Here is a 144,179-nt window from a genome sequence, read left to right on the forward strand (position 1 = left end):
CATTATAAAAGTCAAAACACCATGAAGTGATGATGGAATGTATTTAATTTAATTAAAAAATAAAATCTCTTAGAAAAACAACCTTCAACAAAGGATGAAAATAAAAAATCAAATTAACCCTTTACTTTCAAAACAATAAAAAAGTTTATAATTAACAAAATATTAGTTGATAAAACCAAAAAACAAATAAGTTATAAAAAAATCAAGTAAATCCAGATAAATTTAATAACTTTAGATTAATTTTTTAAATTCATAACTTGTTAAATTTAATCCCAGCAAATTTAATAAATTTATGAAGTTATGAATTTGATAAATGTCTTTCTCAAGGACTCCCCCTTGCATTTTAAACATAGAAGGTAACGTGGCAAGCAAACAATCAAAGCCTCGCCGGTTGTTTTCTAAGACATTTTTTGGGTTCTAAAGCCCCGTGAAATGTTGAATGAAGTTGAGCTCTCTGCAAACACCAACTGGATAATCCCATCCATGTTTCAACGATTGAAAGGAAAAAAAGCCAATTCTACAAAAATAAATTAACTGTAATCTCAGCAAAACATTTACAAGGATATGGCACCCAGAAGTAAATGTAACATAAAAAGAACTGGTCCAACTAAGCCAGGCTCAAGCAGAGCTGTGTTTCTCCCAAATTTACGTGGTATCCCAATTTCATGCAGCTAATGGAATTTACAACCTAACTCCACACAAGGTCCGCCATGATGCTTTCTTCCTAGAGCCATGGAATCAAATTGCTGCCCTCAATGCTCCTCTTGCAGCTTCCCGCTTCATCTCGGCAGCTTTACCACTTCCACGGAAGTACATGCCTACTTGCTGCACAGCAAATGGGAACAATGGTGTGACGTATGCTTTCATGAAAATTCTAAATGCTAATGGTGGATAGATGTTATTATAAACAACTCATCACAAGGAAAAACGTGGAAATGTACCTGAATAACCCAGATGCTCAGCAGTGATTCAAGACAGAAACAACCGAATCCGATGAAGTAGAAAATCTATAAGCAAAAGTAAAAAATTAACCATCCGGCCTACAGAAAGTAATGCCATGTTGTTTCTAGCAACAAAACCAACGTCACAGAGGATAACTAACAGAGCAAAGTAGAAGGAACAAAGCTAGGAAAAAGCAAAAGAAAAGGAAGTGGAGGTCTAACTTGTTCAAGCGCATAGTCATTCAAAAACAAGGATTTGGAAGAAATAGATAATCAGCAAGAAACATCACAAATTGATATCAGAGATCTTACCCCAGCTAAAGCATGTTTACCGACAACATCGACTGCAGCTAGGATACCACTGATTCAAAGTCCCACAACAAAAAACCATTAGCCACAAAACTTTAAAGGATTTTGCATTATAAAGAATGATGATTTTTTGAAATTCGCAAGAATACTAGTGTGAAAACGGTAGTTAAAAATAATTGAAGAAACCTACGTGAGAGACTTTCCCTTGAAAACTATAGGTGGAGCAACAGCAGCAAAGATGCAGAAGCCAATGTGAAGCTGGGGAAAGAAGGATGGAACAAAAGGTTAGATATTCAATTTTCATTTTCATAGCAGATAAGCTGTACAAAATATAAAAGACAACCAAAAACACCAGCAAGATTAAAATTTACCGCATAAAACATGAAAAACCATCCGAACCTCATAGCACTCTCAGTCCTGCATGAAGGGTTTAAATTGATTGAATAAAAGAGAGAACTTAATTCAACAGAACAGTATACTGCAATATTTCTATGTTTTGAAATAACTATACATGATCATCCGTGTATGGAGGTAAATATCTAGATTAACAATACCCTTTGTTCACATTTTGTTTCAATCATCTAAACGTATATCATTGGATCAGAATAATCTTGACAATGAAAGTACATCATAAACATACATTCACCAATAATCTGCTACTTTTCAATGGTCTCATATATATTTCAAGCTTCAAAACAACACCTTTTGACCTCCCTGACATAAACCAGCCTTGTCTTCCAAGGTTTTGAAAAACAGCTCATAAAGCACAGTAACTCAACTAAGCCTCGGTCCTGAACTAGCTGGTTTTTTTTTTTTTTAAGGGTTTACTCTTCAGCCTAGTTCAGACTTAAGAATCACACAGAAGTAGAAAAAAAACAAGGGAGGTAAATACCTAAATGCACGATAGAGTGGACGATACCACAGAACATAAGCTCCAGGAACTCCTGCTATGAAGTAGATAACAGAAAGAAACCAGATGTTTACCCCTGCAACAAATGATGTTTCAAGATGAAGAGAATTTTAAAAACAAAATAGATAATGGAACACCTTGCAAACACAGAATAGATGAGGCACAAGTTTCCTAACTAACCTCCTCCTTTAATCCATAATGTTGTAACAGATATGACATTCCAGAAAAGACAAAAAGCCATTCCTGCACAAGATCACCACTTATACTGAGCCATTTCACAATGTAATTGTGCACAATTACATCGAAGTTATTATAATAACGAAAAATAATCACATTGGAACCAGTACTATATGCATACTTCAATCAATTAGATCGCCTTTTTGCTAATGAACTTTCCATCTTACACATGATATTAGTTGTAATCTAGGTCCGAAGCAGAAGTGTGGCGTGGATGACATGATGCAAATTTCCCTTGGCTATATGGTCTGTAAGGAAGGTAAATAAGCAAGTGTTTCTGTGCAAAGATGGCATCACAGAACAAGGGGAAGAACAGAACCCAATTTAGACCCAGGAACAGTGAGTGCTTTTAGTTACAAGGCAGCATGGAAAATGATAGTCTCTTTCCTTGGGGGGTAGGCTGGGAGCTGGGAGGAGAATGGTAGGGAAGGAGGGGATGGGAAGAAAAAGATACACTTCATGCAGATGATCTCAGATTGTCACAGTGATGGTGTATTTTACAGAAAACAATGGCAGGGTCATAGCTTAAAAAACCTCGTGGATGCTTCACGTTTGAAAATTGTCCCATTTGAAAAAACAAATATTGAGCAGAAACACAATGAACACATGTAATTCTTGTACTAATAGCCACAGCAATACAATACACATAGATCTTCCTGGTTGGGATACTTAAGAGGGCCAAGGCGCATGCCCTGGACCCCATCCAATAAACTAGATAGCGGATACCTTAAAATAATTGGAGAAATATAACAAGAATTCCATATCTAAATATTTCAACAAGGATTTGTTAGCCAAGCTTCCAACCTTGACAAGGATTTGTTATTATGAAAAAAATGGAAGGAATGTAGATTTTCAAACCCAGAAGTGTTAAAAAAAAATGGACTTCTGAAGTAGACGCTGACAACATCAGTTCAAAGATCCGGATGGAGGCTCACATACCTAGAAATGTTGTAAACGCAACATATTGAATTTTCTGTAGATGAACTGGTATTTCATTTGCAATATCATGATGGATAATTGGGAAAAATGGTGGCCAATTTTTCTCTTCCAGGACAATTCCAGCTGTGAATGGAAAGAGAGAACTAAAAATGTTAATTGCATGACAGAACTAGTGCGCACCAATCAACCATACAAGCAAAGAGAATCAGTCCAGTTGTTCAAAAAATACGTGCAACTAGGTATTCACAATGGAAAAAAGTAGTCTTGTAGACAAGCATCATCAGAAACAAGGAACAATTGGCGAGTGTTGCAAATAGAATACGCCTACTCATTTTAACACCAACCAAAGTTCAAAGGACTTGGTTCATTTCCTTATTCATCTTTCAAAGAAAATATCCTATGCCAGATGATGTGAAAAGGCTTGATCAAAAGCATATTACCTCTAGCAGCTGCATCTTCTCTCCTCTTCACCTCCTGTTTAGCACCAGAAGGCAGATTAATGAGATGAATAGAATGCAAGGATATGAAGCGAGAAGAAAGTCACAAAAGAAAATCATCCATAATAAGTTTAAAAGGATGACAGAACTAATCAATATCCAACCTGCAAGATGTCCAAAAATTATGGTGGGATGTTATATAAATAAATAAATAAAACACTGCTCTGCACTGAAGCTTTTATAGCAGTATAAAACAGGTTCTATTAATAAACCAAAACCAGAACATAAATACATTTTCAAAAGGCAATTTCACATCCTTTAAAGACCTTTGACAACACAAACCATAATTGTAAGGATTCGTAAATGTCTTCCTTCTAAACAACTTTGTTCAGCGCAAAAAAAATTAATTACAGTTCCACTTGAATACCTAACACTTCTATCAGAACATACCTGCTCCCGCCTTCTCAGTTCAGCCTCCTTAGCTTGAAGTTCCTTCTCTTTCTTCCTTAAGTCCTAGATTCATAACATACTATTAAGAAAAAATCAAGTATAACACTAATTATACAAATGAAAAAATGGACTCTGGTTTTCACCAGAAAGAGAATTTCGCCCATACCGCAGGTGCATCAATAGGAATGTCAACTGTATTGCCGTAATTGTAAAAGTCAGCAGGTTCAGGAGGAAGTGGTGAAAGCCTCGAGTTTGATGCAGGAGGGGCACTCTAGAAAATTACCAATATCATGAGCAAGAATTCCAGAATTCAATAAACAAAAGATTGGTACCAGAATCTACTGGTTCAAAATTGAAATATATGTCAATTTTTGCAAGAATTAGGCTTACTGCTGTGTTAAATGCACGCCCACCATACTTCGATTGCCCTGATGCTTTCGATCTCACAGCTGGGTCCTAATGATAAAAAAAAAAGACCAGATTAAAATTATCAGGCTCTTGAAAAATACAAGGCAAAAGGCCAGCCATCTAATTCCTGAAAATGATCCTGATCCACGTTAAGCACCAGCTTATCTCTCCCACCAGCATGGATTACTCGCATTTTTTAAAAAAAAAAATATATGATGTCTATTAATATTTAACAACCTTCAACCACTACATAATTTGATCAATAATTCAGATGCACAAGATCACTCAAGTCTTGATGAACGGTTATTACTGATAGGTGGAATAATTAACTAAGCAAAGTAATCAAAATTAAGCAATAATTAAATTTCCCTAACAAAAAGTTAAATCAATCACAGAACCATAAAGTCAACCACAAAAAAGACCTCACTAAACCCTGTGATTCTGAGAATTCTCCCTTTAATCACTTCTAAAACCTACAAAACACTCATAAACACTTCCAACAGAACACCAAATGGGACAAAGAACAAAGAAGACTGAAGAGAGGCTTACAGAGAAAGGGTTAACTTCTTCTTCATCAAAAGGGTTAGGATCGTACCGACCAGCCATCGCAGAAACCAAGGTGAAGAGAGACTCCAAAACCACACAAGAAAAAAAAATTCAAACTTCGAACAGAGAAAGTGAAAGTGAAAGAGAGAAGGCGAGAAGGAGCTTAGGCTAAGGCTTGTTGGGTAGTCGAGGAAGCAAAATATTTGAAATAAAATAAATGAAATGTTAAGGTAGACAAAGACAACAAAGTCAAAAAAATCATACAGTTCTAGAGAGAGAGACTTGTCTCTGGTCAGCTTCTTATACATGTACGGTTGATTTTTTTGTTCGTTGTAAGAAAATGGAATTTTGCAACGGGCAAATGAACCTCTTGTTTTCTGACATAACAATCTTTGTTTCTGCGGTTCGTTTTTAATTTATTTTAAAAAAATATATATTAGATTTATTTTTTAAAATGTTTTTTTAATAATTTTAATATATTAATGTAAGAAAATTATTTTAATTCGATTTTAATTGAAAAGTATTCTTGTAAAAGTACTTTTCACCACGTTACTAAATATACATGGCATAAAAAAACAGAAACAATTGAAATATAAAGTATATATTTCTTTCTTTTTTAAAAAAAAGAAATCAATTTAAAATTATTACAAACTTAAATTTATTTTTATTTTTTTATTTAAATTTGTCTCTTGAATCCTCTATGGTTAATGTGATTTGTTTGTTGGTCGGTTGTTTTGAAAAGAAATAAATGAATTTGAATTTGAATTTATCAGCTACTTTTTGTTTTAATCTTTGTCTTGTTTTGGACATCACTGATGATGTTTTTCTTAATGGGATTTAACTTTTAGGAAATTTTTGGATTTTTGTTCAATGATAAGTAAGTCACCTTTTTTTAATCCTTTTCATAACTAATAAAATTCATAGCAATTTTTACTTTTTATGGTCTAATTTGAGATTTAAAATCCAGCAATCAGTAAAAATTTTTATTATTACTAACATGAATGTCTGAATCAGTTTACATATATTTCAACTAATCCTACAAGTTCTTAAATTAATGATTATATAAGCCTCTAGTAATCATCATATTAACAACAAAGTAAATTTCATTTTAACTTTGTTTAATTTAGACATATAGACATAATTCATGATGTCAATATGCGCATTTATGCCTTAAGCAAGAACAACTTTTTTATAACAAATTATTTTAAGATTTTTATGCTCATAATAATTAATATTTATGAATAAGAAAATGTGTATTTATGCACGCGATATGCAAGCAGACAATGACATAGAACATGAAAGGGTGTTTGAAAATATAATAGTAGTTATATTAAAATAATATTTTTTAAAATAAAATTATTTTTAATATTATTATATCAAAATAATATAAAAATAAAATTTTAAAAAATATTATTCAAAAACAAGCTCCCAAACAACTCCTAGAGATGGAGACGGGAATAGCGTAAGCATCAAGAAGGTGCGAAGAAGGATAGGAAGGAGTCAATATTTGTTTTCAAGAACAGTACAACTTTCCAAACCGTGTTTTTTGAAAAATAAATAAAATTAAAGGCTCTGTTGAATTCAAAGTTTGGAATGCAGTCTGTGTATCTTTCGTGAGCCTAATTTGAAGCATTGGGTCAATACCATAGCCATGTCGAGAGAGAATAAACCCCATGCTTTTCCATAGTCAATATAAAATCATTCGCCAGCAATTTATTTTTATAAAAAAAATTATATAGTTTTACTTGAAGAGGCCTCAAAAAATAATTTCTCAAACAGTTTAAATGCTTGAGTGTTAGTGGACTCAAATCTTAATTTCTCAAATTAACTTAGAGTATCAAATTCAAATCCAAACACTAAATAAACAACCAGAAAAAAAGAATCAGCCCTCTTAAAAGTTCAAGTTTTATATATATAATACAAGTCCTTGCATTAGTATTTTATTGTGAATTAACATAATAAAATCATTTTTTTCAAAAAAATTATTTTACTCTGGTCCCTTAACTTATTTTTCTTTTAGTTAGTTCTTTAACATTACATTTCTTTGAAATTGTTAGTGGTGATTTGTTTTCACGCCTGCATGTGGGGGCTCTGTAGTATCAAGACAGTATTCTGATGCTTAGTTGATGCTCAGTTTGGTAAAATAAGATTCAATTTTATTGATTAATAAGAATTAACCGAATTCAAAACATAAACAAATATTTAGTCTATTTTCCTTGTTAAGATCAGGACTGTTTTGTGCGTTAAAGGAAAGTGTTTTTTTTTACACTTAACTTTTGTTTTTTTTTAATTTGATACTTTCACATTAATTTTATTTGGGATTTGACTTTATAGTTTGTTTTGGTTGTCTAAGTATTAGACTTTTGCAATATTAAGAGAAAAATTCGGTGCTTAATAGATACTTTGTTTTGCCAAAAATAAAAAAAGACTAGTGTTAAGGGACATGTCCCTTAAGTGTGGCGCTTAGTTTCAATTGTGGTCCCTTAAGTGTTAAGAGAACATAATTGAAACTAAAGCAAATATAAAGACTAGAATAAATAGGTACATCAAATAACCTCACGCATCGATCGAATGAGAGGCTTTTATGATATTTAGGCAGCATGTGAGCCATAACTAGGGACCACAATTGAAACTAAGCACCAAACTAAGCGCCACTTCCATGCCCTTCTAGGTGGTGTGAGGCATGTACAAAGGGTTGTGACGATTAGGCTCTAATGAGAATTTTTTTTTCTTCTCTTTCTCTTTTCTTCTCCTCTTCTAGGGAATTGTGCTAGCCTGCAAAGATTTAGAGGTGCCCTGTCATTTGTTATTTGTATCAAATATGGTCATGGTTTTTTTAATTGCTATTTATTTTGTCTTGAATTTTTTTTATTGATTTGTTTTTCAATTTTTTCTATTAGCATTGGGTTTTATTTAATTTTTATATCAAATTTTATCCTTAGTTTTTTATTGCTCTTTGTTTCTTTTTTGTCCTTTTCTTAATTATTTTTTTTTTCAATTTCATCCCTTAGCATTTGATTTTATTTTTTTATGTCATGTTTGGTCATCATTCTCTTTATTACTATTTGTTTTGTTTTTTTATCTATTTTTTTTTAATTTCATCCCTCAAAAGTTTCTTTTATTGAGGATTTAGCTTTATAATTTTTAGGTTTGTGTCCCATGGGCTAGTCCCTACTCCCATACCTAGGTCATTGGTTTTGAAGATTAGCTCCAGTTGACCTCAATTATTTTTAGATTATTTTTTAATTTAAAATAATTAACATAGATGGATTATTGGGACTCGAGTAAATGTTTTTAGTAAAACAATTGTTTAAATTTCAAGTTACCCCGCTTGTTTACCTCAATCCCAATATTTGAATTTTAAAGATTGAGTTTTGTGATTTTTTTTTAATTTTTATAAAATTATCTTAGTTTCATAACCTTAATTATCTTAATCTTATAACCTAGATCACATACCTAATATGTTTGCATAAGTTAATTGAGATTTTTTTTTCTTAGATCATTTTCTCGAGATTAAATATTTTCTCCGCTTTATTTTTTAATATTTAGTTTGTTGAAGCACTCATTAAAAATAATATGGCGTCTTAGTTTTTCATAAACAAAACAAGTTCCTTTGAAATCTTTTTTACTGCCATCATTACCATTAGAGCTATTGAAAGAACTTGTCTTGTCATCATGTTTCATATTTAAGTTCCCACCACTTAAATTATTTTGTATTTCTTTCTCATGTAGGAATCAAGTTTGATGACAAGACAATTGAAACAACGAGGGCTACCAATATTACCGGTACGTTACTGTAATTAACACTAATTTTAGCATTTGTTATTTGAATAACAAGATCAATTTTAAAAATATATATCGGATATGATATCAAAGATAATACCCTTTAACAAAATTAATTCGAATTGAATTATAAAATCCTTGAACACACTAATCTTTGAAAATAACTTTAACCTTTGAAAAGATGTCTAGGCCAAATATGATTACTGAAATTTCATCTAATATGTCAACTTTGAAGATCCAATTATTTATCTAATTCTAGTTTAAAATTAATATTATGAGAGTTTCACTTATATGATATGACTCAGTTGATTTGATTATTTCAAAAACGACATGGATGATTGGTAAAAAGTATGGTTTAACCTTAAAAGAATTTCAAAATGACGTCATATTAGATCGACTCGAGCTTTGCAACTTAACCCTTAAAACCCATAACACGGATCATGGACTCCAGTAGGTTTAATAATTTTATTTTCTTAAGCTATTTTTTACTTAATGATATGACAACAAAAATAGACGCTCATAGAATCGAGTATCAACTAAATGTTAGGATGTTTGTTTGAGATTGCAATATTCTCAAAAAAAAATAAACTGAAACAAATTAAAAAGATTAATTCAAAATCAACTAAATATTAAAAGATCAAATTGATAAAAAAAAAAAACAAAAGGGATTCAACTGAAAGAAAAAAAAATGGAAGATGGAATTTTTTTTTTAAAGAGAACTTATTTGCATTGTTATTAAACCAGACCCGACATGTTAACCTTGAAAACTCTTAACCCAACTCTTTATCTACCCCGAGTTTAAAATTAACTCGTATGTGAATTGATTTTATATGACCCAATTGACTTGATGGGTCCAAAGGCAACTCAGACGAAAATAAAAGCATGGTTTGACTTTAAAATAACTTCAAGATGATATTTTTTCTTAATATTAAAATGACAATATATTTGATTAACCCGAGCTTTGTGAGTTGGCTTTGTAGCTTAGCTCGCAAAATTAGCCACCTGAATCATGAACTCCACTGAGTTTAAGAAAATTATTTTTTATAAAAAAACTATAATGATATCAATATGTAATAAAATAAACACTTGCAAAAATTATATACCAATAAAATATTAAGATTTTTATTTGAGAATACGATAACTTCACATAAAAAAACTAAAATAAATTATTACAATCAATTCAGAATTAATAAAATATTGAAGATTGAAATGGAAGAAAATATTTGGAAAGTGGATTTTTTAAAAAAGGGAAAAATGTTTAAAAAATTTTAAAAAAAGTATTTCAATGTTCATATTTTAGTTGAGAGAGTAATGAACACAAATTGACAAAAGACGTGTATTTAAGAAGTTTCTTTTCTTTGTTTTTTTTCCCAGTATTCAAAACATATCAAGATTGTTGCTTTATAAGGATTCCTTAAAAGATATCAATGCATACTGCACTGTCGCTTATAATCAACAGATAAATTAACAAAATATATATTAGACATAATCAAAATCTGTTATATTAAGACAGAAGCTGTTTCCCTTTTATTTTATCTACTGCACTTAACTTTTATTATTTATAAATATATGGTATCTGCATAACAAAACCCAGACAGCTTCCCTGTGGCAAGGGGCTGGTTGATTGAGTAAATTCTTGTTTGAATCCAGCTCCCTCAATCTTACTTTTTGAACAAACATGCGTGTTATTGTGTTCCAACAGAAATCACTGCCCAGTAACGAGGAGATAACAGAAACTATTCCATAAATTCTAAAGCATTTGAGAATTTTGAAGACTTGGGAACCGGATAATGGTGATCATTTGATCGAAACAGTAACTAAAATCAGCTTCCATGTTGCAAGAACTTGCAGAGCTTGAGCATTCGTCGTTCCACTATTCGTAAAGAGAAGGCATTGGTCATTGTCAATTATCTTCCAAGGATCAAGTGTCTTGATTCTAGGTGGGGCCTTGCACGCTTGAGGAGAATCCGGTAATGATATAGGTTTTCCTTGTAGCTTACGAATTCATAGTTTAGTTTCGAGGATCTGCCATTTTTTTTTGTAAACGTTCAAAGTTTTTTACATTTTTTATTGGATACAAGTCATTGAACGTTGAATTTCATCTATGCATATGTCATAAATTTGCATAGTTTTGGACAAAAGATGGCCTGTCAAATTACTTAGTATATGTATGATCTGGTGATGGTGTAACCCACTTGCAGTCATATTTACTCTCAGAAATCCCAATGGAATCATATGGGGTGATAAATTAACACGGATGAACAATCGAACCATCTCCGGAGATATACTGTATAGCTGCTATGGCAAAGCATGTATACTTGCTGCATAAGCCAAATGCTGAGCATTGATTCAAGATTGAACCCACCAGAACCGATGAAAGTATACCCAACCAATCTCTGCATAATCACCACCAGAAATGTCCAATGCACTCAGAATGCCTTTGAGGGATCTTCCACTAATGGCTATTACAGGAGGAGAAACTGCAGCAAAATGCAGAAGGCAATGTGGCGCGAATAGATGTGGAGAAAATAACGCAACATGGAAGCATTTTCTGTCATCAGAGCTTGACAAAGCGGACGATACCATAACCAGTTTGCTGCTGGAAGTCCACAGACTAGGTAGGCCATTGCGTGGAACAAAACTTTTGTTTCTACCCCACCTACCATCCGCAAAGTTCAGCAGTTACGGTATTCCAAAAAAGACATTCAATCCTAAAAATGTAGAGAGATGCCACATTCAGCGACATTTTCCAAATGGTCATCTATTTACTAAAAAATAGTTTTTTTTAAAAAAATAAATTTCAGAAAAATAAATTATTTTTTAATATTTGGTAGTATAATGGAAAATAAATTAGAAAATATTTTCCGGTATTTGGTTATGTCATGAAAAATAAACTGGAAAATAACTTATTAATATTTTATTTTTTTCAAATTTATTAAAATAATGAGGAACAAATCTTACAAATTAAAAAGTTGAATGAGAATGAAATTAAAAAAAAAATTCATAAATTATCTCAAATAAAATAAATAATAATCAAAATAATAGAAATTAAATCTAAAAAATAAAAAAATTGAAAGATGAAGAAATTAAAATAATAATAATTAACATTTCATAAATTATTTCAAATAAAATAAATAATAATAAAAAGAATGAGGACCAAATTTGATAGATAAAAAATTTCAATTAAAAAATAATAAGAGAAAAGCAAATAACAATTATAAAAATGAGAACCAAAATTAATATAAAAAATAAATTCTAAGAAATGACATTGAAAAACAAATATTCAAAACAAAATATATATAGCAATCAAAAGTTTGAGGATTAAAATTTAATATAATCATCAAATAATATGACATTTCTAAATTTTTCAAAAACTTCCGGAAAGTATTTTCCGCTTAAAATAAAAATAAAAAACTTTCCCGGAAACCAAACCAAATTTTTCTTTGACTGAAAAATATTTTCCGTTGACCAACTTTTCTAATGGTAAACAAACATAAAGAAATTAAAAAATAATTTCTTGAAAACCATTTTTTACAAAATAAACAGTCTTAATTCCAAAGTAGATTACTACAGTAAGGACCTGCTGCTGCCATGAGGAGAGAAATCTTAAATACTCAAGGAATGTGGAAGCTACAAAACCTATGATACGAAGAGAACAAGAAAACCTATAGAAGAGAAGCAAGTATAGATTAAACAGGTAGAACAGGACAAAGCTAGAGAGGATTTTTTATTTTTTTCCCCCTCTTCGTCTGTGCCAGTCAAACTTGAATTGCATGTTTGAACCAGTCCATGGAAAATACTTCTTCACACTTCCATTTCCTTTAGATTTAAAATAAGTGTTTTCCTTGTACAAATCTAAATCTAACAAGAACACATGGAAATCTTTCGTTCTAAGTGCAAACAATCCATCTGTAATAACATCTAGCAACAAGAACACGAGTTCAGAAGACATTTTGCCCGCACATCTACCAACATGGACCAAGCAGCATGTCTGGTGACGGTATTTTAGCACTGCCAGACCCGCACATTACCATACTTAAAAAAAAATGACTACAAATAAGACCCCAACTAGAGCCTGTTATGGAAGTTTGTAAATATAAACGCTGCAGAACACGAAGTGGAGATGTGAATTGTGCTGCAGTACAGCAGACCTTAAATTTCTTCCCCAAAATAACTCATTGTTCATCTATAGGTGATACACAAAGGAATCTATATGCCTTGAATTTGCAAAATTGGAGCATCAAGTAATGAATTAATTATGAGCATCAATAGAAGCTAGGACTAAATTACACGTATAGATAAGACCGTGTGTGTATGATGTAAGATGTAGAAGACTAAACTAGTGGTTCTGCCGTCGGTTACGCAGTCTTAGTTTTCTAAGAAAAGGATCAACCCAATTTTTGTCCTCCTTCACAGCTTGATTCCAGCGATCCTTGAATATTTGAAGCTCCCACGTTGATTGCCTTCTAATCTGATCAGTCCATGAAAAGAAAACCACAGTTAATCAAATTACTGAAATGATAGCATAGTTGCAAAGTAACACTATTAGACCATGCTTGATATCAGAACCTACTATTCTATCAGTTTTTAATAGCCGAATATAAGTTGCAGATCTCAACAAAATTAGAATCAGCCAAAGAGCATAACTTGGAGAACATGTAAACAATCAAGGTAGCAATCCTAGACTACTTGGCAGCTCTTCTGCCTATTGCAGGCATTTCATGTCAAGTAGAATAGAAGTACTTAAAATGCTCAAAACATAGACTAGAGGACTATTCTCACCTCCATCCTAGGATCCATGCCTGTAGCACTGTGTCTCTGAAAGTCAGGAGAGAATAAATCAAAAAAGGGAAGGTGAAAATTATAGGAATTAATTGATGCAGCTACAATATAGCATTGATGAAAAAAGATCGTCTACTACACCAAGTATAGTTTACCTTAGTCAACTCTTCTGTATTTGACGCCTAAACAGAGAGAGAGCAAGATGATATTAATAATAGAAAATAATAAGCATGTGGACAAAAAACACCTAATAAGAAAATAACTGTAATTCCTTTTCTTTTCTTTTCTTTTTCTTGAGAGAAAAAGGCGAGCAAGATGACCTTTCTTCCAGGGGGTCCATGCCCACCCAAAGTTTGTATGCCCTTGTGAACAATATATTCACTATCAACAACTCCCACCTTCTTCGTGCGATCTCCCTGTATAATGCCACATCTATCAATGCTATCATAACATTCTTTTCTACATTAACAACTATACATGGAGAACAATATAAAGAAATAGATAAAATGAAAAGGTCATCAAGCATTAAAGTACATGAAAAAAGGGGTTTGGTTCTATACTTGTAATGTGGTAAACAATGGTTAATAATTATTCTAAGAAAAAGGATCAGCGAGTTACCTTGTCGGCACACTGACTTATTTATATCTGCATTTACTCTCAATTCCTAATTAACATAAAATGATTTCCTTCTAGTGAAAAGGTGCCGAGTCCCTAGGAGGCAGAAAAAAGAAAAAGATCAACTTTTCAATCCTAGCATCTTATGGAAATGGTCTTTGCCAGTGGGTTACAGTGAGGGCATGGCAAGAAGATTCTCTAGTGTGTTAATGATTGTTGATAACCATAAAATTCTTCCTCCAAAACCATTCATAATCCATCACTCTTCATGAAGTTTTCTTACATTTTCCATATCTACTACACAATTTTTATGCTGCTTCATGAAACCACATTTATTTGGCAATAGCCATACCTCCTGCAACCTTTCCTACTACTATCTTAGTTCTGAAAATAACTCTGTTAGCAGCATTGAGCCAAGAATTGAGGGGGAGGAAAATAGTCAGAGAAACTGAAAATAGTCCCAGAAATATCATGTTCGACATACCTGCGCACAATATCCAAGTTTCATATCCATTCCCCATCCATGGACTAGATCATTCTGGAAATTAAAAAAAGAAAAGAAAAGAAGTTCCATGATGTGTTAATCAACCTTAAGGCAAAAGTGCACTTAATTTGCAATCATGCTATAGCGGGTAGAGTAGACTTAACCATATGTCCATATATTCCACCTCACAAAAGTAAGTTATATGCAATGCACCATTTATTTACGGAAAGTGTTTTCTTGGAAAATATTTTCCTTGCTTTCCTAGGTTTGGTGCAGCTAGGCAAAATGAGTCAAAGGAACTCATCAGGAAAATATTTTCCACATACCTGCCACTTCATCAGAAAACAACTCATCTTTTCAAACAATATTCCCCATAGAATTCTTCTTTTTTTTCCAAAATCAATTTGTTTTGCTGCAAGCAAACAAGGCCTAAATCCTAAATGCTTCTCAACTAAATTTCACACAAGACAACCTGCTTAGACTAGGAGCATCAAATAGCAAGTCCAGAGGGGATCGCTGGCTTATTGATAGTGTTACATAAGAACCTTTTTTTTTACTAGAACAATCAAAACTTAGATTACCTGTATAAGATGCCAAGCACAGTACCAAGCAGATCTTGAAAATACTGGAGCCATACCCTCCACAAATCTACAGATGTGACATGGATAAAATTAGGATTGCTACAATCCTTACAAGAACAATAAAGTAAATCCTTCAATGGGTATCACAAGTATTGAAGTTCCATGAAAAAGATGAACTCAAGGTGTAGCTTCTCAAACAGTCAATAAACAGAACCTCTAGTACTATTTGACAGAATATTAGATTAGTCACCCAAAAACTTAAGTTGTTAGGTAAGGCCTCAAGATATGATTTATATAATTTTCTAACATGTCATTTCAAGTGAAAACTCTTTGAGCTTGAAATTTACAGACCCACACTACCTTGGATTTAATTTTTATCAAATAGAATGGAGGTGGTGAGATTTGAACTTGTGACCGCTTGGTCAACAAGGTTGTGATACCTTATCAAAGAACCATCCCAACCTAAAAACTTAAGTTGTTAGGTGAGACCCCAAGATATGATTTATATAATTCTCTAACAGTCAACTTTTCAAAAATAGAAAAACCAAAAGAAAGAAAGGATGTTTAGGTTAAATAACCGAAAGTTAGCCACAAATGAGGCAGTAACTGAAATAAGTATAAGTCAGAAACATAGGATTGCAACAAATTATAAATAGCAAACGACAAGACATATCACAACTACAGGAATGCAATAGGTTACCCAGTGCATGGTGGCCCCTCACTGACATCAGAACATTTGGTGCTGCCTCTGCGTTCATAAACTCTTCTGCTCATGGTAAATTATTTTGTATAAGAATTACAATTGTCTACAGAAATTTTAATTTAGTAAAAGCCATGCCATTCACCTATGAAACTTCTTTGTTCTGGCACGAATAGTAATTCTATGATGTATTTCAGTTGAATTTGGGTCCAAAGCTGGCTGAGATATTTCCAGTCCTTCATATCTCACAATTTTCAGGTATCTAGACAAAAATTAAAAGAAAAAAGAATTATAAATCAATCTTGTTTTTTTAAGACAGAGCTTGAGCCTATTCACTTACATTCTCATTAAAAAAAAAATTCAAATCGGTGAACTCCGACAATCCTTGGTCTCTCTCCTAAATTATGTAATTCCAAATTGTCCTAGATATAATAATACTAAGATGGTTCACCAAGTAAAATAAACCCTCCTAGTATAAACATCCTTAGCAAAAGAGAATCCTGTTCCAGCAAGAGTTTGGAGAGCAGAATAAATTGTGGTCGTTAACGATCCAAAAGACATGATAAATGAAAGACAAAAATTGAATCATGGATATCTGAAAATGAGTGGTAAAATATAATAAAAATGGGAATGAAGATGAGAACAAGCCAAGTAGTTTCTAATAAATTGGAGTGCTGAGAAGGTCCTAATTGATTAATGTTTGTCAGACTTAGCTATAAGTCACAAGTTTATATTGCAGTGACAAAAGGCAAATATAAAGACAACCCATTACCAAAAGCTGGCATCATAAACATATGAAAGAGAGAAATGTCCAGCAAACTAACCTTCCTGGATTAAAATGCTCTACCCCCAGATCTTCATCCCATAGAAATATGTAATCATAAATAGACACAACAGCTGGATGCAGAAAGCGTTTTGCAAACCACCTGAAAAGCAAAGAAAGAGTTTCTTTTTAGAAAAAAGCAGGAACAATCCAGGAAAAAAAAAGAGTTTGTCTTCTTTTCATGAGTTTAACCCATGAAATCCTGCCTCCATCTGAACTTTGAGGCTAAATGATTTTGCACCATTTGCTATAAATTAACACTGAAACAGTGTTAATCATCCGTTTACACCATACAAAGAAAGGTGGTAAAAAGTAACCAAAATGGAAATTATCAAGGTTGAACTTACCACTTCGTTTGGTTCTTAGCAGCTATGTGTATGACTTCATTACTCCAGTCTAGATCCCACCACCCATCCACTTTGCCATCATAATGAAATAGAATAACTGTAAAATTCTCTGGAAGAAACTGAATTCAATGATATTAGGCAAGAAATGTTCAGTTGATGAAACAAAAACATTAGACAAGACAGTGTGCAATACTTTTTGGACAATACGATTGACATTATCCTTTTGCTTGATGCCAACTGGAATTGCCAGCAAGAATCGACGGGTAGAAGGATCAGCCTGCATTTGAATTCCAAGATAAGTCAAGAATAACACTGCATACATGTTCAATGTTGTGTGGAACACAAGAATCAAGCACTGTTATATAAATAATCCAAATTTATATGGTCAGAAACAAGAACAAAATTCAGACACAACCTTGAATTGATGGCACAGTTCAAACTTCAAAGGGATAAAAAAAAAACAACCTTCGACCTTGAACTACTTGTTGACCACAGAGGCTTCAGCTCCAAATCTGAGCTCGCTCGTATAATACCATGAGGCAAACCAACCAACAGCCCAGATGCCAAAGCAGATTCCTAAGTCAAAGCACCGGAAGCGTCTTCAGATACTGATGAAAACAGAACAATTACAGTACTTTGGAATTTTAATTGCTAGCTCTGAAATTACCTTCAATGAGTCAAAGGGGTACAATTTTTCTTCCATCTGACAATGGTGGAGAAAAACAAGTCAGCAAGCTTTCACCAGGATGTGAGATAAAATGGTAAGAGTTCAACAGAAGCGGCACCATTAAAACACACAGCTAGAGCTGAACCTATTTTCTATGTGAAAGATGCAGCTTAATCTGTACCTAGGGGTAAATACAACAACAGAAAAGCTGTAGATGGACCAGCAAATGACACAAGAAGTTATTGAGATTCTGGACTTGACCATACTAAGTTACATTTCTTTCAGAAGTTTGAAATCATTGTCAACAAGTATCTTCTATATCATAAATATTGGAAGTAATGCCTTCATGAACAAAAAAAAAATCATCAAATCATTCACCAGAAGAGAATTAAGAGCACATTTTGGCTACTTGATTGATACTTGTAAGTTAAAATATGTGTAGACTTGATGGGATTTCCATACCTCTGTGTGTTTATACTGATATGTTGTGGTTCTATACACAATGAACAACATTGTTGTAAACAAAAATCCCATAAACGGCAGCTGCTTCATCTTTAATCCGAATTTTACCTGCACCAAGCCGACAAAATTACATCTTAGATGACTACCAAAACAAAGGCAGATTCTGTAAAAATTCCACCTTCTTAGATGCATCCAAGACTGAGAAGCTTAAGTATCGTATGCCATACCCCATCAAAGTAGTTCCTTTTTAGCAATTTCCATGATCTGAATGACATCATAGACAGTCAAAGCTTTTACAATGTTCTCATAACAAACTGCAGCCAATGCACAAAAAAGCTGAGACCAATATCAGAAGCAACCCTGATCAAATGCTACTACAACTTTTCCACTAGAAAAAATATTTATGGTGAAAAGTTTGCAATTTCACTTTTGGCATAAGATAAAGTTCTAGCTTGATCAAAAACTCAACAAACAATTGTGTAAGCTGTTTTAGCCCAATTTCTTAATCAAGACAGATTCACAGTAACCTTAATAAAAGGTCAAAAATTGTGAGAAACAACTTGAATTGGCATCCCAAAATACCCAGAAAGAGAAATGGAAATTAATTTTGTAGTTAGTTAGCTTGATTAGTTGCATGCATGCGATGTTAGTGAAATGCAAAGAAAGAAAGTTTAAACCTTTACTGATCAACTTGTTATTAATGCTAGCATAGATTATATGAACTATAGATTCTTGAAATCTCTACTTAATCCCACAAGGAAATAGGAAATTTAACAACGAACACTGAATAAAGACATTCCCTCTTCAAAAAATTACCAAATAAACTTGTCAGATGATTGTTTTTTTCTTTTTTTCTAAAAAAAGGAAACGAATCTACTTTCAGCGAAAAAGCAGAGTCTTTTGATATTCATACCTGAGAAATCTATCAATCTAGATAACCCAAAAAAAAAGTTTCAGATCTCGTAAACAGAGAAAACACAAATTTCCAGTTTTATCAGATAATTAAAAAAACTCTCAAACTTTCAAGAAAAAAAAATTAAAAAAAAAAGAGGATTCAGCAGCAGCATTGTAGCTATGAGACTATAGCTTGTAAGGATTAAACGGAGAAGGAAGAAAAGATGACAAACCTTGAAATAGAAAAAGGGTAAAAATCGGCGAGAGAAAGCAGCTGGTAATACAAAGCACTAATAATCAAGAAGAAACAATCTTGCGGGAAGCAGACAAATTATGGTGCGTCTGATTCCGAAGATCTTGAAACATCAGAGAAGGTAGTGTGATAGAAGAGAGAGAGGGAGAGAGGGAGGGAGAGAGAGGAGAAGAAATGAGAGGTTTACAGAGAGAATCGAAGAGATTAACGTGTAAGAATCACCGTACTTCTCTCATTGTCAATTCTCAAGCAGCACAGTGCCACACCACTTTGTTGTTTAATTTGTTATTATTTTTATAGTAATAATGATAGTAAATGAATAAAAATAATTCTTTTGCATGCCGTGTTTTGGGGTTTTGACGTGTTTGGAAAATGAATTTCAAAGAGACGGTGACAGAGAGAAACAAAGAGGTTACAGAGATTTGTTTTGACCTCTCACCTGTTCAAATCTTGACTTAGGCGTCGTTTGTTAACCTATCACTTTTCACAAAAAAAAAATTAAATTTTTTTTTAATATATTTAGATTGTTTTTAATATATTATTATTAAAAATAAATTTTAAAAAATAAAAAAAATTAATATTTTAATATATTTTTAATAAAAAAAAATTTTAAAAGCAAAGCAATCGTAATATTAAACATTCTCGGCTATTAAAAAATACATGGCCATCTAAAAAAGCTTAAAGTTTTTACATAAATCTTCTCCATGTTTAAAAAAAAAGTTACAAAAATCCTTTTCTGTATCCCTCTAATATTTTTTAAATGATCCTCTTTAACAATAAAAAAACAATTTAGAACACAAAAGATATTTTGGATATAAAATATTTTTTTGTAATATTTTTTATAGTTTCGTAATATTTCAAAAGAGTTATTGTAATATATCCTAGATAATATATAGGAAAAAAATACCCAACCAAACTTTTTTATTTTAATATTAATTAGAATGTTTAAAATTATTTTACCAAGCAAAATAAAAGATTTTAAAAAATAAAATAGTAAGTTAAAAAAATTGATAGAATAGCACAATTTGTTCGTAAAAAACAGTGAAATAACACAATTTCAGCCTGTCATGTTTTCTAGTCGCGATATTCATAAGCTCGATAATTTAACATGTTGTGAAATTAAATCTTCTCTACTAGTTGTCGCAGTTCCAAAACATGAAATTAATTTAAAGTTGCGTTTCTCAACCATAACTTTTTTATATATCGTCCAAAGTTTATGGATGATTCACTTATCTTTTAAAATAAGTGTAGTTCACTCGGGTTATTATTAACGACTTTTCTTGATGTTGTTAAATTTGTTTTTTCATGATTTTTTTAACGGTATTAATAATGTATATAATTAGAATTTTGATATGCGGATGTTTTTCTCTTTCCTCTATCCTTTTTCTTGCCCTTTTAATTTTATTTTTTTATATTATTACTGCGACTAACGAAAAGTTATACTATATGTTATTTCACCAATATTTTTAAATAAATAGCTAATAACCAAAAATAGCAAAAATCTTCTGACAACATTAAAAAGTTTCACGTGTGACCAAGTGACAAAATTTTGAAACAATATAACACAGCCAATAGAATAATAAGGGCTGATTGATGATGCTGGGTTTCGTGTGCAATGCAATCTAGCAGAGTCTCTTGTCGCTACTAAAGATTTATTATATATAATTCTGGTGGCCCCACTTTTTACTAATTCTTTATTCTCTATTAAAAACAAATAGAGACATAATTATCAGAAAAGCAGGGCGCCCGCGCCCAGATCGAAAACCAGATAGCTGTGCAGACTGCGGTGGTTAACTTTACTGTTCAGCTGCGGTGGTGTGAATTTGTTATTGCGGTCATGCAGAGCTTTTAAAAAAATTATTTTTTTATTTTTATATTATTCTAATATATTAATTTTAAAAATAAAAAAATATTATTTTAATATATTTTCAAATAAAAAACATTTTAAAAAATTAATTACCGCGTCAAAATTGTCAATAACCATGCTGCTATGATGATGATTGCTGCTTCACTACCCTTGTTCTCTTTATTTTATTTTATTTTTTTCCTTTATTCATAACTTTTTACATGCTATAATGACACGGTGTATAGTATCGGTAATAGTTAATTGCCTGTAATCTGCCACTATTCGGATTAATTTTTAAAAAATATAAATAAAAACATCAAAAGTGTGATGATTTTTTAATAATATTATTAAACTAGGTAAAATTAAATTAATTTTAAAATCACTAGATTTAATTTTTTTTTAACTTAAATTTTAAATTAAATCACGTGAAAGCTAAACCGAATTAAATCGATTAATTTCATGGGTTTAAATACAATCTTGATGACCGGTAAAAATATAATTTAGGTTTTAAAAGGGCTTCAAAATGACAACTTTTTAAAAAAAAAATATTGAAATAATAACATATTAGATCGATCTTGGTCCACCCACGACCCAGATCATGGATTCTATTAAGTTTAACAATTTTTTTATTTAATTATATGATAAAAAAAAATATGTTTACAAAATTAAGTATCAATCTAAAAACAAACACCTATTTAAGACAATAATAACCTTATAGAAAACAAATGAAAATAAATCATGCAGTTTATTTCTCAACCAATCCAATACTGAAAGACAAAATCGAGAAAAAAAATCAAAAACAATTAAAGGACAAAAAATAGCATATTCGGTTAGTGGGTAAACTCGTCAAACCCGTGAACCAGGTAACCCAAGCTAGCACACCAAACTTGTGCATCGGGTTATAGACTCTAGTGGGATTATAATTTGTTTTTGTTTTAAAAACTATTTTTTATTTAATTATATGATAACAAAAATAGACGATCGCAAAATCGAACACCAACCCAATATCGAGTTTTTTTAAGACCGCAATAACCTCATAAAAAGCAAAATAAAATCAATTATAAAATTGAATTCTAAATTAACCCAATATTTAAAGATAAAACAAAAAATAACTAAAAAAAAAGAAAAAAAAGTTAAACTCGTCAAACCTATGAACATGTTCCTGAAATTTATAAAGTTTAATAACATAGATTTTCTCTGAATTTTTTTTATTATTATATGAGAAAAAAATAGACGATAAAAAAGTCAAGTTTTTTTTTATAAAAAAAAAACATCATACCAAACCCATAAACTATGACAACCTAGGTTACCCAAGCAAACTCACAAGTCACACCAACCCTATAGAAAGGCAAAGAAAAAGAAAAAAAAAATCACAAACTAAATTCTAAATCATCCTAATGTTAAAAGATAAAATCAATGAAAACAAATTTAAAAAAAAAAAAGCAAAACATTATGGATTATCAAGTTCAATCATAAAAAGAAAAAAAAGCACCCCCTAAACCTGTAAATCGGGGCAACTTCGATTATCCCATCAAACTTGCAAATCATGCTAACCTTATAAAGAGACAAAATAAAAAGAAAAAACAATTATGAATCCAAATTCTCAACCACCACAATATTAAAAGATGAAATCAATAAAAATAAATTTTTAAAAAATCATAACAAAAAAAAGCAAAAAAAAAAACACAAAACACTATGGATTTCTATTATAATTCACAGTGCACTGGGTGTGGGTGAGCAATAATTCGCACACCCTTTAGTTTAGTGGTTTTTAGGCCATACCAATAAAAAGTTTAGGAGACGATTATGTGTTTAAAGAAGTAAGAGAAATCCGATAACCATGTTAAATCTTGATTAATTTGATAATACAATAAAAATGAGGCAATAATGAAAAAAAGATTTTTAAAAAATATATTGACCTAGGCAAAGCTATGGAAAAGAAAATAAGACAAAAAAGATATCAACATTTGTTATTTTTTCAAACTCGTGACCCAGGTTATCATACTGGAAGCATTATACACCAAAAAAGTGTGAAGCCTAGTCCCTAAGAAATGAAACATTGAAGGATTAAATAGGAAAAAAAACAAAAAAAAAATAATAATTAAAAGAATGAGGGTTAAAAAAAAATTAAAGGGCAACAATAAATTTTCAATTTGAAAGATAAATTGAAAATAATAAAAACATTATCAAGAGGAAAAAAAGTCAAAAGAATGACATCTAAGATGAAAAAAAAGCACTATAAACTCAGATTGAATGTTGAAATTAAAAATAATAAAACTTTTATAAAAGGATTAAGGATATATAGATTTTTTCAATGCATTTTTTAGAATAAAAAATCCTAAATGTAAATTGAAAAACATATTCATGCATATAATTAAATAAATAAAGAACCAATGTGTGAAGAAATTTTAAAAAGAAGTCATTGACAATAAATAAAAACAAAAATAAAAATGTAGATAGACAAATATAGACCAAGATATTTAATATTACAAAATGAATAATCTACATGGTTGTGTTTAATAAATTTTTTTATTAAAATCAAATTGTAACACATAGATAAAATTTATTGAATAAAACAAAAATATTATGCAAGGCTGTAAATATTTTAAAAAATAAAAAATAAAAAAAATTTATTTTTAAAAATAAGTTTAATATATATAAAAAATAAAAAAAATTACAAATGAATCATACTAACATCTTCAAAAATCAAACACTTCCAATATAATTAAAAACTATTTAAAAAAGGCTAAATAAGAAAAACATCACAAAGAAGTACAACATAAACTTAAAAATTGTTTTGAAAAATACATGAAAAAAGGTTTAAATTAAAAAAAACCAAAACTATATAAACAAAAAATAAGGTCAGGTGCTTGAATAAAGGGCCAGCACGGAGGCCTTTATTTTTCTATAAGTTAACGGGACCGATAATGTGTCATTCGCCCTAATTCTACTAAAAACAAAATAGATGATGTATTGATTGGAATTCTTAGATTCTAGCCACTATGGCGCCCGGAAAAATAGGGTGGTTAGTTTTTTCTTTTAAAAACTCATTTTCTACCTAAAATACCTAGAAAATATCATAGGAACCTTGTTAAACCGATTCATAACCTCTAAAAGCGCAAAAAAAAAAAACATTTTAAGATCCAAAATCAACTTGAAATAAAAAATCTTTCTGAACCCAGATATATTGTTCAGGCACTTTCAATATAAAAAAACACATGAATCTACTGTTTTGGTGGTCGAAATCGTCACAACAATAAGTTTCTCTCTCTAGGCCAAAATCTGACAATCCCCTCTCTCCTTCCACCCAAAAAAGACTAAAAATAATAAAAATGAAGTTTGATACCAAAATAAATATTTCTAAAATTAGAGGGATCAGTCACTTGATAGCTAAAAAATATGGGGGGCTCAAATGTATTTTTCAAACAAATTTGAAAGTCACCACCTATTTTACCTGTGTTTTTTACTTTAGTCCTCTTACTTTCAATTCAATTATCTCTTAATTAGGTGCTAATTTGGGCGCACCTGTGCAAAGAAAAAATTTAAGGATCAAATTTAAAAATTTGAAAAAAATCATCACTCCAATTTACAGTGTGTGAATAGTGATTTCAGCTACAATATGTTTCTCACACGGTGTAGTTTTTGTTAATAACTTTGTGAGTGTTTGGGAATTCAATAGCTTCTGTTTTGAGGTGCGTTTTAAGATTTTTTTTTTTTGAAAAAAAATCAAATTGATATTTTTTTTAGTGTTTTTTGATGATTTTAATATACTTATATCACAAAAAAAAACTATTTTGATGTATTTTTAAGAAAAAAATATCATCCACCACAATACCGAACACACACTAAAATTGTAGTCTTAAATTGTAAATAAAATTCTAATATTATTTTAAAAGTATGGGATTCAATAGTTTGGTGAAAAAAATTAACACATCAATGCTTTATATAGAGGTTAAAACTGACTTAATTAAAAGAAATCAAAATCTAAGGAGGAAAAGTAATTAAAATCCAAAATCAACTAAAAATATTTCAAATAGTAAAAATAACATATTCTATCCGTAATATGAGATTTCATGCACGTAATAAGCAAATCAAGATGGGAAGGATTCTTGCTTTCTCTGTCACAAATCTGGATAAAGCCATGACATGACATGCATTTTGAGTAAAGTTATTAATTCTAAAACTCTTGGTTTAAGTGGTGGGAGACCGCCATGGCTTTCGCCTTCACGAGATCAGGAGTCCAAATCCTCCACTTCCCTTTTCCCAGACGACTACTCTTTTCAATAGTCATGGATTTTAAACTGAAATGTAACTTTTCTTTAATTAAAGAAAGCTAAACATTATATTTTCTATGAAGTAATTATTGAAATTAAGGGATTATTAAGATTACGTGGAACGATATTTTGATGATCTGAAAAATAGCCATGGAGGATGCTGGCTGGTTGTCAGTATTTGATACCATTTGGTATTAGGATACAATCATGTTTTTGAATTTTTATAGTTTCAAATTAATATTTTTTTATTAATTTTTTTAACGTTTTGATGTATATATATTAAAAATAAATTAAAAAATATTATTTTAATGTATTTTCAAGTAAAAATTTTTTAAAAACCATCTTCTATCATATTCTCAAACATGCTCGTAGAGACGCAATCGGAATTAAATTGATGTTTCTTCAACTTGTACAAATAAATGCTTTATGGTGACATATAACCAAGAAATGGGAAGGCTTTCATGGTGATGACAATGACTAGCAGATGATTTTAAAGCCAAGTTAAACAACAAGAGTTAGAAAATGCAAGTGTTCCGGATTTGGCTTAAGATATGCATAGAAAGGTTAAATCATAACTATTAAATTATAAAAAGGGCATGGCTCTATCAATAATATATTAATAAGATAAAGCCTCGCATTGTTTAAATATGCTAACAATTTCTACCAAGGAAGGGATGTTCCCTATTGATATTATCGATCAAATTCTTGATTTGCACAACGTTTTTCTTGCAGTAGCTGGGGAAGGTTAGAAGTGGGCAGGTGGGTCAAAAGTTGCTATGCACGAATAAGACATACGTCAATTCATGTTTTTTAAAAAGTTATCGTAATCACACTCTCAAACAGGTTCAAGATTAGTAATGCGGAGCAAGATGGTTTTGCAAAATATTTTTTAATTAAAAATAAATTAATATAATATTTTTTATATTAACACATTAAAACTATAAATAAAACACTTAAAACATCATCAATTTAATATTTTTAAAATAAAAAAGGATCTAACCAATAACATATAACTCGCATTAATGGTAGGTGAAGTTAGGTCATCAAGGGAAGATTGTATTGGTGGGAGAATTCGGTGGGTGGAAGACTTGTGTTTTTGTCAAACGTGCATGCAAAGTTTCAATCAAGGGCACATCGAATTTGAGGGATCTTCAATTTTATAAGCATCATCGAGGGATGCGACTGAGGGAAACCACGCACATACTCAGCTGTGTTAAATATATTGTTTATATTCAAAATAAAAATAAATGTTTCTTGTTTTTTGACTGTAAATGATTGGATTAAATTGTAAGATTTATGCCTTTTGGAGGATCGAAATAGACACTTCAAGAAACAATAAGAACTAATCAAGACAAAGCCAAGCTAAATTTTAATTATAATTGTTGAGCGATAATTCAGCTGTAAAACTCCATATTTCCCAGCTGCTGGGCTTGGTTTTTATTACCTTCTTTCTAACAAGCTGGGATCATTTGTGAAGCTTCACTAAAAAAAATAATGAAGCTATTTCTTTTTTCCCCCATCAATTCACTCCTTTTTTTTTCCACCTCTTATTTTTATTTTATTTTATTTTTATCTCAGGTTTTTTTCAATAACCGTTCGAGTTATTTTTTAACCAGTCAAGCCAACTGTTTTTCCTTTTATTCCTTCTTTTTTTATTTAAATTTTATTTTTTTCAATTTCATCAGTAATTTTTTTTAACATTCATCTAAGTTAATTTTTTATTAGTTAAATTAATTAGGTTATGTTGAGGTAACTTTTATATGATTTAATTTTATATCTAAGTTATGTATAAAGTTGTATCAGAAAATTTTAAAATTTAACTATTGAATTAAGTTTAATAATAATATTAAATCTCTACAACCTAAATATTTTTTATTAAATTTTTTTTTATCCCTCTAGCAATGCAACGCAAGCATATACGCTAGTGTCCTACGGTTTAGGAATATTATTTTAGTAGGATTTAAATTTATAATTTTACCATTGTTGTGTAATAACAAACTAGTCTCATTGTAATTACCAAATTGTTGATCGATGGTAACAATTTTGTAAATTAAATAAAGTGTGAAATTATTAACATATATATATATATATTAATCAATTAATTAATTAGTTGAGAATTTGCGGATATAAAATTCAGCTAAAAAAAATCTGTTTGTGCTAAATTAATAACATGATGTAAAAAAATTATAACTTTTTATTTTCTAATTATTAGATTCGACTTGAATTAAATTTCATCAGATGATTTTATAAATTTATTTATATGAAAGCTTATTGTTTGTGACCAATTTAGCTAGGGAAGACTTTTAATTTAGACCTCAAAAAAATATTATTCGAACTAATTTGATTATTTTCCTTTTTATTTTCTGGTTTCCAGCTCTATTTCAGATTTTATATTTCGTTATCCACTCTGTAAATATCAGTTTCCAGCTTAGCTTATTTAAAGAATTGCAAATCTCTTAAAAAATACATAAGATCAAAGATAATTATTGAAAAATAAACTAAAAAACAGGATTCTTTTTGTCATGTAGTAATTAATTAGATCATGACTTATTCCGTCGAATAGCTGGAAATCATGAGCGTAGCCAATAGGTAACGAAAATTTTCCATGTATCAACTTCGTCAAGGTACCCAGGTGGTCCCATTAGGATGATTATTTTCAGATTTTATTTTTATTAAAAAAAAAAAAAACCAAATTAAAATTTATTTTTTTAAAAAAACTGAATCTGGTTCAAACCGGTTTACCTTGGTTTTTTCAGTTTGACTTGGGTTTGGCTCGGTTTGACACGGTTTTGGCTCGGTTTTTCTGGTTTGACTTGGTTTTTTTTCCGATTTGGGTTCGGTTCGGTTTTTTTAGTTTCAGGCATATAAAACCGAAACCGAACCGATCGGTTTTTTTTAAAATTTTAATCAATTTTTCTTTCACAAATCAGTTTTTTCAATTTTTTTTTCCAGTTTTTTACTTACCCCTTGATCCCATGCCTGTTCTTTGATACAAAGGCCAAAGATTTGAAGATGGCAGCTTGGATTTGTCACCATGTGAGCTTAGGATTTTAGGAATATGTAACAGCTAGCTTGATGTCACTCAAGTTGGTCATCTATCTATCTCACAGTCTATTCTATGCTTCATTTTCATCTACTTGGATACAATCATTTATTCCTTGCATTGCACGCTCTTCATTTATTTCTTGTTGTTTCATTTAATAATAAAATTATCTTGCATCTTAATTAAAATTAAAACTTTTCTTCAAAAAAATCTCAAATTAAGACTTAATTTCGTTAGTTTGATCATTTATATAATATAAACTTGACTTGAGAAAATCAATAGAGAGAGTCATGAAATCAATCTTTTAAAAGTCTAAATGTTTGAGAATGTGATAATCATTACCGTTTAAAATGTTATAATATTATTTTTTTAAAAATATTTTTAATTTCAGTATACTAAAAAAATAAAAAAATAATTTTAAAAATAAAAATTTATTTAAATTTTTTTAAAATAAGATTTTAGCTGCATTTCAAGTGCAATGAAGGTGGGATGAGTCCTGAAAATATTGGCATAATTACCTTTCAACATCACAATTTTGTAAAAGCTAAGATACCGAGAAGATCACGCCACCATAAGTATCAATGTCGAGCAAGTTTTTTCCTTGGACAAGAAAGACTTCTATTAGGGGAAGAAGACAAATAGCAACTAGCTTGAAAAGTTAAGTGGCTGCGGTATGGTGGTGGGTGGTGGCTATATTTTTGTATGAGAGACAACGGATAAGGTAAATAATGTACAGGCTCGTGAGTCGTGTCTGCTGGGCTAAACAATCTCATGAAGAAATGCATGCTTCCTTCAGAATCCTCCATCTTCATTATATATATATATAGGGCCATGCACTTGGCATGCAAGACATTTTCACTCCTTGACATGGCTGTCTTAACCTAGTACTTTTAAGCGTATGACGGCTGTGCATGTGGCCGGTTCTAGTTTCTCATGCTGTAAATGTGAAGAAACTTAAGGTAAGTTGGCATCCACATTTACAGACATTCCCTTTTGTCAAGCCATGATGTTTGCTAAATTGTTGGGAAAATGCCAATTGCTTACAACTTTTAGGGTTGGGAAATGATGAATTATTTGTTAAGAGCGTGTTTGTAGTGCGGTAATGGTTATTTTTTAAAGTGTTTTCGCTTGAAAATACATTAAAATAATGTTTTTTTTATTTTTTTTAAAATTATTTTTGATATTAACACTTTAAAATGATATCAGAATACTAAAAAAATTTAAATTTTTTTAAAATACAAAAATAAACTGCGTACGAGAATCTTCTCCCTTTCCTTTCCAGGGCAAGGACACAAATGGCCACCCTCGACTGGTTAAGCCCAACTAAAAATGGAATAGCTTTAGGGCTAGTTATTCAAATGAGGCCTAAAGGTTCTCTAGGATTCGTTTCACATTCGTCGGTTTTCTTTAGATTTTAATCAAAGCTTAAGGAGCAGCCCAGCTTCACTTTTGATATACTGGACTTTCGAGTGGGCCTACCAAGGTAGTCCAGTTTCACATGAATTATCTCGATCGTGGCCCTACATTTGTTGATTTTTAGGCCCAAATAGACCTCTCAATCCAAACATCTAGGCCATTGACAAGGGAGGAGGCCAACCTACGAAAAATACTGGGCCGAGCTACCATGGCAAAATCCATTTCTAGCATACTGTGGTTTTCGCATTCCACCGGCACGTTTTCATTTCTTTTTTATTGTTATACTATATAGTAGCAGAAGATATGTGGCCGTGTTATGTTGTGAGCACATTTTTATAGAAATGAGAAACATTTGAGATCCGGGTCATCTTCTGCTCAAAGAGCCCGCCCGAGTTGAAATGCGAAAAGAAACCAAATAAAATATCTTAAAATATCATTTTATTGTTAAATTTAATCAATTAATTTAATTTAATTCAGAGATAATTTTTTTTAAAAAAACTAAATTTAACAAAGAACGGAAAATAAAAAGACCTACTATAAACCCGGGTCATCTTTAAAATTAGTGAAAAACCCTATAGAAAAAAATATAAAAAAATAATGGAGCCCGATCTCCAATTAAATAGATTCTAAAGGATAAAATTGAAAGAAAACATGAGCTTAAAAAAAAAACAAAAAAGAAGAAGTAAATTCAGGCAAATCTCTTAAACTTGAATTAATTTTCTAAACTCGTAACTTGCATTCAGGTTCAATCAAAAAGCTTAGTTCTCAACCAATTTGATGTTGAAGGATAAAACCGGAAAAAAGAGTCAATTTCAAAAAAATAGTCAAAGTAAAGAAAAATGAGAGGATGAGGATTATAAAACAAATTTAGTTTAAAAAATTATCTCAATAAAATAAATAGCAATAAAAAAAATAAGAATTAAATCTGACGTATAAAAAAATTAAAGGTGGATGAAATTAAAAAAAAAATCTAATTTTATAAATTATTTCAAATAAAACAAGTCCAAATCCAAAGGAAAACTAAATTGAAAAGTTGCTTCGAAAATTTAGAAAGACATGTGTGGAAATTGAGAAGAAGAGAGAAAAGAAAAAAAAAAGTCAGAAGTGCCAAATAGAATATTCTTTGACCACACATTTTGCCTCGAAATAAAAAGGTTGCTAAGACGATTTCAATGTTGCCTTGAAAGTTAGTGTGTGGCTACCAAGCACCGTCGTATGCATAGTCTGAAGAGCGCAGGAACAACACAAACACTAACACATGTAAATAATTTTTTTAATAATATTTATGTTTATTAAAATATTAAATTGCTCATTGTTTTAACTTGATTGTAATAAAAAAATTCATTATTAAAATGTGAAAAAGCTCGTAGATGCAAGTTTCATAAATTTTATTTTTAAAAATAATCTAGTAATTTTATTATTTTTGAAAAATTAAAAATACAAAACCGCCCGAGTTAATTAAATCTTGCATGTAAGGATAATTAAATGATTTTACTGTAAAAAAGAAGAAGTAAATCACGCTAACATCAAACACTGCATCTTTGCTCGAACTTCTGGATTGATCACCAATACTAGTTGGGTTGTCTTTGCAGCGAGAAGCTGACAAAACATCAGCTGAACCCAAAAACTCACTTTCTCCAACACTTGCTTCCTTGACATCCTCGCTACAATCTTTCTGCTTTTTCTTCCCTCTCCTCCCTTTTAAACTAACTACACGTCCTGCGAATATGTTGTCTGACAGCTTCCATAAGCTTGGCATTTTCTTCTCTTCATGAAACACTGAAACTTCTGGCTTAATCTCTATCTCTGCAGCTGGCAAAGAAGTTGGAACTCGACATTCAGGTTTCCAATTTGTTCTGTTATCCAGAGTAAAACAACCAGCAGATAATCCATCCTCAGGTGTCTCTTTACTAGATGATTCAATTCCATCACATCTCTGAAATGGTACTGGCGATTTGTCTGGCTGGAGTCATAGCTGACATGACAATCCTCCCTTCTCTTAGCCCTGAGAATCTCAAGTTTCGATTCCAGTGACCTGGAATATAACAGTTAAGGAATCTCTACAACTAATACGTGAACGCAGACTGCAATATACCCACAGGAAAACGCATCTGAAAACGACCCATGAAATCTTACCATGTCATCATAGAATAAAATAAAATGAGCATCAAGCAGGTTCAGGATGAGAGTTATGTGTTTGTCTTCCCATTAACACCTCCAAATTTCCACGAATCACGTACTGAAGCTCTCCAAATTACCAGGTGTACATCTCCAATAAATCCAGCTCTTAACAACAAATACCAGGCGTACATCACTAATGTACAACCATCTAAACATCGAAGGCACTTGCACATTCATGATTTCATGCTTTGGCCACAAGACTCCAAAGTGCAAGTTCTTACGATGCTCCAAGACAATGTTTTCACCCTTGAAAGCTTATGCCAATCCTTCTAGCATGATATTGACAGTATAAATGCAGGGGAAGATGTATAACACAGTTTTTGGACTACCAAGTTTTATTTTAGGACAATGATAGAGAGCAGTTTTCTTAACATGGATTTATAAGTTCAAAAAGTCTGAAACAGAACAGAAGACATTTCACATACCCAATTGAGCCTTCAGATTGTTCTATAGCTCGCCTTAACTCTGCCATTCTTTGCTTTCGCAGCTCTTCAAGCCAAGCTCTGAGGAATACATGACATGGAGTAAACAATGTGCCGTTTGTTTCAGGAATTTAACAATGAAAATATACTTACGAAAGAACATGCGCAAATAAATTTGATTCAAATCTTCAATTCAAAGCATGTGTTTTGCATTATCAAACAATAAGGTGATTTTTGCTACAATGCAATTGAATGTGACGTAACGTAATGTTGAGAAGAAATATAGTATACATGATCATCTCTTCTCTCCATTGCCCAGATGACTTAAAGCCCTCTAATTCTTTCTACTATAGACATTTTCCCAGATAACCCGTAAACACTAGAGAGTTTAGTTTTGAAAAAAGGGTTGTGACAAGAAACACCATTTTCTTTGCTCTTGCTAGGGTTAAGCAAAAATCTCTCCAGACAGCCCATGGATAGCTATAATTTCTACATGTACACTTGCATCCCGAATAACGTTGCTGCAAGTCCTCATACTTTGCTTTACATATCTGTAATAGAATTCAAATCCAAATAAATCCTATCATTAACCAGTTAAATCACATCAATTTTGCCAAACTAGGGATAAAACATCAAATTTTGCCCTTTTCTTCTTAGCTTCTTCTTTTCTGTCTTATAAACATTCTTCTATCCAAAATCAACTTTGATATTAGATCATATTGCTCTGAACTTTTAGCGTGTTAGATGTCAAGTATGATAAATGGAGAATCAAGTGGTTTAAGAGGAATAATATCATAAGATTTTTTTAGAATTATATTTATCTCTTTGGATGCTTATACTAAAGAGTTTCCTAAAACTTTTTCCTCTGACACTAAAGCAAAATTTTTATTTTTTCTATTAACCTTATTTTCACACTCATTTTGATTTATAGTGTAATTCCTTCTTCTTGTACAACATTTTCATCTTGGTCACTACGTCCTCAGGATTTAGTTCATACTCTTGCGCATATATATATATATCCTTATGTTTTTAGATAATTAAATGTTTAGAGGTGTAATTGAAAAAAAAATATGGTCGAAACCTTGATATTTAACACATTGAACCTTTGAACTCATCCTAGACATTTTATTAACAACTCCTTTTCTCTCTTTTTTTTTAATTAAATTAGGCACCATTAGAACTAAACCTATAGGGTGGAGCACCTAATAAAAGATTATTATTTATAAATTGAGACCTAAAAGAAGTCCTAAAAAGGTCTTGATGTTTTGTCCATCGACTCTATATAAACAACTCATAATCTTGCACTATAATATAGGCTTGGTCAATATTGAACGCATATATGAGACTGACTTCTTTTCTAAAATCATCATTCAAATAATTATAAAATCCACACAAATTCATGATTTCATTTAACTTATGACACATCTCATCATGTAATAATTAAATTATGCTATATACTCATTGATAAACTTGTTCCCTTATCTTAGATTGTTCCATTGGTTTAATAGTTCATTTCTGTAAGATTAGGGTAAGTACTTTTTCTGTAGTTTTTGTTTTATTTTAGTCCAATCAGTTATGAGAGGTTTATCTCTTCTCTCTAAACAATTCTCAACATCTCCCCAATAAAATCAGGTTTCAATAATAAGTATCATTCTAGCAAATTTAACTCTCTTACTATCAGACAAGTTATGTCACTCAAAGAATTGATCTATGTCATGAATTTATATATCAAATGTCTTAGAGTCATGATGACCATCAGAAGTAGGGGCTTCTATTTTGTTAGGGGTTATGATTTGCTCATCAAGGTCATTATGTGCAGACTAACCTAAATGATAGTCATACTGATAGTGCTTAGGGTAAACTTGCTTACAATGATTATTCTTGTGATATTTATTGGTATTTGGATGTCTTATTCAAGAACTCTCTTGGAGTTCAATTCTTTTAAACATGTTGGTCATCTGAGTTTGCAGTTCCTCTCAAATAGCCCTAAGAGTATTACTAAGGGTCGGGTCTATGATAAGTGTAAACTTAAACTTGGACACTAAATGATCATGACACAAATGCATTTAACACTACTTAGAAATTAAATTGAGATCACAAATAGCTCTTACAAGTGAAATCACAATACAAAAACAAAGGTAATTTGTTTTTAATGTGGAGATTAATCAAGAATAGAAAACACTCAAAAAAATTATAAGTACGTAATGCTATATCTTTTAAGTGTAAGCAATTAATCAACTAACTGTCATAATTTTTCATTATTTTCGGCAAGTTTTACAATTACCACAGATGATTAGATGCTTAATATAAAGAAGAAAGAGATTGATAAGAAAAAATAACATATATGAATGCAAGATGAGATTTTTGTTTTCGCACAAAAGTAATGTTAATGACAACTCTAAATAACAAGTGCAAAACCAGAAAAGTAAAATTCAAGGAATCAAAAAGTAGAGTAATTTATTGACCAAGATTCAAATTAATTGATAAGCAAAAATAACATATTTGATGATGCGTTGCTATTGTTCTACTACTAGCTGATGTGGCAATGACATGGCTTTGATGCGGCAGCACACAATGACATGTCACCAGCGTGGCAACACAATGATTTTTTTTTATTTGGGTTGTAAACAAAAAGATTAATTTTTTTGTGCTGCTACATTCTTTATCATTATTGATGAAAGTTTCCCATAATATCTAGGATTTATGAATGATTTTTGAATTTGAAGACTTGAACAAGCCTATAAATTGTTTAATTATAAGAATAATTAAAATACCATGCTATGATATCAAAGTTGATGCGGACCAAAGAATATTTAAAGCCTAATAAGAAAGAAAAGAAGCAACTAAAAAGAAAAGGCCAGAGAAAAAAAAAAGGCAAAGAAAAGAAGAATAGGGGTTGAAAAAGTTTGCAACTTTATAATTTTTATTCAATTAAATAAAATTGTCTAACATTTAGAAAAATAAAATATAAATATTAAAACTTTAAGAAGAACAAACAATTAGGCTTATAACCCATTAAATAAAATATCCAACAACAATTAAATCAAGTTCAACAAATAAGGCTTAATTAATAAATTTCAACTAAAAGTTCAAATAAATTAAACCAAAATATAAGCTAAAATCCAATTTCTCAACGGTTTGGGTTACTTTTCATCGTTTATGATTATACAAGTGTGTAAACAATGTCTCGAGTTCGGTGTTCTCACCTAATAATGTTCAAAATTTGTGTTAAACTGAATTTATAATCCGTGGAAATGGTGACAAAACTGCATATAAACAGAGTGAGAAAACAAAGTGAAACCTTTATTTATTTAATTATTATTATTGATAGGAAAATGTTTTATTTATTTAAAGGTAAATGTTTGGGCTATTAAAAGGAGTAAAGGGCCATATATGATCGGCATTGTATGCTGTCTATTACAATTTTCCAACCATGATTATAACATCATTTTTAGGTTGACCAAACCGAAATTCAAAGCTGGATTTGGTCATATCTATCAAAATCTTCACTTCTTCATTGTCACATGAAATGCCACAGCCAGCGACACTCTTCAAAGGCAATAATGACTTCTAACGCACAACATGGTCCAGAAAAAATTGACCAGATATTGCGACATCCAGCCAAGCAATGCTTTTGCTTTTTTACAAAAAGGGCTGGAAGAAAGTGCCTCGGAACGAATTTCATTCCTCGGAACTGGAAACATATTCAATACTCCGTTCGTCAAACCTTCGCTTATCTTCACGGGGAAAACTCGACATGCTTGTATGGTAGCCAGCCATTTAACCCGTGTTATAAATTATTTTATCAAAAAAATACTGGGTATATACTGTTTAAATGTGTTTTTTATATAAAATCTTAAACATGTACATTAAAAAAAAATCTATGCAATCATCTTACTAAATAAATTAATAATTATTTATATAAATAAATAAATAAATCATTTATAATAACCAAGAAAAAAATTGCAAAAAATAAAAATATTTAACCGTGTATATTTACTAAACTTATTTATTTTGAAAAATAAAAAATAAAACCATAAAAACCTATGATGTAAATGATAAACTAGAATTGGACTAGGTCCAGAAAAAAAATTTATGCTTTTCATTGAATATAACAAATGGAGTATACATATGAATTGGCACTAATTACATTCATTTGCACAAAAGAACACATATAGTACTGCCTAGAGGCGAAGAATTACAAAGTGAAATTTCCTGCGAAGTTCAGAAAGGACCATGGTTGGAAAGATGAGATAATTCGTCCTCGGCGGTAACAGTTTCAAGAAAAGCTACTGCTCTGATGTTTGCCACTTTGCCTCACAAAACTCTCAAGCTGTAGGATGCCGTCAGTAGTAGTTGTAAAAACCAATATGATGGCAAGAAGTAGGGAGCGCCAAAACAAAATTGCGAGATTGACAAAACCATATGCAAGGAGTATCACGCTCCTTGTGTTTCTGCCGGCAGGGTATCAGTTGGGCCACTCTTTCAACATTTTCTGATGAAATTGATTCTAGATGGCACCATTTGCTATGACTGTTGAAGGACTAGATTCAATTCCAGAGCACTTTTTGTCAATAAACCGCCCCTCCTGTGCAAAATTGACAGAGATAACATCAGTGACTAGGAAAACCATTTAGCATTCAGATACATGGGAATCTATCAAAAAAAAGCCACAATGGATAAATCGATGGAGCAGGATCAAGAAATTTCTGCAAAGAAAAGGACTTCTTGTTTTCTGTGATAAAGCCAACAGGATTTGCAGCTCTTTAGCATGGAATCCTTTTCCATGCGCAGTGTTGGTTTAAGTTGACCGCGCAATCATAGGTAGAACATAGAGAAAATGAGTCAGGAGCAGTACTCAAGAGTCAAGATAGAATGCTTGCCTTGCTAGTGCTGGAAGAATTTGCTGGATCTTTTGCAGCTGAGCAAAGCACTTGTTGCAGCATTCTCGCCTGCACATTATCCAATAAAAGTGAGTGTTCTGAATCACACAACTTAGATTAACAGAGATTGCAGTAACAGAAAAGTGTTGAGTCCATGTAAATATTGATTAGTAACACCTTTGCTCTGCATGAAGATCAACACCAACAACTGGAGGTGCGGAAACAGCTGATTGTATTACAGGGCCAAAAACCGCTACAAGCTTCAGTAGCATCTCCAATGAGATATTTGCATGCCTGTAAATTAACATTTCAAGTCAAATATCTTCAAGAGTTTTCTTTGAGTTCCAGATTTAGTGCAGTTTTGAGACAGTTTCATTTCCCTAGGTAGGAGTATATGGTCACTTGATGAGAATTATTCATAATTTGATGATGGACTAAATCATATACTCTAACCTACCTTAAAACCTTTACCAATTTCACACGCTAAAAACTATGCCATTGTTCTCTTCCAAGTGGACTCCAGGGACCGCTTATTTATAACTTAAAAAGGAAGAAAATAGTTCTTCAATAGTAGAAGTAACATATTGAGTTTGTTCATATTGAAGCTCTAGTTATGTAGCACACCAGATAACATAGCTGTTTTTGTACCAGTTAAATGAAGTCATACTTTGCCACTTCTAAAGACAAAACTGGATGATATTTGGAAAGGACTGCAGTAAAATGGTATAAAGTCCCAAAGACCATATCTAGCATTAAAAGTATTCTTATTATATGCCCATGAAAGCTACCTTTCCATCTTGCTGTCTAGCAAGCCCACAAGCACAGGAAGCAAGCAAGAAAATAAATCTAAATTGAGAATCTCCATTTTGTCCATGAGAACACTGATCACATCTGCTTGCACCTGCAACAAGATTAAATAATATCAATGTGCAAGATATACAGCCTTGCAGACTGTCATTATCAACACAAAAATCCACTAGCATGAACAAATACCCACAGAATAATCTGGCAGTTTCCTCAAGGCATTGATAGCACCTTTAATGTCACTTCGTTCCCAAAAATGTCGAATCACCTGCAAAATAACATCAGAGCTACTATTTTAGCGGCTTTGCCTCTCCCCCTCCCACCCAAAGGAAAAAAACAAGAAGAAAAACATAGGTGCCAGAAAGGAACGTTTAGCCATAATGAAGATGCTGAAATAAAACATGCATAAAACTTGGTCAATCACTAGAATAGGCACATAGATCTTTTGTCAGAAGTAGGATTATCATATTTTACAGTGCAATAAATCTTTAGAATAGTCAATATGTCATGCTTCTAGAAGTCATCTTCGATTGAAAAAATCCACCACTTGAGCACACCAATAGGCACAAGTAACTCAACATACCTGTAGCTTTGTCAAGCGGGATTTAAGGGTATTTAGGAATACATCGTGACTTTGCATCAGATCTTCAATAACATCCTTATAATTAGCAGAAGTCGAGTCCCTACCAGAAATTTGAGGCTCTTCATTCTGTCATCATCAAAAGAGAGAAACTGAGTTCGATTCGTGGAATGTGAATAATACAGCCACATACAAATTCATTTGATTGAGTTTGTAAGCATCAGGATCTTATGAGCATTGGTTCAGCCTCTCAGCTGATAATTTTAGAAAGATTCCCAAAGAAAAAATGACACTATTCAAAAAGAAATTTTCTTTAAATTGTGTTTGCCATGTAAAAAAAATTTCAAGGAGACAACTGAAATTTGATTATTAGGTTTTCTAATTAGAACAAGAGTTTGGTAACAGAAAGCACGTTTTTCTACATTTAGTACGAAGGTAGCCCAATCACAAATAGATGAACTACATGCATTAATCCATGCAGCAAGCGCTGAGGCCAACAGTGCTGCTAACACTTGGCAAGTTTTTCTGTATATAGTGCAGAGGTGGAAAATACAACCAAGTCTCAAATGATTTTCTTCAATATCATTTCAGAGATCCGATGCTTCAAGTCATCTCAGGTTAGTACTTGAGAGGTTGGCTGGGAAATATAAGATGTTACCTGATTCAAATGTCCATGACAACATCTATAGCGACAGATAGAAGATGTATACTTTTTTTTATCTCATGTCTAATTCAAGATAGTAACTTGATTGTAATCACACCCGATTCCTTACAACATTTATCTATGCATTTCAAGTTGAAACTTCAGAGATTCTTATATATTTAGCAGGATCTTATGTTATACAGACCATAAGAACATCAAACCAATTGTAAATCCACTTATACTTGAACCATGAAAAATCTTCCTATAAAGGAGGCAAAGATCTTACCAGATTGAGGGGTGCTCTATCCATTTCACATTCGATGCGAGGGGTAAAATTAGTAGTTATGGAAGGTATTCTATCCACTGCAGGTATAACAGGCGTGGTTGTATTAGTAGGAACAGGGGGTGTTCTATTCCTTTCAGGAATAACACGAGGGGTGATAACAGCTGCTACTGGGGGAGTTCGCATGGCAGTGTTTGTAGGAATAGGGGGTGTTCTGTCCCTTTCATGTACAACACGAGGGGTGAAAATAGTTGCTACTGGGGGGGTCCGATCAGTTGCAGGCATAACACGAGAGGTCATACGGGCTGCTACAGGGGGTGTTCTATCTGTTTGCGATATAACACGTGACATCATATTAGTTGATATAGAGGGTTTTCTATCTGTTTCAGGTATAACACGAGGGCTTGATTTAGTTGCTATGGTGGCTGTTCTATCCTTCTCAGGTATGGCAATAGAAATCATTTTTGATGCTGCGGAGGCTGTATTATCTGTTTCAGGTACAAAACAAGGGTTCATTTTAGGTGCTATTGTGGCAGTTCTGTCTGTTTCAGGCACAATGAGAGGAGTCATATTTGATGTAACAGGTGTTCTATCTGTTCCAGAAATGACAGGAGGGGTCGGATTTGTTTCTGTGGTGGAGGTCCTGTTTGATTCTGGCACAGCTTGATGACTTGTGTTTAATTCTTGATCTTCGCTGCTTAATTTCTCCCTTCTTTCAAACCTCTCAACAAGACTACGTGTCCTGCCCGATACCACTGCAACTGCCAGAATGAAAATATTTGAAAATAAAAATAAATTTCCATCCATTTTGCATATGCTTGAAAATCAAACACATGGCAAGCACCGGACAAACCTCCATTGACAATCTTAACAGGGGCAATCTCTTTACTGCTTTTAACAGATTCGTCACCTGAAACATACACAAATTGTTGTTACCTGCTAATAAAAAGATATATCACAAACTATCAACCAAAAAGATAAAACCATGTGTGAATATGCTTCACATATCTACATTTCAAAAAGATAAACTATATTCATTTATTTGACTTCAGGAAGTCAACAAAATGTATATGTAAAACTTATCAAAGCATCGGATAAAAGCTAATGTGGGGTTTTGAAGGGCAAGCAACACAGAGAATGGGAGAAGATGAACTTAGGCATGGGAAGAAAGCTGTGCTCCACGGAGTAGCTCATTGCCCCCAGTGGTTTTCTAATAGACCAGAATGAGAAAGCTTCAATATATATCAACCCAAAGGCTGTGGTGGTGGTGATAAGATTCTGAATAATATCTTTGATCATAAAGGGTACAATAAAGAGCACTGGCAAACATTGCCAAATATGATTGAAAAAATGGAAACTTTATCAGCTAGTCACAGATAGTAATATACTTAGTCATCTAAATAGATGGCAGTCAAACAATATCTTCATAAAGTCAGCATGGCTAAGAATGAGAAGAAGGTATCGAGGTAGATGGCCAGATGAGATCCCACATGATCAGAAATGAAATGCAGCTTTGACAAATTAAAGATTTGGAAAAAATCACAGGACAGGGGACATCTCATAGACAAGTGAGATTAAGATACGTGAGCTGGCAAAACAGGTGGCTCGGGCTTTATGGAAAAGGCAGTGAGAGAGTAGAGTAGATAAGACATCAGTCCAGCTCGCCAACCCAAAATTGTTGGGAAAAGTGAATGACAAGTAAAATGCAGTTCACGCACACATGGAAAAAGGCTTACTCGGGAAATACCCAAGGGAAAAGAACATGGAAGATAGAGATATCAGAATTATGAAAAAAAAAACCTCTTATAAAAGCAAGAACTTACAGTTTCCCTGATTAGGTGTTTCTGGTGATAAAACTTTTTCAAACTTCTCTGTGACACCCTTGATACTGGGGCTTTTCTTCTCATGGGATTTTTGAGCTCCATCTTCTGTTACAATCTGGGATTGCAAGCTGGGATCTCTTGCACTTCCTTTCTCACTTGTAACACTGCTAAAATTTCCAGATTCAAGAGCCACTGACATCTTGTCAACATCATTCTTGCTATTTGATGGCCTCCGCACATGAGCTGGTCTGAGCAACATACCAGGTTTGGTTTTTGTAAACTTGATAGTTTCCTTTCCAGAATTAGAAGAATCTTTTTCAACAGGAATGTCCCGAGGTACAATGGTAGGGACAATGAAAGATTTGTTAAAAGTTTGTTCACTCAAATTTGCATTCATTCCCATTAAAGGGCTCTGCTTCTCGGTTAGAGGAGCACTCATTTCCTTGGAATCCAGTGAGAGGACTTCTTTTGATGAATTCAGGGAACCAGCTCTTTGTAAAGTAACAGGATTTCCACCAGTAGCTTTACATGAAAGAAGGAAAAGCACATTAGAGAGAACGTAGATTGTAGACAGTAGGGATGCACCATGCATGCCTAGACGACAGCATGTGCTGATTATTAATGGAAATTACAATCACACTCCATGCCTGCAGAATATTCTAGGGATGCCCCATGCATGCCTAGACGACAGCATGTGCTGATTATTAATGGAAATAACAATCACACTCCATGCCTGCAGAATATTCTAGCTTGGATAGGCCGGTTATTGTACATCCATGTAAATGGCCCAGGAACTAGGAAAGACATGAATTTTGGAAGTCCTGACTTGGTTCAAATCCAAAATCACAAAAAAAAAAAAAATGAAAAGAAAAGCTAAACTTCAGAATCAAATCAATTCATGTTAAAGGAGTCTGGTATAAAAGGATCAGTTTTCATTCAAGACGAATCCTCCTCAACACGGTCAATCCCTAAACAACTATCTTAAATGACTACAGTGGGAGTGCATTTACTATTGGAAAATTTTAACTTGCCCATTTTTTTTTAAGAAAGCAGAAAACTATTCGATAATGTGTTCACTGGATAGAATTTTGTCAGAAAGCCAAGCTTCCTATTTCTTAAAAAAAATCTGAAAACTTTAAAGCTACAACATACATTTTTCATGTTTTCTACTTTGTTTTCAGGGAAAAGAAAATCCACTTCGGAATATAGTGGTCCTAATAGGAATGCTTTTACATTTTCTTCTCGAAAAAAACCTTTTGTTATTTTAAAGGAGCCAAAAGAGGTCCTCATTTTCTAGTTAGAAAAATAAAACTAATAGATAAAAACATTCCCTCCATCTTTCATGGAAAAAAAAATTGGCAGAATAGAGGCAAAGGTAGAAAAAAACATTCCCTGCATCTTTCATGGGAAAATAAATTGGCAGAATAGAGGGAAAAGTAGAAAAAAATAAATTGGCAGAATAAAGGTAAACATGAAAACTACTTTTCATTAGAAAACTGTAAGAGAACCAATACTATGCCATGAGTAAATCACTCTGTGATGGCTTAATTATGGTATTCTCTTAGTCTCTTGTTTCTTCTTAAACTTCTCTCTCAATTTCCAGCCTCTGAATTGTAAATTCTCCAGTAAAATTTATATTAAAATATTTTTGGCATCAGCTTAACGACCAAATGAAAAACTAACAAGCACCACAAGCAAATATTGGATGTGGATAAAAATAAAACTCTACTTAGAAGTTATGGGAGCAGTACAGTTCTTGAATGCAGATGACATGGAGAATTCATGCACTCATATAAACAAATAAGACACCAAAAAATGAATATCCAGAGTTGTCTTATTGGTAGAAAAACAAAATTATCAACTTACAGTCTACATATATGTTCTTTATTTCCTTTGTCTCGTAGTCAGGAGATGGAGAACGGAAACCCAAAGTTGATCTCACATCACTTCCTACTTTATCTGAAGAATTACATCCAGGGATGTTAAATTTCTGGTCTGTGCATTCACTTTCTTTGGGTACAAAACCATCACCATATGGCTCAATGCACTAAAACAGAAAGGAAAATATTAACACTATGGTTAATGGTGACTTGAAAGTTTGGAAAATCAAATAAAAACTAAATTCATATAAACAGAAAAAAGGTTCATGAGTAGAAAAGGCTACCGATATATCTCCAACCCAAACTCCAACAGAGTTTCTATAGAATGAACAGCCCAAGAGTTTCCCATCATGAATGCAGAGGTCACCAAGTGTTGACCATCCCATATCAACAGCATCATGGCAAATCACAGGCTCCCAAGAATAAACCTACAGTTTTAAGCATAATTTTTTAGCTCCACATCAATTGACAAATAACATAATGCAGTTTCATTATGCCAAAAACCCAAACCTTCAGACTATCATCTAATCCACAAAAAAGTGTCCTTCCATCAGGATGAAAGGTAATAGAGCGCACTCCTGTAGCCTGAAAAGTGGAAGTATAACTTTTTTAGGGAACATAATGGAAGAATTTACTAATTAATCATCCTGAAAACCACATACCAACATAAAAATTAATCAAATGAGGACAGGATAGCCTAGAGCAGCCTGTAAAGAAACTTAGAGACTGGAAAGAAAGTTGGAAGAGAGGGCAGAACTGAAGACCATATGATGAACCACATACTCTGGGACAGCAAAAGCATCTATTGTTATAAGAGATCTCAACTGATTAGGTTACAAAAGTTATTGAATATCAGCACTATATGGTTCCATATCAGCCTAAGAATAATAGCCTCGCACCATTAACTGACAAACCATGACCATATCAGATGTTTGAAACATGTCTTGAAACTTGATTGCTTCCAAGACATTCTTGACAAGAGACTTTAAAGTGGGCTTGTTGTCATGAGCCCATCTCCAATTTTCTTATTTAACCACATTTTGATGACTAAAATTGTTTCAATTTAAAAACACAAGTTTAGATACCTCAGGTCGGGCAGATCCAATCAGTTCGAAGGTCTCCAAATCCCAGAATTTCACGGTTCTGTCTGCTGAACCTGAAAAATTATTTGCAGGTTATGACAACATAATAGTTGAGTACCTCAAGTTAAAACATGCTGACTGGTGGGGGCAAAGAAAGTAACAAAGAAATATGTAAATTTTACCACAATAAGGTTCTAAATGAAGCGCATTAATCAAGCATGAATTAGAACATTGAAGAAAATAGAATTACCAATGAAATGGTAATAATTTCACAGAAAAGAAGATGGAAGGCACCTGTCATCTCAATAATGGTGTCATTCACACACAAAAAAGTGAGCAGAGTTCATGGTACTAACACACAGAATTCATGAACTCACCAGTAGCAAGGAGAAACTCAAGGGGATGGAAATCAATGGATCTAATATGTCCTTCATGGAACTTAAAATCATGTAAAAGCTTTCCAGCAGTAAGATCCCACACCTGTTCAACAATAACAAGGAAACACCAATAAACAGTGGAAATAAAACCTAAATGAAAGTCACGTTTGGATAGTGTGATTGATAATTTACCTTTACAACATTATCACATCCACCGGAAACCACCCAACGACCATCGGGAGAAAATCTGATAGTGCTAATTCCTTGAGTATGACCCTTGTAAGTGTGTATGCAGCCCTTTTTTCTGATATCCCAGATCCTCATATTCATGTCTGTGGAACCAGAAGCAAAGAACTCACCAAATGGATGGAATTCAACAGCAGTGCAGTTGGATCTGTGTCCAGTAAGAGTGCGAACCACTACACTTCAAGAAAAATAACAAATGGATTAGTTTTTTACTATAAACTACAAAAGCGATTCCTAACACACCAAATGCTTAATAATTTGCTAGTTCAACATACATATGGAAAAGACTTAAAAAGGGTAATCACATTGCTAAATTCTCATACCATAGTTAAACACACCAACTACATAACCTTATGATAAACACTTCATTTAAGCAAGGAATACAATCAATCAATCAATCAATCAACTTACTCTTAGCTTCTTCTAAATCCCACAGCTTTATTGCACCCATAGAAGCTCCGGCAAGCACTAAAACTTCTGATGTATCAAAAGCAACAGATTCAACTGGACTTGTATGACCACACAAGCTCTGCATATCGACGCCAAAAAATAAACAACCACAGTTATGTATGTTAATAACACCACCTAACAGATGCACCCATTCCATTTACACTAGCATTTTCTAAATGATAGATTCAAACTCAAGTAATTCTCAATTCCAAACTGACAGTCCACTTTCCACTTTTTTCAGTAAATCCTATCGGAGGTTAAAATCTAAACTTCCTCTAAGATGCAATATTATATGATACAACACAACAGATTGAAAATGTGGCAAAATTAATGCACTGATCTAGCTCAAATGATAACAAGTAGATAAATCACACTCAAGAAAAACACATTAGAGTACCGGAATCAGGAAAACTTTAAATAGGTGGGCAAGAGATAAAAACAGAAAGAATAAGAACTAACCATTAAAGAAGTGGGTTTGCCAATTGCCCAAAGATTCACTTTATGATCATCACCACCGGTGATAAACATTCTACACGCCTTTTTACCGATACTTAAGCAGTTCACATTGGTAGAATGAGCCACAAATTCTTCTATTTTCATCTCAGTCAAGAAAATAAATATACTGAAAATATTCTGATCTAAGATTCCAAAATACTTCTCTCTTAGCTTAGATTAAAACAACTTCTCGCCAAATTATTTGTAACAAAAAAATAAATAAAAGTACAGACCTGAAACTATAACTAAAACAAGAAATGAAGAAAAAGAAATTGAATTACGTTCAAGCAGAGAAAGAAAGCATTTCAAGAAAATCACGAGAAAAATTAAAAAATAAAAATAAAAACCTGAAATTTCTACAGTTAACCAAAAAAAGACCATTTTTTTAAAAAAATCAAAGTTTTAGAAAACTAAAAACAGCTAAAATCCAACTCGAAAACAAGCTCAAATTAAAATCAGCACTAAAAAAACCCTAAAAAACACGCTTGAAGCTAAAATTAAAGATGATTCAAAGCTTAAAAACATGGACATTACAGATGAGACGCAGAAATCAAGACAGAAAAGAAAGGATACGCAGCTTATATCCACGCTTCGCCATTTCTCGCAGATTCGAAACGGTAGCGTATTGAGGAAGGCGCGCGGTTGTCCGTCTGCTGCTACTGATGATTCTTGAAAGATTAGGAATTGGATTCCAGATAGAGAGGAATTTGTGGGTCTCTCTCTCTCTCAGATTCCTACAGTAGAGGAGGAGGAGCAGAGAGGTGTCTGGCTCCTTTTTTTTGAGAAACGTGTGTTCTCTGTCGTCTAAGAAAAAAAAGAGGAGAGAGGAGAGGAGAACAGTTGAATTTCTTCAGATTTCAGACCATGATAGCCACTACTCCTACTCCTTTCTTTCTCATAAACTACAATCTAGTCCTTCAATTATTCCAGAGGTCCAAACATTTGTTTAAGAGCGTATTTAGCATCACAGTTAAAATATATTTGTTTAAAATATAATTTTTTTAAATATTTTTAAAATATTTAATATGCTGTTATTAAAAATTAATTTTAAAATTAAATATTATTTTATTATATTTCTAAATAAAAAACACTTTAAAACGCAACACTTATCATACTCTCGAATATGCACTAAAGTTTCATATATCTTTGAATTAGTTTTTGTATTTATTTAAACTATATCTTTTTTTATAGTTTAACATGTTTTAAATGTGTTTAATGAATGTTTCAGAGTGCTGGAAATTTTATTTTTGAGTATATTTATAAGATAATTTTTAATACTTTTCGATAATTTTAATGTATTGATACTAAAAATAAAATTAAAAACTCTAAAAAAAAGTGATTTAATGTATTTTTAAGAAAAAATTACTTTTAAAAAACATTGTATGACACAATATCGAATGCATGGTAAATTATAAATTCTATTTTGTAATTTTTTAATAAATTTAAGCTTGAAAAATAAAACTAGGAGCAAGGTCATCTACCATCTAAGTAATCAACAGATAATATCTTATAATTTTCTAAATTAAGAGATTTTTATCTTTAAAATTATTTAAAAACTTGATGTTATCCAGTTATTTATTGTTAGAAAACAGTTTTAGGAACTTTTTTTTATGTATATTCCTTTTTTTACATGTGCTATTTTTAGTAAAGTGGTTTTTTACATTTATTTTTTTGTATAAAAAAATTTTAATGTGATAACAATTATTTTTTAAAATGTGTTTTATTTTGAAATAAATTTAAATATTTTTTTTATTTTTAAAATTTTATTTTAAATATTAATACATTAAAATAATTACAAAACATTAAAAAAAATGATAGAATAGTTTTACCTACAGAGTGCAATAATTATTAGTGTTTTTAATTATTATTTTTTGGCTGTTAATGTAAACATGACTGGATTTGAACAGTGCACGTAGTGTCGATGTCGATGTAGACAAATAAAATGAAATAGATGGATTATATTAATATCGAGGAAAAATAGTTTCGCGAGTGACATCACACTAGTTAAATTTTATATTATTATAACCCAACTGAAACTTATTATATAGTTAGAGGACTATTTTGTACTTTCACGTTTTTCAAAAATTCACATGTTGCCAGAGTATGAAATTACAAAAACGCGCATGGTCGGTAATTTCTTGACATACAAGTCCCCAGTGCTGGTGGCCAAGGTTTTTCTCTTATTTCATTTTTTTTTTGTTTTTTTCATAATTATTTTGTGGTGCAAAGAATTACAATTCCTATTTATTATAGTTTTAGAACCTAATTTGGCTTAGAGGGTTGATCCAGGACCGATCAACTTGGACAGAAATCAGGTCGGATTGAAAAAAATAAATGAAGAAAAAACCCGGCGAGTTGACCCAGCGACTCGGTCAAAAACCCGGTTGCAGCTCGTTAATTTTTTTTTACTAAAACGACATCATTTTGATTTTTTTTAAAAAAAAAATGGACGTGGCGACCCAGTCAAAACTCAGAACCCGGCGTTGAACCAGATCAAATCTAAAAACTATGCTATTTATGCTAAAAATACCAACCCTTCTTTTATTTTCTTTCATAATCTTTTTTAACCAATTTTTTTGGAGTCTACCAAACGGTTGGGTGGTTAGATTAGTGATGAAATTTGAAGTGTGATTTAGGGCATGAAAAGGGCTTTATATTAAAGAAGGAAAATGGAATATTAGGCCAATGACACCAAGAGAGATTCCTTAAAATATACGTTTGCTCGTAATTAAGGTTGTTGTTGGGAAATAGACATTTGCTAGTAAATTTAGGTAAAATATTCATTAGACTTTAGGTTATGATCTAACTAACTCAACTTCCCCCTTCCTGCAAATTCATTGAGTGGTTGCTTTTTCTATTTTTTTCAGTTATTGTTACATGGTTTTAATATAATGACGTGAAAAATAAATTTAAAAAATTATTTTAATATATTTTTAATTAAAAAAATTATTAAAAAACATCATGCACTACAATATCAAACATGCACTATATATTTTTTTATATTCATGAATAGCTAATAATAAAAAATGAAAAGGCAACAAACTTTTCGTGCATGACACTCTCGTTTTATTTTTTATTATTATTATTATCACATAATAAATTGAGGTTTTTGAATTTTCTGTTTGAGAATATAATAGGGATTGTTTTTCAAAATATTTTTTGCTTGAAAATATATTAGAATAATATTTTTTTTATTTTTTAAAATTTATTTTTAACATTAACATATAAAAACGATTTAAAAATACTAAAAATTAATTTAAAACTAAAAAAAATTAAAATGTTTTAAAAAATATAATTAGATCACAATGAATAACTGTGCACAAAAGTTGGAGTATGGATTCGGATTGTTTTTCAGAATTTTCTATTTGGGATGTGAAGAATCATTAATGCGTGTGAAGTTGCAAGTGTAGATTACATTAATGATCATAGATTGCACACAGTTCAATCATGGTTGGCAAACGAAACTGTACAGACCAGATATAGTTGGTACTAAAATAATCCAAGTGCTTGACATGTCTTTATAATTCTTCCTTTTTTTTTTCAATTTTGAACAAAAAAAAACGTGTTATAAATTATGATTATAGTTATTTTTTAAAATATTTTTTATTTAAAAATATATTAAAATAATATATTTTTTATTTTTTTAAAATTATTTTTGACATCAGCACATCAAAATGATCTGAAAATATAAAAAAATATTAATTTCAAGCAAAGAAAAAAATTTAAAAAATTTCAAATTTTTTAAAAAATATTTTTGAAATACTAAAACAAACAGGAATATATGGATGCATGATATGAAGCTTTTTCTTTGTTTGATATTTTGGCAGCGGAAAGTTTTTAAAATATATTTTTTAAAAAATATCAAACAAAAAAAAAATTCATATCATGTATTTTTAATATTTTTTTTTATTTTTTAATATTAATACATTAAAACAATCTAAAACTACAAATTTTATATATATATATAAACCTCGGTTTCTATCACAAGCATAGGCTGATAAATCATTTTCCTTTTTTCAATTCTGGTACGTGGTTCTAAGCTCCAAATCTAGCATCACTCCCTTGATAGAAAAAAGTTTTACACATTTCTCTTTCAATTGTAATTTTCATAACCAACTTGGTGTGAGCGTGAGTGATTGGATAAAAGCCTTTCAATTTCTTGAAAGGTATCGTATATAGTAAGGTTGATCATCTGTTTGTGTAGTTTGATTTGAATAAAAAAAATCCAACCCAACAAAATGTTTTTTTGTTTAAATAAATCAAACTGAACTAAAAGGAACAAACAAGTTCATACCAAGTAGTTTAATTTGGTTTGGTTGTCTTTGTTTTTGCGGCCAACAATGTTTTTAATTTTTTTAAAAAAATTTATTTTATTTCTGAATCGTTTTGATATGATGATATAAATAATAATTTAAAAAAAACATATTATTTTAATGAATTTTTAAATAAAAAACACTTTAAAAAGCAACATTTACTATAATCTCAAATATTATCTATATCTTAATAAATAAATCTCGATTTTTTTAGTTTTATATAAGAAAATAGTTTAGTTAAGTTTTTTTTATTTTTTAAATTTGTAATTAAAACTAAACCGAAATTGATTTTTTTTTAAGTCTTCTAATTGGTTTTTTTATTTGATATCTCATGTTGTTTTCTGAATTAATTTTTATTTCCAGATAATTTGGTTATTTTGCTCATCACCGTATATAAATACATAAACATGCAACCTCTATAACTTTTATCAGACGATGGCATAAACGACTCTCCCTGTTTAAGAACAGAAAAGGAGAGGGTAAAAGCTAGAGCTGGTCAAAAGGTAAATGAAAACAGAGGGAAAGAAAACAGAGCATAGTGGGCGTGAAGAACTTTTCTGGATGTGGGGTTGCTCGAACCATTTGGATTCTGGGGGCATAGGCGAATGTCTCGAGCATAACAACACTTGTGATACAAGATCATCCGTCCCCAGAAGCACATGTGACGCTACATTGTAACCTTTCCCTTTTTCCTATGAGATAATGACCTGTGAAGGAGATCCATATAATCCCATGAGCTCTATCCATCTTGGGTATGAACATCTCCAGCATGAACAGCAGCAGATAAAGAGTACAGTAATGATAAGACCGTCACATTCATACCCCAGTTGATTAGCTTCTGGCCCTCTACCCCCTCCACTGGGCATTGAATAGTAAGCTGACTTCAACGTGGACATGGAAGTCTATGTCAAAATTAAGGCAACAATTGGTTAGTTTAGTTGTTGTAAAATTATCTTACAAACTTTGATCCCTTACCGAATATGTCTCGTAAAATAATCTGCGCCTTTCTTTTTTGTTTTTTCTTTTATTTTCAGTTCAATAGGATCTGATAAAGATCTGGTCCCAAAAAAATTAGAGTTTGTTTAGAAGTGTACGGTGATGCGGTTAAAAACATGTTTTGGATCAACCATAGTATGAAAATTAGCTCAAAAATCCCTGCAATGAGAAAGAAAGTTGCACGCAGTAAACCTGCAATTTAAAACCTAAGATTGAACTGAATTATTGAAGTCTTTAATCATTGGGAGTCTCCTTAAGGGCAATTTATTGATGGGCGCGAATAATTTATTCATGTGCATGGCATTGAACTTCTAATTGTCGACATGTTAGGTTATTTTGTATGGACACTGATTTGGAAATTAAATATGATAAAGCAAAAGAATAGTATTTGACTGTCAGGGAGCCGGCCGACATCTCAGGCTCACCAGCAACTTAGCACCCATAAAATCTAAAGAATTTCTGTCCCCGGCCTTTGCCCTTTTACAATATTTTTATTTCTTTATTAAAAATCACACTTGCACTTGATTACTGCTGCTCTGTTGTGAAAAAGCTGAAGCATATCTGGTCATTATAATTACAGAAAGGCGGCACTTCTGAAAATAAAAGGGAAAGAACTTAGAGAGACCCCTCACCATCCACTGGATCCAATTATGGAGATGAGCACACGGTTTCAAGTTAACGACTGGCTCTCGAGCTAATAGAAAAGACATGAAGTGGGCTGCCATCAAGCCTAACAAATGACCTGACGTGTGAAAATGACATACAAAATTGATTCAAAATGCTGCTCAATGTTGTTAAATATAATCAAGAAATCAAGAAGCGATTACATTAGAAAGTAATATTCAACAGAATTTTGATAATGACTATATACCAACACCTTTCTAGTAACTAAAATGAACAATGAAAACCTAGGAAAAACTGGTAGCTAAGTTACTTCGAAAATTCTTCCCAAGTAGGATTTTAGCATATGAAAGACAATATTATGCTGCTTAACATAAGAAACACGGTCCTCCAAAGCGATCCCACCTCGCAAAAATCTTGGCCTGGCCATTTTCTAATAAGCTTGACTTTTGAGGTCCTCCTCTATAACATACATAAAAGATCCTGAACGATTTCAGACATAAGTGGCCTGAATTCGGGCTCCCACTGCATACAGAAGAAGAAAATCAATGTTCAAAAAGGTTACTTGTCCCGCTAGATAAGCAAAGAAATGCTAAAATGAAATTTTTTTGTTAAAATCAAGCAAAAATGCCAGTAATAAAGCCAGGTAAGTGTTAAAACTTCAGTTTTCATAGTGTGGCATGCTCCCTGACTCCCTCATTCGATCCTTTCACCACATCCGAATTCCTCTACAAGAGGCACTTTCCCCGCGCATGAAAAGGTGTCTTCTACGCATGAAAAAGGTGTCTTCTACAATGCCACAGGAGCTCATATTTACATGTTTGGCTTCTTCTGTTGTTGAAAATTAATATTGATAATCAAAGTACAAATAGTAAATAATTTCCCCCCCAACACACTTCTGAAAATCAGTCCATATAAAAGAATCTAATCCAGATAATTTAAAGGCCTGCTGTTCTTGGTCCAACACTGACATATCCAGTACAATGCTCCCGGATCCACAACTCACCATTCCAGAAACATGTAACTCAATTATAGATAATACGCCAAGAAAAAAAAATCCATCCGCAAAGGAGAGGGAAACTTGCCTGCACACATCTAGATATTATATCAGCAAAACGTGATAAAGACTTCACAGGACATGCCCCCTTTATAGAGGGGTCAACCATCCTAGAAAGTGCATCTATATCATGAAGCTGATGAATTGCCCATCTAACCAGAGATTGCTCCCCTCGACTCAATGACCTACAGGTTTTCAGTGAGAGCACAACATTAGCTGAAAACAAATAACTAGTGAGCTCAATTTGATTCTTGATCAATATGGAAGTCTCCTTTCAAGAGATCAGTAACCTGTCATAAGATTTTCTACCGGTGAGGAGCTCTAGCATCACAACTCCAAAGCTATATACATCACTCTTGCTAGTATAACTTCCCAACTCAAGCTCTGGAGCCCCATAACCATGAGCACTGAGGACGCGCCCTGATAACTGAAAGGCATGTTCTTCAACATCAGCAACAAATTACAAATAACGACAACCAAAGTCAAACTTTGCAGCTTGAAGTGGACACATCAATTAAGGCTTAAAGTAATAAATCATTTTTTATTAGCACTGGATTAAGAAAAATTCATCAAGTTTAATAATCAATTTTAGCACCTTTATGCTATTAATTTAATTTCCGTAATCCTGCAAACTTGCCCACTTGAAATCTTAACAAACAGAGAATCAGATGATACAGTAGCAAAGTTTCAGATCTAGATTTTTAGACCATAGAACAAAAATATTACCTCAGTTGCAAAGCCAGATGATTTCAGAGGAGCCAGGCCACAGTCTGAGACACGAGCTACTAGCTTATCATCAAGGAGAATGTTGGAAGATTTAAAATTCCAGTGCACAATAGGTGGTTGACAAACCTCATGCAGATACCTTACCAAAAAGAAAAGTAAAAAGACAGTCAGTTTGACTAATGACTAAAGATTGGAGGCAAATGACCTCTGTTTCATAATCATGCAAGCCAAAATGAAGGATGTAATGGACTTGTGAGACATCTAGGAATCCCTTAGGCCACCAAGATAAGAAACGCAACAAAGACAATGTATTGATCATCTGGCCTAATATGATCTTACAGTTTTAACTATCTAATCTTACAGTTTTAACTGAGTATCTAATTACAAGTCATTCAAATAATGGTCCTCGGGTTTAGTTAGTTGGTAGCTCTACTTACTGGAGGGCTCTAGCAGCTCCTAGTGCCAGCCGGACACGTGCATTCCATGAGAATTTCCTATGGATTTCATCATCCGCATGCAATGCATCATACAATGTCCCATTTTTGCAATACTCATAAACAAGTAACCGTTGCCCATGCTCATTACAGTATCCCACAAACTCCACGATATTATCATGTTGAGTTTTCGATATGCTAGAAACTAGTTGAAGAAATTCCTCATCAGTCTGTTGCTTGGAAGCTCCACTGTTTAGCTTCTTGACTGCCAGTAGCTAACAAAGATAACAGAAACCAAAAAAAAAAGAGGGTCAATAAATAGAAATCAGATGTCAGGCTCTAGCCATCCTATGCAAATCAGGCCACTCATGGCCGTCCATGAGACAGACATAAAAGAATTGCACAAGAGTAAGAAAATGGATTAAACTTGCACACTGTGAAAGTGCTGAAAAATCCTGAAGAATTCTCTAAACATTTTAAGTTAAAGTTCTTCACACTTTGAATTGCATGTAATTGCTTGGCCATGAAAGTATCCTAGCAAAATATGATACAAAATTTAGCTTAAGACCAAGGAAAAGAAGAGAATCTTACACTGACAGAGTTTATAATAAATGAAGACAAATGACAGTATAACATGAGCACAGACATAAAGTTCAAGTAGGAAGCACAAATAAGTTCAGAACCAACTCAATTTAAGGGCATGCAATGCTATAACACTGACATGGGAAGGCTTGTGAAATCACATGAATGACACATGGCATTCCCAAAATCAGCTCAATGCTAGAGAAGAGAATCTTACTTTTCCACTAGGAAGCTCAGCCCTGTAAACACTGCCAAGTGTCCCTTCACCAACAAAATTTTCTTCTGAAAAGCTGTTTGAGTACTGCTGAAGTGTAGCAATGGTGAAAATCCTTGGAAAATGTGAGCTCAGAGTCCCGGTTGAATGACTCTTTTCATGAGCTGCATGCCCAATTGGATTTGCAATGACATTGCCAATAGGAAGGCTTGGGGGAGGTGGGGGCAGCGGCTGCAGTGGCATAAAATTTGCATCCATGCTTGTCATGTTTATCCCATGATCCATCTTTTGCTTTGAATATGCAGCCATTCTCTTCAAATCAATATCCTGTTCACCCTGTGCCTTTGGATATGCTTCCTGCCTTCTGGCTTCTTGTCCATATTGATCTTGCAGCTTTACGGTTGATTCTTTGGTAACTGCTCAAAGGACCTCTTCTCAGGCAAAAGGACACAAAAGAGAGTGGAAAATTTTAGTAATTTTGACCAACAACCTGCAATGATAGTTACCTTTCTCTTGATTGTTTCGTTCAAATGAAGATTTACTGATGGGCTCATCTATATGGCTCTTATATACACTAACATTGTGCCTCTCATTGTCTTCTTCATTTGCTTTCCTTCCTTTGCAGCATGTTGACATTAAAAGACATAATCCCAGTATGATAATAATAACAACTACCCCTATAACAGCAATCCAAATGACCCTCTTAGATGCAAAAAATCCTTTTGATCTTCCAGACTTTAGTGTTACTGAGGCAGAAGGACCATTTGCCTGCTTCTGAGGTGCTTCTGCAACAGGTGGCAAGCTTGGAAATGGAGAGATGGCAGGTGGTGGAGAAGGAATGATAGATGTATTGAAGGGATTTCCATCTTTTCTGCAAAATACATGCTACCATTACAAGCAGATAAAAAATAAAGATTATACCATACAAATTGAAAATGCCAAATGAACAGGCATGGAAAATCATCCATCAACCTTCCAAATAACTTCAGAATATATAGCATCAACAATTACTATGACATGCACAATTTGGCTAATGAGATTTTTTTGTCTTTGGATGTGGACATGTTCTCTCTAGATCCCAATGGCTTTCTCCCTTTCTTTATGATCTAACCATAAGTCTTGTACATTCTTTTCTCCATAAATGCACATGTATATCTGATAAATTTAGGTGTAAAATATACTAACAGATAGTTTGTCCTTCACCTGAAATTTGGAATATCCAGCAGCTTCTCCGGAATAGGCCCAGAAAATAGATTGTTCTCCACATTCCTATGCAGAAACAAAGGGATAGCATGTCAGTTGTTGAGGAAAAGGTCAGCACATCATATAAACCAACTAGGGCATTGCTGCCTCACTGATGCAGGATCAAGTAGTGAATCAAACAGAGTATAGATTTGAGTCCTCTGTGTTTGTTTCTTTCACCACTTGATTATACATAACACCCCCCCCCCCCCCCCAAAAAAAAAAAAAAAAAGAGAGAAAAATTAATGTACAAAGAAAATAGCATAAAAATTGAATCCTTGAAAGAATTGCCAATTAAAAGACTTAAAAACCAAAAGAACACTAGGGGTCAGAAAGGTGGCAAGAAAGTTACAGATACTCGAGGGGAAGATCCTGCAGGACATTAAGGGTCCCAGTAAGTCTATTGTTCTGCAAATGCCTGCAAAACAAAAATTATGTATACATCAAGTAACTATAATCTGTTGCAGTATTAGCAAGAAGCCAAGTACTCTATGAGAGCCTCACAATGTGCTGAGAGAAGACAAAGTTCCCATTGAAGGAGGCAGCTGATCACTCAAATTATTACCAGACAGATCCCTGAACCAAAATGGATGATTAAAAATAAAATCTGGCAATTTCTATTTTCAACAAGAATAATGGATTGAACTTGAAATACTTACAAATTTGACAAACTTGTCATTTGTTGAAAGACATCTGGTATTCCTCCAATTAGCTGATTATTGTGGAAAGATCTGAGGAGAATAAAAGTGGATTTCAGATGAACAAACATAATGTAAAGGTAGGGCAATTCCACAGTATAAAACAATTAAGAAGTTTTTTGTGTGAACATACAAGTCTAACAGTTGACCTAATGAGTTTAAAGTATCTGGAATTCTTCCAGTGAACTGATTGCGAGCAAGAGAACTGGAATAGGAAAAGAAGCCACACAAATTATTTCCTCAAGGAAATGTACATGTTAGGAAAGGAATAGCAGCATTGACAAATAACAATAATTTTCTAGAACTGGTTTGTTAAACTGGTGATAAAAGCAAGGTTGAAGTTTACGCACAAGTTCCTCAAGGTAGAGGGTAACGCCGATGGAATATCCCCTCCAATATGATTATCACTAACATCTCTGCAACAAAAAAGTGATAGAAAGTACCATAAGTCTTTAACAACAGGGGCTTCAAAACTTCCATTTACAAACTGCATATATCATGAACTTAACCATTGCCAACTCGTCAATTCTTAAAATCATCCCGGATGATTCTGGTCATTAACCACCCTCTTCAAACTTTTTAAGGTAAAACTCATCAATACTATTCCTATGAACTAAAAGAGAAACAACAATCATGAAAACATCATGATCCATAAACAGGTTTGATTGAGAAAATTATGTCGCCAAACTAATCTTCCCCACCAATTTCATAATTACATAGACGTGACCAATGCACTTACATATCTATGATTGATGTAAATTTATTGAAATCGTTGTTCAAGGTTCCCCCTAAATTCAAGCCATTTAGTGTTCTGTAAGAAAAAAGATTCGATTACTGAGTTGAGTAGAAATTTACTAATTGAAATTAAATAAATAAAGAAAGAATGATACAAATAGAACATACAATGAGGTTATGTTTGAGAATACACAACCAACTCCTTGCCATGCATCTGAACATGGGTCTCCTCCCATAGCAACCCAACCAATCAACTGCGGATATTGCAAGCTAACAAACAAGCTATTCATTGCAGTCACTGGATAAAAAAGAAGAAAGAAAGAAATGAAACATATATATACTGAGTCAGAGATTATTTAACAAGCCGAAGCAATCGAGACTCACAAAAATTAAATAAAAATAAAACCATATGTGACACTATCATTAATCAAGCAAGGATAAAATAGAGTTGGGTCAAGAATTATCATAATAAGGAATATTAGGCAAGTAAATTAGATGGCATGAACAAACTCTGTCTAGTTACCAACAAAGTATAAAATTCAGTAGCACAAATTTAAGTCATTCTTTAACATGTTCCCATAAACACAAATGATTAAAGGAAGAAGAAGAAGGAGAGCATTAATAAGCAAATCACGGTAATATTTCAAAAAAAATAAAATAAGAAGCATAGATGTACAGATGTCGCAAGCAAATGAAAGCCAAGCAACTGACAAGGCAAATCAAATAAAATATCAAAACTTCAGAAACAAACAGAGCATTATGAGGCAAAACATCCAAAAAAACAAGGAGGAGAAACCAACAAAAAACATGACAGCCAAAAAAACATGAACCCAGAAAAGAAAATGGTTTACCATCATTAGGGTCAGTGTAAGAAACAGAAAAGGAAGCCATGAGAACCGCCACCGAGACAAAAAACACCCCACACTTGACAAACCCCATTTGTGCTCACTTGAAAAGACTCAAACTTTCCCTTCTTTTCTTCAATATTTTCTCACAAATCAAACACGCACATATAAAAAATAATGTTTTGGTGCATAATTTTACATTTATATAGAGAGAGAAACAAAAGGAAAGGTTTTTGAACAGAAATTGAAAATCTTAAAGATTTCAGAGAGAGAGTAAATCAGAGGATAATTGAATGCAGACAGAATTAAGAAGCGATAGTGATTGAAAAAATCTTAAAATTCTTGTTGAGATCAGAAGTAAAGTAGAGAGTGAGTTCAGAGTTGGGGTTTCGGGAGAGTGCAGAGTGCAGTGCAGATGTGCTGTGTTTTAATGAAAAGAGAAAGCAAAGGGAAAGCAACGGCATTATTATGGAAAACGATGGTTGCTGTTTCCTCTGTGGGAAAATGTAATATACTATAATTTATATGCTTCTACTTTATTCAATGGGAATATAGAATATGGTGGGCGATGTGGATAAACCATACTCTTCCCTTTCATCAGAATTTAAACTATACTCTTAATTAAAGAAAAACTAGTCAGGTTAGGCTGTGTTTGGATTGTGCTTGAGAGTGATTCTCAAGATATAGGTTAGAAGACGTTCATCCAATATTAGAGCTTGTTTGGCTCCTACCATGTTTATAGTGTTATTTTCTGTTGTGATATTATAATATCAATATGTTTAGTAATAATCTTTTTTATTAACGTAGATGCTCGGGCAAACTTGTATGTACCTCGACTAATTCTACGAGTCATGAAGTTAATAACCATATTTAAACATAAAAAAATTAATCTCATATTATATGTTAATAAGCGAACGATGAATGTCAAGAGACAATTAGCAATGGATTAGGAATCCATTATTTAATTCAATGACTAAAAAATATTAAAAGTTTATTTGGCTTTTACAATGTCTATACTGTTATTTTATGTTGTCATATTATAATATCAATCTGTTCAGTAATTTTTTTTATTAATATAAATGTTCAGACTAACTTGCGTGTATTCCAACTAATCCCACGAATTTTAAAGTTAGCGATCATGTAAAACTTCAATGGTCTTAAAATTCATGGGACTCGAATTGATGATTTCTAGAGAATAAATCTAAAATCTGACCGATTGAATTATACTCCTTAAAATTAATAAATTGTTATAACGTGTTGCAAGTGAAATCAATTTAATTATTTGGAAATATACTCTTGTGCTATTTGAATTAACTTTTGTATTAAGGACGCAACTTAAATTATTTAAGTCAATGCTCATGTAGTTTTTTTTGTCAAATAAAAAATAAATTAATAAAATATAAATATTTTTTTATACAGAAAAATAATCTAACCCACGAGACACACGTAAGGCGAGCAATAATCCAGTACTTATTAAAACAATCGAGGTTGGTTAAACCTATGACATAAAATGGCTACATCTACGTCTGTTATAGAATCAGGACAGTCGTGGTGTCTATTCTATATTCAAGTCTCCGTGATGGGTGCCTTCCGTCACGATCTCTCAGTCGACCAACCAAATCACAGAGACTGCTCATAGAGACATTAAGTAAATTTTCCATTTATACATGTTGCATGCTAATTTCCAGCTATATATCATTTCTAAGATAGACCTCATTCTAAAAACTTGAGCAATCCACTCCTTAGATTAGATAAATTGAAAAAAAAAATCTCTCCCCTATAAGTAGAATCTGTATACATCACCCGACATGATATAAAGAGTTGGAGTATCATTACGGTTATAGTTAAAACTGTTTTTCACTTAGAAATACATAAAAATAATATTTTTTTATTTTAAAAAAAATTATTTTTGATATCGGCATATATTTGAAACATAAAAAAAATTTAATTTTAAGTAAAAAAAACAGAAATGCCACAAATATATAACTACCCAGAGAAGAAATTGTTGATAGTGGATAGACCACCTTACCAAACATATATAACTACCCAGTGTAATAACACAAAATCGTTGTCAAGATAATGGAAATCTGCAGAAATGCCACAAATATGGTACAATAAACAAGCAATGAAAGCATGAAAACTAGAAAAGCATTAAGAATTGAGAATTAAGGATTGCAATTGTGGTATAAAGAGTTTCCAGCCTTCATACACACTGTAAAAAATAATTATAGAAAAAAGAAAATATAGAAAGCTTCAAGAAGGGATAGGAAACTAGAGCATGCATTGTGTTCATTAATCAAAGAAAGTTACAAGCTACAAGTGTTTTTCTTCCTCTACGGAAAATTTTGTTGCTAGAACAATCTTTCGTAAAGGATATAGATATTAAACCTTACTTAACTTGATTAGTCAATCCACTAATCTAAAATTTGATTTAAATTGAGTTGACTCGGGTTAATTCATTCAACTCATAATCTAAATTTTGAATCGATCTATGGGTTATGGGTTAGACGTGATTTTTTTTTTATTAACGTGAATGTCTGGGTCAGTTTACACGTACCTCAACTAATCTCATGGGCCCTGAAGTTAATAACCATGTAAGTCTCTAGTGATTTTGAGATTTGTAAAACTCGAACTGGTAACCTTCAATAAATAAACTATATTAGACTAATTTAATAGCTTTGGTAAGGAACTACAATGTATGTACGAAGGTAATCATTTCCATTAGAAGGAAATAATTTTGGACCGGCACACATTCTCCCCTCTCTTTATGGTATGCTCCCATAATCAAAGAACGATAAAGAAATTACATGATGGTTCGATATAATATAATAATCTGTCATAATTTAGTTACTCGAGGTTGGTGGCCATATAATTAACCCAAGAAAGTAAAACCCTAATTAGTTTTTCCACCAAGCTACTCCATCACCAGAGAATATGGTACAAGGATGTAAATTGTGTGACTATCACGCTTACTGATGGAATATAATTTATGTTCCAAGTAATCATGTTGTCATGCAAATATAATAATGTTCTTCGTCACAAATAATAATTTGTCGAGGCCCCTGATAATCTTCGTGCTCTAGTAGTGTTTTGTGTGGCCGATGTATCTCTTCTTGCATGCCAAAGTCATAGCATATAATAATATCGAGGAGAAAATAAAAACAAGAAAATATTTACCTTATCCAGAATGGTCAAGTTTTTTATAGTGAAATTTAATTGTTTTGTGTTAACAGAATTAATGGACTAATGACAATTAGAGTGTTTAGGAGGAGAGAGAGGCTTTAATGATTAGAACTGGTGTCAACAACACAACACGGCCTCCACTCTTTCAATCATGGCGATGGAGCCGAAACCATGATTAACTCCTTGGAGTAAGCTTGCTTTATTCAATTCATGGCTGGAAAACCAAATTAAGGATCAAATGGAGTATTAAAAGTGTGTTTGGGAACGCACTTAAAAATTTTGAATTTTATTTTTGTTTAAAATAAAAAAAAATTATGTTTTGAGATCGTTTTGATGTGCTAATGTCAAAAAATAATTTTTTTTTTAAAAAAAAATTATTTTGATTTATTTTTAAGCGAAAAGCACTTTGAACCGCCACTGTTATCACAATCCTAAACAGGCCCTAAGTATTTGTTGTCATCATGCTCGTGTTGGTCCGGTTTAAAGTGAACAGTGATCCTTGCCAAAACTATGAGTAGCAGCCTTGAATTATTATTCAATTTACACTTAACATAAACGGACTCTGGTTACAACCTAGAAAGTGTTTAGAGTACGATAATATTTGTTTTTTAAAGTGTTTTTAGTTTAAAAATACATTAAAATAATTATTTTTTATTTTTAAAAATTATTTTTAATATTAGCACATCAAAATATTCTAAAAATAAAATAAAATTTTAATTTTAATTTTTTTAAAAATATTTTTACTATGCATAGGGTTGGGTATGGGCTAAGAAATTGGCCGAGAATCAATATGCAACCAGGGTATCCATTTTGGGCCATAGTTTTGCACCTTTAGCCCGATATAATACGGGCTGGGCTCCACTTTCCATCCTCGAGCGGGATTGAAACGTTAAATGGTACAATGACTCGTGTCTTCGATCTCTTCACATACAAGTATTTTTCAGAAAAAAAGAAAAAGGAAAACAAAAAATTGTATTCTTCTCGTATCAATATGGACCGACTTAAATGAGAATTTGGCATCTTATAAGGAAAAAATCAAGAAATCTTGTTTCTAAGAGAAAAGGAGACGGGCAAAGCTAGAAATGAAGCTGAAACAAGAACCGGGAGTAGAAGAAAACTTATGGAGCTTTGATTTCATCCACTCAATATCATAGAATGTATAATACAATCATAAATGTTAATATAGGGAATTTATTTTGGGTGGCGGTTACATTATATATTTTAAAAGTGATTTTTAATTAAAAATAATATTTGTATATATTTTTAACATTAATATATTAAAATCATAAAAAATTATCTAAAAATCATCAATTTAATATAAAAAACAGTTTTAAAAAGCAGATTAAATCCCAAACAAATACACTCTAGAAATAGAATATCACAGGGTGCACGTCCAATACCAAGCTGGGTAGCATGCCCAGCTGGATGTGCACTTGTCTTGAGCGTACACCCAACTTAGGCTCGAGCTATCACGCCTGAGCCCATTCTCCTTGAATGCTGAATTCGGGCTACCATAACCAAGTCTATTTATCTTGGACACGGGCTATATATTAGGCCCAAGCTTGATAGCCCATGTCCAAATGATTTCTTGAGCTTTTTAAAAGAGGTTTTGGGCTCATTAAATTTGAATTTATAAGTGAAAAAATAAAATAGATGATTAATTTATTTTTTATATATATAAAGTTTGATAATTTGAATATGATTATTCAAAATCTTTATACAATGAGTAATTGTTAGGTTATAATTATTGATTTTTCTACTGATACGGTTATGGTTATACCAGTATTTAAAACTTTATATATCCATTATAAATATTATCCAAGTGATGGAATTATGATTATTGATTTTTCTACCTGCGAAGTTACCTAGTTTTAGTCTAAACTAAATACACTCAAACATAATTACAAATACAAAAACAAAGTATTAATTTGTGCAGCAACATCATCATCAGCCACGGAATCACTAGCACAGCTGCATTTTTTTTATGTGAAAATAACATCTCTCTTCATGTGGGTTTTAGAATCCGAGTTTAGATTGCATGGATAAACGCAGCCATGGTCCCCTGGTCAAATTACAGGCCGATGGTTCTTGCTTCATGTCCATGAATCATGATTGATGCAGATCAAGCCACACAACCCCCTCCTCCCACATGTTCTTGCGCAGTAGCTTGAGCAAAGAAACTTTCTTAAATACTCTGAATCTATCATTGTCTCCATTTATTGTCTTACTTCTCTTCAGTGCTAATGCTCTGGGCACCATGAATATATATATATATATATATATAAACACACAAACACAAGACATACTTTTGCAGCTTATTTAATGTGCGTATAAGTTTGATTCTTTCTTGCCTTCATAATCATAGATCTCTTGCATAAGATTCTCAATAATGTAACTCCTGTCAACATTGTATCCCTTTTGCGGCTGTTAACATAAATAATACATGGCCCCTCTCCATTATTGGAGTGGCCCTTGGAAGCCGGAGCTATGAACTTCTGATATTTCAGGATTACTTGTTGCATCTTCGAAAATGGATTGCTTGTGTGAAACCCAATGGAAAGAAACTCAAAATCCACATATAAATTGATCTGAAAATAATTTAACTTAATTTACAAGTTAATTTAGTAACCCACCAGTTGATCAAATAACCCAACTCTGTCGCCGGCTTAGATTATTAATGGGTTTGACGTTCACTATTTGCAATATAATACTGTTCATTTTTTAAAAACCCTATTCCATGCACATGCTGATCATCGCATGCAATTATCGGATGAATCTATTCATGTTATTGGGAATCTCTTCAATACTGCAGGCTTAGCTTAGAAATTTATGTAGCCATGACTTTCGAGCAAGGGGCACTCAACCTCCTGCAATCTGGCAAGGCCCTCTGCATGTACTGTGTACTGTGCCTTAGCGTATGGCTTTTAAGAATTTCAGATTCATAATTACAATCCTTTATGGTGTTAGGTTAGTGTCATGTCATCTCTCTCAATTGCTTGCAGATTTCACACACTGTGGGAGTCGACCCCGAGCATGTTTTTACTATAGCTCCAGAAAAGTCTTATAGAGTAGTGTTGTTTTTTCAGTTTTTTTTTTGAAAAAATGTTGGTACGTGTTTCACACATCTTAACAAGTGGATAGAACCAGTGTTATTTAGGAGATGCGTGAATCTCATCATTCGTTGTCTAGATCAATGTGCATATAATCGAATTACCGTAGGTAATTGATTGTTGGAGTTTTTTTTATATATATCTTTATAAATATCATTGTTTATTTGTTGTATGTTTGACTCAAATATCAGTTGTCAAACTCAAGCATTTTAGGTTTGGATATAATGTTAGATCCAAGGTTTTTTGGTCTAACAACAATGTTAAGTCTAAAAATTTTGGGTCTGGCAACCATATTTGGTATCAAATCTAGACGCGAATCTGACATAGTTGCAAGATACAAACGCGAGTTTACCAGACCTGGGTGTGGGTGTGGCATACCTATCAGATGCAAGGTTGTGTGGTCTGACAGTGCCCCAGACCATGGCCGCCAGACCCGAGCTGTTTGGGTCTGGTATGACTATTAGACTCAAATCACTTGGATCTAGATTCAAAGAGCTTAAAACATTCTCTATAATTTTTATATTTTTTTTACATTTAAAACAAACAGGTTTGGCAACTATGTTTGGTGTCAGATCCAGGTGCGAGTCTACCAAGTTTGCCAGACCTGGGTGTGGGTTTGGCATACTTGTCAGATGTAAGGTTCTGTGGTCTGGCATTGCCTCATATCATAGCCGCCAGACCCAAGGTTTTTTTACATTTAAAACAAGTTGATATTAATATTGTGGGCCACAAGCCAATATACTTAGTTCAAGTCTAAAATTAAACATTTTAGATATAACTTGCGCTAATGCATGATATGCCGTGGTGTTTTTGTTTAGCTATTATTGTTTAAATTATTTTATATCTAAAAATATATTAAAATAATATTTTTTTATTTTTTTATTTTTTTTGAAATTAATATATCAAAATGATATAAAATAAATAAAATAATTTGTTAAAGAACAATATTTCTACTGTAAAAACAAATAAGATCGTAAAAGGAAAAGGTACAGCAATTCACTGGTTTGTGCCCTCGCTCCATTGACCTGACCATTTGTTTTTCAATGAAAGAAGTAAATAAATCTAATCATTGTAAATGTTTTTCTATTATTAATTATAAGTAAAAAATTAAATATTTGATTTTAATAAAATAAATTAAAAATTATATATATATATTAAAAAAATATTATCACTAACTAAAAATTGAGATATTAAATAAAAATAAATATACATATTAAAATCACATCTTGAACAAGAGGAGAAGCACCCCTCAGAACCTATGGAATCTCACAATTAATATTCAATAACTCATTGACTTAAATAATAGTGCTAGGAAGGAACAACTTCCAATTGAAGGTCAAATGAAAATGCAGAAGTCTACATAACATTTAGATAAACTAAATGAAAGGACTGAACTGTAGAAGATAGCAACTGTAAAGTTGGTTCCTTACTTCAAGAGTTCTTGATTCAATGCTCCTGCATCAACATCATGTGGGATATGTTAAATTATTTTTATTTAACTATATATAACAGTACTTTAAAAAAAAAACAATAATATCAACTATATTTTTTATTAAGAAACTCTGCCAAACTCGCTAGGTCAACTTGTTAACATGTAAATCTCACCTCTAGATTAGTTTAGATTTTAAAGTAAAGTGGGTGAGAGTTGATATAGTGTGGTCATACTGACCTGATAAGTACACTTGAACTTAATTGACCTAACTAAAACTTGGTTTATTTTTTCTAAAAAATTAAAAATGATGTTGATTTTATTTTTTTATATAAAAAATATCATAACAACGATGTTTTGAATAAACCCGGGTCAAATTAGCCTAACTCAGCCAAACTATGACCCAAGTTATGGTTATAATCGGGTTTAATAACCTTGCTTTTTAGAATTTGTATTTTATATGATAAAATGATTAAAAAAATTATTACAGAAAAGATAATGTACAAAATTATTAAGAAAAAATATATTTATTCAGTTAAAACTCCATCTCATCGTTAATGCATATCTCCATTATTTTAAAGAAAGCATGTTTTTTTATTGCATGCACTTTTTTCAATTAAAATAATCTCAAAAACAACTTTTAAAAAACATTTAAATAATATCTTAGTATTTTATATATGATTGATGGAAAAGAAATTTGATAGATGTGGTAAAATAATGTCAAAAAAATTAAAGAAGATAGATATTTTTATTAAATATTCACGATCAATTTGTTTTCTTATTTTTTCATATTAGATATATAATAATTGAAAAAAAATATTAAAATTCCCATAAAAATCTATAATATTATTTAAGAATTATGACAAAATTAAATAATCATTTAAATATCATGTAAATTATTTTTTTATAGTGATTTTTGATAAAAAAAAAATATTAAAAAAGAAAAGTATAAAAAGAGGTCTCGCACCAAGACCAAAGTGTCGAGGCTTGCGTGCCTAGCCCAACAAAAAAAAAGTCCCCATGTGCAAGTTTTCAATTAACACAATATAAGATGATGAAAATAATTTTTGATACCAGCACATTAAAATAATACAAAAATATAAAAATAATTATTTTAAATAAAAAATTCAAAATTTAAAAAAACATGATTTACATCGCGTTTCCAAACACAACAATCTTTTCAGGCGTGGGAGCAAAATTAGGCTAACTTTTTATTTATTTATTTATATGAAAAGTCAACCTTTTCTACTGGCATGAGGCATGACTAAATGGTGAAATTCTCAATATACCTATTTTATTTTGAAATATATGCATCTTATGTCATATATTTTTTTTTTATTGTGAAGACACTTGATATATTTATTTTTTATCTAATAAATGGTGAAATTCTCAGCCTTTATAAATAAATATAGATAACTAACCACTGTAATCATCAAATATTTGCAATTTTATTTTAATTAATTCTTACACGTGCTGAATTCATGTACCATTGACAACTAGCCCTTGCGAGCATTTAAAGATCGATCGGATCGATATCATTCATGTTAGAGATCTTGAGTTTATCAAAAAAAGGTTATTAAAATCATTTTTTTTTTAAATAGAATTAATATTGGAGGGTATGAAAACTCATATCGTAAGACTCTAACTACTAATATACTTTATATTCATATAATAATACTAATAATTAATGATTTCTCTAACAACTATTGTAATCAATTAATTTTATTATTGTTTTTAGATGCATGTCTCTATTCGATATACAGGACTTCTGGGCCAAAAAATGTTAGATAAATTATCGTATTTAACTATATCCTAAATTCCAATTTTATTCAAGTTATTGTTCGTTCATTTGTTTCCTAGTTCTATTTATGAATTTGGTTTAGATTTGGAATTAATTTCACCACATTTTTCTTTCTTTTGGGCCTTTAAAACCTAAAATTGGCAAGGTGAGAATTAGGTTCAAGGCTTGATTCATTTAGTGTTATTTTTTTTAGATAAAGTCTTTTTATTAGATTATTTTTTTTTATTTTTACCCAGATATCCTCACACATTTTTAAATGGTAAAACTAGTCTTGTTCGAGGTTCGTGGCCGCCCCTCCTAATAAATACGTTTCCTGAATATCGAATTTGTATTCTTACCCTTACATAAATATAACAATATCTTAACTATTAGATTAACACTTCATTAGTTTTTATTAGATCCTTTAAGTTGTCACTTGATACAACTTAATTAAAGAAAAATTTTAATGAACAAAGACATCCTGCTTGTTTCAACAACAGCAATAAATCTTTAAATATGGCAACCTCAAAGTAGGCAAATATATAAAAAAGAAAATATAAAATTTATATAACTATTCATAGGTAAATGCAAACAGTGAAATGCAAATAAAAATAATTAAGCTGCAATTAAAAGAAAGCAAAAATAGAGAAGGAAGTTATATATATATATATATATTAAAACATTTGAGGTGGAAAATACTGTTTATATGAATAATAAACCAACACAACTTTTTTGTTAAGAGTAATTTTCAATGTTGAATTAATGTTTGATTTAACAATAAGAAATTCAATTTTATTTATTCATTTCAATTAGGATCTAGTTTCAAACTAAAACAAACATTAGTTTTTTTCTATAAAAAATAACATTTTTATATTAGTTTTGTACTTAGTCCTTAATTATAATTAACAAATTTGATATTATTAATTAACACATATAATTTTTGATTTATTTTACTGAAATAACATGTAAATTTTTTTAATTTATTTTATTAAAAAATAAAAATTAACAATTAAAAACTAATTATGTTACCCTCATCAACAATATATATAAAATCTAGAACATCTAAAACGAGATTATAAACACAATCACGTGTTTATATAAACAACATCGAACTCTGACCTAAGCAGTCTTCTCATTCGTAAAAAAATATTATATATTCTTTCTCCTTAGGCTTTGTTTTGCGGACAACCTCAACACAATCAAACAACAAGATTCTTCTCTTCTGTCATTAATGCCAAGTCTTTTTTTTTTTAAAAAAAAAAAAAAAAAACTTTTCAGTCCTTCTAATTTATCACAACTTTAAAAATACCATATTTTTTAAAAATTATTTCAGCGAACTCTTCAATTTTAAAACATCATCTTAATCAAATATCACGAACGATTCACTACCGTCATTCAAAATCCCTTTTCAAACATCACCACACACTTTTTATTTTTGTGCATTTAAGATAATGATACAAAATACTTTTTTATTTAAAAATATATTAAAATAATTTTTTATATTAATACATTAAAATCATAAAAATACTAAAAAATACACGAAAAATATAAATTTAATATTTTTTCATCTCAAACCAACCATTTTAAAAAACTCAAAAACAATTTCAGATACACCTTCTTACACCCAAGCCGACCACAAGCAAGGCCCGGAATGGAGTAATCAAAATCATATTTTTCAGATCCAGCCCATGGTCCAAGGCTCGGGTTTCAGGTTTTGAACGAGTCGCCTGAATCAATTTTTTTAAAATCAAAACGATATCGTTTTAGTAAAAAAAAACAAAAAACAAAAGTCAACGGGTTACAATCGAGTTTTTGACCGGGTCTTGCTGAGTCAACCGGGTCACAGGGTTTTTCCTTCCTCTATTTTTTTTTTCAACCCGACTATATTGCAGCCTTGAATCATTCAGGTCCCGAACTGACCCGTCGGACCGAGCTGGATTTCAAAACTATAATAAAAGAGTAAAAAAAAAAAACGCTGTTCACCGTTGATCATGGACTGCCTTACATTCACATGGCCACGATACACCGCCCATATTTTATTTTGTCATATACCTTCACATGCGGTGACGGTTGTAAGAAAACAAAACTTCCATACCCCAATTATGAGAAACATATTATGCGCCGCTCGTTAAAAATTTCAGAGCAAAAATGATAAGGCACAGATCACGAGGACAGTCATAAAAAAATAAAATAAAATAAAAATAACTATAAACAAGTCCTCAGTATTTTTTTTAAATTAATATCGGTATACAAACCACCAACTTGCTTATGTATATCTTAACTAATTTCACAAGAAAAAAAGAGAGATGAGAATTTTTTTTATAAATTTCACAGTTAATTTAGATCTTAATCAATTTGATTAGGTGGATATAAATTGATTTTTAGTTTGATTAAGACTCTTACAGGGGAAACAAAAATCATGTATTTAACATCGAGAGAAGAGTTAATTAAGTTTTATACTGGTCATATGTCATTCATGGTTGAAAATATTTAAGGGATTGGTTGTTTTTGTGTTTAAAAAATATTTTTTAAAAAATTAATTTTTTTATTTTTTATTTACTTTAAATTAATTTTTTAGTGTTTTTAAATCGTTTTGTAATAATCCAAAAGGTGAACAAAAAAGAGAGAAATTTTAAGAAAAGCAGATATTAAAGAACTCTAAAACGCGTGGGACTGTAGCAGCAGTTTTTTTTTTTTTTTTTTTTTCTATTTTGTACATATAATGTATCACTGTGCACATAGTGCACAGTGAAACACTTGACTTTTTTTTTTTTTGGTCTATGGGTTTTTGTTTTTTTTTTGTGTTTTTTTAATGAATTTTTTTTGTTTAATTTAGTTTGTTAATGTGAAATTTTTTTTTATTTAGTTATCATATTTTTATTATATGGATATCGGGTTTGACGAGTTAACCTGAATTTTTTTTCTATTTAGTTATCAAACTTTCATGACGCGAATCTCAGATTTGACGGATTAACCTGATTTGACGGGTTAACTCAGTTGATTCAGATTTTTTTTCTTTTTCCTCATTGGTAATATGCTTATGTCTTTTGTTTGTTTTTGTTTTTGTTTTTTTTAATTAATTTTTTTCGTTTAGTTTAGGTTCACTTTTTTTTCTATTTCTTTTAATGAATTTTTTTTTGTTTAATTTAGTTTGTTAATGTGAAAAAAAAAATTTATTTAGTTATCATACTTTCATGACACGGATCTCGGGTTTGACAGGTTAACCTGGTTTAACGAGTTAACCTAATTTTTTTTCTTTTTTAATCAATTTTTTTCGTTTAGTTTAGTTTGTTAATTTTTTTTCGTTTGACCCATCGATTTTTTTTTTCTATTTAGTTATCAAACTTTCATGACGCGAATCCCAGATTTGACGGGTTAACTCAGTTGATTCAGATTTTTTTTCTTTTTCCTCATTAGTAACAAGCTTATGTCTTTTGTTTGTTTTTGTTTTTTTATTATTTCTAGTTAATTTTTTCGTTTAGTTTAGGTTGTTAATGTTCAATTTTTTTTCTATTTAGTTATCAGACTTTCATGACACGGATCCCAGGTTTGACAGGTAACCTGGTTTGACGGGTTAGCCCGGTTAATTCTGGGTTAACCCGTCAATTTTTTTTTTCTATTTAGTTATCAAACTTTCACAACACGAATTCAAGGTTTGACAGGTTAACCCAGTTAATTCAGATTTTTTTTCTTTTTCTTCATTAGTTTTTTTCTTTCTATTAGTTTTTTTCTTTTTAATTAATTTATTTAATTATCATACTTTTATGACATGACCTTACAACCAGATCCACATCCAAGACTATTGGGTTTGGTATTAGAGCGAGACCTACTGAGTCATGCAAGTTTAATATTAATATTATTATTATAAATATTACTTTTGGGTCAGACGTTATAGCCAAACCCAAGATTCTTGGATATAGCTTTGCAGAAAAACCTAACACTTTTAGATCTTTTTTTTTGTATTTTTTATACAAAAAAAAATTAACCCGCGGCATCGCGCGGGTTAGGTGACTAGTTACGACTAAAGTGTGTGAATGATATAGCATTTTAATTAGAGTTTTTAAATATTTTGATTTTTTTTGTTTTAAATTAATTTTTTTAATATATTTTATGAAAATAAAATTTAAAATTTTAAAAATAAAAAATATTAATTTAATATATTTTTAAATAAAAAATATTTTACAAAACAACGATTACCATTACCATGTTAGAAACAACCGTATGAAACCGGTCCCAGCTGTCGAAAGGATCTTCCAAGAAAATATTATTGCTAGATTAGCTTGCATTGACCATACTACACCCTCGCAGGGGATTTTTATTACACACATTCACAGTTTCACACTCCTTTAACTGCCTCCAAGTTCTCCCCTTGTTTGTCTTTGTCCCCTCTTGTCCAAAACCATTTCACTTGATACCATGTTCTAGCTTGTGGTGGTTCCATCGGAAAGCCAAAGCCCACCAACGATCAATTCTTGAACCAATCCCAACAATATGTGAATCTTTCCATCACTTCTTGAATTTATCTATAATGGGTTGTTGTGTTAGCACCGCCAATGAACCTTCAAAGCTGAAAAAACAGCAACATTCTCAAGGAGGATCTGAATCTTTGAAGCAAACTAAGTCACCACCTCCTTCTCTTTACCAAGAAGAAACTGTAAAAGAAGTCCTCTCTGAAATTCCCAAACCACCACAGAATCCCATCAAGAATCCACACCAGGAAACTGACCTGCAACAAGAAGAAGTCCCCAAGAAGGAAAGAATCCACATTGACCCGGCATTTCTTGATGAGATCAAGATTGAAGAGAACAAGTTCAAGAACCATGAGAAAATCTCAAAAGAAGAAGTTCATCATCAAGTTCAGATCTTTGAACAAGATGAATCTGAAGTTTGCAGCTTGAGCTATAGTGAAAGCATCTCAACAACAACAACAACGAACAACAATGACAGAAGAGACTATTATGATGATGAGAATGAGGTTCAGCAAAGAGTGTCTAGATCTCCATTGCCACCAAGAAACCGGGTTTCAGGTGAATTGGGTCCGAGAAAAGACCGGGTCGTGGGCAGGTCACCCGCCCGGAGAACAACAGAACAGTCACCAAGCAAGAGAAATGGTGCAATGAAAGGAGGGCCAGTGAGGTTGGTTCAGGGCCGGGAAACGGGTTCCGGCCAAGTGGGAATTAGGAGGGGTTTGAGACCCGACCCGAACAGGAGAGACCCGGGTGAAGGGTCAGCGAGAAGGTCCAGGTCACCGGCTACAAATAGATCTTTAATGGGTCGGAGCCCGTCCACTAGAAGGACAAACCGGTCCCCAGGCCGGGTCAGGAAGGATCCAAACGAGGGTGGCGGTTGTAGCGGTAACAAGGATAATGGCATGGAGGCCAAGTGGCCAAGCACTAATAATAGTGATGATAATGGGACGCAAAACGAGTCACTAGAAAACCCTCTAGTGTCACTTGAGTGCTTTATCTTTCTTTAAACGGGGGATATTCCGGTGGAATATTCCAGCCGGGGTTAGTGTTTACCGATTACTTGGCTCACTTTTGTGACCAATTTTTTTTTTAATTTCTGGTTTACTTCTGTTTTTAGTGAATTACTATAGTAATGGTCAATATGGAGATGTGGACAAACGAGGAGATATTGTGCTGTGGCTACTCAGATATGCAAAGCCATTGAATTGACCATTGATTCCCTTTCTTGCCTTGTTTGCCAAGTTCTCTGTCCTTATGATTAGTCTATTTGCTTGCCTACCATGCAAAAGATTTGCCTACCGAAGCATCTGATTTTTTCTCCTATAATGTAGAAAAGACTGGAAAGATTTAATGAAATTACTTTGCTCGTTAATTGTCAAACCAGATTGCTTTCTGCTTCCTGAGTTCACCTTTGTTTTTAGAACACAGATGGGCCCTCTCCCTTTACACGATTAAATGAACTTTCCAAGAAAACACTTCACATTTTTTATATTCTCAAATATTTTATCTCGTTAAATCGCTGTAGTGATTGGTTTTCATTCAGAACAGTATTAAAAATAATATATTTTTAATTTTTAAAATTTATTTTTGATATTAACAAATCAAAACGATTTAAATATAAAAAATAAATTTGTTTTTTTAGAAGTATTTTTACACCGTGAAAACGGTGCCAATAAACAGTGTCAATTTGTCTTCAGTAGTAGTTGTTTTTTAGAAAATATTTTTTTTAAAAAAAATACATCTGATTAGTTAATCCAGAAGTAGTAGTTTCTTTTTTCTCGGCAGAAAACATAGTCGAGTCCCATAAAAACCTACATTGGTTTGCAAGAAGGAAGGGTGGAGCGGCGTCGTGAATTTATGGCATGAAATTATTTATTGCAGCCCTTCACAAGTCGAGCCACATTCGTTATAAAACATTTATTGTTACATGCAACTCCTACTGCCATTCATTTCACCTAAAAAAAAGGGTTAATTATAAAAAAGAAATTATGAATGTTTTTATATCATAATATTTTAAAATATTTTTTATTTAAAATATTTTTTTTTACATTAACACATTAAAACGATTTAAAAATAAAAAAAATAATTTCAAACATTTTTTTTTTAACCTAACAACATCTTGTCATAAATAATTTTGGCACGCTCATAAAATTCAAACAAATGGCATATGATCAATTACTTAAGAAGCTAATTATTTAGAGGCGGTCTATTTTTTAAAATAGTTTACAAAGATGATTTTTTTAATTATTGGTATAATCATATCAAAATAATTAAAAAAATACTAAAAAAAACATGAATTGAATGTTTTTTTAAAACCAAATTCATTTTTAAAAACATCTAAAAACAAAAATAAAAGCTGCGAGAAACACCCCTTGATATTATTATTCATAGAATGCAACAAGTGTCACAAAAAGAGGGAGATTTGCACTGATTTAAATTTTGTACATACATGCGTGCTCCATTTTCATTAAATACGACGTAACTTTTTCTTTCCAGTGGAAGCGTGGGGGAGTGGAAAGAAACAACTGCTGGAAAACACAAGGCTGCCATGAAATTGTCTTGCATGAGAAATTGAAATTTTAAGGTGGGAAGGAGGAGGGGAACCCCACTTTTTCTAGCCGTTTGAGGATTGAGAGGATACGGACAGCATTATCAGTACTGGTCCAAGTTTTTAATATTATGCCGTTGATGGCGTTTGGTGGTGGCTTTTGTGCAGAAAGCAAGCAATGGGCAAATGTATCGGTTATTTTGGACTGTTCCTTCTGGTTCTCTTTCAACTTTTAAAGGGTTTTTTTTTTTAATTTATTATTATTGTTGTAGCAGTTCTTTTTTCTCGAAAAATATTAAAATAAAATAATGTAAAAAAAACTATGCGTCCCTGAGATACCACATTTCACATTAAAAAAATGTCCCTGGGGCTCAAGGCTGGAAATTAAAAATTAAAATGAAAACCAAAAGAAAGGCTAGCTTTATTAAACCTTGAAGTCACTGTTTGACTTTGGTGTAAAAGCCACTTTTGGCCTGTCTCTTGAAAAAGACTGAGAGAAAAAGAGAGTGAGGTGGGGCGAAGCAAGAGACGGGTTATTTCAAGTGGGCAAGATCGCATGGTAAATTGAAATCCGATCTAGCTGAATTTTGAGCATGTTACTCGTTGTAGAGTGAAGGGTGTGGATCGAGGAGAATCGTTTCACTACATTTATTTCTCTTGTTCTTCTTGATTATTCCAGAGATCCGTTGGTTTAGAGAGATAGATTTGTTGATAACTTAGAACTCGTTTGGGAACGCGGTTGAAACCGTGTTCCCACAGAATTCAATTTTTTTTTGCTATAATTTAATATGATTTGTACGTTTTAGATCGTTTTGATGTGCTGATGTCAAAAATGATTTTTAAAAAAATAAAAAAACATAATTTGCATACATTTCGGCACGAAAAGTTATTTGAAAAGCAACCGCTACCACACTGTCAAACACTCTCTTAGTGTAGAAGGTGTTTCAGAATATAGTAACGGTTATTTTTTAAAGTTTTGTTTTGCTTGGAAATACATCAAAATAATAATATATATTTTTTTATTTAAAAAAAATTATTTCTGACATTAATATATTAAAATAATATGAAAATATTTAAAAAATTACTTTTGAAATTAAAAAAAAAAACATGCTATTAATAATTGAACTACTTCTCTTTAATTTTCTTTAACTTTCACTTATCTTATATCAATCCATGGATACATTATAAATGCATTAACCCCCTGCTTCTAACATCGACACACGAATGGATGCATTGTCCTGTTTCTTTTTGTGTTTCAAAAATATTATTGAAAAAATTTAAAAATTTTTTATTTTTTTTTGCTTCAAATTAATATTTTTTGGTGTTTTTAAATTATTTATAAAAAATAAAAAAAACTTATTTTAATATATTTTTAAATAAAAAATATTTTAAAAATCAACCATAACTACCGTTTTAAAATCAATGCCGATTAACTTCACTCTCTCTGCTTTTTCAATGCCCATTAATCTTCAAATTTAGGAGACAAGCCCATAAGGTCAGGGCCCATCTAATGAGGATTTATTTTGATGGGCTTTGTGTTACTTTCCGAGCCTGCCATAACACTGAGAGTATTGTTGAAATAAGCTTACCATAAAGTTGAGATAGGACGAGATCTTAGCCCAAAAACATTACTTTCAGCCAGCCAGTTTTTGCTGGATTGGGCTTCTCAAGTCTGTCTGGGGGACTTAAAAAAAGGGAATTTGTTTACAACTGAAGGTCAAGCAAAGGTCGGAGACTCGGAGGGATCCTTGTCTGTGTTTCTGGTGCCGTATTGATGACATCACACTTTTAGCCAGCCAGTTTTTGCTGGATTGGGCTTGGGGGACTTACATTTTTCTTATTCGACCGTACGAGGAGAACTGAATCTTTTTTATGGTCAAATGATCACAACTATATAGTTATTAAATATATAGTTATTAACTAATCAAACCCGTAACTCAGGTACTAGATTTAACCAGATTTAATATTTCTTATATTTTTTTATTTAATTATATAATAACAAAAACAGACGCTTTCAAAATCGAGAACCAATTAATATTTGAGGATTTGTTTGATATCGGCAAAAACCAACAAATATAAGACTAAAACAAATTATGCTTGTCTAATTAAAAAAATAACAAAATATTAAAAAATAAAGTTAAAAAATAAATCAACAAGAAAAATTGATAAAGATCTAATTTTGAATGATCAAATTGAAAACAAATCCAAAAACCAAAAAAATAGGAGGGGAAAAAAGGTTTAGACGCACATGAGCCTTAAAAAAAGGCCTTGGAGCACGGTCCTAGGGTAGCCCACATGTCCGGGCCTACTAATTTTTATTTTTAATGGGACAAATGAGTTGTCATTTGCCCTGAATTCTTTGGAAAAAATACCACATGTGAGTTGGTCTAACATTAGGAAAAAAATAAACGGGTTTATTCGGATCTCTATGGTATTTTCTAGGTATTTTTGGATAAAAAAAAAATCTTAAACATATTTTTTGGAATTGTTGTTAACCAAGATTTTTTTTCTCTTACCTCAAATTAAGGACCAAAAAATGAGAGAAAAGAAGTTTTGGAAGAAAAGTGAAATTTAAAAAAATTAAAGGGATAAAAAATTAGTACGTTGCAAACTAAGAGGATCATAGCCAACGTTTTAAGTCAATTTTGAAATGGTGATATAGTTCTTATGTTTTTTTTATATTGGTCTCCTATCTTATAATTCTTCGCTTCCTTACAATATATAAACAATTGGCTACAAAAATGCAATAGATAAAAAAAAGTTTAATAACCAAAATATATAAAAAAACAATTTCCTATAATATTCCATAATAAAATGTGAGTAACATTACATTCTGCACGCCTTTTAAAATTTCTTATAATAATTAGTCCTCCCGTTACCTCAACAATTATTACTCCTCCATCAAATTATCGTGAAATTAGTGGCGCAGTTTGGTATTTGAATAAAATAATGTTTAAAATTTATTTAAAATAAAAAAAAACAATTTGAATTGAATTTTCATAAACAATTTATTATTAGCACAACTATTTTCATATCAAATAAATAATAATTGAAAAAAAATATTAAAATTCAAATAAAAAATTATAACAATATTTAAAAATCATTTCAAAACTAAATTGCAAGTAATCCCCCCAAAAATTAAATAAATAAATAAATTAAGGTCTAGCATCTGACCCCAGTAGCAAGGCCTTGCTTATGACAAGTCATCCATTGCCTAAATAAAGACTTTTGCACGCCCCAGCGAGCCTACAACCTCTTACCTTAGTTCGGAGCGCTAACCAACCAAGCTATAACATAAAATTGTCATCTCGTCGCATTAACAGTTAGCTCAGTTCTTTTAGAGTTGGAGGGTAATTCCCTTTTTTTTTTTTCTCAATAAATTATACAGAACAAAACCTAATAAAATATTTCATAGGTCAGAGGAACGTGCATGCCCAACAATGTCTTGTAGACCAAATTCAGAGAGAACAAGACATCCTCTGTTAAGAGTGCAGGAAATGGTTTCCATCACTGGAATATCTAAAAGCAAAAGTCACATCTATCTGACAAGTTATATGATCTCTGCATCAATATCTAGGGTTGCTACCGATATAGCCTGGTGGGTTTCCTTTTCCCGCCAAGACAACGCAGGCGTAGTCTTGAATCATGTCAACTCCCAGATAAGTATGAAGGATATACAAGGTTTCCCTCAAGTCATTAATCATCTTGCCATTGCATAACTTTGAATTATCTTCTTAAAACTGAATCCTTAACATGTGTAAGGTACGGACCTTAAACTTCTTTCGTACTAAAAAATAATTACATTCCTCAATATTTCCTTTTTACAAGTGCAACGATCCTTTTGACAGGAAAAACAATCCATCTTCGGGGATCCAATTCCACCTAGAAAACTTTCACATAGTAATATAAAGCAAAGATGAACCTGGGGATGGAAGCTTCTCTGCTGATTCGAAAATGAGTACATGCCAATGCTGCGAACTCATTCAAAAACTAATGTCAAACATACATGACATAAAGAGAAGCCTTTACTCCAGATAGGATGGTCTGTGAGCCATCGAACTTTTGCCAAGTTTGTGATCGATTGTATTGGGTTTTACGATGGCATTTTCATGTCTAGTTTTGTTGTGTTGAGATCGAACTCGAGCTTGAGTTTGTGTCAGGGCTGGCAGTGGGATTCGGTAATTGATTGATATGTTGTTGATTGTGAGGGTAGGAGGGGCGTTCGGGAGGACAAGGCACTGGTGCTGGAAGTGCTATGAAGGTGGGAATGTTATCTCCAGGCATCAACACAGAAACTCCATTTGCATATACAGTCATCTGAACAAATTCAAAATGAATGGATGTCAAATTCCATCAACCTCTCAAAACTTGCGAAAAACAAACAAACTGCATTTGGAAAGGACTTTGCAGTTCAGTAAATTAGATGAATCCAGAGTAATTGTAAGTGTATCACAAGTCATAAGCTAGTATATGGACGTATAATGCAGTTTCAACAAAATCAGCATTCCTCTGCTAGTAGTGTTTGTCCGTGTTACCATCAAGCAGAGTTTCCATTCATGCAATGTAGACGGGTTCCATCCATAATTTGGTGGTTCAGCAACCTCATTAATTATACTTAATTTTGTAACACGGCATTAAACAGAACAAAATCACTTGGGATCATACGGTTCTGGATGGTTGAAGCAATAAATAAAATTAACAAGACAAGCAAAACATGACACAAACAGATTAAATGTTCAGAAAATCCATGCACATGCTAGTGTTTGATTAGTGCAGACTCTTTCAGTTTATTTTCCATGTTCGTAGTTTATTGGATAAGGTACGAACTGACAACATTATCCCAACAACGAACATGTGCATTTGACTATTGCTCATTTTTTATAAGATGGCCCATTTAATTTGTGCACGCGGAGGACAAACAATTCTATATGAGGATGGTCTACAGTACAGCAGTGCTAGCAGATGCAAGGCATTTATGACTCGTATCCACTTAACAGCTGGATTTTGTTACTGAGTGACAAACATGTGCACGGGACTTATTTCTTAGTGCAGAAATACATTTAATGTCTCAAACTACATGATTAAGGCCTCTAGCTGATGTAACCTGTACATTGCTAATCTAGGAAGATACCAATTTGAACTCTAAATTACATATTTTATGTGATCTCAAAACACCTTTGAAAACATGCCTCATGCTCCAGTGGCCCTTTTCTCAATGCTTTTTCCTTGAGCTTCACCTAATTTCTATCAGGTTTTACAACTTAAGCTACTGCATATCACATCAACTCAAAGATCCAGTATGTTGATGTGGAGCCAATTGAGTTTAACGAGAATCATCTGCCCCACAAAACAAGACGAACAGTTATCTTCCAACCCTGGACCCTGAAAATAAATGCAGTCCCCCAACTGATAATCTGAAAACACTTAAAAGACCACCTTGTCTAAGTTGATAGGAAGTGCCTATATGGGTCCTTAAGCACTATATCACAATAAGTAACCTGATTTAGACCTATCACAGAAAAGCTCCCACGAGCACTCTTACAAGCTGAGAATAATCAAAGTGATCAACTGATTAGGATTCTCATTATCTGATAATTTTAGATGAAGCTTTAAAAATGCACAGATTCACAAACAATAGATTGTTAGCATTTGTATCACTTCATAAAGTTGAAATCACTTCTTTTCTTAGGTCCCACATAAGGCCTAAGATTGAACAATAAGGTTGGATCTACAAGTGGGGCTTGGGTGTTTCTTTAAAGGTATGGCACATGGTAGACCAGAGAAGTGATACATCAAGCAGGACCCCTCCTAGGATACTACAGGAAAAAAATCTCAAACCTCAGATGGTTTATCTCCCTTCATAATAGCACATAGCTACGTTGTTTAAAGCTAGAAGGACACTTTTGTGACCTAAACTAGCTAGTAGGACACAGATAGATTTGAAAATTAATAAGAAGATGATAATTAAACTAAGGATGTGTCCACAGAAAACCTGTCTCCGACCATAAGCTCTGGACATGCGGGACAGCATAAAGATTAGTACTATAGAGGCTCATAACCAACATGTACTAACGTACAATGGTGGGTTTAAACAACAAGTACATCTCTACTCTTTTAACTCATTGGTTTGGGGCCAACCATTCATTCAATAGACAACTTCTTGGATGGGCCATTGCCCCATCAATCAAAATTAGGGGACAGGACAATTCCTAAATGATGAAATTTTAACTAAAGAATGAAAATGCAGATGGGGAAAATAATGTATTTTATCAGCTTCAGTTTTATGACTTCTGCAAAGTGCATGCTTACAGAGCTAGTAAATCTTGCATTCGAATCGGACTTATCTTGAGAAAAGGTTTTAGCAACGGTGTATCCTATATGTACTCTAGTTTATTCGAAGTATCCCAATGGTGTAAGGCTGTCGACTTCTTGGGAAAAAAAATCACTTTGATCTCTTGTTTCGGAGAAATAAGTGGCTCTGATCACTTTGATAGTAAAACCAAAAACCAGTGGTTAAATCTGTTTAGACATCAGACAGTAACTCATTCAAGGACAGCTAAAACTTGCTTACGTGGAAACATCATATGATACACATTCAGGCTATGGCCAGTCCTGGGAGATGAGGAGAAGGGTTACAGGTGGTTAATCAGAATCGGTTTAACATGATTACATGGCTAATGTAAGGAGAGATCTTTGTTTATAAGTTTCAAGGGGACATTTGGTGATGACAAAAAACAGAAGAGCCAGTAAAACAAATAAAGCAGGTGAAAATGTTTAAAGAAATATAAACAAGTAATGAGATCCGGATGGAAATTAGAAGAAAAAACCAAGAGGAGTTGGTGAATAAGGCTAGAAGCTTATTTTAATGGCCAGATTCCTTTGTTATGTTTTGAAGCAAAATAACCAAGATAAACCCTCTTGAGTGCAATAAATCCTTCTCTGAAAAACATAATTATGAATCAACCGAGAATAAGAACACCTAAAATTATGAAAAGAAACCAATTCTGCAGCAAAACATTAAGACTGACCTACAATCATCACTGTTTGCAAAAATCAACATAACCATCCAAACTGTCCCAGAAAAAAAACGAAGAAGAAAAGAAAGAAAGCAAGTCACAAAATTTCCCTTCAAAAACTTGCAAAAAAATGTAACATTTCCCTAAAAAAACTGAGACCTTTTACCCTTCAGAAGGCTAAAGAAAACCACACATTATCCAATCAAATAAGAAATTCTTGAACAAAAAAAATTAAATGCAAGCATAAAGGACAAAAGGGTATCACTCACTTTTGGTGAAGGGTGTCCAAGCTTAGAATTGAACCTCGTTTGAGACTCAAGATCACCATGGCCACCTCTACCTGAAGTGGGTCCAAGAAACCTTTCAAAGATGGCCATAACCAAGAACATTGAAATGAGAATGGCAGTAGCTACAAACCCAAAAGACACAGCATTAACTGAATTGTCAAAATGTCTCCAGAGTTGATCCTCTCTTTGCGCATTTAACAATGGAGATTCTGTTGGTGGCCAAACATTATAGCCACCATCATAAGCAACCATTTTCTTTCCTTTCTTTCAAGTCCAATATTTTAGCTCGTGAGCTTTAGTTTCATTATCATTACTTTGCTCACGAGAAAGAGAAAAGCAGAGAAATTAATGCTTGATACCTGACAGCTTATGGTGTGTTAACAAAAGGTAAGGCGCTCCTTAAGGTTTTCTAACTAGGAAAAAAAAAACAAAAGAAAGAAAAGAAAAGAAAAAATCAAAGCTAGATCGACCTTGAGGACTGCTTAGAGACTTTGGTATTTCAAGGACTCAAGAAGGAGAGATTAGAGAAAGAGATGTGGGCTATCTTTTCTTTACAGAGAGGTGACTGGGCTTTAGAGGGAGGAGGAGAGAAGACAGAAAGCTTTGGAATTTGGATAGCTTTGTCTGCTTCTTAACTCTTTTGGTGTTATATAAATGGGGAAATGGTTGTTGTGGGCAGTTGAAATTGACTTTTCAGTTTATTAATATTGTTACGTTTGAAATTGTTAATTTTTTTAAAAAAACATTGAAATAAAATTTTTAGATTTTTTATTTTAAATATAAATATATCAAAACCATTATAAACCATTAATTTTTTTTAATTTTTTCTTGCTTTAAATTAATATTTTTTGATATTTTTAAATCATTTTGATGTGCTGTCAAAAATAATTTTTTTAAAATAAAATAATATTTTTTGATACATTTTTTTAGTGAAAAACACTTTGAAAAATAATTATAACCATACTCTTAAATAAATAATTAAAAACAGAAATATCACTCTCAGACACACCCAACTTGCAAGTGTATCTATGTTTGTTTTTCTTTATACATTTTACTGGGGAGATAAATTTGGCAATTAACATATAAAATAAAAGAATTGGTAAATTAATATAGCATCAAATTATTAATTTTGATAAAATATCATACTTTTGAATGTTATATTTTTAAATTGAAATATTTAATTAAATATCATGTTTTAAACTATGATATCAATTAAATTTAAAGTAAATTGATCGACCGGTTCATAATGGTGAGTTAAATAAGCTGACCGAAAAATATAAAACAAATACTGTGTATATAATAACTCTTTGAAATTTTAATTGAAGTGTGTTTTAGATTCTATAAATTGGACAAAGATATATATATATATATATATATATATATATATATATATATATATATTATTCATAAAACATATTTAAAAAAATTTCATAAAATTATAGTTTTTATATGAAATAATCAATTAATTCATATAACTAGATCAATTGGTCGACTGATTGAGCCAAATAATTAATAATAAAATTATATATTAAATTGTCTCGTTTCAAAAACTGCAATAAAGTAAATATATGATACTTCACTGAATTTTTTTTTTAAGTATTATTTTGCAAAAGTTTTAAACTTACTATACTGTTTTTTTTTTAAAAAAAAATCTTGTTGTGGTAGTCTTCAAAGTTAAAGACAAGCCACGGCCACTTGAGGTTTTCAAGTTCGAGAGTATATATTGTCATCTTGGAATAACATTCAAGAGAATTGGGATGATGGAATTTAACATGAATTCTGAATTCCATATATATCAAATGCCTATCTAAATTCGAACGTAAAAAGAGATTTAAGCTGTGCTAAATATGGCTTAGATACCATGGCTCTTTAAAAATAAAAACACAAGAAATTAAAAGCAAGAGGGAAGCTGCGCATGGAGGTTCATAATCTACCCCATGGATTGAAGAATAGAAATGCACTAAAAATCTATACTTGTAAGAAATATGGCATATGGTATGAATCTATAACAAAAAAAAGTGATAAATACCCCCATATTGAAAATGAATTTTTATATATTATTTTAGCATTTAAATTTATATAAAAAATTATGAATTTAAAAATATAACATAGTGTTTCAGCGTGTTCTAGCGGTTATTTTTAAAGTATTCTTCGTTCAGAGCACTTCAAAATGATTGGAAAATATAAAAAATAAATTTAAATAAAAAAATTGAATTTTAATTAATTTTTGTTTGGACAGCAATCCAAAAAAAAAAAAAGCAAAGAAAAATACAACATGGACACAAACTTAATGGCTCGAGATTAATCAAGACTTTGTTTTCATTTTTTGGGTTACAAAATGCAGAATCGAACTTTGAAATAAGAAAGATCTAGGGTATAATTAACAAGGCTAGTACTGGCGTGATCATAAACCACACTCCAAGAAACTGAAAATTAACAAAAAATTCAAGTTTAATGAAACTGGAATGTTAAAGTTCTTTGGAGAGTGATGGCAAGAAGAAAGGATTTCGACAAACTTCACACAACTTTACATGGCCAAAAATCTCACAATCATGGCTAACTGTTATCATTCACTATCTTCATGCATGCCTTTGACTGGATTAAAAAAAAAAAAACACGTAACATGCAAGGTTAAAAAGAAGTGAGCTCCTTTCCACCAGTACAAGTTCAGGCCCCTTGAGCATATATCTTTTTCTTCCCTTCAGCATCACGCAACAAATAATTTGTAACAAAAGCTTTCTAGACAGATATTTTGACTTAAAAAAGAAAGGGAACCCAGTTCTCGTTCTGGGCATGCTACAAAAAAATTGTTCAAATATTTAGAAAGATTGTCTTTATTTTTTGAAAAATAACTAAAGAGACCCTAAAACAAAAGGTATAACCAAAATGTATTATTTAGAGATCAAACTACGGATGCAAAGTATAATTTCTTAAACTATAAAAGAGTGTAATTCGCACCGATCATCATAAAATGTTATCATGAACTTTGTTTGATGAATTCATATAATTGTTTTTGCACCTGACAAGAATCGAAACTAAGATATTGAACGGGAACACACTATACCCCACAGATCTCCCTCTCACATGCGATTACAGTTTATCCAAACACATCTCCCCGGCCCTCTAATGAAAGTATTTAATAATTCGAGTGTAATATATATCCAAAGCTTGGAGCTCAACTCTTTTTGCTTAACTATGAAGAAGGAAACAAAGTTATGGGAGTTCAATCATAATTGCCATCAATTTATTAGGGAGCTTTCTACATATCAGGGGAGATGCATCAACTTCCGTGTTCATATTGGACTTGTGCAGGTGAGAGATTATACACCATATATTTATTACTTTGAAAGCATGCAGCTAGCTCATAAATTATGGATTCATTTTATATAAAAAAACTTTACTTAATTTGCTCATAATTCCTTTCCAATGTCATATATTTATTACTTTGAAAGCATGCAGCTAGCTATTTTTTTATAGGCACCATCTACTTTTCTAGGGTCAAAACTTCTCACAGAAAAACTGATTTAGAACTCGATCTTGTCATTTTGGTCCTGGCAGATCCTTTGACAATGTCCCATTTAACTCAGTAGTTAAACATCCAATTAACTTCATATGATGTCTACGCAAATCTCAAAACTTATATTTATACATCAGCAGGATTTTCATACATATATACGAGATTTATTTGATTAAAATATTCCTTACATAAGAAAATTAATAAACAAGTGTTTATAAAATTTCAGACGTGAAAGTCTACCTACCTACTTGTAATTATCCCATTTCTGTGTGTTTTAAGAATTTACATGTAGCGCACGAAAGAAATATTATGAAAAAACAATAAAAAAAATTCAAGAACAAACTAATACCATTACATAAATGGAATCCAACATTGGCTTTGACATTAATATTGAACTCTAATGACTTATAATCTTCATAAAGTTTTTCACTTATTTATTACTTCTCTACATATATAAAAATACAGAGAAAGCAACTGCCATAAACGAAACCTAATCTCAAAATCTAATAAAATTTATAGAATAGACCAGACCTCAAATTTTGATGAAGTTGTCCGATGCCATCCTCATTAGTACCCCATCTGATATGATGGTGAAATTAATGGTCAGTATGGTGATGGCTTGAGATGGGACTCGATCGGCTGTGGACTTTGAGCCAGGCAGGGGGGCAATGGAGCAGTTAGCAGTGGACTTTGAGAATGCATGTTGGTATTTATGAAACTAAATTTTTTTTAAAATTAACATGGTGTTTGGAGAGCTTACACGTATCTCGACTAATCCCACAGGTTTTAAAGTTAACGACCATGTAAATCTTTAGTGACCTTGAGCTTTGTGATACTCGAACTGGTGATTTTTAAAGAGCAAATCTAAAATCTAAACAGTTAAGTTTCATCCTTCAAAATTATAAAACTAAAATCTAACAACCATGAAACTTGAATCTTGAGGATATGGGGAGATGTAGAGATGCAAGAGCGTCCAAGTTTAGAATTGCAGTGGATCGAGGTGAAGGGTGTGTTTGCACTGCGTTCCCTTAAATTTTGAATTTGTTTTTGTTTAAAATAATTTTTTATATTTTTAAATTGTTTTGATATACTGATGTCAAAAATAATTTTTTAGAAATCAAAATAACTTTATTTTGATGTATTTTTAAGTGAAAAACGCTTTAAACAGATATTAGTATCACAATCTAGGCCCCGTTTGTTTGCTGGAAAGTAGTTTTCTTTTGGAAAGTGAATTCCTGGGAAAGTGAATTCCGGGAAAGTATTTTCCGATGTTTGGTAGTGTAATGAAAAATAAGTTGGAAAACATTTTCCAGTGTTTGGTTATGTCATGAAAAATGAGCTGGAAAATAACTTATTAATGTTTTATTTTTCTCAAGTTTATTAAAATAACGAGGAACAAGTCTTACAAATTAAAAAGTTGAATGAGAATGAAATTGAAAAAAAATATAATTTCATAAATTATCTCAAATAAAATAAATAATAATCAAAATAATAGAGATCAAATCTAAAAAATTAAAAAAAAATGAAAGATGAAGAAATTAAAATAATAATAATTAACATCTCATAAATTATTTCAAATTAAATAAGTAACAATCAAAAGAATGAGGACCAAATTTGATAGATAAAAAATTTCAATAAAAAAATGATAAGGAAAAAGAAAATAACAATTATAAAAATAAGGACCAAAGTTAATATAAAAATTAAATTTTAAGAGATGAAATTGAAAAATAAATATTCAAAACAAATTAGATATAGCAATCAAAAGTTTGAGGACCAAATTTTCCTTTGACTGGAAAGTGTTTTCCGTTGACCAACTTTTCTAATGGCAAACAAACACATGAAAGTTTAGAAAGTGGTTTCCCGGAAACCACTTTCCGGAAAACAAACACAGCCAAAAGGAAAAACACTTTCCTGGAAACCAAACCAAATTTTTCTTTGACTGAAAAATATTTTCCATTGACCAACTTTTCTATTGATAAACAAACACATGAAAGTTTGAAAAATAATTTTCCGGAAACCACTTTCTGAGAAACAAACATGACCCTAAAATACACCCGAAGGTGGTTCCATGAGGTTACCCTTACGTAGAAATTGATTGATAAAAAGAACAGCAAAAAACTAAATTAAAGATTCGTTTCTTTCTTTCTTGCTTGCAATAATTTCTTGGCTTTGAAGAGACAATGTGCTAATATTTTTATGTTCCCTTTATGCTATGCTCAACCCATGCTTAGAGATACATTTTAAATTGGATGCAAATAATTTTTAAGGTTTTTTTTTTCTTTTGAATGTATTAAATCGGTTAATATAAAAAATATTTTTAAAATCAAATAAAAAAATTATTTAGTTCATTTGCCGTTTATTATCTCAATGGACAATTGAATATGCTCTATATTGCATGCATTGAAAAAGTATTTCTCGGACATGTTCCTTTTAATTGATTGGTTAAAATGTATGAAACTACATTGAGTAGGGAAAAAAACTAAAAATCATTATTTTTATATTAAAAAAACAATTTAAAAAACATATTAAATTATATTTACCAAAGATCAACCATAAATAGCAGAAGGAGGCATGAAATACCCCATTATTTAAAAGAGGTTCGACAAAACAAAGAATTAGGAATTGCTGAATAGGCAATAATCAATATTTGTTTAGTATTGCAATTCAAAAGAAAGGTGGTTAAATTTTATTTTTTTATTTAAAATTATTTTTAAAAATTTTTAGATTATTTTAATGTATTGATATCAAAAATAATTTTTTTAAAAAAATATTATATAAATATATTTTTAAATAAAAAACATTTAAAAAAAACAATTTACTTCTAATAGCAAAGACGTGTCCTCCATACTTTTCATATACCTAAACGAAAAGTGACCTAAAATAGGCTCCATCACATGCAACCATGTCGGGTTATGTGTCCATGTCTTCCAAGCCCTATCAGCCCTATGGTCCCCTCTTGTATCCTTTTCCCACGTGTCACTCCATATCAATTTTACACGTGGCACCAATAAAAAATACAAAAACAAACCGACATATCAACTTCTAGTGTCGGCCTTTCCAAGTTCTAACCAACATGTGGACATCAGACTTCTTGAGATTGTCTCCCATATCAACGGTCTAGATCACTTCTCCGATCCCATCAAATCGTAGCCGTTGATTTAAGGATGCTCTTCGTAGTCAAAGCCAAGGGGGTCAAACATCAAGAACTGCAGTAAATCCATGCGTGCATGGTACGATTCGCACGTGTGGTTGCTATTGTAAATTGACAAGTCGTAGCAATAGAATAACAAAGAAGTGGAAGAAGCAGCGAAGCGAGCAAGCACCACACTCATAAAAAAATTTATCTTACATTAAAATAACATAATTTACTTATTGTAAATATAAATTATATATAGAGTTTTTTTTATTTCATATTAAAAAACTAAAATCTTTATCTAGTTCTTATATAATTAACTTTAAAATAATATAATATAAAAAAATAGTGAATTCACGCACATAAAATTAGACTGCATAAAAGAAAAAATCTCTAATTGTCTTCTTGTGCTCGAGATAGTGCCTATTATACCATCTAAACCTTTTCTCACAAGCAATAATTTGTGTAATAAAATCTTGATAACTTTTTTATTTAATTTTTTTTTAACAACTACAACTCTTTAATTATCCAACAACTCTTTAATTTTTTTTTTAATTTTTTTTCTTTTTAGCTACTACATATTAGCACCTTATATATACAATGAACTCTTACAATCAAAGTTTGCTAAAAAAATCATAATATTTTCTTATATTTGCAAAGTTTACTTTTATTTACTTTAAATCTTGATTTAATTGTTTTTGTAATTCTTATTTTAAAGAAGAAACTTGTTAAATCCTGAAAAACAACCTTGAATAGATATCTTTAAAAATAATGTTTATATATAATTTAAATTTTATTTTGTTCTTGTTTTTTTTTTTTATGAATATAGATATCCGAATCAGTTTGCATGCATCTCAATTAATACCACAATTTCTAAAATTAACAATTATTTAAATTTTTACTAACCCTAAATAAAATTTAAACTCATAATTATTATAGAGCAAACTCAATACCTCAATAATTAAACTATCTCTTAAGATTATTTTTTTTTTAGTTTAACGTGGGTGTTCGGGCCAGCTTGCGCGCACCTCGACTAATCCCACGGGCCCTGAAGTTAACGACCTTGTAAGCCTCTAGTGGCCATTATATGAGCAACTACAAGACTTGAACCTAAAATCACAGAAAAAACAAATTTTTTGATCCCAAACTCTTACGGTATTTTATTTTTGTTCTTTGTTGTACAAAAGGTGGGTGCATGGTGGCTGGTGAATGGTGCTAGCCTTACGGGCTCACGTGAAAGGATCTATTACTTGCTTTTTCAATTTCTTGGCTTTTCATGTTTTATTTTGCTCATAGGTATGTGCACTTTCTCTTCTTTTGATGGTACCATGGTGCAGACGCCATTGACCGATTGACAATAAAGGGTCATGGCTTGGGGTTGGGCTTGCAGGCCTATGAGGTATATATTATAGCCTAGTGTTCACAAGGTGACCAAAAATCCTTTTATAAGACTACGAGAGTGGTTTGGAAATGAGTAAAAATTTTATTTTTTTAAAATTTTATTTTTTTTAAATGTATCGTATATAGTTTTAGATATTTTTAATATATTAATCTTAAAAATAATTTTTTTAAAATAAAAAAAATATTATTTTAATATATTTTTTTAAAAAATATTTTTTTAAACCTTCATCATTACTGTAATCCTACACAAGATCTCCAAAAAGTGACGGAGAGGGTCATATATATGGGGTTTTATGTTCATGAAGAAAATCTTTGCCATGTAGTTTTCATTGTTTTTTTAAAAATATGTTTGAAATATAAAAATAAATGATATTTTATTATTATAATCTAAAAATAAGCATGTATTTAAGTCACAAGTTGTGTTAGTATAGTTTATAAATAAATAAAATATTTATCTCATATCAGAAAGAAATACTCTTTTTTAAGTATTTATAAGTATGAGTTTTTATTGTGTAGTAAATTAAGTGAAAGTTATAATAAAATGATTCTTCTAATAGGTTTTTTAATGTTATTATATGAATATTTATAATATCAAAAGATGACACTTGAAATGTTTTTGAATTAATTTATTTAATTTTCATAATTAATTTTGATATTTATAACTATTGAGATAAAACTGAGTTTAATTTAAAATATAATTGTTTCATTAACAGTCATATAATTTCATTAACAATTATAATATTAAAAGATATAATGTTTTATTATAATGTTTTCAAATATAATAAAACCTGTTACTACACATAAAGCTACAGACAATAAAAAAATGTATTTTATTTTTTTTGTCTTATCTTTTTATTATTTTAGAGATTTAGAGAGTTTGGTTATATTCTGAAGATGTTGTATTTGTATATAACAAATAAATATCTTAAAAATAGTGTTTTGACATGTCTAGACTAACTGGGTATTTGTTTATATTTTAAACTATTTCTCTAACAATTGAAGCATCCAAGCAAGACGAGTTTAGTACACTACAAAAGTGAATCTTGAAAAACCTTATACATAAGATCCTATTATCTATGGCATCAAAACAAGCAAGGCAAAAGGATGATCTACACCTAAGAAAGAGAATATCATGGACATTTTCAAGTACAAGAATTATTCAATTAATTCTAATGGTGTCTTCATTACATATGCTTTGTATTATACAAGGAATGACTAGCAGAAGATTGTCACGTCACTTGCGACTGTCGTCCATTGCGTTTTTCGTGCTAGGTTGCTTGAGAAATTCTAACTACGCAACAATGACTACAAAGTTCTTTCACTCCCTCCTCTTCCATGGGCTCAGAGCTCCTCCATGCATGTCTAGTTGCTGTGGTGTCGAAAATAAGGACCATTGACATTATACGTGACAATTCCCCAGCCATCCTATAACCTGCCATGAAAAATAACTGAGTCCCAATTGGTGCCATCGTGAGATATATCCTTTGGATTGGTGGCCAGTTTTCATCGCTGGCTTCTGATGTCGAGATTGGTGAGCTGAGAGTTTGCAAATGTGATCCATCAACAACATTCCATATGTTGAGCTTCCCATCATAGGCTTCGATGTGACCTTTCCATGCCTTTAAGCAATCACCAGAGCTGAATAGTCTTCCATCAATTTCTACAATTTGATTTGGTGGAACATCTAATTGCCACATTCCTGCCGCTAGATCCCACTTCCCTGTTTGTGGATCATACACCTCGGCAGAGCTCCTTTCGGTTATAAACGGCACCGTTTTATCAGAGTCCCCTCTCATGGCAAACCCCCCTACCACATGAATTTTACCTTGCCATGTTACACCTACACATTTGTACCTCAATGTGCTCATACCAGGCAGGGGGTTCCACACATTAAGAGTTGGATCATATGCCTCGGCACAAGAAATCCCCCTCCTACTATCCAAACTGGGCTTGCCTCCTGCCACATAAATTTTATTTTCACATATAGCACAAGCAAAATCGTATCGTGGCACGCCTAAGGGTGTACATTGAGACCATTGGCTAGAACGAACATTGTAGCGAAGAACCGATCGTAGCACCTCAACTCCGAGGTCGATAAATTCGTCGGACTCGTCGAGATTGTGAGGTGGTCGCGCTCTGCTACATTGCAATCCACCAATTATGTAAATTGAATCACCTAACGTAACCATTGCAAAACCTTTCAAGACATGGTTTTCAATTAGGCCAGGAATTGAGCTAACATAACTCCATGTGTTATTTGATGGGTTGTAACATTCTATCCAATTGGAAACATTCTTGTGGCAAAATGAGGCATAGACCCTATAGCTCGATGGGGAAAATTCGGGAGATGGTGGTGGTGTTGTTGGCTGGGATGGAGAAGGGAGGGAGCCCATTGAAGCAGCACTGGCAAAGGTGAGGTGGTGGTACTAGCTAGTAGCTCCTATATGCTTTTAAACAATCCTAGGTGAAATGGGAATTATATGTAGAGAAAAATGGAACATATAAATAACACAGCGGAGAACACAACATAACGGTTTCTTGTGTGCATCGACCAAGGATTATGCATGGAGGGTAGCTAATGTTAAGACTGGAGCATTATTCTAGGACAATATTACCTAGTTGATGACCAAATAATCAAGGCATAATTAATCTGGTATGAGGGAAACTTTTGGTGGGTTATTGTCTCTTGCATTGTCATATTTGGATTACGATAAAGATTTTCCTGAGAAATCGAAGCTAAATTAGAGGGAGAATCGGCTGTGGAACTCGAAATAAGGAATCTTCGCAAAATCGGTGACCCTTTTGTTCCTCTAAAAGATATAGCAGTAGCATCCTTAATTTGTACTCATCTTTGGCCATAGTCGATATTGAGATGCAAGTTACATTTACCTTTTCCGAATTTATTGTATGATAACAAAGGTTTTGTTGGTCTAACCAAGGAAATAGCAATTCATCTTGAGAGAGAGAAAAAGGTTCAATGCTTTGGAATCGTCACTTGGACATTGCCTAGCAAGTATATATGGCTTTGCAATATCGAGTTCATCTTGGCATAGCTTTAATACAAGCAATAACGCCTGCAATGCTATCAATTGTTTTCTGCATGACTTATTGAGCAGTCTTTTCTCTGTCATTTCATTTAAAACATCATGTAATTAATCAATGATCAAGAGCGCATCTCGATTTCTTAATTTGAAATGATCATTCATCAATGTAAAAGCAACTCCAATGCAAAATGCTATTTTGAAAAGCTATATTGATAAAATAGCACTTTGAATAGTGTAAATATAGCTTTTTTTACCATATCTATTCCAATGGAAAAAAGCCATTTGAAGAGTCATTTATATTGGAGTGGAAGAAACAAGTGTCTTATTATTTCTTAATAAATTTGATGTTACTTTTTTTTCCACATGTCTACATTTAATTGGTTTATTTTTTTAGTGGCCCCACTTTGTTGGTTTTGGCTCTTTGAAGAGATATGTAGGAATAGCATTTGTGGGAGAGAAAAGCCATTTTAGCATTTTGTTTGGCTTTCCCCTTGGAGTGTGCAAAACAAGCAACGAAAAGCTAAAATATTAGTTTTTTATTTTTGGTTATCCATTTGGCTTCTCCATTGGAGATGCTCTAATGAAAAAAAACCCTAAGTTTTGAAGACTTGAATACTAATCTAGAAGTGGTCCTAAGCATGGAGGACTCACAAATGTATATATGCAGGCATGCGTTTAACCAATGAATCTACTCTGAAAAGGCGCAAAAAAAGAAGGAAAAGGGAGCAAATCCATATGAATACTACCACATGATACTAGAAATCTCGAATCTCACACAAATGTTCTCATCAGGCCAACACAAGATCGGCTCTAGGCATTAGGTCCGATTACCAAGAAATGACCCTTTTCACTCATGTTAATAAAGTAGTTAGTTTTATAATCAGATGTTATCTTCTGGGATCACATCTTTATCTTCTCTTTATCTTTGTAGATTCAAGGGCTAATCTAGTTGTTTTGAGCAGTTTTTTTTTCCTTTTCAAATTGGAATGTTATTGGGTTGTCCGATTAAATTCTTAAACAATATTGTTAAGATATTTTTTAAAATTAACTTGATTAAGTTTGGATTATATTAAATCGAGTTAATTAAATCAATTAAATTTTAACTGAATTTTAAAATTTAATTTTAAATCAATTGAATTTAAATCAATTTTTTATTAGTTTAATTTTAAACTTGTACTAGATTAGATTATAAGTTGTTAAATTTTCAGTTTAACCTATCAACTATAATAATTAATATTCTCAAAAGCTATCTAGTGGGTTTTTTAGAAACAAAATCCCATATATAGATAGATAACATTTCTTTAACATGAAAACTTATCTGATGATCGACCTTTTAATTCCTCAACTAATAACATGAATATACAAGAATTGAAAATACTTTTTATTATTTTATATTCAAGAACATGGCACACCATTTAGAAAAACCATAATGATTTCATGAGTGCCAAAACCCTATACAAATCCCTCTACACTCCAAACACCTCGTGACAATAAGAATTTATTTATTTTTGTGTTTTATAAATATTTTAAAAAGAATTAATTTTTTTATTTTAAATTAATTATTTTATATTTTCAGATTATTTTGACGTGTTGATATCAAAAATAAATTTTAAAAAATAAAAAATATTATTTTAATACATTTCTAAATAAAAAATATTTTAAAAAATAATTACTAATACACTATCAAGAGCTATGAATCCATTAGTTTTGATTTTTAAAAAAAGTTTTAATATTCAGGGTGATCATTGTTTGTTTGTTGTGCTTTTAGAATGTGGAGCATAAAAGCTCATCTGTCAAAAGCTTAAATTTATCAAATCCAAGGGATAAAGGCTCTAAATATTTTGATGTCGGAGGATCTATGCCTATGAAGATGTTTGATAAGGTGGGAATTATAAAATTTGATAATGTGGCATCCATTTGAGGGATGAACTCCAATAATCAGGATTGATGTTTAGGTCAATAATTGTACATAGTGGACTTATTGAAAGTGAACTTTGAAAATTGAGTTATGAACTCCATAATTCCATTCAATTCTATGTAGTGGACTTATCGAGAGTGAACTTTTAAATTGAGTTATGATGAACTCCATAATTCCATTCAAATAAGGACTGATTATTTAACAAGGAAGTTTTGATTCCACTTCTTATAGGTCTAAAAAGTCTTTTAGAGAGATTTTTCGTTGATTGTTCAATCAATTACTTGAATGATTTGTCAATTGTTATCAATTGCTTATTTGGAATCCCACAAGAAAAGGGTTCTTAACTTCTATCCAAGCAGTTACACGAGACCCAATTCAAGAGCTCGATCCTAGCATGGTGATCCTAAAGGAATAGCTCCATGAAATGAGTTGAGGCATTGTAGTTTACTGGATAAGGGACAGGGAAATAGTATTTCAAGGCCCATTAATTATATGCCCGCGTTGATACGCTTAACTCTCCATGAGGTAACTCTATAACTGTTGGCTAAGTAAATCAATGGATAATCTTGATCCAAAGGTGAAGGCATTAATTATGTGTGGTTATTGGCAAGCGTGGAGTAACTCTGATGAAGGTTGTGGCATTCCATGGTTAGCTTGGGATAAGGTGTGCATGAACAAGAAGAATTGTGGAGAATTTCGAAGAATCCCTCAATTCAATGTTGCTTTGCTTGCTAAACAAGGAAGGAGATTGGTATCCTTTTATAGCACAAGTCCTACAGGCTACGAGCCAAATACTTTCCCACCACTAACTTATGGTCTGCGTTGTCTGAGATGTATTTTGGCAGCTAGATAGCTTTAAGCAGAGGTTGTAGCTAGATGGGTTATTGGTAATGGGAGTCAGGTGATCAACATAAGGACTGATCAATGGCTGCCATGTTATTTGGACTTCAAAGCTCAATCTCCTAAGCCATTGGGTATATCTCGAGAGTTTGTTAATTAGTGACCTCGTTGATGTGGAGAGATGTTGTTGTTGTCTCACTGCTATCAGTTTGATGCTCTCCAGATCCTACCTATCTCTTTGAGTTCATTTTCAAAGGATAGAATGCTTTGACACTTTTCCAAAGAGATACGGGAATGCTATTGCCCATGCTCTAGGACAGTTAGCTAATCCTAGTATTTCTCCGAGAACTTGAGTGGAAGATGTCTGCAATTCTGTTTTATCTCTTGTACTTCTGTATTCTCCTTTAGTTTAATGTTATGTTTATTCCTAAAAAAATGCACAAACAAGACCAGAAAATGAAAGAAAAAGATGCAAGCTTCCAGTAAGAAGAATCCGCAAAGGTACATGAACAAGCACTACCAAACTGGGAATGAGAACAAACTTGGCATGGAACTGTGAGATCCAGCTAGCCTTGAGAGAGTCTGAACAATTGGATTGACTAGTGATTGTGATGAATCTGGTACAATATTTTGCGCCAATAATGTTCTCTGTTGTAGGCTACCAGATGGTTAAAGGCTCAAGATAAGGAAGGCCAACTTCAAGAAAAAGCCTAGTGGAAAATTCTGACCCATTGAAATTTCTGATACCAAATTCTAAGAAAGCCCATATAATCAAGTTATAAAACTAAGGTTTCGAAACTTGATCCAAATTAAGTTTATTTCTAATGGGATTTCTTTAAATCCAAATTGATTTTATAAAAAAACATAGATTGATTTGCAAGCAAATTCATGATCCAAGTTCTGCTCTGGGCGACTATGCATGCAATGATGCAACCCACATCAAAATAGAGATGAGATAATACTCTGGAAGGACTCCATGGAGTTTCCAATGTGGAAGACAAGCTTTGTTTTGTTGGCACAGAATGTCAACTTATCTGGGAATGTGTGTCCACAAGCTCCATCGGCAGGCTAGGGTAGGAGTTTGAAAAAGCAAGTGATTGGGCACCATGCCACTGGCAAATATAGAAGGGAGCTGTGGAGTGAGACAAAGGGAATTTAATGAGTATGAAAAAGCAGAAAGTCTTTGGAGAAGAAAACAACGGCATATAAGGTAGAAATCCAGGAAGCAGACCTGCCGTCTTCCCACATGAACAAATATTGTATAGGCAGCTAAGAGGTAAAAAATAAGACTGATTTGATGGATCATTAGAGATCTCCAGAGCCCACTTTATCGCCTTGTGATGCATGTGATGGTCTAAATCATGGATGGTCCTTCATAGCTTCAATTAACCTATGCTACAGAAATTATCAGTGTAAGGACCTTTTTACAGTGACGAGCAAATCATTTTACAAATATCAACAACTCGGGCCCTGTTAAGGGTCATGGCTGGTTTAGGGCTAGAGTCTCAGACACCACCATTGCTGTTTCATGTTTGGTTGTGATATGTTCCTCATACCTGAGAATTGAGATGATAAAATATGTGGAGCTTCTCATGTATGGTTGGTTTTGAGTTATATATCATATAAGTTTTTGTGTGTTAGTATATGAAAAATATATAAAAACTACTAAATATTTTTTATCGTGTAAATTAAAAATTGAACTTTAAGTATGTCATTTTTTTATATATAATTTTAATGAAAATTACATTTCATTCATGGTTTTTTTTTATATCTAAACCCTGATATTTAAAAGTTCAATGGACCACGATTAATCCAGTTGAGCCGGGTCTGTCTACTAAAAAATAAAACTCTCTTTACAATGATATGTTCCATTCACAAGATTCGAACTCTAAATCTTATTTAAAAAAAATAAACACTGAACGATTTAAACATGTTATTATAGATGTTTTAACTAAACATATTTATTTTTTCACACCATCACTGAATGTTTTATCAGGTAGGATATCACTGAATGTTTTATCAGGTAGGATAAGCCAATTGGTTAACTAAAACAAAAAAAAAAATGTAGGATAAGTGAACCAAATTTAATTAATTTGAGTAATACAAAACATATTCAAAAATCAAATTTTAAGATGAATTGTAACGTATAAATAAGAAAATAAAGCTGAACAAATACTAGATATTTTATTAATAAAAAAAACCTAGAATAATTAATTTTCTTCTTTAAATTTCAAATTCAGAATCTTTACTCAAGTTAAAAAAAAAAAAAAAAAATCTAACCTGTGAGTCAAACCAGCTAGCCAGTTGAAACGAAACCACTTGACACGTGACTTAGAAGTACTTTATAAAGCAGTTAAGTGCAACCTTTGCTTGTCGCAACCTACAGGTTGGTCTAGTGACTCCTTCTGGTCTCCCTCCATTAACATCGTGCCTGAGTTTTAGCCCTTAACACAGGTAGGTGCCTCTTCTTGCTAGGTAAGAAATACATGATACTTGAAAAGAAAGTAAACCACGATGCGGACAAGGAATTCATCATGAAGTGCGAAGGCGCACACATTTGTTATAGCAGTACAGCTACCACAACAACAACAATTTGATAGTGATAGGACTATGGAGAGGGAGAGAGGCTCTCCTGCCCACTGCAACCTTCTCTTTTCTCTCCTTTTTCTTATAGTAGATGGTGGAATTTGAGCATCCCAATATCATGTCAAAAGAGGGCACATGACTGTGGATGCTGCAATTGAAGCTATAGCAGCTTCTTTGAAAGACCCAAAAGATTTGCTTGTTTTATTTCTGCACTCATCCATTTCATTCTTCTTTTTTTGGTGTTCTCTTTTCTCATTCTCTGAAACAGTTTGCCAAGTTTTCTTGTTTCTTCTCTTTATAAAGCCAAGAGATACCTCAAGCCAACTTCCTCATCTCTTTTGTTTCTCCTTTAAGATTTCAGTTCTTGGGTTATTCGTTTTGTTTATGAGAATTGAGGATTTCTGCTTATTGATTGACATGGGCTTCTTGATTGGAAGCTTTGGATGTGTGAATAGTTACAGCAAGAAGCAATGCAGGGCCCTTTTTTGGTGGCTCAAGGCAGCAGTGAAGAAGGCCGTGAAAAAGAATGGTGGGAAGAAGCGATTCAAGTTCCACTATGATCCTTCAAGTTATGCTCTCAATTTTGATGATGGTTGTTGCAATTTGGGTGCAAGTGGAGATGCATTCAAACATGGTAATACGAATACCGACACTAATATCCTTCAGGAGAGCCATCTTATCCTATGGGTCTACGTTCTGTGGGTAGAAGAACCTTGAGAGTGGTATTTGTTTGTTTTTTTCGGTCTGTTCTGTACATTTTCTTTACCCAATTTTATGTCGCTGTTGTTGCCAATCAACCCTATTAAGCAGCTGAATAGCAGAAAGCATTCCATTATTAAATGCTCAGTTAAATGCCCTGCTGGGCATTTTTGTCCAGGCAAGTGCATTGCGGTTCCTCTCATCGCGTGCCCTTGAATTTGTTGTTGGGATATTAGGGGACATCAACAAGACAACATTTTCAAAGTTTGGTCACAGCCTTGAAATCACTTGTACTAATCTCATTGCGTTTTTGGATAATATGCCATAATCCACAACTTCAAAGAGAGCAAGCAATGTTTGGAATAGAAGAGAAAGAACAGCAAACAAATTGTAAAAAAGTTGCATCCAACAATTAGCTGTCTAGAGTCGCTGTAATTTTGAGTACAGAAATTTATCATTCCATCTAGTTTCTGCATGTGCAAACTAGGCCAAGCCGAAAACTTGCGCGCAACTCAAACTGCAGGGTCTTCAAGCATGGCAGTGGATAAATCGTTTATTCGAGGATAAACAGCTTTCTCATCAAGTTGGTTCTGAGCCCATAGCAACATTTTTAACAAGCTTGGAAGCTTTGGATCTGTGATTACGTTATGAATTAATTCTTCATATAAAAATAAGACGGTGCAAAAAAAACAATATCAAGAATCAACTCAAGAACACAAGCCCAATAAAGCAAGACGGATGTGAGAACAAAAGAAACAGTCAGGACCCAAACTATGCAACCTCTACTGCTTGCATCTCTTTGCTTTTGCCATCATCTCTTTGAGAATTCAGCAAGTATTGTGAAAGAAAATAAGCATGCTACTGATGTGACCTAAGGAGTAACATACGCAAATTCCCTTAAGAATGCCTTTCTCAATATTCCTATATATTCTCCCCAAAGGAAAGAATAAAATGGCCGCATTTTAAGTGAGAGCCAATGTTCAGGCTCTTAGTGCTACTGAGTGAAGATCAAGCACCCTTCAGGCGGGTCCTTAAATCAGCAAAGTTCAATTGGGCAAAAATATAAAAGTTAAATCTGACATAAAGGATGCTGTTACAGTAACTGATGCCCATTTTAAACCAATATCTAATTGACATGTCTGGGAGGTAAGCATCCCTTTGTACAACTATGAGAGTGGAAATTTGTGTATGATGTTTTAATGAATAGAAGAGCATGTCCAGAAGATATATCAAGAATAATAATTTATTTGGTTACCAAGACGATAACCAAGGTGTTTGATTTCTTCTCCTTTTTTTCCTTTTGGTATATAAAAACAAAGAGCAGCATACATCACCCAAGTACACGGGAACATTCATTTCTATTTACACGCACACACGAGCATACCCAAAAAGAAGAAAGAGGAAAGAAATCCACCAACCTTTTTCACGACTCTGGCTTGTAAGGATAGCTGCATTCACCTCACTTGCTGTCTTCAGGCGCTGTGAAATATCCAAAAGTCCTCCAACAGGGCAGTTAGAAACATCTTCAAAAGCCAGCAGTGCAACAGTCCTCTCCAGTTCTTCTAAAAAGCTTTGCTGCAGAATATATCAACTTTCTCAGGTCATTTATTATCACCACAGTTGTCATGTGAACGTGTCTACTAAGACAGTATTTATCTTCAAGGTGACTACCATTATTAATTTCAATAAATATGAAACCCTTTTAATCATTTAAGTCCGATCAAATTGATGGAAAAAAAAAAGCCATAAGGAATTGCAAATGATATCAAATGCAATAGAAGTCAACATAACAAAATTATGAACAACTCAGAATTACGTTTTCTTCTCCCCTTGGTGCAAGTTCCTCCTGAGCAAACTCCAAAGCCTCTTCTACCTTGCCATTCCGAATCAGTTCTATAAATCTCTGTTGCTGGAGATGGAAAAACAGTTGCGGATTTGTGTCCAGTATCTGCATGAAGTATTTTCACATGAGGAAATCAAGATAGAAAAAAGGCCACACTGTATATGGTTGTCTTACAACACACAAAAACAAATACTGAAAAGATCAGACATTTATGGCAAAATGAATAACCCTCACTTGAAAGAATTATGTTTCTGAAATTCCACAACCGCCATTAAAGATGAAATTTCCATACTCTAGCTTTCTTTATTACTTTCCTGTCATTTCATTAGTACACACAAACCAGGCAATATGCCAAACACCATGCATGAGAAAATCACATCACTCTTTCTTGGCTAGACTAACATGAGTTGCAAAGATGCAACATGCAAAATGATAACGTACAATCCTGCAGTTTATTCATTTGCTTCCTTGAAACATTCATAGCTAATAAGCACTCAGCCCATAAGCAGATCATTGGCACACACAATCACGTAGTTCAAGTCATATTTTATTCAAAGCTATGAAATCAGTAAAGGTAGCTGGGATGCAGGAGCTATATCATAACCAGTTACTAAGGGCAAACCATTAATTTTGCTACAAGGATGAAACAATTATATGGTAATAGAAAGTTGAAGGTCTCTTACAGCTCAATGCAATTGTATGCTTGTTGAGCAAAGGTCAAGATGTTACAGCCAACATATCATGGATGACTGCCTAACATGCTTCCTGATCCTTCTAAGGAAGAGGGAGTTTCAAAAAAAGACATTCATGAATACAATAAGCAAACTGCAGAAGTCCTTTTAGACACTTAAAAAGCTAAAAGTTTGAGAAAACAGATTAAACAAACAAACAATGTAGTCAAATCATTCTGACAAACTATGACAGGGGCCGTAATTTGTGTATAATTGACACACAAGTCACCTTCGCATAGATTGTAGCAACATAATAAAAAGTCTAACCTCGGGATTTAAATCATTGACTTTCTCAATAGCATCCTCAACATTTCCACACTGCACAGCCTTCTTAACAGCCATTCGATCTGTAATTGTTGCAAGATCTATATCTGCTGTTTCTCAATAAGGAAAAACACAGGATCCTGACAAGGTCATGCCACCAGAGCACGAAACATAAAATGCCAGCACTAAGAATGAGCTAATATTGAAGATAAAGGATACGTTCAGTTCCTGATTCCATCTGGAATTTCTCAGCAGCATCAACATAACCTTCAGTAACAAGAAAGTTCATCACCAATTTATTCATGTCTTCTTTCCTGATTTTTACATCATTAAGCTTCTTTTCCCACTCTTCTCTTGTAATCACCTTTTTCGACGTAGCCTGTGCACAACAATAATAAACATCCAAACCTATCTAGCTATTCCAGTTCCATTAAATTTGCTCCAGTCTGTATTTTGTACACTCAATGCCACACAAATTAAGCGGTGTAAACGCAAAATTTCATATATTTTATTTCCCATTTTTGCAAACTAAAAAAAAAAAAAACAAAGCATTGGCACGTATTTTCCCATTTGTATCTAATCTAACAAAACTGTAACTCAAACTACTTGTCATGGTTATCTGGCAAGTGCAAAAAAAAATACTCTTTTTCATTGAATTCACAAGGCCCTCTTCTAGAACAATATTTACCTTATAGTTGACAAATGACAAAACCTTGAATAATCAAATTTCATTCGCTTCAACAATGCATGAGGTTAAACACTTCAATAACATCAAATCAATCAAGAGTCACAAAACCCTAATTCAAAGTACTTATCACAGTCATTTGGCTAGTCTAAGTGAAGGGCTCGCTCTCTTTCCAAAAATCTTTCATTTCCTTCAAAGAACACCACAGCATCAACCGTAACTAATCACTACTGAAAATAAAATCAAGATTAACAAGAAATGAGAAACAGAAACCCTATTTATTTATTTTTTACCATTGCTTCAATTTCTGCAAGCTGACGAATCACAATCCAGAACAGTGACATCATTGAACCATCATCATCGGTAATCCAAAACCGGACTCCACTTCTCTCTGTAACCAAACAAACACCCAAATTAAAAACGCTTAAAAGGCACTAAAATCCACACCGTTACTCTCATAAAGAATTCAACAATTGTATTTACACTCGCCAGAGAGTCAAAATCCTTAACTGTATTGTAATTTATGATTCGGTAGATTGAATTGGGTTTTGAGTTTCCGGGAAAAAATTCACTTTCCAGGAAAGATTTTGCGCGAGGGAGAAAATTTTGAGGATTAGATTGGTTTTTTGGCTTCTTCTTTCATCACCCTGCTTTGTACGACTAAGAGAGTAATTATTTTGGTTAGGACTTACGAGCTGCTATACGGGTATGGGCCTGGGTTTATATGGGCCTTTGGTAGATACACTATTGTTCGGCTAATAGCCCAATAGATTATCGAGGGGAGTCCATTACATATTCGGACTACACCTCAATGAAATATGAATTTATTCAATTTTTGTAAATGTACTTGAGCATATAAATGAAAATGCAGTATAACCTTGATTAAATTATTTTTTTTATTCAGATTTAATTGAAAATTTAAATAATATTTTAATTAATAATATCTTGACTGGTTAACAAATTTTTATGATCTCAAGCATATTAATTTATAAATTATACATATACTAAAACAAAAAAGTGTTTTCTTGTAGGAATAATAAAATTTCAGATTTTGCTAAAACTTTTTACTGTATCAGTGGTAAAATTTTAATTTTTGGTTTTTTAAGAGAATAAGTTTTCCTTATATTTATTTGCTTTTCACTTAGTTTATTTATCACCATTTTTTTCTTATCTTTATTTTTTTAATTTTTTTTTTACACTTTGAATATTTATCACTCTACCTCTATTTATATCATTCTTTTTGTTCTTATCTTTATTTAAAAATCTTATGATATTGGTAGAAATTAAAATTCAATCAATAGTGTCTTGTTGAAAAAATTGAGTGTAAAAAAAACACGTAATTTATGAAAGATATAAATACTAACAATAATAATATTAAAAAAACACAATAATAATAACAATAATAATAATAATAATAATAATAAATATATATATAACCATCTAGGTGGTGGTCCAGTGGTAAGAGCTTGGGACCAAGAGGTTTGCTTCCTATGTGGTCTCAGGTTCGAGTCCTATGATTGCTCATATGATGGCCACTGGAGGCTTACATGGTCGTTAACTTCAGGGTCCGTGGGATTAGTCGAAGTGCGCGCAAGCTGACCCGGACACCCACGTTAAACTAAAAAAAAAACACAATTAATTATCTAGTAGATGACCAGTGGTAAGAGTTTTAGACCAAGGGGTTTGATTTCCCTGTTATCTCATGTTCGAGTCATGTGGTTGCTAGTATGATGACCAGTGGAGGCTTATATAATCGTTAACTTCAAGGCCCGTTAGATTAGTCGAAGTACGCGTAAGCTAACCCGAATATCCATATTAATAAAAAAAAACAATTATACATAAACAAACATGATTAAATCAATATATCACATGAACTCGTTTATCTTATCATAACTATGGTATTTCCAGGCAATTTCACATGGGTAGGTGTCCAATTTTATGGTAATAAGAAATATTATTAAGAATATAAAGTGGAATAAAAAAATCCAACTTCTGACTGTGTAAAAGTTCGTTAAGTGGCTCTTCTACTTGCCAAACCTCAATTACTGGTAAAGCGAGGGGGGCAAAAAAACACTTGTTTATTAAAACTTTATTCCAGAAAAGACAAAAACCCGAGGTACTTAACTGTTAAGGAATTTGTGTAGGGGCAGCTACACGCAACGTGTGACTTTCGATGCATTCATTGACGAAAGGGTGTTTCCTTCAAGTCAATAATTGAGCTGCGAAAGCCGAAAAGTCTCTGCTTTTTTTATCTTTAAGTTGCTTGAACTTGGTGGAGGCTGTATTGCCTGTAAGTGGCCAGCCACCCTTTTCGCAGACTTTTCTTTTGGAATAGGTTAATTCTATGCTACTGTACTAAAGTCCTGTTTTTTTTTAAAAAAAAAAAAGTGTTTTGAAATTTTTTTATTTTTTTTTAAATTAATTTTTTTGGTATTTTTTTATCATTTTGATGCGCTGATGTTAAAAATAATTTTTAAAAAATAAAAAAAATATTATTTTAATATTTTTCCTAGTAAAAAATACTTTACAAAACAACCAAAACCACAATTTCAAATACAAAAACTTAGCTGGGGATAGAGTGGAATTCGTCTATACATGACTGCAAGTCTATACATGACTGCTTTGCGTGGTGGTGGTATTGTCAGTGTGATAGCTGTTGTTTTTTAAAGTTTTTTTATTTGAAAATACATTAAAATAATTCTTTTGTATTTTAAAAAAATTATTTTTAACATCAGCGCGTCAGAACATAAAAAAAATATAAAAATATTAATTTAAATAAAGAAAAAATTAATTTTTTAGAAACGCTGAAACTGCAATTTAGAATCTAGGCATCTCAAAAGAAGAAATAAAAGAAAAGCTATTACAAACGCAATTCTTTGACCTGTTTTTGAATCGTCTCTTGTTAGTTGTTTGTTTATTTGGGGTTGGTTGTGAAAAATAAAAGCTCAGTTCAACCACTCGAGGGCCCTTCTTAATTTTTAGACAGAGATCCAAGTGCGGTAGTTCATATCAATTAAAAATTAAATAAATTTATTTTTTTTATATCAGGGACATATTTAAAAACACTATTTTCAAGAGTCAATTTATAAAAAAAAAAAAAAAAAAAAAGAGTTTGCCTACAAGTACATACTTGCGTGTAAATTAAAAACACAAGGTGGAGATTAAAAATACAAAAAGATAGAATTCGAATTTAGAAATGTCTCCTTGCTGTTAGACTTATTTGAATATTGGGTCAGAAAATTCTAGATAGAGAGATCCAAGTTGATGTTGCTTGCTGGATTTAATAGAATAAATTTATTTAAATATCGAGTTTAAATTTTCTAACTTAAAAAATCCGTGAAAAGAGCAGTCTATTGACCGCTGAATCTGTACCTTGAGATTATTTGTAAATTTTTTTATTGGGTTATCTTACGTTTTTAGCAAAGTCTCGTGAATAATTCTAAAAATAAAGGGTTATTTTGGATTGAAAATGATTTTGTTTTTTTATATTATCGCATAGTGTTTTAATTTTCAAAAAGATACCAATCTTAGCTTAAAATTTTTGAACTTTTGAATTTTTTTAGTTTTAAATTATTATTTTTATGTTCTTTAATTATTTTAATGTGATAATATTAAAAATATTTTTTTAAAAATAATATTATTACAATTTCAATCGGTTATCTTTTTTATTAATATGGGTGTTCGGGCCAGCTTACACGCATCTCGACTAATCTCACAGGCCCTGAAGTTAAAGACCATGTAAGTCTCTAGTGATTCTGAGATTTATGAGACTCGAAATAGTGATCTTTAAAAAAAAAAATCTAGAACATGACCATTTGAATTATAAAATTCAATCGGATATTAAAACTTGCTTGAGAGAAGAGACATAGTTGCATTATACAAATTTTTAATCCAGAAGAATCATCTCGTGACATGGAGGGATGATCATATAGTTATGAACTTATGTGGGTTTTCACTTCTTCTCTCTTGGTCTATTTATGTTTTGGAAAAAGACCAAACATGCCACTTCTACAAGGTGCTATCCTAGTAACTTCTCACAAAACGCTGGCAATAATTTCTGGCTATCTTACAATAATTTATCGGTGCTTGTCGTTTGACGTCTATGACAACTAACGTATCCATGAAAAATGATCGAAGTGGCCAAAGACCTTTTTATTCTACCTAGCTCTAAGTATTTATAAACACCAGGATATGTATGAATCACTTTAGAGCATCACTACTAGTCTTTTATAATTTCACATCGAATACATCAAGCCACACTAATTCTTAAATTAACGAAAAATCATTTTATATATTATAGTGCAAAACAAATTAAAAAAAATTCAATCCAAACGGACATAACTAGGTTGTTCAAGCCAAGCCCGAATGGGTTGACACACTCAGTTGGTTTGAACTCCTCACTTGTTCGGGTTGAACCAACTATCCAGTCCCTTTAGCAGTCCAACCGGGCTTGCCACAAGCATGCGACCTAGTACGCAATGCTCCTGGTCTTTTAATAACTATTTTTTGAGCTTAACCCAATATCATGCACTTAAGGTAAAGTGGCGAGTTTCAAGGAAGTTAATAAGATATCAAGCTACTCTCTTCAATGAATGTTATCATGATACTTACATTTCTTGTCAATAGCAACCTATATCTCTCATCAATCACTCGCAAGCATCAACCTCCTCACTAATAGCACAACGAGGCATAACAACCGACAACTCATTTTTCTCCACTTTTTTATGGGGTACTTACAAGGAAAAATAATAATTTTTTATCATTGTACTATCTCTATGAGGTAAGCTTACATGATTAAAGTCTATAAATATATTGGATCATCAAGTAAATAAATTCATTTAAGAATTTCATTAGAACTCACAAGTTCATTCAACAATACAGAACTCTATTAATAGTAGCAAAGCAGATCACACAAGAAGGCAAGTTGCTCTTCCCTTGCTTTTGCTCCTCTATCCATATTTTTTTTCTTTTACTCCTCACATTATTCTCCCTCTTGACATGGCTCTCTCTTTTTGTATTTACTAACTTAAACATTGAATAGTTCTTTATTTTGATAAAGAAATTGTTTTTGTAGGTGATCATGAAAGTTACCCCGTCAACCTACCAAGCAGTGATCAAGTCCAATTATCTCATCAACTTGTTAACCAAGTCAAGTTCAGTTATTCCAGTAGTCCAAAACATAGTCGTGAAAAGCTCAATTCATTTTAAAGTTTCCACAACTTTATCAATATAATATTTTAAAAACATATATAAGAAAAAAAGATGACACTACGTTTAGATTTAAATTTTACTTACTCTAAATACTAAACATTATTTTTTTCTCTCTCAATTGACGGCTATTCTTTTAAACAATTACATGGTAAGTTTTTCGAGTCTCGAATTAATTTTGTAAGAAGTCCTATAAATGTAATTGGGTGATCTCACGTAAACCTCTCAGCAAAGTCTCATGAAATAATTTAAGAGAAAGGGTTTATTTTCGATTGCAATTGATTTTCTTTTCCATATTAACATACAAATTTAGTCTTTTTGGTTTTTTTTTCCGAATCACGTTTGTTTTTGCGTTTTAAAAATGCTTTTAAAAAAATTTAATATTTTTTAAATATTTTTTTATTTTAATTTAATAATTTTTTAGTGTTTTTAAATTATTTTGATGTATTAGTATTAAAAATATTTTTTATAAAATAAAAAAATATTATTTTAATATATTTTAATAAAATCTCATTTTTTATAAAATAAAAATTAAAAATTACACAAGACTTTCCAAGTATTGGACCTGACAACCCCTCCCTGCGACTAAGAAGTTTCTAGCACAAGTGCCCTTAGAATAACTACTGTTGGATTAGGACCTGCTGCATGCAGTTGCCACGGTCGGCGATGAATCGAGCATTGGATGCTTCCTCTTTGATCACAACTACCAAACACAAGTTTGGCTGATTCCATACGAAAACTCCGAGGACACGGTTTTCTACGTATGTGAAGATTTTGATGTCGATTGTTTTTAAATTTTTAAAAAATATATATTAAAATATTTTTTTTATTTTTAAAATTAATGTATTAAAACAATTAAAAAAAAACCTGAAAAACAACAAATTTGAGATGAAAAGATTAAATTTTATTTTTAAAATTAATGTACCAAACACTGTTTCTTTTTTGGCAGCAGACAAGAAACAGAAGGAGCATCTGCCTGCATGGAAAACAAGTCGATGAAATTCCCTTACATGTACCCCAACTTGGTACTTTCTTAGAAACGTGAACCACGAGGACTTTAATTTAAATCTCATTCACATTTGGCATTGTCAGGAATCTTCGCCAACTAGAGTTTTCTTTTTCTACAAGCTCAGTGCTAGCACAGTTGTCAGCGGCGGTGACTCAGGAAATAAAATAGATTGAGATAATGACTTAAAATAATTTCTGTTTATAAATATATTAAAATAATATTTTTTTTATTTTTTAAAATTTATTTTTGATATCGAAATGATCTAAAAAAATTTAAAAATATATTTTTTAACAAAAAAATAAAATTTAAAATTTGAGAGAACGTGGTTTGCACTGCATTCCCAAACAGGCTAAAAAATATTTGGTGTTGCTTTGTTTAAAATTTGAATTTTTTTAATTAAATTTAATTTTTTAATATTTTGTATTGTTTTAATACATTAATATTAAAAAATATTATTTTAATATATTTTCAAGTAAAAACACTTCAAAACATAATATCTAGCACACTTCCAAACAGACACGCTAAGTCCATGGTTCATTAAATTATCATAGGTTAGCCATGATTAATAATTTTATCTAAAATAATATTATTTTAGAATTTTTTATTTTTTAAAGTTAATCCAATTTTATTTAAGTTAACCAAATCAAAGTCAAATCCATTAAAAAACCTAAATCTAGCTAAATCAATAATCAGATTGGTTTAAAATAAAACCTAACCAGTCGAATTAGAGTGTGTTTGGTATTGCGGTAGCTGTTGTGGTTGTGGTTTGAAAAAAGTTGTTTTATAAAAAGTACTTTTAGTTGAGGTTGGTTTGAAAAAATAGGTGTTTGGTTAAAACTGTAGTTGAAATTGAGGTTGAAAAAAAAGTGATTTAATGTGTTTGGTTAAGAATGCTTTTGAAATTGAGGTTATAAAATAATTTTAAAAAATATATATTAATATTGATGGTTTTTAATTTAAATATAGTAGATTTAACTACAATATTGTAGATTTAACTACCATTATTACATTATTAAATAAATAATATTTTATATCAAATACTTTTTATTATTCCATTAAATTATCTACAATTTCATCACGTATGAAATTCATCTGATAAGGACTATAGTTTCCATGGTTTTTTGAGGGTGCAACAAAATCAGGTAAAATATCATCAGAAACAGAATTGGAATTGCGATCAAATTCCACAAATGCTACGTCATCATGCGATATTCTTCTAATTTATGTAGTGTTATTAAATAATATTAAACATTATTTTTTTGAGTAAAACATAATTTTAAAAAAATTAACTTTTTTTTTTACCAAGTCGGACGCGGTCCAATAAATTTTACTCGCATGAATAGTGAAAAAAAATTCACCTGGCACTGTTCACGTGAACAGTGCCAGGTGAATGCTTCTTGCGGGTGAATTATAATTCACCTTGGCACTGTTCACTTCTTGAGTGAACAGTGCCCAGGTGAATTATAATTCACCTGGCATCACCTGGAATGGGCACTGTTATGAACAGTGCCCATGTGAATTAAGAGAAGCAGCTGGAGAGAAGCAGCTCCCAGCTGCTTCTGCAAAACGCCGGTTTACACAAAAAATTATGGGACCCACCAAATAATAAACTGCTGTTTAAATGTTACCAAACACCTGGTTTACGCGGTTTGCTTTAAAAGCTAAAGCTACCGCGTAAACAAACGCCCTCTTAATCTATTACACCGGTGAGTATAATAACTATGATTATCCAAAATAATAATAATAATAATAATAATAACTATGATTATATGTTGCGTGTATCTTACCTCCCATGTAAAGGCAGGCCTTGACGTTCCCATCCATGATTCCATTCCCCCGCCATTTTCGATCTATTTTATTCATAGATTGGGGACTTTTAAGTTTTTTTCTTCTAATTAAATCCTCTTTGCTTACCTTTATTTTAAAAAATTTATGTGCAGGAATCTTGAACCACTAAAATGAATCCTTACCAAACTCAAGATTAAGACATCTTTAATTTTAGAGAGTTTTATAATCACATTACTTTACTTATTTTACTTCATTACGACACTGCAAGTAAAGTTGAGAAAAATAGAGTAAAGATTTATTTTCTATACTTTGGATTCCCAGGCAAAAGCTTGTCACGGGAGATGTTTCAAAAACTTATTTTAGTTGATAAATCCTTATTTTCTCACCTCACCGTCGGAACTAAAAGATATGGTCTGTGATGGAACCTAAGAGTGCACCGGAATGGCTTTGCCTGTTTGTGAATGTGGTTGCGATTGTTTTTTAAAATGTTTTTTACTTACAAATATATCAAAATGATGTTTTTTTTTTATTTTTTTAAAATTATTTTTGAAATCAGCATATCAAAACGAACTAAAAAAAATTATTTTTTAGCAAAAATAAATTGAATTTTTTAGAAATATAGGTTGAACCGCATTTCCAAACGCTCACTAAATTTAAAACAAGCAAGTTATTCTTCTATCAAAATAATTGCTTTTATATAACCATAAAAAAATTTATTTAAATTGTCAAATAGCTTTTGCTTCTTGTATTGTATATAATTATGTTTCAAATTTTTTTTTTATTAACATGGGTGTCCGGACTAATTTGCGCGCACCTTAACTATAAAAATTAAAATAACATATTTTTTATTCATGAAAACTTTTTCCATTCATTTTGCATGCAAAATGCCATCTCATATCAGTTTTAAATGAATATATATTCTTTTAAAACATAGCTAAAATTATTATTTTTTAAACTATAATCGTAAAATCTATTACAATGCTAAACAGACACTTAGAAACATTGTTGTTGTTAAGAAATACATTTATTTTATTTTATTCATTAAGTATATAATAATATTTTTAGCTTAGCCTATGTATAATCTATTTATATTTAAATTTAAAGAAGAGCTTTAGAATAAAATAATCCATGAAACTCTAGCCTTCTTCTCTTTTATGTTTGTATTTTTGTTTTATTTAATTTTGGATTGTTTAACTTTAACAGATATAGAGCGTGTTTTCGCTCAAATTTTGAATTTTTTTACTAAAAATATTTTTTTATGTTTTTAATTCGTTTTAATTTACTAACATTAAAATTAATTTTTTTTAAAAAAAATATTATTTTAATATATATATAAATAAAAAACATTTTAAATTATAATATGTCAATAGTAATATTTTAAAATAAACAGCTGGATTTGGTTTTCATGATGGCACATTCCAGGCAATGCAATGATGAGAACTCTTCCGTGTACCCAATCGGGCTCTCTAGTAGCTCGTCAATTATTCATTAGACAGGATGTGCAAATTTTCTTGTGTTCTACGAAATATGACACGTCGTTTTAATCAATGTTCATTTCAGATCAATTGCTAATATTTCTCTTCAAAGTTAAATTAAATTAAACCTTGAATATTGGATAGGGTGTATTATTATTTATAACTGTTCATTGTACTTAGTGTTCGCGCGTACATATTTTACTGTTCATTCGGTCCACAATATTTTTATTTTTCTGGTTTTTATGAACATTATAGTAGCTTTTTTTTGTGATGTTTTTTATTTTAGTAAGTTTGTTTCTGTTGCTTTATTTCAAATTATTTTTTATATTTTTATTTAACTATATAGCAATAAAATTATTGTTTTTACAATAAAAGTCATTATTTCAACAATGTTTTTTTTTTAAATCATAAAAAGCAAGAATCTCATCCAACAATAATACATAATTAATTGTTATCTAATAAAATAATATCTAAAATATAATTTTTCTCATTCAATTATAATTAACTCGGATCAAACATGGAGGGAAAAAATCACAAAGAGCATACAAAAAAAACACATGATAATATATATATATAAAATTCATAATCTCATTTATAAAAGAAACACTAGCCAAATGGTATTCAATGACATAATTTTTAAAAACTAATTTTATTGATTTTATTTAAATGAGATTTTAAAAAATCTTTTTTAAAAAGTAGCCTATGTCTGGGCTTGATTGGCCAACCCTCGAGGGCATATGCACACACATAATTCATATAATTTTTTTTGCTTAGCTGGATTGTCTTAAAACGACTAAACAACGCATCATCTTTAATTTGCTTGTTGGTCATTTTAGGTGTTTAAAAAGTCAGGCCTCGTAATTCTTAACCAAAAAAACCTATTTGAATAGTTTTTTACCCAAAAATTCTAATATCCTAATTTTCAGCACAATTGCATACACACATGATACATATATTGTAAATTCCAGGTAAAATTCCTTTGAACTGGTTAAAGTTTTGGTAAAATAAAAAAAATAGTGATAATAGTAGTAATTATTGATTGAATATAAATTTTTATTTAAAAAGTTTAATGATGGAAAATGATATAATTGAATAAGTCAAAAATTGAGAAAAACATTATATAGAAACCACAGAGAATAAATAAGCTTAATTGTTCAAACAATAAAAAGAGATCCATGAGTGAAAAAAAAAGAGAAAAATTATTACTATTCAAGCATGAATAGTGTTGAAAATTAGCCAATGTGGCCGACCATTCTAGGTTTTAAGAAGGGGTGGATATTGAGTGAAAAATCCACCAACAACACACATAAAATTCATAAAAAAGAAAAGAAAAAAGGATAGATAAAAATGATTATAGTGTTCTGCGAGGGGATTTGAGCAAGGAAATTACAAAGTGTCAAAGAATCATTTTAATTCAATAACTTAAATTGTTAGATGAGGTCTCAAGATATGATTTATATTATTCCCTAACACATTCCCTCAAGTGAAAGCCCTCACATTACCTTATACTTAATTTTTATTAAATAAATAAGAATTGTGAAATTCAAACTTGTGACCATTTGGTCATCAAGACTATGATACCATGTCAAATAATCATCTCGACCCAATATCTTAAAATATTAGATGAGATCCCAATATATAATTTATATTATTTTCTAACACAAAGAAATCAAAGAATTTCTTCTTTAAAGGGTACGACATTGATAGAGAGAAACATGGGAGTAAGAAAATAATTTTTTGGGGTGATTTCAAAGCTTTCAATCCTTTATTTTTTTTGAGTTAGAAGGCGTCAAATTCCCTACTCCTGATTAAATTAATGTATTTTTGGTGTATGATGATTTATTGCTTGTGTTAATAGTGATTGTGACGTGAGTTTGTGATTTTGATGCGTGTTAATTCATGAAGTTGTGATGAATTAATGTTTACATATATAAAATAATAGTGGGTAATGTTCTAATATGTGAAATATTAGAAAAAAAAAAATTTAATCCCCTTTTTTTATGGGTTTCGACAAAAAAATAAAATAAAATTAGAAAGATAAATTTTGATTAATAATTGATGTTAATTTTATTAGGATGTGAGTTATAATAATGTCTTCGAATTTGAAAGAAGTTCAATTGAAGTTGTTGAATGGAGAATATAAGCATTCTAATTGTTTGATTATTTTATGAATGCAAGCATAATATTGGGAATTAATTCAAATTGTTGGTGTTATGTGAAATTAGAATATATGAAATAAGTAGAGAATGGATAATGATATATGAAAAAAAATTAAAAAATTACAAAAAAATCTATATTTCTTCACCAGGTAGAGAGGGGTGTAAGCACCAGGTTGGTGCTTAGCATCTTGAATTTTTAGTTCTGAAATTTAATCATGACCTTGCTAAATGTAACTTTTGAGTGTCATGTTGTCGATTTCCTTGTATTAAATTAACTAGAGGGACGAGATAAAACAATTAACCATCCCCGAGCAGCCCGATCCCCGGCGGATGTGAAAACGACCAACCAAACGAGAATAACCAACCCAAAGCCGCCGTCACGCCTTCACTTTCCCATCCCCAGCTAACACGCAATAATTAATAAAACTTGACCATTATTGATTTATTTCTATCACCAAAAACAAAGTATTATTATTAAAAAAAAAAAGAAAAAAAAAAGAAAAAGTCGTTAACCTACGCACCGCCCCCACCTCAAACCTTCGTCTCCCTATATTTAAACCCGCGCCACTTGCATTCTTCACGAGATTTCCTTCAACTTTTTTTTTTTTTTATTCTATTCTATTCTACACATTTTTATCTTCTTTTCATTCTTTCCGTTTCGGATCATGAAAAAGTCCACAAACCACAACACACGCCACAAAAACACAAAAACCCCAAACCCGAAACTTCGCTGTAATTTCCCCCCCCTCTCAAAAACAGTTACAACTTGGATTTGGATTTGGATTTGGATTTCTCCTTTAAAAAGAATTGAATTGAATTCTATTCACTGTTAGGGTTTTTTCCTTTTGTTTTTGTAAGTTGTGTTGACGATCATTATAATGGCGGGCGGGAGCACGAGGAGTATGATGCCAGGTGGTGAAATCGTGGCCGTTGGTGATGGAAATACTGGAGATGGAGAGGAGGAGGACTTGCCAATGGATGTCGGCTTGTTTTATACTATTCTTGAAGAAGAACTACGTGCTTCTCCGGTAAGTTTCGATAACCGGCGTTGGTTTTGAACGACTCGGGTTTGCATGGGAATACGGTGATGTCTTCGATGAGAGGTTAAGTTGAACTGGATTTTAGGTTTCTTAGAACTTTAACTGGTTTTCTGCTTGAATTTCATGTTATATCATTAATTAATTGAACGTGAAATAGTCTTAATTCTTCACTCGAGGAGGGAAAAAAAAAAAACAGAGGGATGCTTTTGCTGTTTTCCCCTTTTTTTAGTATTTTTTTTTTAATTTTAATGTGAAATTGCAGAGTGGTAAAGGGGATATTTTGGTTGAGAATTTGCAGGCTGAGCCAGTGCCGGATACTGGAAATGGCGGAATCTGGCATTTACAAAGTGGTAATAGATTGAAACGCAATATAATCCTTGGAATGTTATGTTGGTACTATTGTAATTAATTTGCTTGTTCGAATACTGTTTAGGGTCTCAGATGATAGAAGGGGCAGATGGAGGGGATGGATCTGTGGATTATGTCGCGAACTCTATACACAACCCAGAAGGTTCAGATGCTAGTGTAGGTCATTTGGGTGGTTCTTTTGATTATGCAGGGAAACAAATGAGCTCTTCAATGCATGCTTACTCTGGAAGTAATAGAGAGTTTTGTTTACCGTTTCAAGAGGATCAAGGAACAATGAGGGATGGAGTGTTGAAATCAGAGATAGCCAGTTGCAGTACAGCATCTACTACTTTTGCTGATGGAGTGTCTAGCTGTATTGCAGATCATGCACGTGGTTTGAATTTAAATCCTCTTTTGGATGAAAATGGAAACCAGTTGAGGCATGTGGAAGGGAACTTCAAATCCACAGGCATGTAAACTCTCAGCCACTTTTGCTTTTGTATTGTGTGTTTGATGATGTGCATTTGGGAGGTTGATTTAGATCATTGTGATTTATGATTGGAGTTCTGATTTATGTTTCCTGATAATTGCAGATGCTGCACATGGTTCTTGGATGGACAGTTCGGATGAGAAGTTTGGATCTGGTGATGCATTCGTTAAGAATAGCTTAGAAATCCTAGAACCTGAAAATGACATTGATAGATCCATGGACATGCAGTTGATGAATACAGATGTTTTTTCACATGATATGATTTCTCCCAAGTCTGATGTCTGGCATTATCCTGATTTTCATACTGAATTCAGCAATAATCATTCAGCTATGCAATTTGGCATGAACGAATATGATACACATTATACTGATTCTCCACAATGCGATTTTTCCAGTGCTTTTAATTTTGGATTATCGCACAACAATCAAGAAATTAATGATTTTCAACCTGAGAGTGCATGCTCTGGATCAGAGACTTCGATGATGCCTTACTCTGATGTAAACATGATGAATGTTAAATATGAAGGTATCGACTATATGCCACCAATCAGTGGAAATTTTTCATCAAGTGCTGAAGATGGACTTTTTAATGACAAGGCATCAGTTATGCAATCCAGTTATATTCAGTTAGGCATCAGTGGGGACCAAACAGTTCGTGTAGGCGATGAAAAAACTGATGGATCGGCTGTGTGTAGGAACATGACATGGCAGTCTGGTGGAGTTACTGAAGCTCTCGACAGAAAGTGTTCCTGGAGTGATGGAAATGGTGCTTTTGTTGACGAAGACAAAAAACAGTCATCATCAGGTTTTTTATCGTCTGTGCAAAGTCAGAAGCATGTAATTTACACTAAGGATGAACGGGGGTGTGTGACCATTGGATCTTCAAGAGATCAAGTGGAGGGAGTTGTTGGTAGGTTTCCCTTGGACAGTGCATATTTGAATTTAAATGCTTCAGAGCAGTATTTTCCCGTTGCTCAGACATTCAATATAAGCAACAAGCAGTTGAGTTGTGGTAAGGATGAAGAACTGGGTATACCGATTCAGTCTAAGGCCTTGGGTTCTCATCTTTCAATAGTCAGCCCTGAATCAATTGAGAGTAATTCGTCTGGAAGCAAATCCCATGTTGATGATGATCCTGATATATGTATTCTTGATGATATCAGTCAACCTGCTTACTCAAACCAATCTTTTGCTTCTATAAAGTCCATAGTTCCTTTGCAACGACCTACATATAATGATTCACCTCATCATTCTGCAGTAGAAGGCACAAGGTTCAGGGCCAATGATGAGCGCCTTGTACTTCGAGTTGCACTGCAGGTCAGTATTGTGAGCTGGGAACCTACCTGCGTTGTTATGCTAAAACCAAAATTTTGATTATCAATTCCTTCTGAATTCAAAAGAAATTGGAACTTAATTAAATACAGAATTTGGAATGCGTTGGAGCTGGAGTCCAATTTACTTTCTGGCGAGGTGTCATCGCATTGATCTGAGATTTCCAGTCTCTCTGCCTGAAATATTTTGTTCAGCTGTCACACTCAGAGACACATTCTCACCAAATGACTTGACAATAAGCATATGAGTGCAATGTGCAGGCATTTGCTCACATATTAGCGGGGACATAATTTTTATTTCCTTTATTGAGAACTTGTCCTCCCTAGAAAATATTTCAACTGAAAAAATAATAAAGTTGTGATTGCCATTGAAATTCAACTGATTTTCTCATGTGTGAGAAGAGACATAGTCCTGCCATCTTGCATAAATACCTCACTGTTTTCTGTATTTGGAAATTAAAGAGTTCATGATTCCATGATTCTTATATCATGACTACCATTACGAGTATTTGACATGACTAATTTTATGGCAGGATCTTGCTCAACCAAATTCTGAAGCTGTTCCACCCGATGGTGTTTTGGCAGTTCCTCTCATGAGACATCAGGTTTGGAATCTTTCTTTTCTTCCTTATGCAGGCTGATCTGTAGCTATGAGTTGATGACTGTATAAGATGCACAGAATCTGATAAGTGGCATATCAATCAATCTTGCATGGCAATCTCAGAACACTTTGAGCTCATCATGACTTGTGAATCCAGCATTACTGCAGTGTAACTTGTAAGTATAACAAAAAGAAAACAAAGATAAATAAATAAGGCTATAAAAAAATAAACAAAGATAAACAAAGATAAAATTACTGCATTGTAACTTGTAAGTTTAACAAAAAGAAAACAAAGATAAATAAATAAGGCTATAACAAAATAAACAAAGATAAACAAAGATAAAATTACTGCATTGTAACTTGTAAGTTTAACAAAAAGAAAACAAAGATAAATAAATAAGGCTATAACAAAATAAACAAAGATAAAAGTAGTACTGTTGATGCTTTAGATGCATCATGAAGTCAATATGTATCATGGAACTGATTTCTATCAGCAGTCTGTCAAAGTTTGAATTTCCTCGCAATAATTCTGAACATGTGGAACTAGTTTTCCACTCCAGACTATCTCTTTGCAGTCACCAGATGTGGATCAACGAGAAGCTTAGAATATCTTTGATCTCCTATATGCCCACAAGCAATTAACTGTAATATTCCTCTTCAGTAGCAAGGCAAAATGCCTACAGAGAGGCACATGAAGATGGATTTTTCAAGTTGCCCACAATGTGTCTTGAGTTGTGTTATGCTTTTGTTCATGTTAATCCATACAAACAAAATAAATTGTTAATCCATACAAACAAAATAAATTTCAAGTTTGTACCAGTGGAAAAAAAATTACATTTTGAAGTGGATTTCTCCTCGACACCAAGATTCTTTGCATGGAGTGTTGTGTTTTCAATGCAATGAGAGAGATTTAAGTTCAGTCTGACTTGTATAGTTATCTGAAATCATGGCTGAGTGTGCTTTTTATGGGCTTATGGATTTGCATGATTATGTATTATTATCCCATTGATGTCCAATGATTTCCTGTGTAGCGAATTGCGTTGTCATGGATGGTTCAGAAGGAAACCTCTAGCTTGCACTGTTCTGGAGGAATTCTTGCAGATGATCAGGTAGATTTTGTTAACTTGCTAAAGACACTTGATGGTTCTAACATTGAGAACCCCCCCACCCTTTTTTTTGTGGCTTGGTGATTTATGCAATCATTTTCTCACAGGGGCTGGGAAAAACAGTATCAACCATTGCTCTTATACTCAAGGAAAGAGCTCCTTCTCATCGAGCGGATGCTGTGGCTGTTAAGAAAGAAGAGTGTGAAACCTTAAATTTGGATGATGATGATGATGGAGTTACTGAGATTGACAGAATGAAGAAAGGTGCCGATGGTTCTCAAGTTACATCAAATCATAGTTCAACAAAGAGCCTGAACTCTTCTGGGCAATCCAAGGGAAGGCCAGCTGCTGGAACTCTCATTGTTTGCCCAACAAGTGTCCTGCGGCAGTGGGATGATGAATTGCGTAAGAAGGTAACCACTGAAGCCAATCTCTCGGTTCTAGTATACCATGGAAGCAATCGAACAAAGGATCCTTCAGAGCTGGCAAAGTATGATGTTGTCATTACAACATATTCAATTGTCAGCATGGAGGTCCCAAGGCAGCCTCTGGCTGATGAAGATGATGAAGAGAAACGAAGAATGGAAGGCGATGATGCTCCGCGCCTAGGATTTTCATACAGTAAGAAAAGAAAAAATCCTCCTAGTTTTGGCAAAAAGGGTTCAAAGAATAAGAAAGGAATGGATAGTGCAATGCTTGAGTCCATTGCCCGGCCTCTTGCAAAGGTGGCATGGTTTAGGGTTGTCCTTGATGAAGCCCAGAGCATCAAGAATCACAGAACTCATGTGGCCAGGGCCTGTTGGGGTCTTCGGGCAAAACGCAGGTGGTGCTTGTCTGGTACCCCTATCCAAAATGCAATTGATGATCTCTATAGCTATTTCAGATTCCTCAGATATGACCCATATGCTGGCTACAAGCTATTCTGCTCAGCAATAAAGGTCCCAATTCAAAAGAATGAACAAAAAGGGTACAAAAAATTACAAGCTGTTTTGAAGACAGTAATGCTTCGTCGCACCAAAGGTAAGATTGTATGAGTTTTCTGTGCACTAATTTTGTGTATTTGTTAGTCCATATGGTGAAATTCATTCTAGCTGGATTTTCCAAAGATCCTTAATTTGTTTTATCATGACTCTAAAAACCTCTAGGGCCTTCTACCCATCTCCTTTGTTGTAGAATTGAGATCCTTTGATATTTTTTCTCTATTCAAGGCTTGTTGCTTGGCTGGATGCTCTGATTATTTGTCCTGGTCTGAATGTTTTGTTTTTCTTCCAATTCCTTGGGATTGCGTCGGTAGTAGAGGAAGTTTTTTCACAGGTTTCAACTACTCTTTTCATTCTTTTCCTCTGTTGGCAAATTGATTAGTAGCGTATTTGTTAGTCCATATGGTGAAATTCATCCTGGCTGGATTTGCCAAAGATCCTTAATTTGATTTATTATGACTGTAAAAACCTCCAGGACCTTCTACCTATCTCCTTTGTTGTAGAATTGAGATCCTTTATATTTGTTCTCTATTCGAGGCTTGTTGCTTGGCTGGATGTTGCATTATTTGTCCTGGTCTGAATGCTTTGTTTGTCTTCCAATTCATTGGGATTGCATCGGTAGTAGAGGAAGTTTTTTCACAGGTTTCAACTACTCTTTTCATTCTTTTCCTCTGTTGGCAAATTGATTAGTAGCGTATTAGCTAGAAGCATTGGTCTCAACTAGGAATGTGGTTAAGAGTTCTTTCCATTTTTGCCATGAGGGTCCTGCTGTGGAGTGATCTAAAGGTTACATCTTCAGGATACACAAATGATTTAACCCTGTGATTAGTTGATGGATTTTAGTTACAAGAAACATATTCTATTGTTTGGTGTCTCAGTGCATGAACAGGCACTGTCTACTATGATTTTATTACTCACAGAGAACTTTTTTTAAGTCTGGCATTGCATAAACATATTAGTATCCTTTGATCTGTTTGAAAAATCTTACCTGCACAATTTCTGTCTTTGCATGCTCATCTATATGTTTTTTTTTCTTGTCTGGTTTGTGTCATATTTATATTGTAAATTGTAGCTAGCCTGTTGATGTTGTGCAACTTATTGCAGTTTCTTTTTGGACTCATCTGACGTCTATTTTGTGCTCTAGGCACTCTTCTTGACGGGGAACCAATTATTAACCTACCTCCCAGAGTAGTAGAACTAAAAAAAGTGGACTTTACAGAGGAAGAACGTGAATTCTACACCAGACTAGAAATTGATTCACGAGCTCAGTTTAAAGTATGAATTTACCAGAAGAGTAATTTAGAACTGATTTCAATTTTCTTGATAGAATTTAATCATATACCTGCTATGAAGCAAAAATGTTCAATTTCCGTACTCTCCTTTTATGTATGCATATCAAATAATTCTTTGAACTACACTTGTTTGTCAGGAATATGCAGCTGCTGGAACTGTTAAACAAAATTATGTTAACATCTTGTTGATGCTGTTGCGTCTTCGACAAGCTTGTGATCATCCTCGTCTCGTCTCGGGTTTAGATTCAAGTTCTCTAGGTAGTTCCTCAGTTGAGATGGCAAAGAAGCTTCCTCGGGAGAAACAATTATGCCTTTTAAATTGTTTAGAAGCATCTTTGGCAAGCTGTGGCATATGCAGTGTATGTGGTTTCTTTTCTTGTGCTATTTCTGCTTGACTTATTTCTATGTTCTCTTATTTTTTCTGTATCTTTACTGGATTTGTTTCCTTTTGTTAACTTCATCAGTACATTTATATTGTGGATGCATATTGCACAAATAACTCTATGCGCATATTAAAACACATTTATCATAATTTTCCCTTTCTGCATCCTGTTTTGTTCGTTTAAACATCAGCTAGTTCAATCAGTGAAGGGATCTGGAACATGATTTTAAGATATTGGATTCAGTTGCAATTGCTTTGTTTTGGATTTCCTGAAAAAAGATGGTCTTGAAGCTGCATATCTGTTACTTACATGTATAATAAACAGGATCTTAGAATTCAAGCATTAATAATAGAGATGTTCGATTTGGTGTTTGATGTCTTTGATTCAGAAGGCTTCTTGTACTGGCTGAAGTCTGCAGGAGTTCGCAGATTTTGAGGGGAAAAGTTCCTTTCATAGTGGCTAGACCTACATATCATACCCACCATACCTAATTAATCCCCTCCTCAAAATAAGGCGATTGCTTTGTCTCAAAGTGCTCAATAGCTCTGTCTAGAACTTTCACAGTTATACATAGAATAGTTTCCAAATCCTTGGAAGCCTCTAGGATACTTTTTGGTATTTCCAACAGGAGTATTGTTTGGCTAGGAGTATAATTTCTTCTTTTATATAATAGTAATGCTGATATGTTTGTTAGGAAAGCAAACATTACTTGAAAAAATGCACTAGGCTTGCTGAAAAGCAACTAAGAATCATGGTTGTCACTGCATGGCATTCAGAACCTGGTATTTCAAGAGATTGTTTAGATAAAATAGCCCAGCTGCAATATAACATAGCAAAAATGATAAAGTAACAGCTATTTCTACTTCAAAAACTAGTTATATGAGGTACATTTTGGTGCAACATCATTATAGGAGCTTCTAATCAAAGCTTGAGCGCACAATGCAGCCTCCCCCCCTGCCTGTACAAATTGTTGGACAGGGTTGCTGCTGCTAATATTTTCTTTATAATGTTGTGCATTAATTCTGCTTTATTTTATATTCCGGTTTTCTTTTATTATTTGTTAAACTGTTTTTCCATCTAGCAACTAGTTTGGGACTGAGGTATGGTAGTTGTATTTGTTAAACTTCTTGGTCAATTTTTTTTTTTTGTTTCTGACATCTTTGCTGATTTCATACAGGATCCACCTGAAGATGCTGTTGTTTCAGTATGTGGTCATGTATTCTGCAGACAGTGTGTCTTTGAGCATCTTACTGGTGATGATAGCCAATGCCCCATGTCAAACTGCAAAGTTCGACTGAATGTGTCTTCAGTGTTTTCCAAAGCTACATTAAACAGTTCTCTATCTGATGAGCCTGGTCAGGATTGTTCTGATTCTGAGCTTGTTGCGGCAGTTAGCTCATCCTCTGACAACCGTCCCCATGATTCATCAAAAATTAGGGTAGCTCTTGAAATCCTGCAATCGCTGACTAAGCCAAAAGATTGTTTGCCTACAGGCAATTTGTTAGAGAATTCTGTTGATGAAAATGTTGCTTGTTATGATACCTCATCTGGTTCTAGAGATTCAGTTAAGGATGGAATGGATAAAAGATGCCTCCCAATTAAGGCTGTTGGGGAGAAAGCCATAGTTTTTTCCCAATGGACAGGAATGCTAGATTTGCTTGAAGCTTGTCTTAAAAATTCTTCCATTCAGTACAGAAGACTGGATGGAACAATGTCAGTTACTGCCCGAGATAAAGCTGTGAAGGATTTCAATACACTTCCGGAGGTTTGTGGGATTTTAACCATTTGAACTTCAAAGGTTTATGTATAATGTTTTTTAAATGCCCTCTCAAATGTTTTACGTGTTATATTTCCCTGATGTTTGATTCCTTTGCACTACAGGTATCTGTTATGATTATGTCTTTGAAAGCAGCTAGTCTTGGACTGAACATGGTTGCAGCTTGCCATGTGTTGCTTCTGGACCTATGGTGGAATCCTACAACTGAAGATCAGGCAATTGATAGGGCACATCGTATTGGACAAACTCGTGCAGTTACAGTTTTGCGATTAACTGTAAAAAATACTGTTGAAGATCGTATATTAGCCCTCCAGGTACTGTGTTTTCTCTAAAATTTTGTGTTACCCAGTTCCTTAGCAATTGGCCACCTTTTTTTTCCCCACCATTCAAAGGTGCATAGCTTATCACTTCCTCCATCATAATTTGTTTAAATTGCCCTTCCATGGTTGATCATGCAATAGTTTTATTTAACAATTAAGAGCATGGAGATGATAGACGTGGTGCTGTCAATGATCTGTAAGAAATTTTTGGTTCCTCCCTTGCCATTGCTATTTGCTTCAGGTCCCATCAATTGATTTGATATTACTGGTTTTGGTTCTTCCGTTGCCATGGGCAAATTAAGAACTAGTGTTTCTCATTTTGGGAGGCAAAGGGCATGCATTTTTCACCTATAAGTCAATGGTTATTCAAAGGCTAACTGAATTCATTGATTGTTCAAAGGCTTATTAAGCTGTATACCATAGGTGTTCTTTGAAGTAGTGAGTGAAGCAGAAAAGGGAATGAGTTTGGGTATTAGGTGAAGGTGGTTCGACGAAGTTTTTCAAGTGACCATAATAAGTCAAACAACTTTAAATAGCAGAGTAAGGGGAACAGAAAAAGGGAATGGGTTGTGGTATTAAATGAACTTGCCTTAAACAGTACTCAAGCTACCAACATAATGTTGGCAGAACAATTTGAACTGGGTGGACAAGTGATCAGGTTTTCTTTAATGGTCACTGTATATACATGATGTTTGGATGAGCTCAAGACATCAAGCTCAGTGTGGTCGAGTGCATGTCTTAATGCATTGGTTTTAGCCAATAAAAGTGTCTGGGCTGAGAAAAAGATGTTTGTTTTTGGACAAACTCGTGCTTAACATGATCAACAGGTTATGGATTTTGAGCCTAGTTTTTGGCCTGCAGTTGGAGCAACTCTTTGCAAAAGCAGCCTTTTGGATGCTTTGGCTGAAAGGATTTGAAGTGCTTTTGAGCTGCTTTGATTCTTGTAGTTCCTAACGTACCATAGAAACATTGGCTTGCTTTTAACCAAAGCATTTAAGGAGGTGTTTTTGCTTTGTAGTTAATTCAACCCAGTCATGTTCTGAAATCAAAACTCAAATGCATTTCTGAACAATTTTCTGGTACGGTGTTTTGACAACACTAACGGTCTGGCCAAAGTTTCGAAATGAAGAATAGTGTCTCTTGATGTACCTTCAGTTTTGTTGCATACTCTAGTAAGGTGTTTTTTTTTTCAATAATTGCATTTTCTAGTATTCACTAAGAGTTCATTATTGGACTATTGTTTTTAAAGTCTGTTTTGTTATATTTCTTTTGTTCTGAAATTTGTTGGTAAAACAAAAATACTTGGTTTGCTTTTGCAGCAAAAGAAGAGAGAGATGGTGGCATCTGCTTTTGGAGAGGATGAAAATGGTGGACGTCAGACTCGCCTAACAGTGGATGACTTGAATTACCTATTTATGGTGTGAATATGGAGCTCAAATTTTTTTGCAGATGTTTCTTTCGGCAACCCAGAGATCACCTATAGGTTCTTTTTCAGCATCTCAGATATCTTTATGCTCCTAGCTGCTGCTTGCGGTTGCAGATGCATATTTTAGCCATTGCCTGACTAGTTTCAACAAGATGACAAAGGGATATAGGCCTTTTCTAACCAGTAGATACGTGCATAGTTGCAGTCGGTGATGATCCATTCTTTATACATTTTTTTTTTGTCGGTCTAACAGTGGATCCTCTCGTTTAGTCGTCCATTACACCGGGATACTGCGTAGGTTTACATTAGTCTGATAGCAAGTGAAGATAGATTTCTATAGATATTGCTTGGACGTTTTTCATTTTTCCCCACCTGTAATTGATAAAAGGGGTTATTCTTTTTTCGGTTTTCCTTCACTACCTTTGCGCAGTTATTTTCATTGCATAGTTCTCCTTGTGGTGCAGAGATGACAAAATCTATCATCTCCTCGAAAGACCTGTCATTTGGCCCCCTCATGTATTCAGCGTCTGACTGGCGTGCTGTATTTCAATTGCTTGCTTTAAAGGTTATTTAGTTATTCTGAGATTTCATGCGTACGAGCCGTCACAGGTGCCACTTTTTTGTTTGGTTAAAGAGCTTGTGTCTTGTCATTAGTACCGCTGTATACGAGAGCAATTTACAGATGAACTGTGACGAAGGAACATGCCCAATCTATGCTCAAGAAGGGAGAAGTCGATCTGCAAACAAGGAATTTGCACAAAAATTCTTTTCAAATGTGACAAATAATATGTGGTGAAACAAAAATAAAATGTCGGAGCTTAACGGAAGCGTTGCTTTGTATTTTAGGCTGTAAAGCGCATCAGAAGGGTTGCTAAAAGAAGTCACCACGATGACTTTGAGCAGGTGCTTGGCACCAAGGCCATCTGCATGTTCAAATCTCGGCGAGAACCGCTACTCATATTACCATTGATACTTGGAAAGTAGAACTTCATTGAAAATTAACACAATAAGAAGTCTAAAACATGCATTCCGGCACAGGAACCCAATACTTTATTGAATATTAACACAATCCCTGGAAAGCTAATCAACATGAATAACACATTAGGATATAGAGACCGTGCCTTTCGAGAAGCATAATTACACAACCAAAGCGTTAATTTTACTCAACATCAGCACAGGAACTCAACATGAATTCTAGAATAAAATTCTAAGCATAAAGTTCTTTAATTGAACAATCAACCAGCAGTAATAAAACATCCCAAAACGACAAACTTACTGATAGTTTTGCTTGCATCTATCATTCAACCAAGATATAATATCTTGCCGAACAATTTCAACATTCTCATCAGTTTCTCCAAAAAGCAAAGAATGCACCATTCCATCATAAATCTTTATCGTCTTGTCTTCGCTTTTTGCCTCCTCATACAAACTTTCGCTCACTTTTGGATCAGTGACAACATCCATACTACCATGTAATACAATAAATGGAATGGTAACATTTCTCAAATTTTGACTCAAATAATCAGTAACCCTTAGAAGCTCGACAACAGTTCCCAATCTTGGTTTCCCCCTATATCTCATTGGGTTCATTTCTGCAATTGGCACTTTTCTCTCTACTTTGATTGACTTGTGCAGAATGCTAGCAGCTGGAACTATAGCTAAAGTAGGCAAAAATTTTGCCACCAATAATAGAATATCAGAAATTGGCCATCTGGGTTTTATACTATCAGAGATTTTGCACATGGGGGCGACCAAAACTGCACCATCAAACCCTTTAGGGTTTGCTAAATGAATCAAGAGACAAATAGCACCGCCCATTGATTCACCATACAAAAAGAAAGGCAACCCATGAAACTGTGTGTCATTCTTGATGGAATCAAAGAAAGAAAGACAGTCTTGAACAACAAGATCAACATTGGGTACATAGCCCTTAAGGCCTTGAGACTTACCATGGCCTTCAATGTCAAGTCCAAAGCAGGCAAAACCCATCTGGGCTAGGAAGATAGCCGTGGACTGAAAAGTCCAGCTGATATCGTTTCCATAACCATGAACCATACACATAACGCCAAGTACAGGATCGGTGGAGATTGGGAGCCATGATCTTGTGAAAAGAGAGAGGCCTCTTGGTGATGTGTAGGATGACCGTGAAGCTTTGATCCCTTGTTGTTTGTAGTACTCATCCTCTGGGGTATTGCCCCAAAAGTGGACTTCTGTTTCACGGGGCTTGAGATTTTCTTGCTCCATTTTTAGAGAAGACTTGGGATTTTTGGAGGGTTGTTCTTGTTCTTGGGAAGATAGATGTGGGTGATCTTGTCGTTGATTGGCTATTTTAATGTGGTTTTGACTTCTTTTTCCCTTAGAGCATCTCCAATGGAGAAGCTAAATGAATGATTAAAAATAAAAAAATTAATATTTTAATTTTTGTTTGCTTGTTCTAAGAAAATTTCCAACGAAAAATGCTATTTTAAAAAATTAAATTGATAAAATATTATTTTGAATAGTATAAATATAGTTTTTTTTAACATGTATATTCCAATAAAAAAACCATTTGAAAAGTCAATTATATTAGAGTGGAATAAATAAGTGTTTTATTTTTTTAATGATTTTGATGTTATTTTTTTTTTCACATGGCTAGATTTATTGGCTTATTCTTTGTTGGCCCCACTTTGTTAGTTTTAGCTCTTTTGAGAGATATGTAGGAATAACATTTGTGTGAAAGAAAATAAATTTTAGCATTGTTTGGCTTTCCCCTTTGAGTATGAAAAATAAGTAAAGAAAAGCTAAAATATTAGTTTTTTTATTTTTGGCTATCCATTTAGCTTCTCCATTGGAGATGCTCTAAGGGGAAAGCCAAACAAAATACTAAAATGTCTTTTCTTTCCCACAATGCTATTCCTACATATCTCTCAAAAGAACTAAAACTAACAAAGTGGGACCAACAAAAGAATAAACCAATTAAATCTAGCCATGTGGAAAAAAAATAACATCAAAATTATTAAAAAAAATAAAACACTTATTTATTCCACTCTAATAGAATTGACTTTTCAAATGGTTTTTTTCCATTGGAATATGCATGATAAAAAAAACTATATTTATATTATTTAAAATATTATTTTATTAATTTTTTTTTTTAAAATAACATCTTCCATTAAAGATGCTGTTAATGTTGGGGGGCTTTTACAGGTAGGTGGCTTACTTAGGGTTGGGCTGGCCCTGGTTTTGCCTAACTCAACTTGCAGGATTTCCTATCTTCTTACCAAGCAGCGACGTTAGCGATCTCCTTACATTTATTTAGCTCCTGCTTTTGCAAAATCCTACCTTCATGTTCTCTGTGGATTCTTATGTTGCATACCTTACATCGACAAGTGTTCTGATAATGCAGTCGAGAGTATGGTTGGATGGTAAAACAAAATACGAAATTGATGCTTTTTTTTGTTGCATTCCTCTTCATGTTTCTGTAAAGTTAGAATATGATCAATTATTTTTACACAAAACATATCAAAATAATTGAAACTATTTTTACACAGAATAATTTTGTCTCTTAAACTGTTTTGAAATTAATGAATTTTTATTGTTTCAAAATAATAAAGAAAATGAAACATGCTTTCTCTGTCTTTACTATTCTCCTATATTTATTTATTTTTTATCTTGAAATAATAATAATAAAGAATTATTGAAAGGATAAATAGAGTAAGTGAGCCTTAGATTTCGTTTAGCATTGTAGGATGGTCCGATTTGAGATTTTTTTTAGGCTAACTATAACTTTAAGAGTTATTCGGTTTTCATTACTTTGACCTATTTTTCATTTTACATTATGATAGAAAACTTAGGAGTTCAAGAAAAACTATAATTTGATGTTTTGTTTTTCAAACCGCAACCCTAAAAACTACCATAAAGCCAAATACACACTTATAAAGAGTCGGCAAAGAAGGTTTAAGCAATATATTGATGAAGGGTGGAGCGAGTGATGGACTACGATTTTGATAATTAAATTTGTTTTGTGTATGTATTTAAAATTCTGGTATGCATGTAGATAACTTTATAATATGGTTTATTTTAATGACATCATATATGAAAAGAAAAGATACATGACATTGTTATTAGAATGGAAAATGGAGAAGGTATAAGTAGAAGTATATAAAATGATTAGTAATTGGATTATGGTGAAGAAGTTTCAGGATGGTTGGATCCTAAATATGTATGTTTAATTGTGTTTTTGGTTGATGCCACCACTTGGAAAGGTCAATTTATAGATGAGACTCTAATGAATTTTCGGTAGCTATGATAATAATAATAAGCTTAAAGTGTTGTTAGGATAATTAAGGATAATGACACACACACACACACACACTCTTATTTTTCAATGAATATGACATAAATATGACATAAATTAAACTGAGGGTGTTACATATGAGGATGATCCTTTGACCCATCTAGATCTCGATCCAGATTTGTGGTTAGAGGCAGGATCGTCCAGTGGATTCGATAGAAATCGAGTGTTTAGACTCTCTAACACTACTACCAAGAACTTGTGGACGACTCGAGTGCTTCGACCATTGGATGCTCGCAATTGATTCTGAGCACTCAAATTTCGGAGTTCGCGGCGATGTTAGACTAACGAGTATAGGCTTGGATGACCCATTTTAATGATAAATGTGAACAACTCACTACTGATTATGAAGAACTCTACCGATTGGTAATGGAGATGAGATCACAGATGGGTGGTTCATATGCACCCTTTAATTGACCCAACGACCCTGACAACGACCACCTCCTCCTCCAACGACGTCTCTATTTTATATTTATTGTATTTAAATGTACAAATGTTTAAATCTGTAATAAATATTTGATTTTTATATTAATTTATTTATATTAATTATTTTTCTACTTCTATTCAATATTTTTTTTAAAAAATATTTTTAAAATATTACTGACGGGGTTACCGATAGAACAACTCCGCCGATATATTCCAGAGAGAGTTGGAAAATAATTACTGCAAATACCACTGCTGCTGTTAATTCACTGACAGAATTACAAATGGTATTTTGTCGGTGATATGTTATATTTACTAATGGATATACTAGCGGACAAACAAAAACACCGAAGACATTACATATAGTTTTCCTGTTGGTGATATGTTAAATTTACCGATGGAGATACCGATGAATTGAAGTGGGTAATTTTTTTTGGCGCACTTTGTCTGTTAGTAAATCTATCGGTATATTTATTATCAACGGATTCACCGACAGACCATAAATTACTGATAAGTGCAAAATATACATATGTTTTTATTCCTTTTACACTATGCTTTTTTAATGTATTTTGAACTTATTTGAGTTGATTGGAAGTTATTTTTATGAGTTTGACATGTAGAAGAGACTTCGTGAATTAATCGTTAAAAGATAAGAAATTCTGCATTTAATGTTTTGGACTTAGCTTCTTGTGATAGATTGTTTGCCAAGTTAGAGTTGAAAGTGGGCTTAATCTAAGTTGAAGTACACATGTCAAGCTTTCCAGGAAGGTATTATGGGTAAAAATCAGATCTCATTTGAACCTCAAATCAGACCTGCAAACTCGGGTCAGAATCTTTTTTGCAGCAGGATTCTCTGCTTTCACACTAGATATTTAAATGAGAATATATTGAGCTTCTGATATTGAAATCAGGCAATTCAAAAACTCAAATTCATCTACACATACAGGACTACAACTTTCATGAAGGATTCGAATTTAGATAAAATCATTTTGAAGGACAGAATTAAGATGCAATCTGGTTGGTCGAAATGGGTCTCCTGATTTGATTTGGAAACTAACAATACCACGTATCCCAATACGACTGAGAGTCTGACATAAGAATAGTGGGTCTTAGGACCCAATAAAGGTTCAAATCAATCATTTAACATGTCATGAATGAAATAATATAGCTGGGATGGTCGGATATTGCAAGAAACCAAATCAGAATCAAAGTCTAAATTGCAACAGAGTTGGTATTACAACAGAATCGTGACAACAACAGAATCAGTTTTTAACACAAATTCTGAGAGATTTATCCAACCTTAAAGACCAGATAAAGAAGTAATGAATTTAGCATCATAAAGACTCCTAATTAGCCTAAGAATCCTGAAGATTTTGGTAGCAAAGAGGGAGGATAAAGAGAGCAAAACACAGCCGAAACATGGCCCAAAAAACATTCTTTTCTTCTCTGCTTTTGTCAATTTTCCAGCAACTATGAACTAAACTCCTGAATTTGATTCAAGAGGGATACACACCATCCCCATCAGCACGCTGTGAGAAGTAACGTTATTATTGTAAGTCTTTTAGATTCAAGTATTTATTTTTTCTTATTCAGAATTATGCTATTGATTGTTATTCAAACTTATTGAATTGTTTTGAGATGACATATATGCTTTCTAGTTTCTTTCAATCCGTAATTATTGCTAGAGACTAAAGTAAGAAGCAAAAGAATTAATTTGATTGCTGCAACTCGCATCTTGATTTATTAGGGAAGAATAAACTAAGTTAAAATTGTCAAGCCTTTGAACGTTTGCTTAGAATAAATATATAGATTTTATTCCTAAGACTACTGCCGAGTGAATGAAAATTGCTTTCAATATTACATTCGTTTGATGATAAGAAATTGATTAGAGAGCTTTTTCTAATTAATATACTCGTAATCTCATCGTTTTTGCCTGAGCTTTAAGGGATATCAGATTTATTTACTTAACATGAAAGAATATTTATTTTACTTCGATGATTAACAGATTTATAGGGATTGATGTGTGGACCCTTGAATTGATTTAATGACATATCAATTTATTATTTTTAGAATTATTGTTTCTTGATTTTTTCATTCATATCCCCCGTTCTTTCTCATTTCGGTACACTGTAAGAAGATTAAGCGAAATTCCCTTGGATTCAATCTGGTTTTCACGATCATACTACAAATTTATTTTGTTTGTGATAGTTAAGTCAGAATTATATTTTGGTGGTTTCGACAACCTACCAATTACCAACGAGAGTTTTTCCGACGGAATGTTTCTGTCCGTGATCCCGTCGGTAACATACATACCAATGCACTGTTAGTATAAATACTGACATAAAAATTTAAAAAATAAATGAAATTAGATCATACAAGAATATTCTTTGCTGTGATTGCAGGGAGTCATGTTCCATGTAGATTGTAGAAGAAAAAGTTACAAAAGTGAAAGTAGTTTACTTTGAATTTTAATTACAGATTCCTGGAACTTTTTGGGAATTGGAAGTTGAAACAGAGAAAAGTGGAAAAGCTAGAGGTAGTTCAGCATGAAACTTGAGTAAGTCCTTCCAAAGCTCTTAAAATCCTACTGAGTTTTTGCTAGGCCAAAAGGAATTTTTTATGGAAAAATAAAATAACATAAGATAAAAGATTAGTATTGATTTCTTTGTTCGAAGGAAGACTAAACACTGACTGTTGACGTTTGATACCACATTGTAATGATGCCAATGTTAGGTAGGTCAAATCAGCAGCACATGCCAAAATTTGCTTTTGGAAGTGGGCAGCCAGAACTTTTAAAAAGAAGACGACTTTTATTTAACAAGAGCTATATGTGTTTGGTAGCGTGGTGGTGGAAAAGAAAAATTACCGTAACTGCAGTAAGAGTTCCCACCGGTTGGACCAAAGCATCTTCTAGAATTTGGAAGACGTATGCTTCTAATTTATCAGCTTCTTGATCATTGCTTTCGTGGGCTCGCTGCGTCTTGAAATCCTAAACTATTATGTGGTTCAATCTATTTAGTCCTAGTTGTAGGAACGGGACTTGGCTATTCATATCATTTCTGAAAATGCCAGAGCTGATGCTGATGCTGATGCTTCAAAATGCTTGTATTTTTTTTATAGATAATCCACTAAATTGTTTGTGATTTGCATGTAGTTTCGGTAATGGAAAGTTTTTCTTCTTCTCATCGATTACATTCTATCTCTTTGTAGTTTACCTGAATATTATCATTAAGAAGTGGACAAGAAAGAAACGTGCAAGTTTGTGCTCTTCAAATCAACTTCATAGTCATAGGATCATATTCTTGATAGAAAGATGCAAATAAAAAAGAATAACTTAGAAAAGATGGTTATGCAAATCATATTTCTGGGTCAATGAGAATGCAATCCTGCCCTCTCATATTGCTGTAGAAGGGACAGACAACCACTCAAATAGAAACACCATTCTAACCTATATATGCTCTTGTAAGTGCACCAATACCAAATAATTGGTAGGAGATTAGATGAATGGCCTACGCACTCGTCGTTAACCATAAATGAGGATTTAATTAGTTGTCTGTTCCCTGCTCAACAATTTTCATTTTAGGTTATATCTGAAATAGTTCAGGTTTCTGGAAGTATTATTAGCAATACATCATTTTCAAATATGAGCTATAAGAGCCTTCCAACACCGGAAGCAGAAGGAAATCTCATGGATAGCTTTATCTTTAGATGATGACATGATAATGATTTACTTCAGAATGTTGGAGTTTTATACAAAGAAAAAATGCAGAATACTCACACACAATCTCTCTGAACTCTATGTTCATTAATGGCTTACATGAAACAATGTAAAATACGTAGTATTTATAGGCTTTAATGAAAAATTCCAGTTGCTACGACTCCAAGCTTTTTCTACAAATGATAAAAAGTATTAGCTTTAAGAGGCTTTGTGAAAATAACAGTAAAATTGCTCACTTATTTTCACATGAATTAGTCTAAGTTGTTTTTTCTTCGCATGCTCTCTTATGAAAGAACAAACACAAGAAGCAACTGCAACATAATCTGTTTCACAAGTTGAAAGTGCAACAATTAATAGATTGTTTCTTAAAAGACTATGTAAATGCTGCTTCATCTAAACAAAATACAAAGCCAATCATCACAATTTCTAGCCCAATTACTATCACTATAATCAGCAAGTTCAAGGTTTCATGAAGATGGATAAAACAAACCATAACTAGATATTAACAAACTGTAAAATCCTTTTGGCTGCCTACAAGGGAGAAATTCTCAGACTTCCCCCCATGTATCTACTAACCAAATTTGGTTTAAACCAGTATCAGGCCTAGTCTAGTTAAGTAACGTAAACACCCAACAAGACTCTTGTAATAAGTTGGATTCACCAATGCCTGCTTTTTCTTTAGTCAACTTGGTGCCACTCTCAGTTGGAGTATCAATTGATTCAGATGACAATCTTCCATAGTAAACTTTTTTAAAATCTCTACTAAATATTTTTCTTTTGAGATCTCTACTAAATATTTTTCTTTTGAGATGAAAATTCCACAACTACTTTGCTTTACTTCAGTTCCTAAACAAATACACCATGAGTCCCAAATATTTTGTTTCAAACTTCTTTACCATAGATTACTTTAACTCTTTAATCATGAAAGGATTATTTTCTGTAAATATTAAATCATCTACCTATGGCAAACAAACAAAACATCTTTTCAAGAGTAAGTTTTATTTATAAAGCATGCTCATATGAACACTTAAGAAACCATTATTCTAAGTAAAATAAGCATCAATTCTAAAATTTCATGCTCGTGGTGCTTGTTTGAGCCTGTAAAGTGCTTTACTTAGCTTAGATATCGTTTGTTCTTGCCCTTCAACAATGAACCTAGGTGGTTGCTTTACATATACTTTTTTTTATGACATCCATCAGTGATGGAGTCAGGATTTTTTAAATAAGGCGGAAAATTACTAATAAATATTTGATATTATATATTATACATACATGTGTTATATATATAAATTAATTTGAAATATATATACCAACTCAAGTCAAGCAAAATTAATTTAAGAATATTTTTAAAATGAAAAAACTTACATTATAATTGTTCTCTTCGAGATTTTATATTTTAAAACTGCTTTATAATGATTTTATTTTTAATCTCATTAAAAATATCTTTCTCAATATATACAACAAACTTTCATTCATCTATTTCTAAATCTTCCAAGGACTAGGAAAGTTCTTGACAACAATTCTATGCTGACATATGGTACATAACATCTAAAATCATAGATTAAAAGGATTGTCACAAATTGATGTTGTTCTTGCTGACTTGTTGTTTTGTATAAGTGGATTACACATAAATATTAACTATTTTCTTTTTAATTTATTTATTATGTCCCTAATTTTTTTTAGTTGTCCTATACTTCATTTTTAATCATTAGTAAATTCATTATCATCATTTTTCATATGAAATTCATAACAAAATACTTATCAATTCATCAAACTCATTTCAATTCATATCCATTAGCATATAATATTACCCATACACATATTAAATCAACAAACCCATAAATTATTATAAACCCTAACATTTTCAATAACTAATTATAAAGAAATAAAACTAAAATTAGATAATGAAACAAATAGAAAAGATGAAGAAAACTTTCATAAAGCATAAAACATAAGAGGTTACTTGCTTAACTAATTAATAGCTTAGGGCTTGAAGAGAAATTTTGTAGAAGGAAGAGAGCCAGGAACAATAGTGAAAAAAGAACGAAGAGCTTGGATCAATTAGTAGCTAACAAAAAAAATTAACCATGTAAAGCTCTTATATTAATATTTTAATATAACAAACTAGTTACAGATGACTTTACTTGCAGTTTTTTATAAGCAGAGAGAGTTATATTTTTATCCTACTTGGGCTTATGCGATCTCAGCTGCTATTCTTAAAGTTCCACTTTCTTTAATGGAAGCTTTTGTTTGGACAACCCTTATTATGTCATTGGTTACAACCCTGAGTTTGGAAGGTGAACATCAGATGCAGAGTGAAAATTATCAGCAGATAAAATGTAGAATGACTGTTAATTGGGAGAGGGGAGGGGGCAATTGCCCCCCTTGCCCCTATGTGGCTCTGCCACTGACATCCATTAAGAAAGATTGAGTTTACATCTATATGGAGAAAGTTCCAGTTCTTTTAAGTTGTTAATAAGATTAGCCATCTCATTATTTCAAGTCGAGCCAACACAACAAGCACTTCTTTATAATTTACTTCATATTGTTGCTTGTAACCTTTTGTCACCAACCTAGCCTTGTATTTTTCTACCTCACCTTGTATATTTCCTTTTGTTTTGAACACCTATTTGACACCAATTTATTTGTGTCCTTGAGGAAGTGTAAAAAGCTCCCTAGTATTATTAATGTTAATGGCATTTATTTTATCTTCCATTTAGCTTCTTGAGAAGCTTTTTCAAATGTCAATATGGATCATAATTTGCAAAAAGACATAGCATGCTAAAATCATCAAAGTCAATTCTTTGTGTGCCATCGTGTGTGTGTGTGTGTGAGATATATATATATATATATCTATCTCTTGAATGCCATATATATCTCTTGAATGCTCTTTGTCTTTCTTGAAGCTGAACTAGAGGAGTCATATGGTCCTGGCTGAATTTCAACTTGAGAAGGTGATGTTGGCACAATCTGATTTTCTATTTCATTTTTTCCTCTTGTTCTTCTTCTAAAAGAAGTTGTTGCAGCTACCTTTCATTACTCCAATTCTATATTTTCTCTTCATTAAACTGAACATCTGTTTACATCATCACTTAGTGATAGAATTATAAAACTTATAGCCACAATAATTATCTCTATACCTTTTTAGGATTTTATACCAAGCTTAGTCCTCTTTTCTTCTTGTATTTTGGCATATGCAACATTGCCAAAAACTCTCAAGTGATCAATGTTTGGCTTATGCAAACTCCATGCTTCTTTAGGTATGATATTGCAAAGATATTTTGTAGTAAACCTGTTCAGCAAATATTTAGCATAATCAACAACATCCCATAATTCTTTAAGACATTTTTTTCCCAATATACATCTAACCTTATTAAGAATGATTTTATTCTTCCTTTCATACACCCTATTCTATTATAATGTTTGAGGCATGGTTAGTTGATGAACAATGTCATTTTCTTTATAAAAGTCATCAAACTCATATGAGATCTATTCCTCACCTCTATCAATTTTCAAACACTTTAAATGACAACCACTTTGCTTCTAAATAAGGATTTTAAATTATTTAAATATATTTAAAAATGCATTTTTTTCTTTCACCAAGTAAACCTAAGTTTTACCACTATAATCATTTGTAAGGGTAAGAAAATACCTACTACCACCAACTGATATAGGCTTGAGAGGACCACACACATCTGAGTGTACTAAATTGGGAGGCTGAGCTGCTCTGTAACTCTTCCTTAGAAAAGTCTTTTTTTGCTGTTTTTTCATGACACATATCTCACAAAAGCAATTTAGATGATCAATCTTTGACAAACTTATCACTATATTGTTTTTCTATAAAAACTTTAAAGCACCAAAGTTTAAATGTCCATATGAAAGATGCTAAATGGTGTATTCATCACCACTAATTTCTTTGAAGCAGTTTGATTGGTAAATATTCAAGTTCAATGGGAACATTCTATTCTTAGCCATTCTTACTTACGTGATCAGAACATTATTATTATCACATATATAAAAGGATATGTTCTTTATCAGTGCAACAAAGCCTTTTTCAAGGAACTGAGGCTCAAGATATTATTTTTCATTTTAGAAACATAATAAACATTAGAGATTTATCGATGCTTATCATTTTTAAGTTGAAGAAGAATTTTACCTTAATTTGCCTTTAACTAGTCTTTGTTATAAACCACCAAAGGTGATGTTGCTGTTGTGTTCTTCATTAAGCTCAATAAGAACTTCTTTCATACTATATATGTTATTTACTACTCTTGTAACAAAATACCAAGTGCTTGGATTGCATGACTCAAAATTTTCATAAGCTAACAATAAAGCAGGCTCTTAATCAACATTTTTTTTAGCCAAGTTCATCTTTGTCTTCACCAACAATGTTGCAATAACAATTTGAAGCATAATGGCTAAATTCTTTGAAATTGTAACATTGAAGTTTTGATATATCATACCTCCAACTTGACCAACTACCATGACCTCAACCTCAATTTCTACCATATTCTCTTGGAAAAGAATTTTGATTGCCATCACGTCCTTCATGAGTTTCATGGTTTCTATATGACCTGTCGCCCTTTTCTTTTCTATAAAAAGCTACCCCTATTTGAAAACCTCTTCTACTAGACTCATTCTTGTCCTTTAAACTTAGCTTTGCTTCCAATGCTTGTTCTAGTTATCTTCCTTCTCTTTTATTTGCAATCTTTTGCTCATGGGTTTAAAGAGAATCTATAAATTCTTCCACTGTCATCTCTTTTAAATCTTTTGATTCTTCTATTGCTACAATAACATGATAAAATTTAAGTCTAAAGATCTCAAAACTTTCTCCATTACTCAAACATCATTCACCATCAGAAAATTATCAAATACAAACAGAAAAACTAATAAAAACAATATCATCGGTAAATTACAGTGATATTTACCGATGAAATATTACATTGCTATTTCCCTCAATATTCATCGATGAAAAATTTATGTCGGTGACTACTAGAGGAATTATAGTTGGGAATGAAGGAATGAAAAAAATATCATGTCATTATTACAGACAGAATTATTGAGAAAATATGCTCGTTGGTAATACTTGTTGGTGGATCTGTCAGTAATATTTAAATTATAACCTGACAACTGACCTCCCCTCTTCCCCTCCCCTATTTCTTATTGTTTCTTTTTATTCTGCAGAAAATAACACACAACATCCCTTTATTTTTTCACAAATCAAGCTCTTATCATCACAAATCTGGCCAAACTAATACTCAGTTTGTCAGTATCTCTATTCTGGTTCAATTTTTTTTTAAAGATTCACCACATCAAGCAAAAATATCCTGTTTTTTGTTACCAATTTTTAAATTGTTGTTTTTTTGGCATCTTTATATAGTATATGTAGTTTGTTTGTGTGTGCACTTTTTTTTATAACTTTTTCCTATAGAAATTTGTTGTGTGAATGTATGATTTATACATGTTAGGGTTTGTTTGAGATTTTAAAAAATTATGCTTGTTTGTCCTTTGATAAAATTGAGTTTAATTTTTAACTTAGGTGTTTTATAATGAAATAAATAATGGCTTATTTACTGGACACATTTCATATTTTGTCAATTTTATTGTTAAGTTGAAAATTTTGATAAATTTAGAGGAATTTGAATTTTTGAAGAAAATTGATAATGATTTAAGGATATTATTAAAAAAAATTGAATAAATTTGAGTTAAACCATTGATAGCTAATTAGTTGGGTACCAATAATTTGTTTAGTTCACAATATATATATAGGTTTCATATAAATCATTAATGATTGTTCTTGGATGTATCGAGTTTCACCCGAAGGGTTGTGCAAGATATATTATTGTAATGAGGTTGAGGGTTTTTATTAATTATGCACTATCTAATATGAAAAATATTAGCGGAGGTGGTATTAGATATCTATGTAAGAGGTGTAAAAATAAAAAGTCTCAATCTAGTTGTTGTTACGATGCATCTTCTATAAAAAAGATTCATGGAAAAATATTTGTGTTGGTTTGCACTTGAAGAACCATATGTTTACGAAACTATAATAGAAAGGAAGGCTGAGTCAACTTCTAGTTCTAACAACGTGCATGAAGTTGTAGATGGTAATAGTAATCGTTATAAAAGAACTAAATGCAGATACAATCAGGTTTTTTAATCTTTTAAAAGATTTCTACGAACCATTATGAGATGAGTGTATAAATCACAGTAAATTATCATACATTTGAAGTTTTCTCTAATGCAACTTGAGCCACAATTTCTAATGCAGCTTCATCATGCCCTCGATAAATCATAAACAAGGCTTTGTTATCTCTCTTTTTAGATTTTTAAGAATTGTCATTTCCGCATTACTCGAGGCTGTTTTTGCTTTTGTTGATTCTAGTTCAATATACCCATCTTTAATCAATTCCTAAAAATATAAATAGCCTAAGAGAATTTTAAATTGTATAAATAATAGGTTATATCTTTTGTTTTGTGAGACGAAGAATTTAAGATTAAAACTGATTGTTGCTGCTGCTACTACTAGAAGCCATTACTTATCCAAGTTTTGATACCAAGTTTGTTGAAGTTTTATACAAAGAAAAGTGGCAGAATCCTCACACACAATGTCTTTGAACTCGATGCTTATTAATAATGGCCTACATAAAATAATGCATAATACATAATATTTATAGGCTTTAATGGAAAATTCTAATGAAGAACTTTTACAAACCTCAAAAGTGCTAAACTAAATATGAATTTGAATGTGTTTCAAATCCCATGTAAGTACTTTGTATCAAGTACTCTTGCTAATATTCATAAAACAACTTTAATGCTCAACTCAAAAATGATTTACTGGTTGTTTCTGCATGGTTATTTCATGGATATAGCTGGTGTGATTCTTTTTCTTTGTAAATGATCAGATGTTGAACTTGTAGCTTCTGTGATAATGCGCTTTATCACAACCTAGATCAGGTCACTGACTTGATCATTCCTTACCTACTAAAAGTTAAAAATTTCTTTCTGAAATAATCGGACTTGAGGAAGTTGGAGCTTATCATAATTTAGATAATTTGTCCACCGGTAAAGTAGGCTCTACAGGGTAAAGCTTGATTGAAAAACAAAAATTGTCACAAAAGGGAAACGTGTCTCCTTGTAGTTCAGACTGTGCTATGCAACAACCAAAATGGAGCACTGAAGTCACACACATCATACATCATACATGTCGAGCTGTTTAAGCGTATGACATGATAGAGACATGCCATATTATTTAGTTAGATGACAAGCTGTTTGCTAATGAGATTAGCACAGACTTGCACTTTTCTTTCTTTAGATTGTCCACGGCCCTCCTTTCGTGACTGTGAAATCAACCAAAAAGGGAGTTACCTAATAAGTTTACTAAGAAATAGGTGGATATCCATTGGCCAATATAAAGTTATATGTGCCTCATGCGGAATAGATTATGGGAGGTTGATGTAGCTAGTTCCTAAAATGCTTTGGAGGCATTTTCTTGTAACAAAAAGAAGAGGGATAATACTTGTAGATGATATCATGATGCTAGACTATATACCATTTCTAAAGAAAGAGCTTGCATAAACCTACTTCGTTTTGTTTTTTGAAAGAGTGGTTACCTTCTTTCAATATGATTATGCGGGTATTAGAATCAGAATAGGATTTGTTGTTATGGTTTGACACGAAAAAATATATGAGATCAACAAAAGCTAGCTGCATATGAATAACCCTCAGAAAGAATAGCATCTTTGAAAGCTGATAATATTGCTTCTGTTGATGATTGCTGGATGGAACAAAGAATATCAAAGGAAATTGAAGAAAAAACGTACAAACTGCATACCTAAGAGATGATCTCCATCTCATTATTCAACTTAAAAATAAAGTTGAAATCCAAGTCATTATTCAACAACCAACTTGGTTCTTCCGTTCACCACCTAGAGTTCATTATCATCAGGCTCACTATTCACAAGCTGACAAGGTTCGCCACAAAAATCCATCTTTCTACTTTGTGATGATGAGATTCTCAAAAACATTTGCCTTTTTGTATATTTTAGAGGCACCACCAATTTGGAATAGGAATATATAATACAATGTCTTTCCACCTTGTCACAAAAGTGACAAGATCACTGACTAGCAAGAACATGGTCAATCTACACAAGGATATGCACGTGCTATGACCTGATTTAACCTTTCTACATTCATGCTGTAGACTTTGTAACAGTAGTCTAATTTCAAATCATCAACTAGCCTTAAGGATAATGATGCTAGCCCTAGATTCCTACTGGTTAATACTTCTTTAAGCCAACTGCTGAAATTCCTCTTAATTCTCTTCTAAGAAGGATAATGTTATACAGCAAGAGGCTATTTGCTGTCCTTGTATTGCAGAAACTGTAGAGACAGTAACCAGATTTTTGGGTGGTCTTTTTTTTTATATATAATATTTGCCACTTCTAATTGCATAGACAAGTCAATCATTCATCAATTACATTCTTTAATTCACTGAAATTGTATTAAAATTTGTTTGGTGATTTTGCCATTGCTCCTGGGATATTCTTGGCTAGGATCAGTATTATAAACATGCTGTGAATGTTCCTAGTATGCTATCATTTGATTTCCCCCCTTCCTAATTCTAGTGTGATCAAGGGAGGGACTCGAACTTTAGATTTTCCCTCTGTCCCATGCTTTTCAAAGTTCAGTACTATACTACTGCTGTCAGTTGAAATTATAGTTAAGCACCTTCCTTGTAAATTCTAGGTTAACTGTTGCTGCTGACAACAGATTAAATTAAGAAGCAAAAGACAAATTAATAAGTTTGGGGATTAGATCCAAGCAAGATCATGGATTTATGTATGCAATAAGAGAGGATATGAGAAAGCAAAGATATGAGTGGATGCATATACAAATATGGTTAAGAGTCCAATCAAAACTCTTTGAATATCTTCCAAATTCTCACCCTTTAGTTCAACCACTAACTTTTAATTTCTTTTTTTTTATTCTCTTTGATTTATTTCCTTATTGAAAGACTTTAAACAAGAGCAAACTTTGACTAGTCTTTCTAAGAATCAAGAACACAAAGAAAATTATTTCATTTCAGCAATGACTCAGAAAGTTCATGCCTATCTCCATGCTTCTTAGAGGTAGGGATATATAACAATATCCATGATCAAGAATAGATACGCACAAGTTCAACTGAGGTTGTAGAAATATGAGAATTTTGTTGATTAATTGGTTTGAATATAATGAGAAAAATATGAAAAGAATCCATAGAATATATCTCTCTATCTATATCATATCATATGTAATAGTAAATCATAATCGAATTCTAAATAAAATCCATTAAATATTCAATTTGGAGATTGAAATGACATATGGAATGTTAGATTGGGATGAATCTATTATTTAATGTATGTGATATGTCTATGTAGATATGCAATACAATAAAATCCACTACTAGATTTAATAGTTTTACCGACAGAAATTTCTGTCGGTGTTTATACTAATATTTTGTTTGTGATTATTTTACTGATGGAACGGAAACCATCCGTCAGAATCACTAACATTCCGTATGTAATTTCTGGTCTGTTGGTAAGTCCGTCGTTAATAAATTTACCGATAGCTTTATAGATAGACCATGCGCGCTAAAAAAAAAAAATACCTGTTTCAATCCATTGGTAATTCCCTTGGTGACATTTACAATAATTCTTTTTAAACTCTCTGGAACATACCGACGAAATAATTT

General features: G+C 32.3%; 11 protein-coding genes across 28 annotated transcripts; 3 read left to right on the forward strand and 8 right to left on the reverse strand.

Moving 5' to 3' along the window:
- Positions 1–459: 459 nt before the first annotated feature.
- LOC7485580 (secretory carrier-associated membrane protein 3) lies at positions 460–5,508 on the reverse strand. The gene is made up of 13 exons (XM_002316610.4): positions 5,181–5,508; positions 4,614–4,679; positions 4,390–4,494; positions 4,224–4,286; positions 3,777–3,810; positions 3,337–3,459; positions 2,341–2,403; positions 2,143–2,236; positions 1,622–1,667; positions 1,441–1,508; positions 1,254–1,302; positions 942–1,007; positions 460–825 (listed from the first exon to the last, which is right to left on the reverse strand). The coding sequence occupies exons 1-13, from the start codon at positions 5,235–5,237 to the stop codon at positions 739–741; spliced, it is 921 nt and encodes a 306-aa protein (XP_002316646.2). The 5' UTR covers positions 5,238–5,508; the 3' UTR covers positions 460–738.
- Positions 5,509–13,082: 7,574 nt separating this feature from the next.
- LOC7485577 (uncharacterized) lies at positions 13,083–19,851 on the reverse strand. 6 transcript variants are annotated; one of them, XM_024581092.2, is made up of 16 exons: positions 19,549–19,848; positions 18,600–18,685; positions 18,422–18,529; positions 17,960–17,995; positions 17,758–17,868; positions 17,486–17,569; positions 17,293–17,411; positions 16,947–17,048; positions 16,268–16,384; positions 16,123–16,188; positions 15,423–15,489; positions 14,842–14,895; positions 14,063–14,158; positions 13,898–13,924; positions 13,743–13,778; positions 13,083–13,431 (listed from the first exon to the last, which is right to left on the reverse strand). In XM_024581092.2, the coding sequence occupies exons 2-16, from the start codon at positions 18,651–18,653 to the stop codon at positions 13,300–13,302; spliced, it is 1,209 nt and encodes a 402-aa protein (XP_024436860.1). In that variant the 5' UTR covers positions 18,654–18,685; positions 19,549–19,848; the 3' UTR covers positions 13,083–13,299. The 6 variants fall into 6 exon arrangements, with proteins under 6 accessions (XP_024436860.1, XP_002316643.2, XP_024436862.1 ...); XM_002316607.4 differs by having other exon boundaries at positions 18,649–18,735; positions 19,549–19,847; XM_024581094.2 differs by having other exon boundaries at positions 18,649–18,757; positions 19,549–19,847.
- A 16,982-nt stretch (positions 19,852–36,833) lies between these two features.
- LOC18102977 (katanin p80 WD40 repeat-containing subunit B1 homolog KTN80.3) lies at positions 36,834–47,138 on the reverse strand. 2 transcript variants are annotated; one of them, XM_006377245.3, is made up of 18 exons: positions 46,870–47,138; positions 46,261–46,391; positions 45,763–45,880; positions 45,298–45,524; positions 45,106–45,208; positions 44,732–44,802; positions 44,157–44,231; positions 43,931–44,074; positions 43,633–43,813; positions 41,767–42,288; positions 40,797–40,853; positions 39,947–40,704; positions 39,021–39,146; positions 38,631–38,705; positions 38,422–38,534; positions 37,811–37,927; positions 37,634–37,702; positions 36,834–37,338 (listed from the first exon to the last, which is right to left on the reverse strand). In XM_006377245.3, the coding sequence occupies exons 1-18, from the start codon at positions 46,892–46,894 to the stop codon at positions 37,278–37,280; spliced, it is 2,973 nt and encodes a 990-aa protein (XP_006377307.1). In that variant the 5' UTR covers positions 46,895–47,138; the 3' UTR covers positions 36,834–37,277. The 2 variants fall into 2 exon arrangements, with proteins under 2 accessions (XP_006377307.1, XP_024436895.1); XM_024581127.2 differs by lacking the exons at positions 46,261–46,391; positions 46,870–47,138 and having other exon boundaries at positions 45,298–45,529.
- A 4,776-nt stretch (positions 47,139–51,914) lies between these two features.
- LOC7485574 (protein STRUBBELIG-RECEPTOR FAMILY 3) lies at positions 51,915–59,345 on the reverse strand. Of its 5 annotated transcripts, XR_002984553.2 has the most exons (17): positions 58,766–59,345; positions 58,083–58,212; positions 57,919–57,990; positions 57,530–57,595; positions 57,313–57,384; positions 57,141–57,212; positions 56,986–57,057; positions 56,834–56,899; positions 56,443–56,508; positions 55,746–56,110; positions 55,243–55,655; positions 54,447–54,718; positions 54,010–54,148; positions 53,574–53,710; positions 53,312–53,468; positions 52,632–52,751; positions 51,915–52,347 (listed from the first exon to the last, which is right to left on the reverse strand). XR_002984553.2 is itself a non-coding variant. In XM_002316605.4 (16 exons), the coding sequence occupies exons 1-16, from the start codon at positions 58,851–58,853 to the stop codon at positions 52,689–52,691; spliced, it is 2,250 nt and encodes a 749-aa protein (XP_002316641.2). In that variant the 5' UTR covers positions 58,854–59,344; the 3' UTR covers positions 52,374–52,688. The 5 variants fall into 5 exon arrangements, 4 of the variants coding, with proteins under 4 accessions (XP_002316641.2, XP_024467212.1, XP_024467211.1 ...); XM_002316605.4 differs by lacking the exon at positions 51,915–52,347 and having other exon boundaries at positions 52,374–52,751; positions 58,766–59,344; XM_024611444.2 differs by lacking the exons at positions 51,915–52,347; positions 57,919–57,990 and having other exon boundaries at positions 52,374–52,751.
- Positions 59,346–72,789: 13,444 nt separating this feature from the next.
- LOC7485573 (uncharacterized) lies at positions 72,790–73,737 on the forward strand. Its single transcript, XM_024581384.2, has one exon. It carries the CDS (start codon positions 72,790–72,792, stop codon positions 73,735–73,737), a length of 948 nt encoding a protein of 315 aa, XP_024437152.2.
- A 5,246-nt stretch (positions 73,738–78,983) lies between these two features.
- LOC18102978 (uncharacterized protein At5g65660) lies at positions 78,984–83,210 on the reverse strand. Of its 2 annotated transcripts, XM_024611862.2 has the most exons (3): positions 82,712–83,210; positions 82,564–82,634; positions 78,984–79,595 (listed from the first exon to the last, which is right to left on the reverse strand). In XM_024611862.2, exons 1-3 carry the CDS (start codon positions 82,773–82,775, stop codon positions 79,392–79,394), a joined length of 339 nt encoding a protein of 112 aa, XP_024467630.2. In that variant the 5' UTR covers positions 82,776–83,210; the 3' UTR covers positions 78,984–79,391. The 2 variants fall into 2 exon arrangements, with proteins under 2 accessions (XP_024467630.2, XP_006377308.3); XM_006377246.3 differs by having other exon boundaries at positions 82,564–83,208.
- An 8,671-nt stretch (positions 83,211–91,881) lies between these two features.
- On the reverse strand, positions 91,882–93,025 carry LOC7495256 (uncharacterized). Its single transcript, XM_024611595.2, has one exon. The coding sequence runs from the start codon at positions 93,023–93,025 to the stop codon at positions 91,901–91,903; it is 1,125 nt and encodes a 374-aa protein (XP_024467363.2). The 3' UTR covers positions 91,882–91,900.
- A 5,772-nt stretch (positions 93,026–98,797) lies between these two features.
- Positions 98,798–99,860, forward strand: LOC112323412 (uncharacterized). Its single transcript, XM_024581557.2, has one exon. It carries the CDS (start codon positions 99,156–99,158, stop codon positions 99,735–99,737), a length of 582 nt encoding a protein of 193 aa, XP_024437325.2. The 5' UTR covers positions 98,798–99,155; the 3' UTR covers positions 99,738–99,860.
- A 137-nt stretch (positions 99,861–99,997) lies between these two features.
- Positions 99,998–103,919, reverse strand: LOC7495255 (protein GID8 homolog). 2 transcript variants are annotated; one of them, XM_002316601.4, is made up of 7 exons: positions 103,753–103,919; positions 103,536–103,633; positions 102,777–102,936; positions 102,561–102,667; positions 101,536–101,667; positions 101,138–101,294; positions 99,998–100,353 (listed from the first exon to the last, which is right to left on the reverse strand). In XM_002316601.4, the coding sequence occupies exons 2-7, from the start codon at positions 103,587–103,589 to the stop codon at positions 100,232–100,234; spliced, it is 732 nt and encodes a 243-aa protein (XP_002316637.2). In that variant the 5' UTR covers positions 103,590–103,633; positions 103,753–103,919; the 3' UTR covers positions 99,998–100,231. The 2 variants fall into 2 exon arrangements, with proteins under 2 accessions (XP_002316637.2, XP_006377311.1); XM_006377249.3 differs by having other exon boundaries at positions 102,777–102,824; positions 103,753–103,892.
- Positions 103,920–115,473: 11,554 nt separating this feature from the next.
- LOC7485570 (helicase-like transcription factor CHR28) lies at positions 115,474–126,560 on the forward strand. 6 transcript variants are annotated; one of them, XM_024581176.2, is made up of 12 exons: positions 115,474–115,909; positions 116,184–116,271; positions 116,355–116,738; positions 116,863–118,076; positions 118,624–118,695; positions 119,723–119,800; positions 119,905–120,817; positions 121,922–122,052; positions 122,207–122,428; positions 123,630–124,217; positions 124,334–124,543; positions 125,869–126,560. In XM_024581176.2, the coding sequence occupies exons 1-12, from the start codon at positions 115,760–115,762 to the stop codon at positions 125,971–125,973; spliced, it is 4,155 nt and encodes a 1,384-aa protein (XP_024436944.1). In that variant the 5' UTR covers positions 115,474–115,759; the 3' UTR covers positions 125,974–126,560. The 6 variants fall into 6 exon arrangements, with proteins under 6 accessions (XP_024436944.1, XP_024436945.1, XP_024436946.1 ...); XM_024581177.2 differs by having other exon boundaries at positions 116,220–116,271; XM_024581178.2 differs by having other exon boundaries at positions 115,819–115,909; positions 116,220–116,271; positions 116,363–116,738.
- Positions 126,561–126,991: 431 nt separating this feature from the next.
- LOC7495253 (caffeoylshikimate esterase) lies at positions 126,992–128,337 on the reverse strand. Its single transcript, XM_024581182.2, has one exon. The coding sequence runs from the start codon at positions 128,217–128,219 to the stop codon at positions 127,248–127,250; it is 972 nt and encodes a 323-aa protein (XP_024436950.1). The 5' UTR covers positions 128,220–128,337; the 3' UTR covers positions 126,992–127,247.
- Positions 128,338–144,179: the final 15,842 nt, after the last annotated feature.

The sequence above is a fragment of the Populus trichocarpa genome, chromosome 11, assembly GCF_000002775.5.
Source record: "Populus trichocarpa isolate Nisqually-1 chromosome 11, P.trichocarpa_v4.1, whole genome shotgun sequence".
NCBI lineage: Eukaryota > Viridiplantae > Streptophyta > Magnoliopsida > Malpighiales > Salicaceae > Populus > Populus trichocarpa.

Coding starts and splice junctions, on each gene's coding strand:
- LOC7485580 (XM_002316610.4), bottom strand. CDS start 5,237: ATGGCTGGTCGGTACGATCCTAACCCTTTTGATGAAGAAGAAGTTAAC. Junction 2,404..3,336: donor TGCGTTTACAACATTTCTAG/GTATGTGAGCCT, acceptor GATCTTGTGCAG/GAATGGCTTTTTGTCTTTTC. Junction 1,008..1,253: donor GTAAACATGCTTTAGCTGGG/GTAAGATCTCTG, acceptor TTTTGCTTATAG/ATTTTCTACTTCATCGGATT.
- LOC7485577 (XM_024581092.2), bottom strand. CDS start 18,653: ATGGGGTATGGCATACGATACTTAAGCTTCTCAGTCTTGGATGCATCT. Junction 16,189..16,267: donor AGAACAAAGAAGTTTCATAG/GTGAATGGCATG, acceptor TACCATGAGCAG/AAGAGTTTATGAACGCAGAG. Junction 13,432..13,742: donor GCATGGATCCTAGGATGGAG/GTGAGAATAGTC, acceptor TGGACTGATCAG/ATTAGAAGGCAATCAACGTG.
- LOC18102977 (XM_006377245.3), bottom strand. CDS start 46,894: ATGGCGAAGCGTGGATATAAGCTGC. Junction 38,535..38,630: donor GGAAACTGCCAGATTATTCT/GTGGGTATTTGT, acceptor ATCTTGTTGCAG/GTGCAAGCAGATGTGATCAG. Junction 37,703..37,810: donor GATCTTCATGCAGAGCAAAG/GTGTTACTAATC, acceptor GATAATGTGCAG/GCGAGAATGCTGCAACAAGT.
- LOC7485574 (XM_002316605.4), bottom strand. CDS start 58,853: ATGGGGTTTGTCAAGTGTGGGGTGTTTTTTGTCTCGGTGGCGGTTCTC. Junction 56,509..56,833: donor GATCTTCCCCTCGAGTATCT/GTAACTTTCTTG, acceptor GTTTCTGCATAG/GAATGTGGAGAACAATCTAT. Junction 54,149..54,446: donor GGAGCTGCTAGAGCCCTCCA/GTAAGTAGAGCT, acceptor CTTTTTGGTAAG/GTATCTGCATGAGGTTTGTC.
- LOC7485573 (XM_024581384.2), top strand. CDS start 72,790: ATGGGTTGTTGTGTTAGCACCGCCAATGAACCTTCAAAGCTGAAAAAA.
- LOC18102978 (XM_006377246.3), bottom strand. CDS start 82,833: ATGGTTGCTTATGATGGTGGCTATAATGTTTGGCCACCAACAGAATCT. Junction 79,596..82,563: donor TTGGACACCCTTCACCAAAA/GTGAGTGATACC, acceptor GAATTTGTTCAG/ATGACTGTATATGCAAATGG.
- LOC7495256 (XM_024611595.2), bottom strand. CDS start 93,025: ATGGGCTCCCTCCCTTCTCCATCCCAGCCAACAACACCACCACCATCT.
- LOC112323412 (XM_024581557.2), top strand. CDS start 99,156: ATGACTGTGGATGCTGCAATTGAAGCTATAGCAGCTTCTTTGAAAGAC.
- LOC7495255 (XM_002316601.4), bottom strand. CDS start 103,589: ATGATGTCACTGTTCTGGATTGTGATTCGTCAGCTTGCAGAAATTGAA. Junction 102,937..103,535: donor TTGCAGAAATTGAAGCAATG/GTAAAAAATAAA, acceptor TGTTGTGCACAG/GCTACGTCGAAAAAGGTGAT. Junction 100,354..101,137: donor AAGCCAGAGTCGTGAAAAAG/GTTGGTGGATTT, acceptor ACGTAATCACAG/ATCCAAAGCTTCCAAGCTTG.
- LOC7485570 (XM_024581176.2), top strand. CDS start 115,760: ATGGCGGGCGGGAGCACGAGGAGTATGATGCCAGGTGGTGAAATCGTG. Junction 118,077..118,623: donor TACTTCGAGTTGCACTGCAG/GTCAGTATTGTG, acceptor ATTTTATGGCAG/GATCTTGCTCAACCAAATTC. Junction 124,218..124,333: donor ATTTCAATACACTTCCGGAG/GTTTGTGGGATT, acceptor TTTGCACTACAG/GTATCTGTTATGATTATGTC.
- LOC7495253 (XM_024581182.2), bottom strand. CDS start 128,219: ATGGAGCAAGAAAATCTCAAGCCCCGTGAAACAGAAGTCCACTTTTGG.